We start from the raw sequence: 137,067 nt of genomic DNA, 5'->3' as shown, positions 1-137,067 counted from the left end.
TCACTTACCAACCCAAATTTTCCCTGCAGCACCCCGATAATCCCCCAAATCCCCTCCGGACCCAAATATCTCCCTGAAAATCCACCCACGGACCCAATATCCTCTCAGGGACCCTCCTCAGACCCCAAGAACCCCTGCAAGACCCCACAATCTCCCCTATGGCCCTCCAACCCCACCCCCAGGACTCCAATATCTGAAGAACCCTCCTGGGACTCTCAAAACCCTTCAAGATGCCTCAAAATCCTTGTAAGGAGCCCGATATCCTCTCAAACCCCACCAGGACCCCTCCCAAAATTCCCACAAGGATCCCCGTTTCTTCCAAACCCCTCAAAGAACAGCCCAAATTTCCCCTGGAGCACCCCAATAAGCCCCCAAATCCCCTCCAGACCCAAGTATCTCCCTGAAAATCACCCCGTGGGCCCCAATATCCCATCAAGGACACTCCTAGGTCCCCTGAAACCCCTCAGCATCCCCTGAAAAGTTCCCCAAGGATGCCTGTATCCCCCAAGCCTCCAAAAGACCAACCCAAATCTCCCCCTCAGCACCCCAATAAGCCCCCAAATCCCCTCCAGACCCAAATATCTCCCTGAAAATCCCCCCACGGACCCCAATATCCTCTCAGAAACCCTCCTGGGACCCCAAGAACTCCTGCAAGACCCTTCCCCATGACCCCAAATGCCCCTTGGCAGGCCCCCTCAAACCCCTCAGCATCCCCTCAAAAGTCCCCCAAGAACCTCTGTATCCCTCAATCCCCCAAAGACCAACCCAAATCTCCACCTCAGCAGTCCAATAACCCCCAAATCCCCTCCAGACCCAAATATCTCCCTGAAAATCCCCCCCGGACCCCAATATCCCCTCAAGGACACACCTAGGTGCTCTCAAGCCCCTCAGCATCCCCTCAAAAGTCTCCCAAAGACCCCCGTATACCCCAACCCGCCAAAGACCAACCCAAATCTCCCCCTCAGCACCCCAATAAGCCCCCAAATCCCCTCCAGACCCAAGTATCTCCCTGAAAATCCCCCCGCGGACACCAATATCCTCTCAGAAACCCTCCTGGGACCCCAAGAACTCCTGCAAGACCCTTCCCCATGACCCCAAACGCCCTTCGGCAGGCCCCCGGTGACGCCGCTGTCGCTGTGCCCAGGCGCCCCGAGCATGGCCCGCTCGCCCCCGCCGCGCTGCGCGCCCCCGGCCCCAGGCTGGGCCCCCGCGCCGCCCCCGCACCGCCTGCGCTCCCTGGCGCGCGCCTGGCTGGACGAGGACGCGCCCTGGCCTGACGCCGCGGTGGCGGCCGCGGGGGACAGCGCGACCCGCGCGCAGCTGCTCAGCAAGGGCGGGGGGGGCTCGGGGGGCGTCCTGGCGGGAGCCCCCTTCGCCGAGGCCGTTTTCGGGGTGTCGGGGTGCCGGGTGACCTGGAGGGTGCCCGAGGGGGCGGCGCTGCCCGCCGGGCGGGCGCTGGTGGCCGAGGTGGAGGGTCCGGCCGCGGGGGTGCTGGGGGGCGAGAGGGTCGCCCTCAATATTTTGGGGCGCTGCAGCGGCGTGGCCTCGATGGCCGCGAGGGCCGTGGCGGTGGCCCGGGCACAGGGCTGGGCGGGGGTCGTGGGGGGCACCCGAAAAACCACGCCCGGCTTCCGCTTGGCGGAGAAATACGCGCTGGGTGTGGGGGGCGCCGACCCCCACCGGGGAGGTCTGGGGGGACTCCTTCTGCTCAAGGACAATCACCGAGCGCTGGCGGCGGCGGCCGGGGGGCTCGAGCAGGTGCGGACACCGAAATTGGGGGGCGAGGGGGGAAAACCCTTGAACTGGGGGCTTCTGGGTGGGGGGGGACTCCGGAATTTGGGTGGTAATGGCGGCAGGAGCCCTGGATTGTGGGGTGCTGGGCGGGGCAACCCCGAGACCGAGGGGAGCAGGACCCAAGCTGGAGGGGAGAGATGGATGGGGGGACCCTTGAATCGGTGCCTTCTGGGTGGTAGGGGTGCCAACCCCAGTTTTGGGGGTGTTGGGTGGGGGCAACATGGGTGTTGGAGGAAATGGGGGTTTTTGGTGGAGGAGGCTCGATTTTGGGTGGAGTGATGTCTCAGGGTACCCTGAGCTTCGAGCTAGGGTGGTGGGGAACCACCAATATATCAAGGGGGTGTCAATTTTGGGAAGAACTCTTGGATTGGGCTATTCTGGGGGTGGACTGATGTGGGAGAGCCCCTGGATTGGGGGGGATGGGTGGGAGGGTCCCAGTTTGGGAGGGAAATTGGGGGTGTCCTGTGTTGGGTAACCATAAATGTGGGTGATTGTAGGTGGGGGAGCCCCAGTTTTGTAGTAAGGGGTCACCCTTGAATTGGGGGGGTCTGAGGAGAGGACCCCAGTTTGGTGGGATGAATGCAGGGGGCAATGGGGGATCCCAATTTCGAGTCAACAATGGGAGGGCTCCCCAATTTGCCCCGCCCCATTTGGGGTTTGAGTTATTGGGTGTCGCCCTGGGGTTTCCCTTGACTCTTCTCTCCCCCAGATGATTTTGGGGGTGCGCATAAATGTGGGTGATTGTAGGTGGGGGAGCCCCAGTTTTGTAGTAAGGGGTCACCCTTGAATTGGGGGGGTCTGAGGAGAGGACCCCAGTTTGGTGGGATGAATGCAGAGGGCAATGGGGGATCCCAATTTCGAGTCAACAATGGGAGGGCTCCCCAATTTGCCCCGCCCCATTTGGGGTTTGAGTTATTGGGTGTCGCCCTGGGGTTTCCCTTGACTCTTCTCTCCCCCAGATGATTTTGGGGGTGCGCCGAGCCGGGGGCTTCACACGCCGGTTGGGGGTCGAGTGCTCAAGCGCGGCTGAGGCACTGGCAGCTGCTGGGGCTGGGGCTGACATCGTCCTGCTGGACAACCTGGCCCCCCAGGTGAGCCCCTAAATCGGGAGAAGGGTCAGCAGTGGTGGGACCCTAGGTGTGGGGCTGGATCCCAAAAATTGGGTTTGGACTCTAAAAATGGGGAAAACTCAAAAGTGGGCCACAGATTTCCCAAAAGAAGGTGGGTAATGCCATAGATTTGACCTCTGCCCCGATCAGGTGAGCTCCCAAAATCAGGAGGGGCCCCCAACGGGAAGACCCTCCAAGTGTGAGGCGGGACTCCAAAAATGGGGAGCTGGACCCTTTGAAATCAGAAACAAACCAGTGAAATGGGTTGAACACCCCAAGGAATGGGGTAACCACATAGATCCAGGCTCTACCTGGGCCCTCAGGTGAGCCCCCAAAATCGAGGGAGGCAGCAAAAGTGGGGGACACCCAGGGGTGAGCCTGCACCAGTAAAATGGGAATCTGCTGTAAATGTGTAGCAGCCCCTAAGATAAGGGGGTTACTCCCAATTTTTGGGGGTCAAAGGCTTGGGTAATCACAGTTTGGGGGGTTTCTGGGTGGGGGGGACCCTTGATTTGGAAAGCTTAGGTGTGGGCACTGCAATTTTGGGGATTCTGTCTTGAGGGGACCCCAATTTTGCTGGTCACTGGGTTGGAGAACCCAAATTTGGGGTTGTTTTGGGGGTCAGTGGTGGGTGGAGCCCTCAACTGGGCAGATGCTGTGTAAGAAACCTCCAGTTTTGTGGGATTTCTTGTTTAGGAGGGATGACTCTTGATTTGGAGGGTTTGGGGGTGGACACACGATTTTTGGAGCTCAGTGGGTGGAGTAATCACTGAATTTGTGGTTTTTGGTGGGGCGGTCCCAAATCAGGTAGATTTGGGCAGTGAAATCTCCAGGTGGGGGGAAGGGGTTCTGCCCTATGTACTCCCCCATTTAATGGGAATTCTGCCCTGCACACCCCCAGTTTTGGGGAGGGGGTGCTCCCTGCTAACTGTGTGCCCCCTCCCCCAGGAGCTGCATGCAGTGGCAGCGCAGGTCAAGGCTGCACATCCCAGGGTGACCGTGGAGGCCAGTGGGGGCATCGTTTTGGGGACCCTCCCCCAGTTCTTGGGGCCCCACATCGACGTGGTGTCCATGGGGTGTCTGACACACAGTGCCCCTGCCCTGGACTTCGCACTGCGAGTGCTGGAACCCTAAAATCCATCCTGGAACCCCAAAAACCCACCCTAGGATACCCAAAATCCATCCCGGGACCCCAAAAGCCTGATCCAGAACCCCAAAACCCATGCTGGGGACGCTGAAACTCACTGTGTAACCCCTAAATCCACCCTGGGAATCCTCAAACCTCAAAGCCCCCCACTGAGGTGGACTGTGAAATCCGTCTTTGAGTCCTCCCAGCCGCCAAGGGGCGCCAATGCCTGAGACCTCCCCAGATCCCAGAACCCTCCGAAACTCACCCTGGGCTCAGAAAATCCATCTCGGGACCCACAAATTCCACCCTTGGACCCCAAAATCTATCTTGGGAACCACTAAATCAACTCTGAGACCCCAAAAATCCATCCTGGGGTCCTCCAACACTCACCCTGGGACCCCCAAATGCCCCCTGATACCCCACAAAGCACACCCTGAAGATCCCAAATCTTCATCCTGGGGTCCCCCCACTCACTTCCCCTCCCTAAAGGGGACCCCAAAACTATACTCTGAGGTCTCCCCACCCCTCTTTTGTCTCTGTACCCCCAAATAAATCCTCTACCCCATCTCCTCGACATGTACCCCCAATTTTTTCGGGGTGTCACCACCAAAATCCACCATCGAGTGCAAAACCAGCCACTTTACTAGCAAGAAAGTGGGGGGTCATGTTCATCAACCCATTGGCCCCACACTCCAAACCAGTGTCAGTTCTGCTGGTCGGGACCAGGATTGGCCTTTTGCATGCATGCCTAGCTCCTTCCCGAGAAACTGGAATGAAAAATGGAAATCCCTTGGCTTGGGAGGGAATTGGCACCTGGGGAGTGAGCCCATAGTTGGGACAAGAGTTTAAAGGGCCCAGACCCAGTTCAGGGGTTCCAGATCTCAGTTCGAGGGTCCCACACCCAGCTGGAGGATCCCAAACCCCACTTTGAGGGGCCCAGACTCCAGGAGGGGGGGGAGAATTTGAGGTGCTGGCTTCAGATTCCTTCTGCTCATCCATCAGCTCCGGGAGGAAAAAAAAACAGGGAAAAAAGTGGAAAAGGTCCTAAAGGCCGAACTCCTCCTTCCCTGTAGAGAAACCTCCCCAGGCTCTGAACAATGACTCAAAATTACACAATTATTCAAAATTATTCAATAACTCCTAAAAACTGAGCAGTTCCAAAATTATTCAAATCTCACTGCAAATGGAGCAGTTGCTTCCAAAATTATTGAAAGGGCCAGTATTGAACTGGTATGGGACCAGTAAAAGCCAGTATAGAACCAGGAAGGGACCAGTACTAGACCAGTATGCAAACAGTAGGGCTGGTATGGGACCAGAGTGACAACAGTAAGGACCAGTATGGGACCAGTACTTGACCAGTATTGGACCACTATAAGACCAATATAGGGCAGTATGGGCCAATATGGGACCAGTAGAGACCAAAACAAGCAAATACAGGACCATTATGGGACTGGTGCTGGAATATTATGGGCCAGTGCGGACAAGTACAGGCTGGTACAAACCAGTATGAGCCACTAAAGAACAGTATAAACCAGTAAGGGACCAGTACAGGCCAGTACAAACCAGTGTGAGGGCCAGTATGCAATCACTATACAGCCACTGTGGACCAGCATTGCACCAGCATGGGACCAGGAGAGGCCTGCATGAGCCAGTACTGGGCAAGTATTGGACCAGTATGGGACCAGTAAGGATCTGAATAGGCCAGTACAGGCAAGTACTGGGCCAGTGTGAGATCAGGATGGGTGAGTACAGTAGCAGTGTGGGATCAGTATTGGACAAGTATGGGTCTTTACAGGACCAGTATGGAATCAGTATGAGACTAGTGCAGACCCATATGGAACCAGTATGGGCAAGGAGGGACCAGTACAGAATTCATTCATGGAGATGTTGAGCACAGGGCCAAAGATGGAGCCTTGTGGAATCCCACTAGTGACTGGTGCCAGCCTGGTGCCACCCCACTCACTGTCACCCTTTCTGCCTGACCGTGAGCCTGTGGTCACCCATCACGTGTTTCATAGACTGAAATAGTTCCTGCCTCAAACATTGATATAAAGTTTAGCTCATTATAACAAAACCTGTATAAAGAAGCTAAAACCAAGGAAGCATCCCTTGAAGATACCTGACTGGGACTTTGGACTGAGACTCAAACTGCTGAGATTAGATAAAGGGAAATTTATTGTTCAGTCATCTCAGGCTGAGGGAAAGGAATGCATCCACAAAGGCCAAAGCCACCAGTTCTGCTGAGAATCATCTCTGGCTGAGTATTGGGGTGGGGGAAACCACAGCGTGCAACAGCCAGGTTTACACAGTCCCCCCCCAACTGAGAGCAGGAAGAGGAGGAGGTTTTGAGTGCATGAGGCAATAAACACCCATCTTCTCTTACACAAACTGGCTCAGCTGTGGGACCCTCAACCCCACAGGCCATATTCATGGGACTTTCACTTGAGATGCAGCTGAGGGGGGGGGGCATAATCCATCAAAGAACCCCCAAAAGTGCTCCCCAGAGGGGAGGATTGCTGGATTGCAATCACAGGATTGCACGTGATGTAACAGATGCAGAGTCTGCTGCAAGAGGCTGCCTCCTCCCCCAGGAGGATGTGCCTGGACATTGCCACCAGGCCTGAGTGTATATTAACCCATGGGATTCTGTGCTTTCTGGGGGAACCATTACCACCAAGACAACCAGCTGGAGAGGATCAACAGAACATCATTGGGATCTACGGATGGTGATATTTTCCTTTTTCTGTCCCTGTCACTCTGTCACCCCCCACCTCTTTTCCTACTTCTCCCTTTCTCTCTTTTCTTTCTCTCGTATTTAGTATCAAATAAAACCCATACTAGTGACTGGCATATGGTCTCATTGCACCTTAATTCAGGCAGAGGTATTTCTAAGAACCTTGATAACTGGATTGTAGCAGCATGGTGTGTTTATCCAGCTGGGGGCTGGACAGTTTGTCCTGAAGGACCTTGGGAGAGACAGTCTAGAATGCTTTGCTGGAATCCCAGCAAAAGATTCCATCAACTGGTTTCCCTTGATGAACCAGGTGGATCCCCTTGTCATAAAAGGAAATTGACAAGCTATTATTTAAACAAAAACCTAACTTTATTTACAGAGCTATAATTGGTTTACCAACTATAATCCTAAGACAAAGTGCTATCCAGGCTCAAAGCCTGTTATGACCCTTCAGACATAAACTGCTGACCGAGTCTGGGACTGGGGTTGAATCTGGCCACACCCAGAGCCCTCTCTGAGAAGGACTTCAGGAAGTCAGGGAGTCCTTTCTGTACCTTCACCTTTCAGTCACCTAGCCAGTCACCTTTCTGTGAATCAGCGGGAGGCTGTCCCTGCTCAGCCTTGCCTGAATGTCCCACTCTGGACATGACAGGCCCCCAGCTCAGCGGCACCAGCACCACAGCGTGCGCAGGGACCATCCCGGTGTTTGCTGCTCCCTTGGAGTCCTCAATATCAAGCCAGTCTGAGCTGCCAGGCAACGGATGAATTCACACTCATCTTTCTCCAAGACCTGAAGTTCTGTGACCCAAACAGAGCTGAGATGAGTTCCCGTGTTTGCAGAGGCTGCCCACTCCCCCAGCCTGCACTCCCCACTCACCGCTGAAAACCAGAGCAGGCAGCTCCTTGCTTTGGTCCTTGAGATGCCATGCGATTGTCCCTGGGCACAGAGCTCTGTCAGCCCCTGCTGCTCCCCAGCATGCTCCCAGCAAACAGGGACCACCAGTAGCCTGGGTGTGGCACTGGGCAAGGGCTGGGGGGCACAGGCGCTGCCCAAAGAGGGACCCCAGGCTGGGGCTCACCAATGAACCTGATGGTCCCGTCTTGCACACATTCCTGAGGGTCCCTCAGGTACTGCAAGCTCTGATGAAGGTACTGCTCAGCTCTGCTGCTGTCCTTCTCCATCTGGAGAGAGCATGAGGGTGTGGGCATTGTCACAGACCCTCCAGGTGGCCAGAGCAGCCCCTCCTGCCAGCACCTCCATTACTAAGAGCCCTCCTCCCTCCTGCTGGGTTCAAGGAGTGGGGATGGGACTGGAGAAGAACCCTTGGGACTCTGTTGATCAGGAACAAGAGTGCCACTCCAGGCTGTGAGGTCTCTTTCCCAGCCCCAGCTGCAGACCCCATGGCCCAACACAGTCCCTGGAGCTCATCCTCACCAAGCAGTCAGCCATCCTCCAGGTCTGCCATGTTTTCGCCACGTGCTTTAGCTCCTTCCACTTGAGGAGCTCTGCGACAGCAAGGAGGGCTTTCCTGGAGGCCTGTGGGACAGCAGAAGGTGGGAGATGGCTCTAGGGCCTGGGAGAGGCGACCCAGGGTGACCCTGCCCTTAGAGAGCTGGGACATGCCCCTGCCAAAGCATCTGGGAACAGCCCCGGGGTACAGGGATGGAGGCTTGAAGCCCTGGCCTCCAACACCTTTGGGGACACACCTGTCCAGGCCTTGGTGGTCCTGGGCTGGTGCTGAACCCCGCTGGAGTAGGCAGGGTAGGTGCTGGAAATGGCTGTGCCAGCTTGTCCAGCCCTGCTGCACTGGTTCTGCAGGGACCCTTCCCAGGGGCTGTGCTGGGGGAGCACTGCTCAATGCCCAGGAGCCCCAGGGGGTGTCACCCACCAACCCTTGACATCAGTACCTGGCATACTTTGGGGACCTTGTCATTCATGCGAAGGATGAGTGGGGCCAGAACACTGTGCACGTAGTTCTTCATCCACTTCTTCTTGCTCCCCACCACTATCCCCACCAGGCCTCTGAAGGAGCTTATGCAGCGCTCCCGCACCCAGCTTTCCTTCTGGAAGAAATGAGGAAAGGTGATCTTTGGAAGCAGCAGCTCCCTGCCCATAGTGAGGAGGGGTGTGACAGTAGCTGAAATGAGGGGCGATGCTCTGGGGTCAGATTCCAGAGTGGGGAGGAGCAGGCCCAGAATCCATCCCAGGAGAGCCCAGGGGAGTGGCTCCTGCTCTGAGTGCTGCTGTCATAGCTCAGTGCCCCTCTCAGGGCTCTGGCTCCACATTGGCCTCACCGCATCAAAGTAGGGCCGGAGTGCCTTCACCAGGTCCACGGCGATGGAACTGGCCTCAGTCCTCTTCAAGTGCCTCAGTACATTCCCTAGGACTATCAGGGCCTTCATCGCCAGAGACACATAGTTGTGCTGCAATAGGTTCACCAGGTCTGGCAGGAGGACCTTCATTTTTCTTGCCTGCATGAAAAGACAGTTCCTATTTTGTGAGAAGGTCCATGCCTGAAACACTCTCCAGGCAGCCACCAGGCCCTAGCAGGCAGGGAGAGTGTTCGGAGCAGTGACCCCACGTCCTGACTCCCAGCCCAGGCCAAGCCACCACCTTGCCCAGGGCCTCAAATCCCAGCTTGACACCACCCTGCTCACCCTGTCAGCTCTCTCTGATAGTGTGATGAGGGCCCTGAGCACCAGGGAGAGCATCTGTGTGTCTGTGTTGTTGTCCGAATACATCAGAAACCTGCAGATATTGTACGATGGAGCTAATTCCTCCTCTCGCACATCATCGGAGGCCAGTGCCTGAAAGAAACCCTGCGGTGAGTGCCTGGCAAAGCCAGCGGGGCTCCCCTGGCACAGCTCCTGCTCCCCGCCCACAGCTGAGGACAAGGGCTTTTCCTCCCGACTCACAGCCACAAGAGTGAGGCAGGTATTCTCATCATACGTATGGAAAATTCCATTCTTCTCATCCTGGAGTTGGATGCGCAGCTCCTTCAAGACCTTCTCCACAGTCTGGGGCACTGAGAACATCACGTCCCACAGTCTGAGGGCATTCCTGCAAGGCAGAGCACTGTCAGCAGGGCCTGGGCCAGCCCTGCAGGTTGGGGGGTGCCTGGGGATCCTGCCCAGGCAGGCAGGAAATGGTTGAGGAACAGTGTGCTGGCTCTGGGCTGGCTCAGCCAGCTTTCGCTGCTGCAGGCCTGGATGACCCCCACCAGGGCTGGAAAGCATGGTGGGATAGAGGCCCCCACACCTTGGGGTCTGGCAACCAGAAGGTCTCAGGGTCCCTCTCCCCACAGGGACTGTCAGGGCCAGTACCTGTCTCCTCGTGGAGCGATCTGCAGCAGCGTTGTGACCACCTGCCCAGGACTCCTGTCAGCCACCAGGAGAAGCAGGGAGTGAAGGCTGTGCTGGACTTGGATGTCTGTGACCAAGCCAGTGTGATAGATGTGGCTCACAATGTTTGGCACCTGGAGGGGACACAGGTGAGGGTGGTGCTGCTGCTGGAGCTGTGTCCTCAGCTGCCTTCCCATCCCTCTCTGCTGCCTCAAGGTGGCTTCAGGTGCCTGAGACATCTGGATTTGGGAGGGATGGAGGGAGGCAGGAAGCCAACACAGCAGGACAATCAAGACACAGGCCACTTACATCCACCAGCCACCAGTCAGGGTCTCTCCCGATCACCTCCAACATGCTGAGAGCCACCTGCTGATTGCAGATAGATGAGTAGTGGAACATCGTAATGGTTGAGAGGATGATGCCTGTCCTCTCAGAAGGTCCAAGGTATTTTCCAAAGGCCTGTGGCAGAAAGAAAAGGAACCCCACTGATTCTGGACCCCTTTGCTCACACAAATGCTGTGGACAAGAGTCCAAGCAAGGGGAGGACTCAATACCTCGATGAAGTCCTTAACAATGGGAGAATGAAGCAAGGAGGTGATCCCAACTTCCCAGTGTGCTTGGAGCTGTATATTACCCTCTGGCAATGTTACACCTAAAGAGCAGGGAAACGTGGATTTATCAGTGAGACACAGCTGCTGTGCCAGCAAGCCAACCACATCCTGACAGGTCTTGGGAACAAGGAATGGCTGGGGAGGAGGTGGTCATAGGAGGAGGTGGTGCGGTGATGTAAAGGGCAACTTCCTCCAGTGTATGTACCAAGTGCTGCTTGCCTGGGAAGCTCCGAGCCCCTGGAGCTCTGCATGCAGCCCCCAGTTACAGAGTGGCTGCAGTACTGGTGAGGGAGAAGCAGGGCTGGAGTGTGGCAGGGCAGGACACGAGCTCTCCAGGGGACATGGGGAAGGGGCAGAGTGGGGCTGAGTCCTGTGTGGAGGAGCAGCTCAGCTACACAGGACCATCAACAGCCTGGGACAGAGAGTGTGGGGAAGGAGCAGAGATAGCAGTGCTGGGGACATGGTGGCACCTGCTCTAGACACAAGGGTCCATCAAAATGCCCGGGAAGACCAGCAGATGTATCAGGGGATGTCACTTTGCAGGGGGATGCAGCCTACCACAGCTCCTCTTACCCTTCTGCTGACAGATGAATTTGAGGAGGGCGTAGAGAGCATCCAGAGCCACGTAGTTGGTCTTTCCTTCCTCAAATGACATGAGGATGAGATGTCCAAGCACCTTCCCGAGGACTGGGATCTGGATCTGTCCACAGGCAGCACCTCTGTCCTCATTTTGACCAGCCTGGGGGAGGCAGGCAGAAGAGCAGAATGGCTGAGGGTGGTGGCTGAGGCCAAAGCCCTGACCCACACAGTGTATCCAGGGCTGGATGCAGGCCCTGCAGGCCCCATATCCCAGAGAAGCCACTGGACAGTAGTCTTGCCAGGAGAGCTCTCTCCATGCTACTTGAGCAGTCCTGTCCGACACAGGGCTGGGGCAGAGCTGGCTCCTGGCAGGGAAGCCATGGGGAAATGGAGGAACCAAGACCCTTCAGCTCAGAGCCTGTGCCCAGGCTGGCCTTTCAGGCACCTCGGAGTTGCAGCTGTACCGGCCACAGGGATGGGGAGATAGCTGGAGAGTGCCCAGTCCTCACCTCCAGTATGGAACAGCTGGCCAGCCAAAGGCTCAGAATGCAAATCCTCTCCAAGCCCCTCTCCCGCACAACTGCTGTCTTAGAGCTGGTGAAGGTGAGCAACACCTGGGCAGAGAGAGGCCAGGGTGAGCCCTGGGAGAAGACTGTGGCAGCAGCGCAGCTCCGCTCCTGAGCTGGACTCCCACCATCCTTCAAGGCTTTCTCTCACCTCGAGCTCAGCCTCAGGAGGCTCCTGTGCCCAGGACAAAGGCCCTGGGCCAACCCTGTGGCCAGGCAGGTGCCACCCTCTGCAGCCCCTGTGCTCCAGCTGAGCCCCAGAGCTCCGGGGCTCCACCCTCCCCACAGTGCACTCTGCCTGCTCAGAACTGGGCTAGGGACCATCCACCCAGGAGTGGGCACCCCTCCCCAGGGTGAGGAACAGTCCTGGGACTCCCACTCTTTGCACAGGCCAGACCTCCAAGATGTCCTGCAGCACCTCGCCAACTCTGAAAGCAGGAGCGTTGAGCACCATGGCCTTCAGCATGGTGTCCATGGCATCCAGGGTCTGCAGGGCAGACAGACAGTGATCCTGCTGCCCCTCCCACCCTGGAGTCTGATCTGAATTCCCAGGGCAGGACGTCCATACTGCCCAGGAGATCCAGGGACAGCCAGTGTCCTGCAGGCACAGCAGCCTGTGGTGCTGGGAAGGGGACAGAGGGATGAGGGAGGGAAAGCAAAGCAAGACCCTGCCACGCCTTGGATCTCTGATCATGGGGCAGCTCAGGGTGGCCAGGAGCAGCCCAGAGGGCCTGGAGTTTCTGCAGCTCATCCAGCACTTACTTGAGTGTAGAGGGAAGCCTCCAGGCTTGTCATTTCCCCTTCTGGAGGAAGACAGAGGACACTCAGAAAGCAGGAGCTTATCAGCTGCATGTTGTCCTGCAGCACTGACACCACAGAGCTGCAAAGAGAGAGGGCCCTGTTGGATACTGGTGATGGGAGCAGCCCCTCAGGGCCTTGTGCAGGTGGACACAGAGCACTGAGCTGGGGTCTCTGAGAGGGATAAGCAGGTACCTCAGTCCGGTGATGGCCAGCATGGCGAGCAGCCGCACCTCTGTGCACATCTGGTTCTGGGGCTCCTCCTTCAGCAGTGCCTGTCAAGCACAGCTGGGCTGGGACCTGGCAGCTGCCACCAGCTCCTCACCCTGCCCAAGCACTGCCCTCACAGGGTGCTGGGGGTCCCTACCCCCTTCCCCAGAGCACCAGGTGTGCCCTCACCTGTATCTTCTCTGCCAGCTCATATCTGCGGCAGAAAAACTCTAGGCCTGGTAATGGGCCATGGTCCATGGTGCTTCTGCACAGGATGCAGATACTCTCAAGAAATTTCACCTTGTGATCCTTCATCTGGCAGCCAGGGGACAGAGAAACAATGGAGCATCAGAAGGGGGGACACACGGCCAGCAGGACAAGAGCCCTGGGGGAGCAGCAGGGCACAGCCACCATCCAACAGGCTGTGGTTACCGGGCAAGAGAGCCTGACAAAGGTCTGGATGAATGCCATGGCTTCCTGTTCCTCTCCATACACAGGTAACCCACTGGCATCTGACAGAGAGAAGGGAGAGCTGCAGAGGGTTTGGTGACAGGAGAGAGCAGGGGAAGATCTGCCCTCTGCCCAGCCCTGTGCCCATTCCTCTGACATGGCTTTCCCAGGTGGCTTCTGGCTGGAGGGTGCCCAGCAGAGCAGCTGCCATGCTGGAGCATGGCATGGACGGGAAAGCCCCAGTGCCCTGGGCTGAGAAATGTGCTGACAGATGGACAGGTAAGGTGCAGCATCCCATGGCATCCCTGCCTCCTGCCAGCCCAGCTGCACTTCACTGCCCTCGTCCTGGAGCAGGAGCTGGGGCCCCTCTGCTCACCCCCTCCTTGGCAAAGCTGTGCTGGGGCCGGCGTCCAGCCCTGAGCAGCCTCGGCACTGAGGCATCACAGCCATCCCCGGGCTCCCGGCTGCTGTGTGCCAGGGAAACCTGATCCCGGTGTCATGCAGGGAGCACTGGGGGCCCAGCCCTGCCCAGCCCAGCAGGGCCTCTCACTCACCAGTCTGCAGGGGCTGCCCTGTGGGCACCTCGGGAGCCTCCACTGGGGAGCTGCTCTCCTGGGGAGCTCCATCCTCCTTCCAGACCACCCTTGGCTGCCTCAGGGATCTCTTCTCCATTCTGCAGGAGAAATAAAAAGGCTGGAAGTGGGGAAGGGGGAAATGGGAATCTTCGGGGAAATACCTCAACACCAAGGAGGGGCTGCTGAGCAAGCAAGGAAGCCCTGGGCCAGCTCCACAGTCCTGTCCTGTCCTGTCGCTGTCCTGCTGGACACTGACCACAGGGGCTGCACTGAGGTGTCACAAAGGGCTCCCCTGTGACACAGCACCTGCCCCCAGCAATGGCTCCCTGGGATTGTTGACATGGAACTTGTCCCTAGCAACAGAGCCCAGTGACCACCGCCTGGGCAGGGAGGTTCTGGATGTCCCTGGGTGGCATGGGGACAGCTCAGTCCTGGGCACATGGGTGCTCCCAAAGGACCTCCAGGCCCCCTTTGCCCTCATGTCCCCTTGGGACATCCGTGCTGCCCTCCAGCATGTCCCAGAGCCCTGTGTTCAGACAGTCCTGTGTGCTCCCAGGATGTCCCTGTCAGTGCCCTGCAGAGCCTCTGCCCCCCAGCAACATGTCATGGGTGATGATAGGGAACATGTGTGCTAATGTCTTTTCCATGGGTGAGGGTATGGGTGTTAACGTCTTTAAAATGGGTCTTAATGTCGCTTTTAACTGCAAGCAGCAAGTTTGTTACAGAACCCAGTCAGCCTGACTCCTCAAACAGACAAATGGATCTGCACAAGCCTGACTTTCTGAACGTTTTCATTTGAAAATGACGGGTTCAAGGGGGCATATGTGCTAGGGGTTCAGGAAGGCTGTGCCTTCCTCGTACCTTAGCTGATGGGGAAAGGAAGAGGGCAACATGCAGGGGAAGAGGGCAACATGCTGGGGAATTTAGGATAAAAGGAGACTGCGCCCTCCAAAACCTCGAGACAGAAAACCTCATGTGCATGTGCCCCGGTGGATTCTCTGCCTTATTTCGAATAAAGTTGCAGGAGTCCTCTGTCTCCTTTGAGAACACTGGCTTTTCATAGTGTGGTTTTCTGTACAAGTGGGGACTCGTCCAGGATCCTTCCACCATCTGGGTCCGATATGCAGCAAGAGGAGCTGGAGGTGCTCCTCACCCAGTTTCGGTGACCAGCTCCCTTCAGCACTGGCTGGCACCGTGTGATTAATTGGGTATCCGAGACTGTCCAGGAGACAGACGAGAAGCCAACCAGGAGTGTTCGTGAAGAGTCTACAGGACATGGACGCCCGGAGGGAGTAGTAAGGAAAAGTCAAGAAGGGTCTCGGCAAATCTCACTGGTGACTACAAACTTCGGGGAGTAAAACATGGCAGGATGCCCAGGGTGGGCAATAAAGGAAAGTCGAAGAAGGGTCTCAACTACAGGTGCTGGAAACAATATAACTTTAAAATTTTTATTTTGTCTCTCTAGTTCGGCTTGACTTGACTTTGCCTCGGGGAAAGGAATTTTCTTTAGCCTTTTGGGAGATGTAGCATCATTCTAAGGAGATGGGCTTAACATACCAACAGACTGGGAGCAGCCCAGAGATACCCAGAAAGGTAAAAGGCCATCAACAGAACATCAGTAGCCATATATTAACATCTACCTTCAGATGCCGCCTTTGGCAGAGCTGGAGACATCTGGTCCGGAAAGGACTGATAAAGAAAATTGAAGAATGAAGATCTAATTAACATAGGAGGTGAGGAGATTAGGATCCAATGGGAAACTGAATACTGAGGGTTGCTCAGTTCCGGACCAATGAACTTTGAAACAGTGCATCTCTGTGGATTTTGACTGTATACAGTTTTGGGGAAAATCCAGTAAAAAACATATGTTTTTCCTTGGAATATTTTCCTTGGCACATCCTGGCCAGAAAATAAAGTAATGCCTGATTCTCTATCACTTCTAATATAGTGCTAGAAGGGTTTAATTTTCTTCCTGGTTTTCGGTGACGTAGGGATGATGATGCCAAAATTCCTCCGAAGGGTCCTTTGGGATAATGTTGAGATGGTTTACACATTCTCCCTGAGGTAGTTAAAGACATGGACGCTCAGAGGGGGCAATAAGAGGAGGTGAGAAAGGGTCTCGGCAATCCACGTCCAGAGGGGGCAATATGGTGTTGGTTTGGGAAACAGTGAGGACTGGGATGTTCTCTGCCTTATCTTCAAAATCTGCAGTTTAACACAGGGCCGGCTGCAAGCCTTTTGTATTCCAGGCTTCCAGGATAGGGAAAACAGGGAGGTATTGTTCCAGCACCCCCACCCCTCCCCGGGTCGTTATGGAGCCAGGGTGGAGGATTTGGGTTTGTCCGCTTATTACCCGGGATTTAAGGAGGTTTCTCTATGGTGAGGAGTGCCGAGGCCAGGTAGGAAATACCGGACCGATGGCACAGGCTGGGCACCTGTGGGGGACATGTGGGACCGAGCCGAGGCTGTGGGGCTTTGGATCACCGGGGAGGTGAGTGATTTTGCAGAGAGCTCGGTGGCTGTGGGAGAGTGAGAGTCCACAGGCAGCGGGACCAGGGGCTGGAGAGGTGGCAGAGGTTGGTTGGAAAGGCACATCAGGTATATGAAAGATATGAAAGGAGGGATGAGGAAAAGGTAAAGGTAGAGGCAAGGATAATGGCACAGTTTTTACAATTCCTGACAGAAAAAAGTGAAGCCAGTCCCGGGACCAAAGGGAAGGGGGTGGCCACCAGGACAGTAAATGGGAAGGAATCAATGTGCCATTTGTAAAAAAGAACATTAGAAATGGATTGTTAAGGGTGTCGGGATCTGCTCTTGTACGGGGGACTCGCCACACTGGAGCCCTTGCTGAACTGAGAAGTGTATTTCCTAGTAGACACGGGATCCTCTTTGCTGATGCCCCAAAAGATAGGTTGGAAACAAAACCCCATAGACTGGTGTCTACAGAGCAGGTATTTGTTTATTGCAGTGCTGGAGGTGAGGGGCATCTCTCCACCTAGCTCATCCACCTTTGTCAAACGTTGTGGTTTATTCATACAGTAAATTTCACTCAGTATTACTACCTCACTCTAACATTGTGGTTTATTCATACAGTAAATTTCACTCAGTGTTATTACCTCACTCTAACACCATCATATACGCCCCAGAACTAATTTACATAACATGATCTCATGGTTATAAATAGCTCTTTTGCACTGTGCTTGTGCCTCCCCAGTTCAGTGGTCGTGGGGGTCTCCTCTTGATGAAGGCCCAAGGCCTTCTTTGCATCTGAATTTTTCACCTTTTTCTTTGGAGTTATGGTGTTCCTTGGTCTCTCTGGTTCTAAATGCTGTATTCTGTGGCTAACTGGCTTTACATTTGCCAATTTCTTGTTAGTGCTATACTTGTCCACTTTTGAAGCTATCCACCTGGTGAGGTTTTTGTCTATTCAGCATTAAGCAACTAGTTAACCATATAATAGCCATTATATTGTGTAGAAAGTTATAATCCGAGTTATATTACTATAAAAAGTTATAATTCAGGTCATATAGGTATAGGAAGCTATAATTCAGATTATATCGATATAAAAAGTTATGATTCAGGTTATGTAGGTATAAAAGCTATGATTCAGGTTATGTTGATATAACTAAAGCTATATAAGCACCTTGTAACTCTGACCCAAGTTATATAGGTATCAGCATCCATAAAAAGCATGTGGGTCAAACCCTGCTGTCTTCAGAATGTTGATCCTTAAAACTTATACTGTCTGGTCCCAAACTTTGAGCTCATGTTACTAGCCAGGCCTCTGCCCAGCTGCCCAGCAGGCTGTGGGGACATGGGGGTGGCAGAGCAAGTGCCAGGGCCAGCAGGGAGCTGGGATGAGGGCAGAGCCAGGGGAGGGAGCTCTCCCACAACCCCTGGAATGTTGGGGTTTGGACTGTGCAGCTGCCAACAGCTCTTGGAAACTTGGGGTTTGGACCTTGCAAAGGCCAATGGCACTTTGGTATTGTGCTGTTGACTCTGCAAAGGTGAACAGCCTTTAGACATGTACATTTAACCTTGCTACTGCCAGCATCCCCTGGACATTGGCATTTGCACCCTGCTCATGCCAAGGGGAAGATGGAGACCCAGCAGGTGAGACAGCTGCTGCTCTCCCTATGCCAAGCCCAGTGTGGGGCTGGGTGGGCCTGGGCTGTCCCACGGGGAAAGGTTCCCTTTGAGAATAACAAGGGATTAACAGTTGGCTGTTCCAGAGCTGGCAGCAGCTTTGGTGCTGGCCTGGGAGGGAGCAGGAGGCTCCTGGCTTGGAAGCATTTCAGGGTGACTCCCTGAGGGCCAGCCATGCAGTCTGAGTGTGCTCTTACCTGTGCTCCTCCAGGAAGCTCGAGGGCTTGGAATGAGCCAGCAGCTCACTTCTCAAATACTTGCTCACCAGCAACTCTCCCCAGGAGCCCCTGAGGTGAGTATATCTGTGCTGAGCTGGCTCAGGACCATTTTGCAATGGGATTTAAGGAAGGCAAATGCAGGAAGCCTGGAAGGGAGAAGCTGCTCTGCCATGGCCCTCCTGGCTGCTCTGAAGGGGGAATCATGTCTCTGTGCCTTTTTTCCTCAGCCCATTTTCCACCAAAGGAGAGTTCTCTCTTCTGTCAGCTCCACAAGGTCTGTGACAGGGACTCTGTAGAACTGTAGCAGGAACCTGACCTCAGAGGACCCTTTTAATTTCACTGCAATCCCAGGAAGAAATGCACTAAGCACAAACTATGCTCAGCGTAGAAGTGGATTTTGCATATTTAGCTGCATTTTGGAACTGGTTCTCCATGAATGGACAGCTGTTCTTGCTGGGATCAGAAGAGGCATCTCAGGGGTATTTTGGAATAGGAAGAGAATTCCTGACTGACATGGATGTGGGCTTTCAAGTGCCATTAGACAACAGGGACAGCATGGCCAGTTCCCTTATCTGCACTGACAGTTCCCAGCATGCAGATTCTGGGAACATCCTCTCAACCCCAAGATCCACTGATGCACAGCATTCCTTTGGATTGCTTTGGGAAGCATTGGCAAGGAGATGAGGGACAACTTGAGTGAGGACTTCTGCTTGTCTTCCCCATTGGCCACAGGCTCAGCTCCTGAGGCCTCACTCAGCTCACTCACCTTTCCATTCACTCAGCCACTTGAGGCCCTTTCTTTCTTGCCTTGGCACTTGTGGTCCTGCACTGCTTTGCTGGTCTCCCCAGCTCTGTGTTCTACAGCTTTTTTCCCCTTGATGCCCACCCCCTCAGTACAGCTTTTACCTTCAGGGGAGCTATCTCTCTGCTTGCTGCTTCTCCCCACTCTCTGGAGCAACCTTCCCAGCTCCTTATTGGTCATTTCTGCTCTTTCCCTCCCTGTTCCTGCAGGCACTGAGAGAAGAGCTTTCTACCAGGCAGGACTCAATTTCCCACTAGTAGGCATCAAAGAGGAAATTGATCTCCTCCTTGAGCAGAGGGAGGCTCTGCAAAAGCAGATGAGTGAAACAGCAGTGGCACTGCAATCATCCAGGAGGTGCTCTCTGCCCTTCTTGCCTTTTCATGGCAGAGCAGCGACCGAGGGAGTGATCCCTGGGGCTACCTCATGCTGTGGGCTCCATGGCAGCTGCTCTGAAGGTCACTCTGTGCTCTGCTGAATCTCAGCTGCTGCCCTGGACAGCTGGGTTAGTGCTCTGGGCTCTTGACTAGCAACCATCAGCATGGATTTCTGCTGGCCTCTTCCTGCTAGCCTTGGTTGTGAGGTGCTTTTCCAGATGCCCTTGGTGACCCAATGAGAGTTGGAAACAAGTTGTCCATATCCATTGTGAATCTGGTCCTCTCTGGACAGGGAGAAATGGAAAGTTGTCCTTTGCCTTTCCTCACAGTCTCTGCTGTGGCTGACAGGGACAGGCTGTAGCCTCTGACTGCTTTGTTCTGTTTGACTTGAGGTTGGAGAGTTGACATCTTGGCTGGCAGCCTGCAGAGAGTCCCAGGAATTGATTATCCACAAAGCTCAGCAAGACGGGAGTGAGACCCTAGAGAGGGAAAAAGCCAGGTAAATGAAAGCCTGTGGGACTCTGCATTGTGCTGAATGGATTCCCTCTTTCTGATCTGTGCATCTGCCAGCATTTCCTAAGTGGCAGAATTCTGAACTGTCCATGCAGATGTGTTTCATTCTCTGGATGTTGTTCTTCATTTCTTTTGAGCCTTCAGTTACAGTTTTCCTGAAGACAAAGGATTTTGGAGTAGCTCTTTCCCTCTAAGGATGTGTTCTGTTGTTAGGTCAGTGTCTTAACCCTGCCCAAGTTGCAGTGTAAGGAGCTGGACACATCCATCAGCTCCACCTCGGGTCTGGTAACTTGAACCCTTTGGGAGCTGGATCAGCCTGGCATCCCGATTCCTTTGCTTGGCAGAGCAATCTTAAACCCATGATTTCTGATCTAAGCCAGGTTCCCCTCTGAGGAGCCCGAGGGACACGAATGTCTCTCATGGCCATCTGTTGCTTTGCTCCACAGGCCAGCTGTAACTCTGGAAGAGAAGGAACTGAGCCTCACGAGCGCGAAAGAAAACTGGATCAAAGAAATATCTCAGCTTCATTCTGCTGTTCGACGGGGTGAGGAGCTCCTCTCAGACCACATAGGAGAACTGAAGGAGCTCAACACCCAGGTAACCTGTGCACTGGCATCCTCTTCTCCAGGGACACACAACACCACCTTCAGCTTGGAGGCTCCAACTGCCTCCCTCTCCCGGCAGCATCCACTGCTGCCATGTGCTGCCATGTGCTGCTGCACCCTGAAGCCAAGGCTGGCTCTGATGTCTCCTGCCAAGGTTTTCCCCTGTTCTCTCCTGGGTTCCAGCATGAACTCGCCAAGGAGAAGCAGGAGCAGACTGCTTTGGAGCTCTTCCATCCCTCCTGTTACCAGTGTTGTCCCAGGTGGAGTTTGTGCCTGTGCCAGGCACTGAGCAATGTGGGGACACAGGTGGGGTTATGGCAGGCTAGGGAGGGCACTTCCAGCACAGCCAGTTCATCCGGTGTTTAGGGCTGCCCCATCAAGGATGCCCATTGCCTCCCTTTCTTTCTTGTGACTTTATTTGTCTCCATTTGAATGCTTGGCTTTGCCCCTTCTGTGACCGGTGTGTTTTTTGCTTGAAGTCATTTCTCCTTCATTCCTCACCCTCCTGCCTGCTCTGCTGCCTCAGGAGCAGCCCTGTCCCTGAGGCTCAGTGCATCCATGTTCCAGATCCGCTCCCTGCAGGAAGCAGTGCTGGAGAAGGATGCTGCCCAGGCAACTCCCCAGTCTTCCCTTCCCCTTCCCCTTCCCCTTCCCCTTCCCCTTCCCCTTCCCCTTCCCCTTCCCCTTCCCCTTCCCCTTCCCCTGTGCAGTGATGTGGAAGGCAGAATGCAAGAACTCTCTGGAAACTGCCCTGAAGGAAGAGGACACTGCAAGAAAGGAAGAGGCTGTGACTCTTCATCAGGAGGTGGCATCTCTGCAGAGGAAATTGGAGAACGCAGAGAAGGAAAGAAAGGATGTGCTGGTGAGAATGGCAGATGCCATGAAGGGCCATTTTGTTGCTTTTGGGGGCCTTCTCTTGCTATATCTAAGGAGCACCTTTTTCCAGTTTAACTTTCCGAATTGCATTCTTCTGAGTAAGGAGGAAAAGGTGTCATAGGCACGTCAAACCCAGTTAAGCCTGAGGCTGCTGATTTTCCTCCACGCTGGAGCTTTCTGCCCTCGAAGCTGTAGTTCTCAATGTCTGCACTTGGAGCTTTATTCCTCCTCAAAGGAACTCTTGAGTAGAGCACCAGGAGGTCAGGGAAGGGCAGAAAGGAACCTGGGATATGCTGAGGGAGCTGGGAAAGATGTGGCAACAAGGAGAGGCCCAGGAAAGGTCTGCAGCATCCCGAGAGGCAGGGAGAGAGGGGCAGCCCGTGCCTGCCACTGCAGCAGGAGTTCAGATCTGGTATGAAAAGCAAACGGAGAGAGATGAATCACCGACTCTTCTTCTCCCTATTTTGCAGCATGAACGGGACAGTCTGCAGGCAGATAAAGAAAAACTGGAGTGTCAGATCAAGCTTCTGGAAGAATCAGTCACAGCCTCTGAAACCCGAGCAAATACAGTGACAGAAAGGAATTGCTCCCTTCAAGAAGAACTCCAGACTGTAATGCCCATCTTTCAAATTAAAACAGAAAAACTGGAAACACAGGAAAAGAAAATGGAGATGCTCCAGAAAGAGGCAGCAGAGGCCAAAGCTTTGCAGGGGCATCTCACTCGCATGACTGCCGACCTGTCAGAGAAGGAGAGAGAAATCAAGTTGTACCAGGAGCGGATGAGACTGCTGGAAAAGAAGAATTTAATGCACACAACTTCCTTGCAAAGGAAGGAACTAAACCAAATGAGAAGGGAAGCTGAGCGGGAAGCCATGAGGGAAGAGCTGGAGCGTGTGACTGCTGCTTTGAAGCAGAGAGAAAACAGAGAACTCGAATGGAGGCAGAAGGCTCAAGCCCTGAGTGCTGCCCTTGCCAAGAGTGAAATGTCCTAAGGGACTCTAAGGAAAAAATTAAACATCCTGCAGAGAATGGCTCCTGGCAGGGACACAGACTGGTCTTGTCTACAGGTAGGCACTGGGATAGATCTACATTCCACTCAGACGTCCCTGAAGGATTCCAATGATGTTTCCCATAAAGAGGTGGGAATATATATCCCTGTCAGTCCATGGCCTGCTTGGGCAAAGCAGTCAGAGCTGCAGCCAGCAGCCTTGTCTGCCTGGCTGGCTCCAGCCAGAGACCGCTGACCTGCAGGAATGTTTCCTGGCACACCTGGAATGACTGACACAACTGTGGAGCTGGCTGTTAAAATCAGCTCCAGTCCAGAAGCTGGGCATGGGGAGCTGCTTCTCCCGTGCATAGGCAATGGTAGGCAACACGTGGTGGTTTGGATTTGGTGTGGAAAGGAATGGAGCAGCTGACCTGACTGATGGACTAAAGTGAGCAGAGTTTTGTACCGAGGGCTGAACAGCAGCTGCACTGTTGGAGCTGACTGGAGGAAGTTTCCAGAGATGGAGAGTTCTGATGGACAGCTTTTCCGGGGCTTTAAAATAATGGAAGCATCTCCTCTCTGAATTCCCAGCGGGCTGTTGGAGCAGAAGGAAAGCAGCTGTCACGGCACTCAAGGAAAGGCCTGGAATGTGTGCTGAGTCTGGTTGCATCATCAGAAGAGAAGGCAGAGAGGAGGGAACTCAATGCTGAGCCCAGGAGGAATCCTGAGCAGGTAAAATGGGCTTTTGCTGCCTCTGCAAAGCCTCAGGCTCCTCTGGAGCACGACATGTTTCCCCAGGCAGCACCTTGGAGTCCTCTGCTTGTTTCCTTCCCTCTCCCTCCTGTGGGCACACACTTGTATTTTGCCTCTTGTGGCACCCCATGGCCTTCACAAATGCACCTTCCTTCACTCTGGTGCCCCCTCCTTGCCCCAGCATCCCCAGACACACACTTGACTCTCTTCCACAGCCCACAGCGAGTGCTTTATGCCCCCAGTGTTCTCTGGTGTAATTAAGGGTCTCTGAAGAGAGATCTTCTTGTCTTGACATCCAGAGGTCCTTTTGCTGCATGTGACCCTTTCTCCCATCCAATGTGCAGGTGGAACATCAACAGAGGAGCCAGATGGGACGTTGTAGGCGTCAGGAGAGGGACAGTTTGCTCCCTGTGCCTGGGGCTTCCAAGGAGCTCGAGTAGAGGAGTTCTTCAGTGCCTCAGGTAAGCAGCAGCCCTCCTGCTGAGGCACAGCCTGTGGAACAGGGATCAGTGCCCTGAGTTCTGTCCAGAGGCGGTCTGGGAGCCTCTTCCTTCCCCTTCTACAAGGACAAAGTGTTTGCCAGGGCTGCAGTTGGAGGCTGTGTCTGCCCTGACAGCCAGTACTGTGGGGCTGCAGATGCTCCTGAAGTGTGGGCTTGTCTGAGTTGGGCCTTGTGCCTCTTTCAGGTGTCCCTGCTGCAGTCACAGCTGGCCCAAGACCTGCAGCATCGGCAGCATGACGTGGAAAGATGTGTAGAGACCAGCCAGTAAGTGTTCTGTTCCTCAGCAACTGCCAGCCATTATTTTGTAATAAAGAGTTTTTTCAGGAAAATATTAAATTCAATTTTTTCACTGGCACAATGAGGCTCAAGAGGTGGTGTGTGATTTCCCCACTTGAGGCCAGAGCTGTTCCCCGAGACAAGAAAGGAATTTGAGTTGTTACCAAACTGCTGGGTAACAGGGGAGAACAGGAGAAAACCTTGACAGGAGACACCAGAGCCAGCCTTGGCCCTTGGTGCAGCAGCAGCCCGGGCAGAACACAGCAGCAGTGGATGCTGCTGGGAGGGGAAAGCAGTTGTGGCCTCCAAGCTGAAGGTGGTGTTGTGTGTCCCTGGAGAAGAGGATGCCAGTGCACAGGTGACCTGGGTGTTGAGCTCTTTCAGTTCTGTGCTCTGAAAGGAGCTGCTCTGCCTGCTAAGAGGCCTGGTTGATCTGGCACAGTGTCCCTTCAACTGCTGAGGGTACAGGAGCACTGACCCACCCATTCAGGGAACCAAGGGGCCACTGTGACACTGTGGGGTCTTGTGGAAGTAAAGGGCCATAAAGTCACAGCAGGGCCTCATTGGAAAAATGGTCCTTTGTGACACTGTGGAACCCAGGAAACCATTGTGACACAGTGGGGCCTCATGGAAACCATGGTACATTGTGACACTACAGAAGCTCATGAAACCAAGATTCCGTTGTGAAGCTTGATCCTGTGGAACATTATGGAACCAGGGGTGCATTGTGACACTGTGGGGCCTCCTGGAACCAAGGAGGCCATTGTGGGACCCCATGGGATCATTAGTCCTACCAGGAACCTGCTGCAGGTGAGTTCTCCCCAGGGTTCCACAGGTCCTGCCAGGACCCTGTTCCAGCACAGGCTTCCTCCAGGGTCATGGCATGTTTCAGGAATTGATCTGCTCCAGTGTAGGATCCAGCATGGGATGCAGGTGAATCCCTGCTCCATCCTGGGCCCCAATGGGCTGCAGGTGGATTTCTGCTCCATCATGAGATGCAGGTAGGCAACAAAGCCTGAGACAACCCCCCCACACCATGTCCAGATTTGTCAGCAGGGCAGAGGAAATTTGGGGGCACCACCCCACAGCTGAAGCCCTGCTCCTTGTCCTGGCTGGGCACGCAGCTTCTGGGACATGGGTGTCTCCTGATGCCACCCTCCCTGGTGCCCACCCATGGAGAAGAATGGAGAACTTTAAAGTAATTTTGGAAGCTAGGCTGGTTTGGGGAGGACAAAGGAACAATTTGGGGGGCTTTTTGGGGTGTCCATGTATCCCCCCTGCCCCAAATCCCTCCCATTCTCTGGCATTCCCTCCCCTGCTCACAATCATCTTTCCTGTGCCCTCAAATCTCCCTGGAGAGGGACTCCCAGTTTCCGCTGTCCCATGTTCCCACCGATCCCCACAGCCCTGTGGTGGCCAAAGGTGGCAGGACCAAGGTGAGCAGAATGCCAACTCTGCAGCAGGGCAAACTGTCTGGGACTCGCTCAGCTTTTGGCTTCAAAGCTGCGGTTTGCAGGGAGCTGTGGGGTGGCACAGCCCTGGCTCAGAAGGACTGGCTTTGCAGAAAGTGTTGGTCCCACCTGGCACAAGGAGCTGCGGTGTGTAGGGAATGAATCCCTCCTGGTCTCTTGCCCCAGGGGCTCCCCCAGGAATCAGCCCTGCCCCATGCTCGTGATGCCAGTGAGTTCCACCTGCACATGTAAGGACTCGGAGTGGATGTTTTACGCCATGGGTCAGGGTGTGGGGAGAAAAGGAGCCACTGGGACTGTCTGCATGATGTCCCTGCGGCCCCTCCTCAACTGCTGAGGAGGCAGGAGCTCCCAGCCACTGGCTTGTGGAGCTAAAGGGCCACTGTGGGACTGTGTGGAACCAAGGAGACCACTGTGACACTGCAGAACCTCATGGACCCAAGGTTTCATTGTGACACAGTGGGGTCTTGAGAAACCAAGGAAACCATTGTGACATGACAGAACCTCTTAGAACCAAGGGGCCATTGTGACTGTCAGGTGAAAAGGGGAGGCTCCCTTGAACCTTAATGTTTAATTTTTCTGTCAGTGTCCCAGGAAAGCCAAGACCCTTGTGCCCGACCAGTCTGTCAGCATTCCCTTACGGGGATCCTTCACTGAGCTGTCCTGCTGGATTGGGGGGTGTTTGACTGACTTAGTCAGGGAAACACCAACAGCATAAGGGAGACCCCTCAGCAGCTCTTCCCATTTATTAAAGTGTGTTCCCTGCTGCCAGCGACTGCCAGCTCCCGGGAAGGACTCACATTGACAGTTTATGGAATAACACCCTGTATTAATATAAAATCGTGACAGGTTAAGGTTTGAAAGTTGTCAGTGATAGTATCTGACTGCAAAAATATACTTGAAGGAATACACAGACAAGCTCTAATCCCCAATGAAATATCCAGCACATAAAGTATGATTCTTACCCAACAGGAGAGAAGACAGGTTCAGCCCCTCAACTGATCCCAGCAGTTACCATGGAGTCTTCCCTAACATTTCATTCTTTACTTTTATACTATTTCTTTGTGTCTAGGTGGAGTTTGAGTGACTCAAGTCAGACATACCTTTGTTACTGCTTTGCTTTTAAGGATACAGTCTAAAAGAACACAGAGCTCATGCCCATGCCCTTTGGGATGGAGGTGTGCATTAATATTACTGTTATAGCTTTAACGAACCAAGTTCATCTGAGGAAAGAGATTTCACCACAGTCACTGGCTCAGCATCAGGACATCTTCCCCTATGTCCCCTGGCTCACAGGTGCTGTGTGGTTTATTAGCTGAAAAGTACCATTGAGTTCCTTTCCCTGCAAGGATTCCCACAGAGCCTAGCTGTGGTGTCTCCATTCCGCTCCACCCTCCATTCCATCCCCCTCAGCAGGTGTGTGTGTTCAGGGAATCATTTTGGGATAGGTTTCAAGTCCTGCCAACCACATTCCACCCAGGGAGCAGCAACCATGATTTACCCTAGAATTTCCATACTGTTGTAACTCCTGTTAGGATGCCCACAGAACTCCTCAGTTTTCTCTAATTGTACCTGCAGTTACCTGTCCACAGGGTGCCCAGTCATCTTCCCACAAGGGGCTGCAGGCAGGGGAAGGAACGTGTTGTAGGGCTTGCTGGAAACTGCACAGGCACTGAGTCAGTAGGGATGGCACAGGAACCCAGGCCTGGGAAACATTCCTGTCCCCCACTTGCCAAATGCAGCCACAGGAAACAGGTCTGCTCTCCACTGGGACAGGAGGCCACATCTCCGCACTGGAGCAGGGGACCAGGTGTAGTCCCTGTCCCCAGCATGCCAAGTCTGGTCACGGAAGGCCAAGTCTACCCACTGGGGTCTCAGGCATGGTTTGCCTGCTGCTGGCATGGGAGGCCTTCCCTCCTCCACATGGGAGGCCAGGTCTGCTCACCAAAATGATCAGAGTAGTGGTATTTCACTGACAGCCAGGGTGACAGCACCAAGCACACACCTGGCCTCCCACTTATTCTACACCTCTCATGTCTCTTCACAGTGCCAGACCAGAGTCAAGCTCAACAGGGTCTTCCTTCCCCGCTGATTCTGCCAAGCCCATTCCCTTGACTGTGGTTTCGTTGCATAGTAGGCAGGGACAGTGGGAATTTCATTCATTGACTCAGGTGTGCCACTAGATGACAAAGCATTTGACTATTTATTGGACACATATAAGTAACGTATGTTCCTCTCCTGGGTTATATATAGGTGGCTCGTCCACCTTTGGTCAAAATCAATATTTTTGTCTAAGTTTGAGGGTTACTTGAGATGTCATGAGAAAGTATCACTGTCCTTACTTACCACCTGCAAATTCTGGCTTGTGGCTACCCTGTGTCCCCAGTCATCGCTGAATCTTTTTTGAAAACTAGAATTATGAGCTCTACTCCCAAACATATGTACGATATCCTGTCATCCACTGATGACAGAAGCACTCTGGAGGCCAGGGTCCAGGCAGTCTTCTCTTGCCTTGATTTAGAGAGACCAAGAGCCCTTAGAATTTCATTGTTCTTGTATACCACTTTCCCCGTGGTCCAAGGGGAAAGTCCACAAATACAACACTGATAGTGTTGGTCAGTCCTTGGACCAGATTATGAAAATGTTTGTATTTATTAACTTCCTCTGTGGCAGCTTCTTGTAAAGATATTGTAGTGGACTCATATCTCACTGTCACATTACCACAAATGTTCAGCTGTCTCTTAAAAATATGAGATCTCGTATGTAAAGCTCTTTACTGTTATCCCTTATGTGAGGCTCTTGAAACGCCTTCCAATCCTTTCTTTTCACTTCCTTTGTTAACTTTTCACAGATGTAATTTTGCCTCTTAATTCTCACTTTTTGTGTGGTTGGACAGTTTCTGATGATGTGGGAACATGTTTCATTTTCAGCTTGGCAGTGTCTGCAGGTTTTTATGTATTGATCTTGTCTGCCCCTGGTTCAGGTGTGAGATCTTCATACACCTCAGGAAAACTGGCCAAGCACTCCCACCACATGGAAGAATGAACCCTCTAGTCACTCTAGAGTTATACAACTCCAATTTTATCAAATCTATTTAATTTTCCACTGGTTTATGGCAGGTAGATAGCAAATTTTTAGCCAGAATGTCCCTCCAGTCTAAAGGACTTGTCTGAGTGGCTGTTGATACTTGCATCAATTGTATCAAGTGGACCATTTTGTCAGGTCCAGAGAATTAAGTCACTTAGAGTGAGTGATGAATAAATCAACAGCGGACCCTCACTAATTGTGGAGCTGCACCCAGCAAAAAAATCCATGGGCCAGGCTCTGGGTAACTAATTAAAGCTGTTACCATAAATTTCTTTCACTTTTTTTAGTACTATTGTTGGTTGGTAAATCCAAACTATAGGGAGAAAGTAACTATAACATATTTCACTGGGGCACAGGTCAACTTGGTTACTGTTATGGGTATCCAGCAGGACCACGAGGAGGTGCAACCTCTGCAGCAATGCCCAGTTTGTAACCAAGCCCTTGTCTTAAGAGACTCATAGTTACTCCTGCCATTTTTACCTGTGTTTTGTTGAATTGCTGCACTTGGACATTCAGAGCACTGGGCAGAAATCACATCACGTCAACACCTGGGGTCACATCCACCATGAATACTTGCTTTACCTTCACAAATATTAGCTCCCGTTTCTATAACTCATTGCTGTCATCTCTTAGATGTGGTTCCTGAAACACTACCCACTCTTTCTTTTTAGCTTCCTTTGATAACATTTCACAGATGTAATTGTGCCTTTTAATTCTTGCATCCTGCATGATTTGGCAGCTCCCCATGACATGGGAGCATGTTTCATTCTCAGCCTGGCAGTGTTTGCAGGATTTGATGTGCCTTTATCTACCCCTTGCCAGGAACCTTCTTTCGGGATAAATGTTGGTTCTCACCTGCAATGCTGTTCCAACCTCCCTGTGGTGTGTGTGCCTCTGCAGTTCTTGATCCAGAGGTTGATGGCCCTTTCCCATTCACAGCTGGCAATACCCAGGCCTTGGGATACCAATTTTGACCATTTGCAAATTCTACTTTTCTCCAGTTGCAAGGTTTCGGAGAGCTGACACTGGAGTAGCTACCTCCCGTTCTGATGTTATTTCCTTATTACTATAACCAGGTAGTTCCATCACTGGTTTGGGTTCCCATATGGATGGCATCTTTTCTTTGTCTCCTGCAGCTTGCATCCATAGCTTTTCATAGGCTTGTGTGTCAGTTTTGCATGGCCTGGTTCTTGGTAGTGGGGAAGGCCACAGAGGTGGCTTCCATGAGAAGCTGCTAGAAGCTTCCACCACGTCCCATCAGGGATTCCAGCAGAGCCAATCCCTGATGGCTCTGAGGACCAAAGCTGGGCCAATTAGAGATGATGGTAAGGCCTCTGTGATAACATATTTAGAGAAGAAATCAACACAAAGTTTGTGGCACAGTTTTCATTCTGGCCAGAGAAAAGGAGGAGGTGAGAACATGCGAGAAACAACATGCAGACACCAAGGTCAGTGGAGAAGTAGGGGAAGGAGGTGCTCCAGTTGCCATGGGAGTTCCTGGGGCAGATCCCAGGTGGTTGCTGGGCAGGTCCCTGGGTGGGTCCCAGGGTGGTTCTTAGGCAGTTCCAAGGGAGGGTCCCAGGTGGTTCCCAGGAGTTTCCTGGGCAGGTTTAGAGAGATTCCTGGGGTGTGTTTCTGGGCAGGTTCCTGGGCAGTTCCCTTAACAGGTTCCCAGGTGGCTCTTGAGCAGCATTGTTGGGAATTTTGTGGGTTGGACTGGGAAAAATGTACAGAGGATGAGGGGTTCACTTTCTTCAATACTTTAGGCCATGGTCTCTGAAAAAGGACAAAAACTGGAAAACTTCCTTTCTCTCCTACCCCATGGCACTTATACTTTCTGTATTGTCTCATTAATACAGCTCTGCCTGCACATCAGCAGTAGTCTCCATGCTCCTAAAGAACAGTGAGATCACAGGCATGAGAACATGCCAGGGGTCTCTAAGCTGATAAGGAGTTCTAATGTCTCTGGCAGTGATAGTTGTAGCCTAATACAACACCAAAACAACACCTGGTGCCCCCTCTCAATCCATCCTGAGATTTCCAAAGGACATTGTCTGAGTTGCTGGACCACATTCCAAGGACAAAGCAGCCAGCTGAAATCATCCTGCTACAACCTCCCAGGGGGCTCCTGACTGCTAAAGAACACTCAGGTCAAAGGCACTCCCAGGGCTTCCAGCCTCACACCCCACAGGCCTACAGCCTTCTCCAGAGCCCTGAGCTCACCTGCACTCACACGCCTACCACGGGCACCTGCCAGAGCCCTCTGGCCACAACAGAGACACGTGTGCCCAGAGGCACTCCCAGCCTTTCCAAGGTGACGCCCCTGGACACTTTCATCTCATCAGGCACCTCTGCTATGTCACAGGCACTCCCTGGGCTTCCACAGGGGCATCCCAGGGCTCTCCAGGCTCTGAAAGAACACTGAGGGATGCACAACCCGAGCAGTTCCATGGGGACATCCCAGGAGTCTCCCATTTGCCAAACCACACTTAGGTCACAGGCTGTAACAGGGCCTCAGTGGTGACATCCCAGGTGTCTCGAGGCTGCTGAGGAGCCATGAGGTCACAGGCACTCGCAGGGGCTTTATGGTGACATAACTGGAATCTCCACACTGCTGAAGAGCCATGAGTTCACATAGTCACACTTGCTCCCTGGTGACATTCCAGGCATCTCCAGGCTGCCAAAGAGCCATGATGCCAGAGGCACTCACAGGGCCGCCGTGGTGACATTCCAGGTGTTTCCAGGCTGCTAAAGAGATGTGATGCCACAGGAACATGCCTTGCCATCTTCTCAGCAGCCAAAGGCTAAAGGCCTCCCAGAGTGGAGGCATCAGTGGCCCAGGAGCCATGGTCCTTCAGGGATCCCCCGAGTGCAGCAAACAGGACAGTTGCTGGCTCGCAGAGGCCCCACGCACAGGGACTTTGCTGCTCAGTGCTGCTGTGGCCCAGCATGGCTCCGAGGGCTTCCTTTTGCACCCCTGTTTGGAGAGCCCGAGGGATGTCCTTTAGTCACAGCAAGCTTTCAGCCTGGCCCCACTTCCAGTCAGCAGCTTGTCCTGAACGTGGGACAACGAGAATATGATGCCATCCAGGCAAAAACAAATGTCAAAGTCTGTTAGACAAAAAAAAAACCAAAAAAAACCCCAGGACCACATTAGAATACAGCAGTTCCTGGGAGCACACAATGCTTCTGAAAAGCTCCAGAGCACCTCAGCTCAGCTGGCATTCATCAAGGCCAAGGCCTCACCAGCATTTCTCAGATCATGGTGCAGCCTGAGAAAGGGCAAGAGGAGATGCACCAGCACAAGAAGGGAGATCATACCTGCCCACAGGCCCCCCATGCTGACATGCCAGGTCATCTCGGGGCTCTTTCTTCTTGCAAAGACATCTGAGGTGACAGGCAGTCACAGTCCGTCCATGGAGACATCCCATCTCTTAAGTGCTCAGGAGCCCATTTGGCACTGCCACTCACTGGGGTTCCATGGGAACATCCCAGTGGTGTCTGTGCTCCTAAAGAACACTGAGGTCATGAGCAATCCCAGAGGCTCCATGGGGACATCCCAGGAGTCTCCCATTTGCCAAACTGCACTGAGCTCACAGGCTGCAACAGGATGTCAGCTGTGACATCACAGAGGTCTCTAGGCTGCTGAGGAACCGTGATGTCACAGGCTCTCACAGGGGTTCCATGATGACATTCCAAGGGTCTCCAGGGTGCCAAAGAGCAATGAGGTCACATGCTGTCAAAGAGGTTCCATGGTGACATGCCAGGGATCTCCAAGCTGCTAAAGAGCCAGAATGTCACAGTCAGTCACGAGAGTTCCATGGTGACCTCACAGGGCTCCCTGGGCATGAGACAGATGTGCTCAGAGGCAGTCACAGCCATTCCATGGTGACATCCCAGGGGACTTTAGTCAGCTAAGGTACTAGGCACTTACAGGGTAGCCATGGTGACTTGCCAGTCATCTCTACACTTCTAAAGAACGGTGAGGTCCCAGGCAATCCCACGAGCACCATGTGGATATCCCAGGGGTCCTGAGGCTGCTCAAGAGCTCTGATCTCACCAGCAGTGACACGAGCTCATCAGGGACATCTGTGGCTGCTGCGCTGGCAGCTTCACACAAAGGCTACTGGAGCAGCCTGGCCACTGAGTCTTGAGGGGCAGAGAGCACCCCTTGGCTTTCTCAACTCCTTCTCAGGAGCCTGGGGGTGGCTGCATCCAATCCCAGCCTCATACTGTCAGTGCTATAAGCAATTCTGTCCCGCAGGACGTACAAATGGCCCATCAGATCTGTTTATACAAAACCAATTCTTTACTAAGAGAAATGATTCCACACAAAGCACTCAATCCCAATTACTTACTACTCATTAGAATAATCAAACTTACTCTGGTAGTGTACATAGAGTACAATGGAGTGCACTCTATGAAAGCAATAGGAAAACAGTCATATATTACAGCAGGCAAATAGAAACATGTAACTCACGACACCAACACTCATGGGCAGCTCTTTCCCTTCATGATTGCCACATGGACCCCCCAAAATCCCTCCAAGGGGCATCTGTGGCTCAGCTTTGGACTCCTGCAAGATCCAAATATTCTCTCACCCTCCCCTCAAAAAACCCCTCCCAGGGACATTGCAGAGATATTTGGAGCTTGACTGTGGAATCTGTAAGCTTCAAACACCCCTAAAGAAACCCTCTTGGGGATCCCCTGACATGGCGAGCTCCCCCTCCCTGGTCACCTGTGGGATGTGGGCAGGGGCAGTGCTGCCAGGGCCGAGGGTGCTGCAGACTCAGCAGGGGGGTGGTGGTACCTCATGGTTCTTCTGCTCCTCTTACTGCTCCTCCTCCTCCTGTCTCCCTCCTCTTCCTCCCGCTCCTTCTCCGTGCCCACCCTGGACCCCCTTTCCCAGCCCTCTCAGCCCCATGGACACTGTCCCCAAGATAGAGCTCTGGGAGAAACATTTTTCACACTTGGGACACCTGTACGGCCTCTGCCCTGTGTGGCTCCTCTGCTGGACGACCAGGTCAGAGCTGTCTCTGCAGCTCTTCCCACATTTCCCACACTTGTAGTGCCATTCCAGGTGTAGATCTCCTGGTGGATCTGGTGGAAACTCCAGCTGAAACCCTTCCCACATTCCAAGCACTTGTAGGGTGTCTCCCCATCATGAAGCTGCTCACAGACAGCAAGTTCAGAGTTCTGACCAGATCTCTGGCTGCCTCCCTGGCATAAGGTGGGTCCTTCCTCCTCAGAGCACTGTGGGCTGAGTTTGCAGCCACTCCTCATGAGAGATCTCCACGGTTTTTCCTCCCCATTGGATTCCTGCACCCTGGAGCCACACAAAATAGCCTCTTCCATGAGGTTCTGCCAGGGAAATTTGTCCTCCCAGGTCTCTGTAATAAGCTCATTATCTAGGAGGGGAAAGTCAAGGAGATGATGGGATTTGCCTCCATGCCAGAGAAAAGGGGAAGGAGATCTCCCCAAATCTGTCCCCGGCAGGACAGCGTCAGCAGCAGGGTTGTCCTGCAGCCAGGGGCAATGCTGGGATGGGAGATGGAAGAGAAGAGAAAAGGGGCAGTGACTTTCTCCTCACCTGTCTGGGTGTCCCAGGGCATCTTCCTCTTCCTCACAGCCTTCTCCTCCTCCTGGATAAGGTTTGGGAATGTAAAATCCTGGTTTGGGGGAAAAGAATGTTCACACATGTTGGGTTTGAAGGTACCTCTGTCCAAGTCCATCACTAGAAGTCACTGGGTGGCTAGTGTCCATAAAAACCTCCAAAAATCAAGAGGGAGTCCAAAAAATGCCCCCTTCCCGGTCTCCTCTTTCAAGTTCTGGGGGTCCCTATTCTCAGGGCTGCTGGGGGTGGCCTGTGGTTCCTGGGGATCCCCCCTCTCTGGGGTCCGGCTTAGGGATGCTGGGGGGGTTTAAGGTGTCCCAGGGGTCATCCTCCTGATTCTGCCTTGGCTCCCCGGGGTCCCACAGTCCCCCACTTCAGCCTCCCCCACTCCAGGCACTCAGGAGTTCCCCCTCTCCCTGACAACACTTTCAGGGTCGGAGGGGCCCAGATCCCACTCATCTCCAGGCTCCCCCACCCTTCCAGGCTGCCAGGAGTCTCCCAGCTCTGTTATCAGCCCTCTCCACTCTCCCCATACTGGGGCTCCTGGGGAGCATCTCCCAGCATCTCCCCGGGGATCCCCAAAACCAATGTCTTGCCCCATCAGTACTAGGCAATCACCACGTGGGCCCCCCAAAATCTCTGCAAGAGGCATCTACGGCTCAGCTTTGGACTGTTGCAAGATCCAAACACACCCATATTCCCCCTACAAAAAACCTCTCAGGGACATGCAAAGATATTTGGAGTGAGATTCTGGAATCTGCGAGCGCCAAATGCCCCTCCAAAAAAACAACCCCTCTTGGGGACCCCCTGACATATTTGGGGTGAGCTCCCCCTCCCCAGTCATCTGCGATGCTGACAGGGCCGGGGCTGCTGTGGACTCTGTGGAAAGGTGGTAGAACTCCATGTTGCCCCTCCTGCTCCTGCTCCTCCTCCACTCCCACCACAACCCCCCTTTCCCACCCCTGTCTCTCCCATGGCCACTGCAGCACTGGCTGCTGGGTGGGGGGAGCCCCCCATGCAACCCCAGGGATGGGCAGGGAATTTGGGGAACCCCCAGTGTAGATCTGTCCGCCCTCGAGCTGCAGGGAATCACTCCAGTGCGAGGCATAAGGGCTCAAGTGCTGAGGCACAAGGAAGGACCCCCCTGTAAGCACCCTTATCCTGCCTCTCCCTCCCCTCTCCTCCTCATCCACGTCCATGTCCATGTCCATGTCCATGTCCATGTCCATGTACATGTCCATGTCCCCACAGGTTCCATGGCTATGTTCCCCACCAGAGCAGCTCGGGGCGGCTTGGGTACCAGGGCACCCCAGACCACCCAGACTGTGAGAAGGGACTCCCAGACCCCCCTGTGAAGGCACCCAGGGCACCCCAAGAGGACCCCCCAGATCTCCCTTAGCCAAGGGTACCCAGAACCCCAGTGCAGCCCCACCAGCCTTGGTGTCCCCACAGCTGATTGCAGCTGAGGGCAGCTGCTCCTTTGGCTGTGCATCCCTGTCCGAGCACAACCACTGGATCAAGGAGCTGTGCCAGACATCCCAGCCTACAAGGTGGGACACCTCATAGGTACCTTGGCGACACCCTGGGGACCTCCTGCCATCTCCAGCACCTGCACTGGGGGAACTGCTGCCCCCCTGTTCCCTGAGTGGGTGAGGAAACAGAGGCATGAACCCTCCAACCCATCCTGGAGTCTCCCAAGTGTCCTGTCCTGTTGCCCACGTCCTCTCCTGGCCCCATGTCCCTCCATGTCTCCACCACTCCCACGTATCCCCCTCAAATTCCCTCCACGTCCCCTCCAGTTCCTCCATGCCCCCTTGTGTGCCCTCGTCTCCCTCCACATCTTCGTCTCTCCATGTCCCCTCCATGTGTCCCCACATCCTCTCCTGTCCCCATCCCTACATCCCAACTAAGAATTCCCTGTCCCCCATCTCAGATTCCCCCTTGTCTCCCACCCCACCAGGACAACTTCAAGTGGCTGGAGCTGGCACTGGCCCTGTGGATGTACGAGGACCAGGACTTCACCCAATGCCAGCACTTGCACTGCCACCTCCAGCTGGACACCACCACCTTCACCCACACCACAGCCAAGGTGCCCAGCACTGGCAGTGAACTCTTCTGGGTGAGCTCTTCCAGCTGGCTGTGCTCCCCTGGGCCCACACCGTCACCATTGCCCCATGCCACAATGACCAACCAGGGATGCCCGGGGCCACTGTCACCATCCTGCTGGCCGAGCTGGCAGTGGCCTGGCAGCCCCTGGAGTGCTGGTACCCCCTGAGTGGCCCCGGGGGTGGCGAGTGGGTGCCGCTACCATGAGCTGCGGGTGCTGCCCGTCCCCCTGTCCCCGTGTCTCGCTCGGTCCGGTGTAATCCCCTGTCCCGGTGTCACACCCCTGTTCCCCCCGTCCGATCGCCGGGACTCCCCCCGTCCCCATGGCCCCTCTGTCCCATCCCGTCCTGATTCCCGGTGTCCCCCCGTCCCAGCCCCTCCTCACCCCGGTGACATCCCCCACCCAGTCCCTGTGCCTGGTCCCATTCCCACTGCAGCTCCCGATCCCAGTCCCAGTCCCTTTCCTATTCCCGTTCCCGTTGCCCTTCCCGTCCCCTATCCCATTCCCAATCCCGCTCCCAGTCCCATTCCCCCGTTGGGGAGTACGGGTGTGGGTGGCCGGGAGTTGGCGTTCGCCTGCTCCTCATCCATCTCTGTCGTGCTCTGGCGCCGACGGATCCCGGGAGCTGCTGCTTCCTGCGGGAGCGGCTCTCCTGGAGCGGGCGCCCCAGGGCACAGCGCGGCTGCTTTTGGAGCGGTGGCACCTGCCCAGCGCTGGCCATGGGGCGTGTGGGGGAAGCTGGGGACATACTGGTGGTACTGGAGGTTCTGGGAGCCACCCCGGCCGCGGGGTGAGCGAGGAGCCTGGCGAGAAGGGGGTGCGGGGGTTGGGACCCTCAAACTGAGCGGAAGGGAGGGGCCTGGAGCCCCCAAAACCAAGCACGGGGTGGGGGGTTGGGGACTAGGGTGACGATGGGGAAGGGACAGAAGACCGGGGGAAAAGAGGTGGCTGGGAGCCCCAAACAGAACGAGAGGGGGGTGGGACAACCAAATTGAGTTGGGTGGGGTCTGTGGATTGGGGAAAAGATGGGAAAGGGGAGGGAAAGGTGGGGTTGGGAGAGAAGAAGGGTGGTTCAAGGGGGGGGTCCTTCCTTGTGCCTCAGCACCTGAGCCCTGGAGCGATTCTCTACAGCTCGGGGGGGACTGTTCCGCACTGAGGGTTCCCCAAACTCCCTGCTCATCCCTGGAGGCTCATGGGGGGTACCCCCCACCCAGCAGCCAGTGCTGCGACGGCCGTGGGGTAGAGAGGGGTGGGAAAGGGGGGTCCGGGGTGGGAGCGGAGTAGAAGCAGGAGGAAGGCTAGGCAGAAAGGAGGAGGACGAACCGGAAGAGGAGCAGCAGGAAAGGGAGGAGCAGTAAGAGGAAAAGCGGAAGGAGAACAGCGAGGCTTCCTTCCGCAGCTGCCCCGGTTCCGACAGCATCGCCGCCGCCCCACATCCCGCAGGTGACCAGGGAGGGGACACTCGCCCCAGATCTTTAGGGGGATCTCCCACAGGGTTTTTCTTGGGGAGTGTTTTGAGCTCGCAGAATCCGGACTCGAGTCCCAGATATATTTCGGTGTCCATGGGAGGGTTTGTTTGTTTTTTTTTTTTAATTTGATGTGGGGGAATGTCTGGATCTTGCAGCGGTCCAAAGCTGAGCCGTAGATGCCCCTTGCAGAGATTTTGGGGAGCCCACGTGGCGGTCGTCCGCGGGGCGGGACATTGGTTTTGGGGATTCCCAGGAGAGCCTGGGGATGGAACACGGGAGCCCCGGCATGGGGAGAGTGGAGAGGGGAGATAGCAGAGCTGAGGGACTCCTGGCAGCCTGGAAGGGTGGGGGAGCCTGGAGATGAGTGGGATCCGGGCCCCCCCGACCCTGAAAGTGTTGTCGGGGAGAGGGGGAAGTCCCGAGTGCCTGGAGTGGGGGGAGGCTGAGGTGGGGGACTGTGGGACCCCGGGGAGCTGAGGCAGAATCAGGGGAGGATGACCTCTGGGACTCCCGAAACCCCCCCAGCATCCTGTTATAAAGGATTCAGGTATCAAAGTAAGAAATGGCGATGATTTATTAGGGACAAAGTCGATAAAGCAAACGCGACAGAGGGCACTTGACCGTAGTCAGAGGTGCACTGGCTAACATTAGCAACACTTCTTATATACTCTTAGTAATTGCACTAGGCTTATACGTATTCATAAAAGGCTATACATAGTCAAACATTTCCCCGAAGTAGTTTGCATGTTCCAGGAGCTGTGTGACATGGCCTATCCTCCAATCTGCCTTTTTAGAGCATGTGCAGTCATCTTTGTTGTTGGAGAAGTCATCCTTGTTTCAATCGTTTGTTACTTCTTGGTTCCTAGTTCTTGGGCAGCCTCCAGCAGGGTGTGGTCTTTCAGGTCCTTCGTCAGTTAAATGTTACTTCACACCAACATCTGCATTACAACTATTCTGAACAAACATCAGTATCATAACAACTCTTAACAAACTTCGGTATTACATCAGCTCTTAGCAAATACTAGTATTATAACAATTCTTAGCAAGCATTACTATTACAACAACTCTTAGCCTTAGCGATAGCCAAGATCTTGTTCCTATTTCTCACCATCCCTAAGCAGAGAGGGGGGATCCCCAGGATGTACAGGCCCTCCAGCAGCCCAGAGAAGAGGGACCCCCAGAACTCCAAAGTAAGGACACTGGAAAGGGGGAACTCCTGGGAAAGTTTTTTTGGACTCTCTTGATTTTTGGAAGTTTTTATGGACTCCAGGCACCCAGTTACTTCTAGAGATGGAGTTGGACTTGTAGAGATGGACTTGGACAGAGGACTTCATACCCAACGCGCTTACATCTTTTTTTCCCCCAAACCAGGATTTCCCATTTCCAAATCTTGTCTGGATTTAAGAGAAGGCTGTGAGGAAGAGTTAGATGCCCTGGGACACCCAGACAGGTGAGGAAGAAGTCACTGCCCCTTTCCCCCTCTCTTCTCCTCCATCTCCCAGCCCAGCATCACCCCTGGCTGCAGGACAACCCCACTGCTGACGCTGTCGTGCCGGGGACGGATTTGGGGAGATCTCCTTCCCCTTTTCTCTGGCATGGAGGCAAATCCCATCATCTCCTTGTCTTTTCTCTCCCAGATAATAAACTGACTACGGAGACCCAGGAGGACGAAATCCCCCATCAGAACCTCATGGAGGAGGCTATTTTGTGTGGCTCTAGAGCACAGGAATGCAACAGGGAGGAAAAGCCATGGAGATCTCCCATGAGGAGTGGCTGCAAACTCAGCCCACAGTGCTCTGAGGAGGAAGGACCCACCTTATGCCAGGGAGGCAGCCAGAGATCTGGTCAGAACTCTGAACTTGCTGTCTGTGAGCAGCTTCATGATGGGGAGACACCCTACAAGTGCTTGGAATGTGGGAAGGGTTTCAGGAAGAACTCCCTCCTGGTCCGCCACCAGATGAGCCACACTGGAGAACGGCCCTACAAGTGTGGGGAATGTGGGAAGGGCTTTAGAGACAGCTCTGACCTGATCCGCCACCTGACAGTCCACACTGGGGAACGGCCCTACGAGTGTTGGGTATGTGGGAAGAGCTACAGTGTCAGCTCCCACCTGATTGTGCACCAGAGAACCCACACTGGGGAACGGCCCTATGAGTGTGGGGAATGTGGAAAAAGCTTCTCCCTGAGGTCCAGTTTGATCCGCCACCAAAGGATCCACACTGGGGAGCAGCCCTATGAGTGTGGAGAATGTGGCAAGGGCTTCAGGAAGAGATGCCACCTGATCCGCCACCAGAAGATCCACACTAGGGTATGACCCAGTTGGGAATGTGGGTCCGCGACAGCTCCAACCTAATCATCCACCAGACAATGCACACTGTGGAATGCCCCTACAGATGCTCAGAATGTGGAAAGTGTTTCACCCAGAGCTGCAACCTGATTGCCCACCAGAGTGTCCACCCTGGGGAGAAGCCCTACAAATGTGAATGGGGGAAGAGCTTCAGCCAGAGCTCTACCTTTACCCAACACCAATGGAGACACCGGTAAGGGAAGCCCTGGTGAGTGCCCTGAGTGCAGGAAGACCTTTGTGGGCTGCTCCAACTCCATCCCACATCAGAGGACCCCTGTTGGGTGATCCATGGTGATCCTTGTTGGGCAGAGACCTGATGATCCATGGTCCTCGTCATCTGTGTTGTGAAGACACTTGGCCACATCTTCCTGGCTCACCATTGGCACCTGGATGCAGCAGGACACATAGCCATAGGATGCAGATTGAGGTCTGGAATTTGTTGGAGACAGTGGATTTTTTTACTTTCAACCCCAAAAAATCTCACCTTTTGCATCCAGTTATTTCTTCTGGTCTTCTCCATGACCACCAAGGAATACTGGATGGTCTTGGAGCTCTTTTCCAACTAAATCATTCCATGATTCTAATTCTCTCTGGCCCACAGGCATTTTCCACAGCCAAATGGTGATGGGCTGGGGCACAGACCAAGATTTTGGAGACAATGGAGTGGAAACCCCTCCAAAAAAGGTTCCACCCAAGCACATGGATACTCAGCCAGCATGGACACGTAAATCCTTTTATTTTTGCCTGGATATTATTTTCATTTTTCTTCATCCCTTTGAAACATGGAACACCGGGGTAAACATGAAGACCTTGAACTAAGCCATGGATGGGGACATGGGGGGACATAAATGTTGGTTGGACATGGATATAGGTGGGGACATGGCCATGGATGGGGATATTTGGCATGGGGGCATCACAGACATAGATGGTGACATGGGGGTATATGGCCATGGATGGTGACAGGTGGCCTAGGGAACGAGTCCATGGGTTGACATGTCCATGCCAAGAGGCGTTCCATGACCAATGACAACACATCCTCACCACCACCACGACATCGTTCCTTCATGCTACCATTTATTCTCTGCTCCTCCGCTGGGTGTGACACCCATCCGCAGGGTGTCCCCATGTCCTGGTGACCGATGTCCCTCAGGCCACTCACGGCAGTGGCTCCAGCAGCAGCCAGAGCCCATCCTCGGCACGCAGGATCAGCTCGGGCTTTCTGCGCGGGGGTGGCCTCGCTGTGTCCCTCCGCAGCACAAACCGGGACAGAGTCAGTGCCACCACCACCTTCATCTCAGCCATGGCGAAGCTCTGCCCAATGCAGTTCCTGCCACCACATCCCCACTGTCACTGTCACCCCACTGTGAACCCAGCCAGGGATGGGGGTGGCACCTAGGGACACTACTGTCCCTGCCCCACCGCATACCTGGGGCCAGCAGAGAAGGGGATGAAGGATGACGGGGACCGTCCCTTGCTGTTCTCTGGGCTGAACCTCAGCGGGTTGAACACCTGGGATGACACCAACACTGTCACGCTGAGGAGACAGCTGTCACCACTGTAGTGACAGGGACATCTCATGGGGTGGCCCTACCTCAGGCTCAGGCCAGAGATCTGGGTTGTGATGGGTCCCGTAGATACTCATCAGGCAGATGACCCCTGGTGGGATGGGAATGGCCACTTTAAGGACAGCAGATGAGGGTGGGTGGTGACACTGGGGACACCCTGGCCATGCCATACCCTTGGGGATGACGCGACCATCACGAAGGGGGACGTCCTCGGTGCAGCGCCGGGACACAGCAGTGACAGGAGGGTGCAGCCGCAGGCTCTCCTTGATGCACATGGTGGTGAAGGGCAGCTGGGACAGGTCCTCCCTGGGGACAAGCAGGGGTGACACTGTGTCCCAGAGCTGTGTGGCCAGGGGTGGCCCTGGGGACATCTCACCATTCAATGTCCGTAGTGTCCCGGCCCGTCAGGAGCTCCTGGACCTCCTGGCGGCACCGTTCCTGGTGCTCGGGGTGGCTGGCCAGGTTGTAGAAGAGCCATGCCAGGCCACTGGCTGTGGTGTCATGGCCTGTGGGGACATGGGGTGACCGAGGGGACACCAGAGTAACTTCCCCCCAGTGGTGCCTGGGAGCTCATGCTCACCCTCAAACATGAAGGTGTCAGCCTCGTCTGCGATGTCCTCGTCTGAAAGGGTGTGGCCGTCCTCATCCTGTGGAGATGAGATGAGCCATGGGCCACCTGGAGCCACCAGTCTATGGCTAAATCCCATCTGTGGCCACCAGTGTTCCCCCATTGCCGCCACCGTGTGGCCACTATTATCCCACTGGCCACCAGCTCTATGGTAAGTGCTGCCCATGGCCATCACTGTTCCCCCATGTCCAGCAGTCTGTGCCCAAATCCCTCCATGGCCATCACCCCATGGCCACCATCGTTGCATGGCCACCACCACCCTCTTGACCAGCTCCATGCCCCCATGGCCATGCCCCCACCACCTCCCAGCCCCACCTTGGCAAGCAGCAGGAGGTCGATGAAATCCATGTTGCGTCCTTGGTGGCCATCCAGCCAGACCTGGTGGCCCAGGCGGGCGAGGGCATGGCGCCGGCACTGCACCACGTCAGCGGTGAAGGCGTGGACAGTGGCACAGGCACGGGCAAAGCGCCGGCCATCAGAGGAGAGGCTATAGAGCCACCACGGGTGGAGAAGTGGCTGGAGCTGGCGCCGGACCACCAAAGAGCTCAGCTCCAGGATGGCCTGGATGTACTCACTGGGCCGCCTGTGGGAACCAGGATCAGTAGGGGGACACTGTGGCCACCAGGATGGCCAGCAGGGACAGTGAGGGGACCAGGATGCCAAGAGGTACAATGGTGCGACCACCGTGGCCAGCAGGATGGCCAGCAGGGACCATGGTGGGGCCACTGCAGTCACTAGGATGGTCAACAGGGACCATGATGGGGCCAGCACAGCCACCAGGATTGCCAGGGACAATGGTCACTACAGCGACCAGGATGGTCAATGGGGACAGGTGACACTCACTCCTGGCAGTGGCTCTCGTGGCTGAAGATGCACTTCTGTAGCGTGTCCAGTGTGAGCAGGCTCAGGGGCTGCAGCACCTCCAGCCCCACCGGACCCCCGCCAGCTGCCGCTGCTGCTGCCCCCCATTTGGCCTGTGGGGATGGACTGGGTCAGGGAGGGGGTCAGGGACAAGGGGTGCATTATGGAGTGGGACACGGGTGGGAGAGGGGGCAGAGTTGGGGTGGGGGTGTGGGAGAGGGGTGGGGTGATGAATGAGGGGTGGGGTTGGGGTTTGGGGGCAGGTTTGGGGTATGGGACAGGAGCGGATTTGGGGTGCAGGATGGGACTCAGGGTGCAGGACTCGGTTTGGGATGCAGGTCAGAGTTAGGGGTTCAGTTCACGATTTGGGGTTCAGGTCAGGATTTGGGGTGCCATGGGGACTCGTGCGCATTTTGGATCTCACAAGCAGCACGCGGGTGCTCTGGTTGAAGATTTCCATGTAGTTCCGGAGCACATCCCCGTGGAAGGCGGGCGTCAGGAGTCGGCGGTGCCGCGCCCAGCGCTGCCCGCGGCTCAGCAGCAGCCCCTCCCCTGGAGCGGGGACATCGGGGTCCACCGGGGGCACCCAGGGGGGTTGTCCCTGTCCCCCACTGTCCCTGTCCCCTGTGACACATCTGGATCCACCGGGGTTACCCAGGGGTTCTGCCCCCAAAACCTGCTGTCTCCTCCCCTGTGAGACCTGTCCCCCACTGCTCCTGTCCGCTGTGATACACCCGGATCCATCCTGGGGGCAGCCAGGGGTGATGTCCCTGTCCCCTCCTGCCCCTGTGACACACCCAGATTCATTGGGGGGGCACCCAGGGGTGCTGTCCCCACCCCTGTGATACCCAGTTCCATTTGAGGGGCACCCAGGGGTGCTGTCCCCACCCCAGCCGCCCCCACTCACCCAGCCAGGGCTTGAGGAAGCCGTAGGAAAATTCGTCCTTGGGGGCCACGAAGGCTGTGGAAGACAGTGATGGGGTGGGCAGGAGTTCACTGGGGTGACATCAAGTTCCCCGGGTGGGGACACTGGGGGTGTGACCCCCCCCATCTGCACCCATGACCCTCAGGTGGACACCATGGGGTGGGGATCCTCTCCTAGCACCCATGGCCACCATGGGATGGGAGCTGGGGGACAACCAGAGGCTGGCCATGGTGACACGTCTGGGGACCTGTGGGGTTGGGTTGCTGGGCACTGCCTGGGCACTGCCCGGTGTCTGTGCCAGGTGCAGAGATGCCCATGGGTGGCCCTGGGGACTCATCTGATGTCCCATGTCCTACCTGAGGCACTGAGGAGTGGCCGGAGGGTGCTGGGGTGAAAGAGGCGCAGGACAGGCAGCCAGGGAAGTCCCCACCAGAGGCAGCCGTGACGGTACTGGGCCACCAAGGCGTCCACCTGCTGTAGGCCTTGCTCCGTGCTCTGCCCCTGGGGACAGAAGGGGACATGAGTGTCATTGGGAGCACAGATAGGCTTGGGGACACGTCTGTCCCCAGGACACTGCCAGCCTTGGGGACATGTGTGTCTGTCCCCACTGTCCCCTCACAGATGCCATCACCCTGTCCTTACTGTCCCGCCCCAAGTGCCATCACCCCATCCCCTCTGTCCCCTCACAGGTGTCACCACCCCGTTCTCACTGTCCCCCCAAGTGCAACCACCCCATTTCTTCTGTCCCCTTGCAGGTGCTACCCCCTGTCCCCTCACCATGCCAGTGTGTCCCAGCAACCAATTGCGCCAAGGTGGGGTGGGGAACTTGTTCAGCTGACGACAAGTGGCTCGGAAGCAGATGACAGCCACCAGTGCGTCCCAGAGCCACCGCAGCAGCAGGGCCACCACGAAGGTGCCCAGGGCCACCGCGCCCAGGGGACCCAGCGCCGCAGCCACCGCCATGGAACCGCTCCTGGGGACAGGCTGGGGAAAGGGCAAGGGTAGGGTGTGGGCGGTGTCACCCGCGGGGTCACGTGGCCCCACACTGGGTGTCACCTGATGCGGATGCGTCCGGTGGCTTTTGTCGTAATGCACGTCCTGGTGGCAGTGACCCTCCATGTGTATCCTGGTGGCGTTGTGTCCCCTCCCCTCTGTGTGTCCCCGTCCTCTGTGTGTGTCCCTGTCCCCCCATGTGTCCTCGTCCCTCCTTCTGTGTCCCCTTCTGTATGTCCCTCTCCCTCCGCACGTGTCCCTGTCCACTGCCGTGTGTGCCTGTCCCCCCCGAGTGTCCCCGTCCCCATCTCCCCCATGTGACCATGGCCCCTTCTGTGTGTCCCTGTCGCTCCCCGTATGTCTCCTGCCCCCAATGGGGCCAAAGTCCCCAGGATCCTGGGGCCGTGTCTCACAGGGTGTCCCCGTGTCCCATAGGATGTTCCCATGGCTATTCCTGGCACGGAGCATCTGCGCCCATCCCGGCACAGGTAGGGACGCACCACAACACCCCATGACGCTCTATGACACCCTGTCAGAGACTGAGATAGTTCAAGCCTCAAACATTGATACAGAGATTTACTCATTCTGTACTCATAAAAACTGTACAAAGAACTTACAACCAAAGAAGCCTCCCTGAAGATACCAGACTGGGACTTTGGACTGTAAATTAAGCTGTCGAGATAAGATACTATTGTTCAATCATCTCAGCCTAGGGAGAAACTAACAAAACCGAGGGAAAGGAATGCGTCCACAAGAGAGCAGAAATTTTTTCCTGGCTAGATTGGGGTGGGGGAGACCACTGAGACTCTGAGCTTTCGCCCCCCTTCCACGATGCCTGTCCGAGCTGAGGGCTGAACTCTTGATTCAAATTCAAATTGTAGGTGACAGCTCTGGCCTGATGGCTTATCAGCTAAGCATGTATTTGAATTGAAACCAGCACAGAAACCTTCACCCTGGAGGGGTCTTTGGGGGTCTCCAAAGACCTCCACGACATATTAATGACTTCCAAGAAATGATTTGTATAACCACTCCTATCCTGAAGAGTGTAAAGAACATTCATGAATTTTACCTATAACACTGTGTCTTTAGGGGTACTGAGGTGTGTGTGTTTGGTGGAAACAATTCCCCACACATCCGGTGCACCAAATAAAGCAAATACCCACTTCTCTGACTTGGTCTCTGAAGTGTCTCTGGGCTCGATTGGGGTGAATCACCACAGCCCACAGAAGCCAGGTTTACACAGGCTCCACTCCCCCCGAAACGGGGAGCCGGGGGAGGAGGTTTCGGGTGTGACCTCTGGTCAGAGGCAATAAACACCAACCTTCCCTTACCAACTGGCCCAGCTGTGGAACCCCCAACCCCACAAGCCACATCTGCAGGATATTCACGTGAGAGGCAGCTGAGGGAGGGGGTCATAATCCATCAAAGACCCCCCAGAAGTGCTCCCCAGAGGCCTTGGACCACAGGACTGCACTTGATGCAACAGATGCAGAGTCTGCTGCAAGAGACTGACCCCTCCCCCAGGATGACATGTCTGGACATTGCCACCTGGCCTGAGTGTATATTAGCCCATGGGATTCTATGCATTCTGGGGGAACCATCACCACCGAGAAGACCAGCTGGAGAGGATCAACAGAACATTACTGGGATCCACGGATGGTGATATTTTCCTTATTCTGTTTCCGTCACTCTTTTTCTGTCCCCCCTACCTATTTCCTATTTCTCTTATTTTGTCTCTCTTCTCTTTCTCTCACTCTCATATTTACTATCAAATAAAACCCATACTATTGACTGGCATATGGTCTTGTTTGCACCTTAATTCGGGCAGAGGTATTTCTAAGAACCTTAATAACCAGACCATAACACACCCCACAACACCTTTTACCTGTGGTTTTGGGTCCTTTCCCCCAAATTTGGGTGCCCTCCCCCTGGTTTTAATGCATTTTTGGATGTCTTCCCCTGCTAAATCCCCTTCCCCCCACATGCCCCCACCACCTGCCCACCCCTGTCCCCCCACATGTCCCCACAGATGTCCCCCATGCCACATGGACTCTGTGGTTGACATGATGGACGCCCTTGAGTCCCTGGCCCAGGGTGGCTCCCCTGGCACCACCATGATACTGGTGGTCTGCAGCACCCTGGAGGGCTGGGAGCTGCTGGGTGAGCACCCGATGGAGCTCCCCTGCCATGACCCTGTGACACTGGAGTGCAGAGTGGTGCTGGTCCCCAACAGCTCCATGGTGGCCCTTGGTCCCCTCCTAGCCATCATCGAGATGGAGCTGAGGTCTGGAGGATTTCAACAAGCCCTCCCCAACCTCAACCCCCCACTGATGCTGAGGCTTTGGGCACATATTTCCTGGTGACAACAACGGGACCATGCTGAGACCCAGCGGCTGCTGGGACTACGTGGAGAACTCCCAAAAGTACACCCTGCAGGGCCTCTTGTCCCCTGTCCCAGTTCTGTGGCCATTGGGGCTATGGATGGGGTGGTCCTGGGGGCATGACTGGCTGTGGGAGACCCTCCTGCTGGCCAAGCTGCTCTGAGGCTACTACAGGACTAGCAATGGCTTGGAAATGCAGAGATCCCCCAGCAGTTACTGGCACCGGGATTTTGAGGTGCTGGTGCAGCCAGGATACTTGGAGAAGGAGGTGACAAAAGGTTTTGGGGGTGCTGTGGGTGCTGTCGCCCACATTGGCAGCTCCTGAGCTCCTGAGGGATGTGAGGACACAGCAGGTGGCAGCTGTGGCTCATTGGGCATCACAGGAATTCAGCGAGCACTATATGGGTATGGGCAGGGGATGTCACCCCCTAAATGGGGTTGTCACCCCCAAACGGGGGTTGTCACCCTTTAAACACGAGTTATCACCACATAAATGGGGTTGTCACTACACAAATGGGGTGGGAGGGTGTGGGAGGGGCACCGGGGGCAGGTGGGGTGGGTTTGGTCACTCTGGTGGGTGGGTACTGAGAGATGATGGGGGCTTGGTGTGGTGGGACATCTTTGGGTGGACACCACGGTGTCCCCTGGATGGCCACCACCATGTCCCCATGGCCAGCGCTGTTGGGTCTCCTTAATACTAGCTACCTCATGTCCCAGCCAAAGGACACCCTGAGCAGCCCCTCTCTGTCCCCTCAACAATGCCCAGAAGGACCCTCCCATATCCAGGCTGAGGGTCCCTCAGGTGTCCCCACATGTCCCCAAGGGCCCATCAAGCCCCTTGTCCCCACATGGACTCTGCTATGTCCCCAAGGACCACCGAGCCCCTTGTCCTCAAGTGGACTCTACCATGTCCCCAAGGAGGCCCCTTGTCCCCACGTGGACTCTGCTGTGTCCCCAAGGGCTCAGGGGACACATGGAGGCCCTCACCCCTGCAGAGTGCCCAGCCATTGTGCCCCACTGCATGTAGGGGGCCCATCCCTACCGGGGCAGCCTGTAATTGCTGTGGGTCCTGCTGGGCTTGCTTTTCCTGCACCATACCCTGGAGCTGGCACAGCCATGCCGGAGCTTCTGTGCCTGCATGTGTGCTATGAGGAACATGCAGAGCTTCCACCAGTACACCTGCACCTGGGACGACATTGGCTGCAGGTCATTGGCTCCCCTTGAGGGAGCTGTCATTGTACCCTTGTGGGTCCTGTCACTCCCCAAGTAACCTGTTCCCCACAAGGTCTCCATCAACCCCTGCAGTCCCTGTCACCCGCCATGGTCCCCATCACTGTCCCCTTGTAGTTCCCACCATTGTCCCCCCACAGTCCCCATCACCATCCCACCATGGTCCCTGTAACCCTCTGTGGTCCCTTTTGCCCCCCATCACTGTCCCCTCACAGTCCCCATCACTGTCCCCCCACTGTCTCCATAATTTCCCACTGTTCCCATCCCTGTCCCTTTGCAGTCCCCATCACTGTCCCCCCATGTTCCCCACCACTGTCCCCATCAGGTCATGCAGGTCCCAGTCCATGGCATGCCTTGTGTCCTGTGCCATGTTCCACACCACACTTCACACCATGCCCCAGGTCCCAGCCGTGCACAGCTGCCTCATTCTGTCACTGTCACCATCCCCGTCCCCATCACTGCTTCCTTCCTGCTGCTGCATCTGCCAGTCCCTGCAATAAAACCCTCAGCTTCCTCCAGGCCTGGTGGGGCATCACCTGGCTCCAGACCTCGCTGGTTGCTGCTCTGTGTCCCCCAGGGTGGGGCGTGACACCGGCACGCACCTGGCCCATACCTGGTATTGGGGCTGGCACTGGGGCTGGCACCCACCTGGGACTGGGGTGGGGACTGTCCTGGATCAGTGCTTGGCATCGCAGCACCAGGACTGGGAGCTGAAGCTGGGAACTGGGACTGGGCACTAGGACTGGGAACTGGGGCTGGACACTGAGGCTGGGCAGTGGACAGTGGGACTGGCCACCAGTACTGGGCACTGGCACTGGACATCAGCACCAGGCACCAGGGCTGGACACTGGGAATGGACACTGGGACTGGGTACCAGTACTGGGCACTGAGGCTGGACACTACGGCTGGACACCACGGCTGGACACCGGGGCTGGGCATCTGAACTGGGCACTGGCACTGGGTGCTGGGGCAGGACACTGGCACTGGGCACCAGCCCTGGGCACTGAACCAGGAGCAGGATAAACCCCTCTGCCCCTTCTCTGTTGTCCCCCTGAGCCTCACTTTGCCTACCTGAAACTTGGCTGCACTAGATCCCGGCAGGACTTGGCACCTTTGGGGCATGTTTCCCAGGGGATGAGGGGTGCTCTGGAGGTACTGAGTGTGCTGACTCAGGTTCCCCACAGGCCCAGAGGAGAGGAGCCCCTGGGGGGCTGCGAGAAGTCCCAAAAATGAGACCCCCTGATCGCCCAGTTCAGTCACTACAAGGTGGGCACCCCCACCCTCAATCCCACCTCCCCCTGAGGGTGGTGGCCCCAGGGATGACATGGAGCTGTCCCTGTCCCCTTTTCCAGTGGCTGTTGTGAAAGAGGCTCCTCTGGGAGAGGAAAAGTCACAGTGGCACCAAAGTTCACAGAATCACAGAATTAATCAGGTGGTAAAAGACCTTTGAGATCATCAAGTCCAACCTATGACATAACACCACTTTATCAACTAAACCATGGCACTGAGTTGCCACATCCAGTCTTTTTATATACCTCCAGGAACGGTGGCTCTACCACCTCCCTGGGCAGCCCATTCCAAAGCACAATCACTCCTTCAGTGAAGAATTTTTTCTTAATGTCCTGCCTAAACTTCCCCTGGCACAGCTTAAGACTGTGCCCTTGTTCTGTCAGTGGTTGCCTGGGAGAAGATACTGAAGCACGGAATTGACTCCACAACTCAGATAGTTATGAAGTAGGTATGTGTTTATTCCAGCTGGGGTGCATGGAGGGTAGCCCCTCCAAAGACATGCACACCCTCAGCAGCACTTCACTTGGTTTATATTAGGTTACTGATTACATATGCATAAAGTTAAACAAAGCTCCTATACATATTCATTACCTCTCCCCGCTTTGTATTATAATGAGTTCAAAGTTCATTTAAATATGCCCATCCAAGTGCAGTATCTCAGAGTAATTGTGGGCAGGAGTCCCAAATGATTGATGACAGAGTATTCCTCATGATGAACTGTTAACCCTGTTCCCTTGCGCATGCTCCCTTGGTTCTTGGTCCACGTCCAAGCCTGAGAACCAACTTTTACCAGTTCTGGGGTCCAAGGGCGGGATGCTCGGTTACACTTGGTGGTTTCTCTCAATTATTTGGCTCTCTTCTCTCCATCCTCCCCGATACCAGGTAGGCACAAACTCATTAAGTGAATAATAAATGGATTGCAGCAGGCATATCTTAGTAAATCATTATCTAATCTCTGGCTCTCTAAATCAGTTAAAAAAATATTACTATTACTATTATCCAGCTTCTAGTTCTTTTACATTTATAATTTCTATTTTCCCCTAAATCAATACCAGCCCCCACCTGACTGCAACCTCCTTTCAGGAGCTGTAGAGAGTGATACAGTTGAGACAACAGTGACGGTCCCCAATGGCAAGAGGTGTGGGACGGCGGGGTGGGAAGGGTCCCAGTGACACTGCTGTCTCTGTAAAGTTTGGGGGTCCTGGTGACACTGCTGTCCCTGCAGGGTCCCCACAGGAGTGGGACGGGGCATTCTGTTGACACTCCTGTCCCTGCAGGGTCCCCAGAAGAGCAGTTTAGGGGGGTTCCAGTGACACTGTTGTTCCTGCAGGGTCCCTCTAAGTGTAGCAAACAGGACAGTTGCCGGCTCGCAGAGGCCCCACATGCAGAGATTTTGCTCCTCAGCACTGCTGCGGTCCAAACAAAAAACAAACAAACAAACAAAAAAAACAAAACCAAAAAATGAAAAAAAGCAGGAGCACATAGCACTACAGCACACAGTGTTTCTGACAAGCTCAAGAGCTGCTCAGCCAAGCTGCAGTTCATCCAGGCTAAGGCCTAAGAAGCATTTTTCAGATCATGGTGGGGCTGAAAAAGGGGACAGGAGACAAATGCAGCACCACAAGTTGTGAGATCCCACTTAATCACAGGCCCTCCCTGCTGACATCCCATTTCATCCCAGCTCTCTTTATCCTCCATAGACCTCTGAGGTCACAGGCACTCGCAGGGCCTCCACGGGGCCATCCCCGCACTCTGCATCCTCCTAAAGAGCTGGGAAGTCCCTGACAGTCACACTTGCCCCCTGGGCACATTCCAGCCATCTCCAGGCTGCCAAACTGACAGAAGGTCACATCTCATCACAGGAACTCCATGGGGACATGCCAGAGCTATCCATGTTTCAAAAGAACACTGAGCTCACAGGTGCTCCCAGGAGAGCCACAAGCACATTCAGGAGTCTGCATGCTGCTGAGAGGCCCTTGTGTCACAGGCACTCACTCACAGCACCTTGGTGCTGACATCCCAGGCTGCTCCACCCTGCTAAATAGATGTGATGACACAGGCACTTTCACATCACTCAAAGAATCACAGGAAAGGTATCCAGAAAGAAAGATTTCATAGCAAAGCTAGAGCAGGACAAGCTTCCTTGCCAAGCTTCACTCTACTACTTATGCCATGCTTAAGGCACAGCGAGGAAAAGCAGCAAACAGAAATCTAGAGTCAATCAATCCAAAATGAAATGAAACCAAAATTATTTATTTCTGTGTATGCGTGTGTGAGTGAGTGTGTGTGTGTGTGTGTGTGTGTGTGTGTGTGTGTGTCTGCAAAGGATAGAAAGGGTCAGGAGAAGAAAAACGTAGCCCAAAGGCTCAAGAGCACTTCACTTAAGAGCACATCAGCTTGAGCAACATTTCACTTTATAAACTAAATTCAAATGAACAACTTTGTGGGGCAACTGCAGTGAACAGCATTTCAACTAAACTGGACTTCAACTACACAACACTTCATGTAGAACTGAACTGAAACCCAACACCTCAGCAAAGGACCCACACAGCCCTCAACCACAGCACTACAGCAACGCAGTGCCTAACTTAGGCAGAAATCTAAAGCACTTCCAAATCCACGAGAGCAGCCCCTCTGCCACATTCTATGCACACCTGCATACACATAAGCATACAAAGACACACCTCAAGGGACCTGCGAAAAATTCCCCTCCAAGCTACTGAAATATTCCCTTCACATGCCTTGCCATCTTCTCAGCAGCCAAAGGCTAAAGGCCTCCAGGAGTGGGGGCATCAGTGGCCCAGGAGCCATGGTCCTTCGGGGATCCCCCGAGTGCAGCAAACAGGACAGTTGCTGGCTCGCAGAGGCCCCACGCACAGGGACTTTGCTGCTCAGTGCTGCTGTGGCCCAGCATGGCTCCGAGGGCTTCCTTTTGCACCCCTGTTTGGAGAGCCCGAGGGATGTCCTTTAGTCACAGCAAGCTTTCAGCCTGGCCCCACTTCCAGTCGGCAGCTTGCCCTGAACGTGGGACAACGAGAATGTGATGCCATCCAGGCAAAAACAAATGTCAAAGTCTGTTCAACAAGCAAAAAAAGCAGGAGCACATTAGAACACAGCAGTTCCTGGGAGCACACAGTGTTTCTGAGAAGCACCTCAGCCCAGCTGGCATTTTCAAGGCCGAGGCATAACCAGCATTTCTCAGATCATGGTGCAGCATGAAAAAGGGGAGCAGGTTGGCATGCAGCTCCACAGATTTAATGTTACTTTGGGAAATATTGGCTCCTCATATTCATTGTCATCCAAAGTGTGTGTGCTTCCAATTGGCAGGGGATTTTTTTCTCAGTGTTGATACCACACCCCTAGGCTTTCCCAGATGAGCTGGCAGTGGGAGACAGTAAAATTTAAAGGTCTTACCTGAGTCTGTGTGGCTTTTCAAGTGGCCCTTGGCCTCTTCCTCTTCTCCTCTCGACTTGACTTACATAACTGAGGTGGAAATAAGTTACTATGAGAACATGGGAAGCAGTTAAACTGGTTTACTGCCCGATGGGCTGTTGGAACAGAGATATCTGATAACTACTGATGACTGAATCTGAGATGCATTGTGTGACCTTGGCTTTGCAATAGTTGGGAGGAAAGTGGGGTCAAAAGTGTCCACCCCACGGCCCTCAGGAAACCAGCAGAAGCCGCCTCAGGCTGGATACTCAAAGGCACCTCTGTCCCGGAGAGATACCAGTCTCCTAAATTGTACTCCTTTATTTTTCACCATCAGGCCCCACCGGAATAATTTTTTTTAGGAGTTTTTTGTTCTGTTGCACCCACACCACCCCCGCCGCGCTCCCGGCGCGCCGCCTCCCTTCACTCCGCCTGCGCCGCCACTCCCCCAGAGCCCCCACAGCCCCCAGAGCCGCCAGAGCCCCCAGAAACCCCAGAGCCGCCACTCCCCCAGAGCCGCCAGAGCCCCCAGAGCCGCCCAGAGCCGCCACTCCGCCAGAGCCCCCAGAGCCCCCAGAACCCACAGAGCCCCACAGAGCCCCCACAGCCCCCAGAGCCCCACACACAGCCCGGCTGGCGGGGAGCGTGTCCAGGCGCCAGAGCCCGGCCCGAGTTCCCCCGCCGGCCGCGAGAGCGCGGGGCCGGGCGCCCTTGGCCGGCTTTTGGCTTTGGTTGTGCGGCGTGAGGAGAGGTAACTTTATTTTTCTGTTGCGGGATATTTTATTTTTCCGCGCGGGAGGAGGAGGAGGTGCGGGTATGGGGAGGGGTCTTAGAGGCGAGTGTGAGAGCTGTTTCCTTTTTCCACCACCCTCCACGCCGCTTTTTCTGTTTGATTGATTCTTTTACTTCTGTTTTGCCCTCCCCGCGCCGCCCTCCCCTCCCCGCTCCGGCTCGGCGGTGCCGCGGAGCACCACGGGAAAGACTTTTCCCGCCGCCGGCAGGTCCCGCACTCCCCCGAGGAGAAGGTCCTTTCCGCAGGGCAGAGGCGGAGGCTGCGCGGGGCCAGCGAGCGCGTTCGGCGAGCAGAGCAGGGGGAGCCGGGGCACGGGTGAGGCTGGGCACGGGCTGCAGATGGTGGCGGGGAGCGTCGTGGAGTCTCTTCGCGGGGAAGATTCTGTGTGCGTCGGTTGGAGTCTTTTTGTTTTATGGCGTTTTTTCCATGCCCCACCCCCCGCCCCCGGCTTTTTTTTCAACCCGCGGCGGGGGCGAGGGGGTGATGCAGGAATGAAGGCGGGAGGCAGGGCAGGGGCACGGCGGGTTTAGAGACCCGGGCCCCGGGCTTAGAGAGCTCGCGTTGCTGTCTGTCCGGGGACGGGACGGGGCGGGGGCGCGCAGGAACTCTGGCGGCTCCTAAAGACTCCCTCCTTCCCTCCCCGGGAGCAGCAGGGGTGGTGAGGCGCAGGGGCGGGGGTGTGGCGGCGTTGGTGGTGGTGAAAGACCGGGGAGGAAGATTGAAGAGCCCTGTGATGTCTCCATGGCATACCCATGACTGCTGTTGACTTCTCTTTAGCAGCCCAGAGTCTTCTAGGATGTGACCATGAAGTGTCTGTCACTGCCAGTGACCTCATGGCTCCTTAGAAGCCCCAGAGAGCCCTGTGATGTGACCATGGAAACCCTGTGAGTGCAGGTGAGCTCAGGGCTCTTTGGAAACTTGGATGACTCTGGGATGTGAGGATGGAATCCGTGGGAGGGCCTTTGACCTGACTGCTCTTTAGCAGTTTACAGAAACCTGGGATATCACCGTGGAGCTGTTGCCACTGCCGGTGACATCAGAGTTCTTTAGCAGCCTAGAGACTCTTGGGATGTCAGCACAAGAACTGCTGTGATTGCCGGTGACCTCACTGTTCTTTAGGAGCATAGCGGCCACTGGGATGTCACAATAGAACCCCTAGGAGTGCCTGGGACAAAGCACTTCTTTAGCAGCCTGGAGAGCCCTGGGATGTCCCTGTGGAGTCTCTGTAACAGCATGTGACCTCGTGGTTCTTTTCCAGCCTTCAAGACCCTTGGTATGTCGTCATAGAGCCATGAGTGCCTGTGACATAACAGCCCTTTATCAGCATGGAGACACCTAGAATGTCACTGTGGAACCACTGTGAGAGCCTGTGACAACACAGCTACTTAGCAGCCTAGAGACACGTGGGATGTCACCATGGAGACTCTGTTAGAGCCCTTGAGGTCAGTGCAGTTAAGCAAATGGGAGACTCTTGGGATGTCCCCATGGAACCCCTAGGATTGCCCCTGACCTCACTGTTCTTTAGGAGCATAGAGACCACTGGAATGTCACCACAGAACTTCAGTGAGTTCCAGTGCCAAATGGGCTCCTAGGCATGTAGAGACACCTGTGTTGTCCTCATGGAGTCACTGTGACTGCCTGTGACCTCCCAAGTATTTGGAAGATGAAAGAGCCCCTGGATGTCACCAGGGAGGCCCTGTGATCTCATGTGACCTCATTGCTCTTTAGCAGCCCAGAGAGACTTGGGATGTCACCATGGAGCCCCTGTGCCTGTCTGTGATCTCTCTACTTTTGAGCATGCTGGAGATAACTTTGATGTCACCATGGACTGGAGGGGGGTTGTTTCAGGGAGGTAAGAGTGGGAGGAGGAACGTGTTGTAGGGCTTGCTGGAAACTGCACAGGCACTGAGTCAGTAGGGATGGCACAGGAACCCAGGCCTGGGAAACATTCCTGTCCCCCACTTGCCAAATGCAGCCACAGGAAACAGGTCTGCTCTCCACTGGGACAGGAGGCCACATCTCCGCACTGGAGCAGGGGACCAGGTGTAGTCCCTGTCCCCAGCATGCCAAGTCTGGTCACGGAAGGCCAGGTCTACCCACTGGGGTCTCAGGCATGGTTTGCCTGCTGCTGGCATGGGAGGCCTTCCCTCCTCCACATGGGAGGCCAGGTCTGCTCACCAAAATGATCGGAGTAGTGGTATTTCACTGATGACTGGGACACCAGTCCCACACTGCCGAGTGTGTACCCAGCCTCCTACTTACTCTACACCACTCATGTCTCTTCACAGTGCCAGACCAGAGTCAAGCTCAACAGGGTCTTCCTTCCCCGCTGATTCTGCCAAGCCCATTCCCTTGACTGTGGTTTTGTTGCATAGTAGGCAGGGACAGTGGGAATCTTGTTCATCCATTCATGTGCATCACTAATTAGATGACAAGGCATTTGGCTGTTTATTGAGCATATATTTTCATATATGTTCCTTTTCTGGGTTAAATATAGGTGGCCCATCCACCTTAGTCAAAATTGGTAAAATTTTGCCCCAGAATTGGAAGGAATGTGACAAGGTATGGTAAGATGAATCCTTTTTCCCCAAATGTTGTCCCTACCTACTATCCATGTCTGCTCTAATGTCATTTAAACTCTATTTAACATAAATGTTTACAACATTTAACAACCGACAGAGCTTTGCTGGCAGACATATGAACAATATCAACTGAGGTGAATAGTGCTCTGGAGGCTAGGGCCTGGGCAGTCTTCTCCTGCCTCATTTTGGAGAGACCCAGGACCTGTAGGAGCACATAGTTTCCACAGAACCACTTTCCCTGCACTCCCAGAGGAAAGCCCACAAACTTGATGTTTGTTGCATTAGTGAACTCTTGAATTTGTTTGTGAAGATGTTAGTATTTCTTCACTTTCAATTACTGCCTCTTTTGAAGATGAGCCAGTGTATTCATATCTGATTGTCGCATCCACCATGAATACCTGTTTCTCTTTCACAAAGATCAAATCTGGTTTATACAATTGGTTGTTGTCATACCTCAAGTGTGGCTCTTGAAACACTGTCCAATCCTTTTTAGCTTCTCTGGCTACCATTTCACAGATGTAATTATGTGTTTTAATCCTGGCATTTTGTGTTACTGCACAGCTTCCTACTATATGAGAGCATGTTTCATTTTCAGCCTTACAATACGTGCAGGTTTTGATGCATTGATCTTGTCTTCCTCTTGACAGGAACTCTCTTGTGGCGTAGCCACTGGCCCCCAGCTGCAATGCTGTTGTTAGTTTCCTGTGAGGTATGCCTGTGTATCTCAAGATCCAGAAATTGCTGATGTTATCCTCCTCAAAGTTTGTAACACCATGGCCTTGGGATACCAGCTGTTTCCATTTATTCAGTTCCTGTTTCTCCAGTTACATGGTCACGGATACTCAGTTTCTGGAGTAGCTAATCCCCATTTTGATGTTGTGTCATCACCTGCACCATCCAGCAGTTTTATAGGTTTAGGCTCCTATATTGATAGGATCTTCTCTTTATCTCCTCCAGCTCTTATCCATAATTTCCTATAAACTTGATCTAAGCATTCTTCTTTCAGGAATGACCTTAAGGCATCATCCAAAGATTGGGCAAGTCTACGTAATCTTCGGGCTTGTATACTTGGAATGAGTCCCATCAACTTTGTGATACCCAAACCTCCATCCTTCCTGCTGGAGTATGGGATGGCATCACATGTGCAGGGTGGTAGGTGTAGCCATTCCTTGACAGTTGATTGAATTTGGAGGTCAAGGGATTCACAGAGCCCTGCCTTCATTTAGGTGTGGTCTGCCAAGTATATTAGTCTAGGGATGGTGTATGTTTTTAATAAGTCGATTTCCTGTAAAGGTTTTAATGGTGCTTTATCAATCCATTGTAACCATTCCTCCAGTTTTGTGGGTAGTCCGGATTCAGCTCTGCCAGTCCAGGGATAATCAGCAAGCCCAAATATTTCTCTGAAATTCGTGGGTCAATCCTGTTGAGGGGAGTGCCATGGACAGTCCATGCTGGGCAGTCATTGATGGTGTAGGAGTCTTTTGTTGGCTTGATGTAAAACCCATGGCATTTTCACATCACAGAAGGTCTCTAGAATCTTGATGTTTTTAGTCATGCCCTCCCAGGAGTCAATAATACTAAGTCTTCAGCAAAGGCCACCGCTGTAATGCTGTTCTTTCTGTATGGATATCCTTTTCCCTGAGTTTCCAGTTTACAGAGCAGAGGGTCTAGTGCCAGATTAAATAGCAGAAGTGACATTGGATCCCCTTGCTTTACACCTTGGAGAATCGTCATGGGATCTGATTTTTATTTTTGGTAATATTATGCTATTATGTAATATTATTAATTTAATTAATTACTATAATATTAATTATATGTAATAATGCACATATAGATGTTCTCGCATGTGTTCTTTATGAGGTGTATAATGTGTGGGTCCACCCTTTCTGTTCCAGACCCATCAAGATATGTTGATGACTTAATGGTGTTGAAAGCCTTGGCGATGTCCACAGATACTGCTAACACTCTATGCTCCTTTTTTGCATTCTGCATCAATAGTTGTAGTAGCTTTAAATTTTCAGAATGAAGATTAATGGGGCATGCCTTGGTTAGCCCAGCTAATATAATTCTAGAAAATAATCTGAGAATTATGAAGTGGGTGGTGATAGGTCTCCAGTTACTAATATCTTTTAAGTGGTCTAGTTTATTAGATTTTGATACTAAGACCATTTGACATTCCCTCACCATGTTCCTGAAATGAGACAGAGACTGAAGATTCCCATCATCTAGGAATACTTGGAGTACATTTTAGTGAGATCCCCCAATGTAATCCCATCTGGCCCTGGAGCAGAGTTCCTATTAATTTCCTTTATGTTTTTAGCAATCTCTGTAATAAGGCCCAGAAGGCATTTAATTACTTTCCATTTGAAAGAAACTTTCCAAGGCCCATAATATTCCTGGTGGTTCCCATCTTGATATAAAAACAGAATGGACTTCACTAGATGGTATTTCACATTTCAAGACTTCAGTATAATCTAAAATAATATGCACTAGTTTCCCCATGTCAATGTGAAATAATCATTGAAATTGTAGATGTTGATTTCTTTTTTTTAATGGCCCTCTTCTTCCTCCACGTGAATATTGTCTCCTGGGTCTCTTGCTGTTTTTGTTCCCCAATAGTTTTTATTGTTTGGCACATCATATTCAGGCATTCAAAACAGTCTTCAGGTGACTTATTACATACTGATGACGGGTCTTGTCCCTCAATAATCTTCCTAAATGCCCATTGATAATTGTTAAATTTGTATGTTGATAACCATTTTCTTCTGATGTTTTGATAATGAAGCTTGGATTGTCCCTCTCTTGGTAGATCACTGTTCATGGGGTGGTATTCCTCTCTCTCTAGGTGGTTCCCATCTGAGTTAAGTTTTCTCATTCTACACAGGATTTTTGTTTGGTAATAGGTGTCCTTGTCACTAATTTGCTTTGCAGGTTTAGGTGGGATATGCTCCGCAATTTATTGATGTTCTTGTTATCCTCATATTGTTTCATGAATTGTTTCAGGAGTTCTTCTTCTTCCTTAGACCTACACCATTTGTGGGCTCCTCTAGCAGATGTTTCTTTGGGCCAGGAAGCAGCAATCTCTTCCATATTTCTCACAAGAGGAGTACCAATCTCTAGTGTTGTCTCAGGCCGATTTTGGTTTCAAAGTCTCTTCTGCACTCCTCACAAGTCCAGTCACCAGCTGGGGCTACCTCTGCAGTTCCTTTGCATCATGGGAATGCATCAAAGTGACGCTACGGTAGTTTCCATTCCATTTACCACACGTGGCACATCTAAACAAGAATTTCTTCCCATGGATTCTCTTTAGATGTTCAATCAACCCCGGCACTCGATCTATGCAGGTTCTGCAACATGGACAGGGTGGATTTTTGTCCAGCACCATAACCACTGGTGTATATCCTGGTTCTGGGTCTGTGCTGGTCCCCAAGGTAGATGTGGATGTTCCAAGCTATTGTCCTCATCCTGACTGCTTTCCTCACTGTTCTGTCTGTAAATTGTATTTCCTCCCAAGGCAGGTGTAGTTGTTAGATCCTCATACACCTCGGGGTGCCTGGCCAAACCCTCCTACTGGGTGTAAAGATGGAATCCCCCATCAGTCTCTACCCAAGAGTTACTCCAACCTCGCTAAATCAGCCTTCTCTCCCACCAGTTTAGAGGGTATTGGTATAAAATTTGTGGCCAAGACTTCCTTCAAATCTGAAGGATCAGTTTCTGTGGCTGTTGATACATGGAGTAATCGTATTGACAGCACCATTGTGTCAAATTTGTAGGTTTAGTCAGTCCAGTTAGGGTGGTATAAGTCAGCAGCAGACTCTCAGCTACTGTCGAGTTGTGTTGATCTAATGCCCAGGGACCAGGCTCTGGGTAGTGAGCTCCTTAAAGCTGCTACCAAAAAGTTGGTTTCACTTTTTTGTGAAGCTGTCATTGGGTGGTGAGTCCAAATGATAGGAAGGGGTAACTATTACCACTTCTTTCACACACTGGGGCAGAAGTGGACTCAGTTACCCCAAGGGTGTCTGGCTGGACTATGAGGAAGTGCGATTTCTGTGGCAAGGCCCAGTTAGGAGCTATGCTCTCATAGTTTCCTGGATAATAGATTGAAGACAGTGGGAATCTCATTCATCCATTCATGCACATCATTAATTAGATGACGAGGCATTTAGCTATTTTTGAACACATTTAAGCACTGTCTGTTTCTTTTCCAGTTAAGTATAGGTGGGATGGGGATTCAACACTGGGCTGTTCCCTCTTTGCCCACTGTTCCTGAGGGAATCCTCCTTAGATCCTTTCCCTCCACTAATTGATATGCTCAAGTCCAGAGGCTCACGAGGTCTGAGCTAGGTCACAAGCCCAAAGCTGTGCCACCCCTTGTGGGTGTTTCAGTTCCTTTGGCTTTTTCAATTCCGTGGCTTCCTGTTCCTTTCCATACACAGGTAACCAGCTGGCATCTACCAAAGGGGAAGGAAGAGAGGCAGGGAGTGCTGCAGAGGGTCTGGTGACAGGGGAGAGCAGGGGAAGATCTGCCTTCTGCCCAGCCCTGTGCCCATTCCTCTGGCACGGCTTTCCCATGTGGATCCTGGCTGGAGGGTGCCCAGCAGAGCAGCTGCCATGCTGGAGCATGGCATGGACGGGAAAGCCCCAGTGCCCTGGGCGGAGGAATGTGCTGGCAGATGGACAGGAAAGGTGCAGCATCCCACTGTCACCAAAACCAGGAAATAAACTCTCCAAATGGTTTGTTAGGTTAGAAAGCTGACATTCCTTTATTAGCAATGCTGGATGCATGGGGACTTCTCCTCAAAGTATGCATGCTCAGACCAAGGTTTGTATTCCTGAAACTAATACTTCCTCATCAGTTCTTTGAATACATGCATACATGCTAATTCTTCCAAAGGACTTGTTTGCATATGGTTTCAGATCTTCTGATGAGTCTTCTCGAGAGTATCTCAGATATCACCAAGTGATAATGTACTTCTCTTTCCATTCTTTGTTCTGACACCCAATCCAAGTACTCAAATCTAAGCAGCTTGTCCATATTCATCACTAATACAAGTAACCAAGGAAGCATTAGGTGGGACACAACTTAGTAGTCACAGAAGTAGGGAGTTAACACATGGCCACACTGATCTCTGGCATTTGTACTAAGCCCTGTAGGTACAACCCAGCAGGGCCCCTCACTCACTTGTCTGCAGGGGCTGCCCTGTGGGCACCTCGGGGGCTCCACTGGGGAGCTGCTCTCCTGGGGAGCTTTATCCTCCTCCCAGGCCACCCTTGGCTTCCTCAGGGATCTCTTCTCCATTCTGCAGGAGAAATAAAAAGGCTGGAACTGGAGAAGGGGTTGTGAGAAATGTACTCTTACTACTTAAATTTTGAAAGGATTTATTCACTCATTTTCATAGTGCAAACAAGGATAAGAGGCTTAGAATGGCTGTCTGCCGTTACACAAAGCCAAGTGCAGCGCTGGGTGCTTAGCCACCCGCAGTGGGGTAGCCAGAGGCACACCTTCGGGTTAGGGGATACAGTTTTTATAACCCTCTAACCCCTCTGCCTTCAGGTGCTCCGATTGGCTCTTTGTCTTCAGTCCTCCTTGGCTCGTCCTTTCTAGGATTTTCTGATAGGTTAGCTGCATGCCCAGCTCTCCTGTTTCTTAACCATAACATTTTAGTTAGCCACAACAAATTAACAATTAGACATAACAAACCTATAGAGGTAGCCATAACATTATCAGTTAACCCCAACTAAATCTAGGGAGGGAGTCATAACATGTACAAAACCATTAACAAATAACCGTAACAAAAACCTCATAACCCTTTATGAAAGCCAACTCCATGACTTCATTTATAACAGGGGAAATGGGAATCTGGGGAAATACCTTAGCACCAATGGGCTGCTGAGAAAGCAGGGAAGCCCTGGGCCAGCTCCACAGTCCCGTCCTGTCCTGTTGCTGTCCTGCTGGACACTGACCACAGGGGCTGCACTGAGGTGTCACAAAGGGCTCCCCTGTGACACAGCACCTGCCCCCAGCAATGGCTCCCTGGGATTGTTGACATGGAACTTGTCCGCAGCAACAGATCCCAGTGACCAATGCCCAGGCAGGAAGGTTCTGGGTGTCCCTGGGTGGCACGGGGACAGCTCAGTCCTGGGCACATGGGTGCTCCCAAAGGACCTCCAGGCCCCCTTTGCCCTCATGCCCCTGCTGCCCTCCAGCATGTCCCAGAGCCCTGTGTTCAGACAGTCCTGTGTGCTCTCAGGATGTCCCTGTCAGTGCCCTGCAGAGCCTCTGCCTCCTGACAACATGTCGTGGGTGAGATTTGCTCAAGCCTAACAAATCACTGGGTTTGACACCTCAGCTTTTCTCTGCCTCACACCATCAGAAGAGCTTGTGCAGAAAAGGGGACAAAGAAAATGAAACTTCTTCTGCTGAGATTGCCCTTTCTGGATTTGGCAGCTCCCAGCAATTGTGATTCACCTCTCCCTGGTGTTTGCTTGATCTGCTCTGGCACCATGATGGTGACCACCCTCTTACAACCACAGCCCCTTTCCCACTTGGAACATCACCTCCAGCACTGCTCTGCTTGGGACGATGGTGCTGAACAGAAAGTCTGTGCTGAACCTGGAAAATCTCATCAAGAACAACTGAACTGGAGTGGACTTCTTGCTGGAGTTTTTCCCCAATCCTACAAAATCTTCATGGTGTTGTAAAACAAATAGGTAGACTTAGAGATGCCCATCTTAGATGAGCACCCACTGCTTGATCTACTCTGAGTAGATCCCATGCCTTAAGCACTTCATGGTCACTGTGACTCCAGCCTGACAAAGATGTGCTGCGATGCCTCTTTCTGTTACAGGGACTCCATTTGCACAGTAAACAGTAAATTTGCTAACCGTGGCATTTCTTCATGTTTCTGGGGTTTCTGAGGGGCTCCCATGCTGTTTGTGGAGTGGATTCCCAGGCGGTTCGTAGTGTGGGTTCACAGGAGTTTCCTGGTGGACTTCCCAGAAGGGTTCCCAGGAGGTTCCTGAGCAGTGCCCAGCTCGTTTCCAGGGGGCTTCCTGGGCAGTTCCTGGGTTGGGTTTCAGAGGGGCTCCTGTTGACGTTCTTGGGTGTTTCCCAGGGGGGTTCCCAGGTGGGTTCCTGGGTGGTTCCTGGGCAGTTTTAGGGAAGTTCCTGGTGGGGGTTTCCTGGGCAGTTTTCAGGAGGTTCCTGGGGTTGTTCCCTGGGTGGGTTCCCATGTGGTTCCTGGCCTGATCCTGGGATGGGTTCCCAGGTGAATTTAGGGTGGCTGCTGGATGGGTCCCTGGGCAGTTCTAGGGATATTCCTGCGGTGGTTTCCCTGGGTGGGTTCCCAGGTGGTTCCTGGGCAGGTTCCCAGGCCATTCCCATGGTGGTTCCAGTCTCAGTGGGGCCGCTGCCCTGTTCCTGCTGCCCCACTCCCTCTTGCCCTCCCAGCGTGTCCCTTACCGGCCCCGTGCTGGGAGTGGCTCCATGTTGGCAGCACTGCCCTGGCACTGGCACTCGGGGCTCCTGGTGCCCAGGGAGCTGTGGGACAGAAGGAGCACAGAGATGGAAGTACTGTGTTCCAAAGGGGATCTGGCCTGGAATTTCACTGCTTTTTAACCAAAGAGATTTGCTCAAGCCTAACAGAAATGACTGGGTTTGGCTTTGGGATGTGTAAACATCCCATTACTGAAACGTGCTGTGGGGAAAGGACTGGGGACCCTGTGGACAGGTAACTGGGCCTACAGTTAGAGAAAACTGAGTTCTATTGGCATCCTAACAGGAGTTACAACAGTATGGAAATTCTAGGGTAAATCATGGTTGCTGCTCCCTGGATGGAATGAGGTTGTCAGGACTTGAAACCTATCCCAAAATGATTCCCTGAACACACACACCTGCCGAGGGGGATGGAATGGAGGGTGGAGCGGAATGGAGACACCACAGCTAGGCTCTGTGGGAATCCTTGCAGGGAAAGGAACTCAATGGTACTTTTCAGCTAATAAACCACACAGCACCTGTGAGCCAGGGGAGATAGGGGAAGATGTCCTGATGCTGAGCCAGGGACTGTGGTGAAATCTCTTTCCTCAGATGAACTTGGTTCGTTAAAGCCTATGACAGTAATATTAATGCACACCTCCATCCCAAAGTTACCCACCCCCAAGGTACGACCACCCCTCACTCTGCGTTCTGTGTTCTTTTTGACTGTATCTTTAAAAGTAAAGCGAGAGATTTTACCCCATCAGTAACAAATTGTATAAAGTCAAGAATAGGGAAGAAGTTAGGGAAGCCTCCATCATAACTGCCGGGATCAGTTGAGGGGCTGAACCTCTCTTCTTCCCTATAGGGTTGCCTGTTGGGTAAGAATCATGCTTCATGCACACTATTTGTTTTATTGGAGATTAGAGCTTGGTTTTGTATTCCGTTGAGTATGTTTTTACAGCCAGATACTATCACTGACAACCTTCAAACCTTCACCTGTCATGATTTTAATAAAGGGTGTTATTCCATAAACCGTCAGTGTGAGTCCTTCCCGGGAGCTGCCAGCAGGGAATCCACTTTAATAAATGGGAAGAGCTGCTGAGGGGTTTCCATTATGTTGTTGGTGTTTTCCTTGACTAAGTCAATCAAACACCCCCTAATCCAGCAGGACAGCTCAGTGAAGGATCCCCCTAAGGGAATGCTGACAGACTGGTCAGGCACAAGGGTCTTGGCTTTCCTGGGACACTGACAGACAAATCAAATACTAAGGGTTGAATAAATCTCTTCACAGTAAGGGCCAAGGGAGCGTCCCCTTTTCATGTCATAGTCACAATGGCCCCTTAGTTCCATGAGGTTCTGTCATGTCACAATGGAATCTCAGGTTTAGCAATGTCACAATGTATGCTTGGCTCCAAGCTGCGTTACCCCTTGGTTCAATCTTCCATCCTAGCACAATGGTCTCCTTGGTTTCAAAAAGCACCACTGTGTCACAATAGCCCCTTGGTTCCATGAGGTTCTACAGGGTCACAATGCACCATGGGTACCATGTGGCCCCGCTGTGTAAAAATTGACCCTTGGTTCCATGAGGCCCCACTGTGTCACAATGGTCTCCTGGGTTCCACAGTGTCACAATGGACCATTTTTTCCACGAGGCCCTGCTGTGTCATTATGGCCCTTTTCTTTCACAAGACCCCACAGTGTCACAGTGGCCCCTTGGTTCCCTGAATGGGTGGGTCAGTGCTCCTGTACACTCAGCAGCTGGAGGGACACTGTGCTAGACCAACCAGGCCTTGTAGCTTCCTCCTGCTCCTCAGCAGGCAGAGCAGCTCCTTTCAGAGCACAGAACTGAAAGAGCTCAACACCCAGGTCACCTGTGCACTGGCATCCTCTTCTCCAGGGACACACAACACCACCTTCAGCTTGGAGGCCACAACTGCTTTCCCCTCCCAGCAGCATCCACTGCTGCTGTGTTCTGCCCGGGCTGCTGCTGCACCCTGAGGCCAAGGCTGGCTCTGGTGTCTCCTGTCAAGGTTTTCCCCTGTTCTCCCCTGTTACCCAGCAGTTTGGTAACAACTCAAATTCCTTTCTTGTCTCGGGGAACAGCTCTGGCCTCAAGTGGGGAAATCACACACCACCTCTTGAGCCTCATTGTGCCAGTGAAAAAATTGAATTTAATATTTTCCTGAAAAAACTCTTTATTACAAAATAATGGCTGGCAGTTGCTGAGGAACAGAACACCTACTGGCTGGTCTCTACACATCTCTCCGTGTCATCCTGCCGATGCTGTAGGTCTTGGGCCAGCTGTGACTGCAGCAGGGACACCTGAAAGAGGCACAAAGCCCAGCTCAGACAAGCCCACACTTCAGGAGCATCTGCAGCCCCACAGTACTGGCTGTCAGGGCAGACACAGCCTCCAACTGCAGCCCTGGCAAACACTTTGTCCTTGTAGAAGGGGAAGGAAGAGGCTCCCAGACCGCCTCTGGACAGAACTCAGGGCACTGATCCCTGTTCCACAGGCTGTGCCTCAGCAGGAGGGCTGCTGCTTACCTGAGGCACTGAAGAACTCCTCTACTCGAGCTCCTTGGAAGCCCCACACACAGGGAGCAAACTGTCCCTCTCCTGACGCCTACAACGTCCCATCTGGCTCCTCTGTTGATGTTCCACCTGCACATTGGATGGGAGAAAGGGTCACATGCAGCAAAAGGACCTCTGGATGTCAAGACAAGGAGATCTCTCTTCAGAGACCCTTAATTACACCAGAGAACACTGGGGGCATAAAGCACTCGCTGTGGGCTGTGGAAGAGAGTCAAGTGTGTGTCTGGGGACATTGGGGCAAGGAGGGGGCACCAGAGTGAAGGAAGGTGCATTTGTGAAGGCCATGGGGTGCCACAAGAGGGAAAATACAAGTGTGTGCCCACAGGAGGGAGAGGGAGAGGGAGAGGGAGAGGGAGAGGGAGAGGGAGAGGGAGAGGGAGAGGGAGAGGGAGAGGGAGAGGGAAGGAAACAAGCAGAGGACTCCAAGGTGCTGCCTGGGGAAATGTGTCGTGTTCCAGAGGAGCCTGAGGCTTTGCAGAGGCAGCAAAAGCCCATTTTACCTGCTCAGGACTCCTGGGCTCAGCATTGAGTTCCCTCCTCTCTGCCTTCTCTTCTGATGATGCAACCAGACTCAGCACACATTCCAGGCCTTTCCTTGAGTGCCGTGACAGCCGCTTTCCTTCTGCTCCAACAGCCCGCTGGGAATGCAGAGAGGAGATGCTTCCATTATTTTAAAGCACCGGAAAAGCTGTCCATCAGAACTCTCCATCTCTGGAAACATCCTCCAAGCACCAGCAGTGCAGCTGCTGTTCAGCCCTCGGTACAAAACTCTGCTCACTTTAGTCCATCAGTCAGGTCAGCTGCTCCATTCCTTTCCACACCAAATCCAAACCACCACGTGTTGCCTACCATTGCCTATGGACAGGAGAAGCAGCTCCCCATGCCCAGCTTCTGGACTGGAGCTGATTTGAACAGCCAGCTCCACAGTTGTGTCAGTCATTCCAGGTGTGCCAGGAAACATTCCTGCAGGCCAGCGGTCTCTGGCTGGAGCCAGCCAGCCAGACAAGGCTGCTGGCTGCAGCTCTGACTGCTTTGCCCAAGCAGGCCATGGACTGACAGGGATATATATTCCCACCTCTTTATGGGAAACATCATTAGAATCCTTCAGGGATGTCTGAGTGGAATGTAGATCTATCCCAGTGCCTACCTGTAGACAAGACCAGTCTGTGTCCCTGCCAGGAGCCATTCTCTGCAGGATGTTTAATTTTTTCCTTAGAGTCCCTTTGGACATTTCACTCTTGGCAAGGGCAGCACTCAGGGCTTGAGCTTTCTGCCTCCATTCGAGTTCTCTGTTTTCTCTCTGCTTCAAAGCAGCAGTCACACGCTCCAGCTCTTCCCTCATGGCTTCCCGCTCAGCTTCCCTTCTCATTTGGTTTAGTTCCTTCCTTTGCAAGGAAGTTGTGTGCATTAAATTCTTCTTTTCCAGCAGTCTCATCCGCTCCTGGTACAACTTGATTTCTCTCTCCTTCTCTGACAGGTCGGCAGTCATGCGAGTGAGATGCCCCTGCAAAGCTTTGGCCTCTGCTGCCTCTTTCTGGAGCATCTCCATTTTCTTTTCCTGTGTTTCCAGTTTTTCTGTTTTAATTTGAAAGATGGGCATTACAGTCTGGAGTTCTTCTTGAAGGGAGCAATTCCTTTCTGTCACTGTATTTGCTCGGGTTTCAGAGGCTGTGACTGATTCTTCCAGAAGCTTGATCTGACACTCCAGTTTTTCTTTATCTGCCTGCAGACTGTCCCGTTCATGCTGCAAAATAGGGAGAAAAAGAGTCGGTGATTCAACTCTCTCCGTTTGCTTTTCATAACCAGATCTGAACTCCTGCTGCAGTGGCAGGCACGGGCTGCCCCTCTCTCCCTGCCTCTCGGGATGCTGCAGACCTTTCCTGGGCCTCTCCTTGTTGCCACATCTTTCCCAGCTCCCTCAGCATATCCCAGGTTCCTTTCTGCCCTTCCCTGACCTCCTGGTGCTCTACTCAAGAGTTCCTTTGAGGAGGAATAAAGCTCCAAGTGCAGACATTGAGAACTACAGCTTCGAGGGCAGAAAGCTCCAGCGTGGAGGAAAATCAGCAGCCTCAGGCTTAACTGGGTTTGACGTGCCTATGACACCTTTTCCTCCTTACTCAGAAGAATGCAATTCGGAAAGTTAAACTGGAAAAAGGTGCTCCTTAGATATAGCAAGAGAAGGCTCCCAAAAGCAACAAAATGGCCCTTCATGGCATCTGCCATTCTCACCAGCGCATCCTTTCTTTCCTTCTCTGCGTTCTCCAATTTCCTCTGCAGAGATGCCACCTCCTGATGAAGAGTCACAGCCTCTTCCTTTCTTGCAGTGGCCTCTTCCTTCAGGGCAGTTTCCAGAGAGTTCTTGCGTTCTGCTTTCCACATCACTGCACAGGGGAAGGGGAAGGGGAAGGGGAAGGAGAAGGAGAAGGAGAAGGAGAAGGAGAAGGAGAAGGAGAAGGAGAAGGAGAAGGAGAAGGAGAAGGAGAAGGAGAAGGAGAAGGAGAAGGAAAAGGGCACAGCAAAGGCAAACTGATGTGAATCCTCCATCACTGCCTGGCTGTGTTTGCCAGGCCCTAAGTCCACAAAGGCTTCCAAAGCTGACAGAAATGATGGAAAGTTGTGGGCAGACAAAAAAAAGAAGAATGAAAGGTGCACAATTCAGAGGAATATGGGGGCTTAGGCTCATGCAGAGTGGGCAAAGAGAGAAAAAGGAGTGGGAGGCCTGTCCAGCCCTGCTACAGAGAGGCCAAGAGCCTGGAGGCTCTGGGATGGCCTGGAGTTGGGAGGAATCAAGCTAAGGCATCCACCTACAGCTCCTTAGCAGAGACACGGCACCTGAAAGGCACCACCTCTGCATGTGGTCACTTGTAGCACAGCCAGATGCACTGCCAGCCATGGGATCTATCTCTATAAAATGCTTTCACTGGCACTGCTATGGATAAGTCTCCTGCTGGTTGTTTTTCTCCTCTCCCATCTCCAGGCACTGCAGTTTTCCTCTGCATAGCATCAGAGATCCCTCCTGGTGTGACAGAATGGGGAAATGGGTGGGAGAGTAGAAGCTGTACCTTCCTGGCCTTCAGCCAGCTGTTTTTGCAGCTCCTGATTGCAGGCACTTAAATAGTCCCTCTGAGCCTCCGTCGTGCTCAGCTGCAGCTTCAAGGCCTGAATCTTCTTCCTCGCATCATTCTGGAAGAGGTAAGAGGAGCAGAATCACCTCACAGGGCCACTGCTGGCAGGAGACAAAGGCAGTCTCTTCCTTTCTTGCAGTGGCCTTCGTACAAACACGAAGGCAGAAATAGCCCATGTGGGAGAGGGCAGCTGGACAGAACTGGTAGATGTGACTGTGATCCCCCTTCCTCCCCACGGCAGTGAGCCAACCCCCCTACAAGGACTGCCACTTGTTCTGGCATCGGCACTCTGCTCGTGCAGCAGCAGGACAGGATTTCTGGGTGCACTGGGCACACATTACCAGATCTTTCTGTGAATGCTCCAGGTGCTGCCACAGGTTTTGCAGGGCTGCTGCCACTCTGTCCACTGTGAGTTCTGTGGGGACATTGCTGGCCTGAGAAGCAGTTAGGCTCACAACATGACCCTCGTCTGAAAAGAGAAGACATTGTGGTTCAAGATTGAATCCCAGGGCCTCCAACAAACAAGGCCTCTTTCTACCCAGGAGAAGCTGGCAGTGCCTTTGTCATTGTCCTAGATCTCGCCTTGCAGCAGGACTTGTGTCACAGGCTGACGTTATTTTGATGACCACTGATGTCAGCACTGCCCCAAGGATGACTGCATGGGCCCTGTGGCTTGACAGGACTTGGGCCCTTTTCCCTTCTGGCACTGCTCTTTTCTCCCCATACTAACATGGACTTGTGACTCCGCAGGGATGTCAAGCTGCCAAGACTTCCCAAAGCTGGAGTCAGCCTAAACTGAAAGGCTGAGTCTGTCACACCAGGATTACCACGAGCCACTCCTCACTCCACCTGCTCTCCCACATGTGCTCTGCATGCATGCTAACACAGCCTGCCACACTTGCCTGAGCTCCCAGTGACCAAGTGGCTGCTGTCCCTGATGATGCGGTGGAGAACCAAGAGCAGTTTGTCCAGCTGGGATTGAGCTTCCGAGGGGACACCACTGGGTTGCTCACACTGTGTGGCCAAGGCCTCTGCTCTAGCCTCTGAGCTACGGAGCCTCAAATGCAGCTCAGAGACCTCAGCCTCCAGCACCTGCACCGAGTCCCTCAAGCGCCGTTCGCCTGCTCGGGACTCCTCCAGCTCCTGCAGCAGCTGCTTCTCTTGCGTTGCCTGGGCAGCATCCTTCTCCAGCACTGCTTCCTGCAGGGAGCGTATCTGGAACATGGATGCACAGAGCCTCAGGGAGGGGCTGCTCCTGAGGCAGCAGAGCAGGCAGGAGGGCAAGGAACAAAGGAGAAATGACTTCAAGCAAAAAACACACCGGTCACAGAAGGGGCAAAGCCAAGCATTCAAATGGAGACAAATAAAGTCAAAAGAAAGAAAGGGAGGCAATGGGCATCCTTGATGGGGCAGCCCTGAACACTGGATGAACTGGCTGTGCTGGAAGTGCCCTCCCTAGCCTGCCATAACCCCACCTGTGTCCCCACATTGCTCAGTGCCTGGCACAGGCACAAACTCCACCTGGGACAACACTGGTAACAGGAGGGATGGAAGAGCTCCAAAGGAGTCTGCTCCTGCTTCTCCTTGGTGAGTTCATGCTGGAACCCAGGAGAGAACAGGGGAAAACCTTGGCAGGAGACACCAGAGCCAGCCTTGGCTTCAGGGTGCAGCAGCACATGGCAGCACACGGCAGCAGTGGATGCTGCCGGGAGAGGGAGGCAGTTGGAGCCTCCAAGCTGAAGGTGGTGTTGTGTGTCCCTGGAGAAGAGGATGCCAGTGCACAGGTTACCTGGGTGTTGAGCTCTTTCAGTTCTCCTATGCGGTCTGAGAGGAGCTCCTCACCCCGTCGAACAGCAGAATGAAGCTGAGATATTTCTTTGATCCAGTTTTCTTTCGCGCTCGTGAGGCTCAGTTCCTTCTCTTCCAGAGTTACAGCCGGCCTGTGGAGCAAAGCAACAGATGGCCATGAGAGACATTCGTGTCCCTCGGGCTCCTCAGAGGGGAACCTGGCTTAGATCAGAAATCATGGGTTTAAGATTGCTCTGCCACGCAAAGGAATCAGGATGCCAGGCTGATCCAGCTCCCAAAGGGTTCAAGTTACCAGACCCGAGGTGGAGCTGATGGATGTGTCCTGCTCCTTACACTGCAACTTGGGCAGGGTTAAGACACTGACCTAACAACAGAACACATCCTTAGAGGGAAAGAGCTACTCCAAAAACCTTTGTCTTCAGGAAAACTGTAACTGAAGGCTCAAAAGAAATGAAGAACAACATCAAGAGAATGAAACACATCTGCATGGACAGTTCAGAATTCTGCCACTTAGGAAATGCTGGCAGATGCACAGATCAGAAAGAGGGAATCCATTCAGCACAATGCAGAGTCCCACAGGCTTTCATTTACCTGGCTTTTTCCCTCTCTAGGGTCTCACTCCCGTCTTGCTGAGCTTTGTGGATAATCAGTTCCTGGGACTCTCTGCAGGCTGCCAGCCGAGATGTCAACTCTCCGACCTCAAGTCAAACAGAACAAAGCAGTCAGAGGCTACAGCCTGTCCCTGTCAGCCACAGCAGAGACTGTGAGGAAAGGCAAAGGACAACTTTCCATTTCTCCCTGTCCAGAGAGGACCAGATTCACAATGGATATGGACAACTTGTTTCCAACTCTCATTGGGTCACCAAGGGCATCTGGAAAAGCACCTCACAACCAAGGCTAGCAGGAAGAGGCCAGCAGAAATCCATGCTGATGGTTGCTGGTCAAGAGCCCAGAGCACTAACCCAGCTGTCCAGGGCAGCAGCTGAGATTCAGCAGAGCACAGAGTGACCTTCAGAGCAGCTGCCATGGAGCCCACAGCATGAGGTAGCCCCAGGGAGCACTCTCTCAGTTGCTGCTCTGCCATGAAAAGGCAAGAAGGGCAGAGAGCACCTCCTGGATGATTGCAGTGCCACTGCTGTTTCACTCATCTGCTTTTGTAGAGCCTCCCTTTGCTCAAGGAGGAGATTAATTTCCTCTTTGATGCCTACTAGTGGGAAATTGAGTCCTGCCTGGTAGAAAGCTCTTCTCTCAGTGCCTGCAGGAACAGGGAGGGAAAGAGCAGAAATGACCAATGAGCAAGGAAGATTGCTCCAGAGAGTGGGGAGAAGCAGCAAGCAGAGAGACAGCTCCCCTGAAGGTAAAAGCTGTACTGAGGGGGTGGGCATCAAGGGGAAAAAAGCTGTAGAACACAGAGCTGGGGAGACCAGCAAAGCAGTGCAGGACCACAAGTGCCAAGGCAAGAAAGAAAGGGCCTCAAGTGGCTGAGTGAATGGAAAGGTGTCGAGCTGAGTGTGGCCTCAGGAGCTGAGCCTGTGGCCAATGGGGAAGACAAGCAGAAGTCCTCACTCGAGTTGCCCCTCATCTCCTTGCCAATGCTTCCCAAACCAATCCAAAGAATGCTGTGCATCAGTGGATCTTGGGGTTGAGAGGATGTTCCCAGAATCTGCATACTGGGAACTGTCAGTGCAGATAAGGGAACTGGCCATGCTGTCCCTGTTGTCTAATGGCACTTGAAAGCCCACATCCAGCTCTCAGTCAGGAATTCTCTTCCTATTCCAAAATACCCCTGAGATGCCTCTTCTGATCCCAGCAAGAACAGCTGTCCATTCATGGAGAACCAGTTCCAAAATGCAGCTAAATATGCAAAACCCACTTCTACGCTGAGCACAGTTTGTGCTTAGTGCATTTCTTCCTAGGATTGCAGTGAAATTAAAAGGGTCCTCTGAGGTCAGGTTCCTGCTACAGTTCTACAGAGTCTCTGTCACAGACCTTGTGGAGCTGACAGAAGAGAGAACTCTCCTTTGGTGGAAAATGGGCTGAGGAAAAAAGGCACAGAGACACGATTCCCCCTTCAGAGCAGCCAGGAGGGCCATGGCAGAGCAGCTTCTCCCTTCCAGGCTTCCTGCATTTGCCTTCCTTAAATCCCATTGCAAAATGGTCCTGAGCCAGCTCAGCACAGATATACTCACCTCAGGGGCTCCTGGGGAGAGTTGCTGGTGAGCAAGTATTTGAGAAGTGAGCTGCTGGCTCATTCCAAGCCCTCGAGCTTCCTGGAGGAGCACAGGTAAGAGCACACTCAGACTGCATGGCTGGCCCTCAGGGAGTCACCCTGAAATGCTTCCAAGCCAGGAGCCTCCTGCTCCCTCCCAGGCCAGCACCAAAGCTGCCGCCAGCTCTGGAACAGCCAACTGTTAATCCCTTGTTATTCTCAAAGGGAACCTTTCCCTGTGGGACAGCCCAGGCCCACCCAGCCCCACACTGGGCTTGGCATAGGGAGAGCAGCAGCTTTCTCACCTGCTGAGTCTCCATCTGCCCCTTGGCATGAGCAGGGTGCAAATGCCAATGTCCAGGGGGTGCTGGCAGTAGCAAGGTTAAATGTACATGTCTAAAGGCTGTTCACCTTTGCAGAGTCAACAGCACAATACCAAAGTGCCATTGGCCTTTGCAAGGTCCAAACCCCAAGTTTCCAAGAGCTGTTGGCAGCTGCAGAGTCCAAAACGCAACATTCCATGGGCTGTTGACAGTTGCCAGGGTCCAAACCCCAACATTCCAGGGGTTGTGGGAGAGCTCCCTCCCCTGGCTCTGCCCCCATCCCAGCTCCCTGCTGGCCCTGGCACTTGCTCTGCCACCCCCATGTCCCCACAGCCTGCTGGGGAGTTGGGCAGAGGCCTGGCTAGTAACATGAGCTCAAAGCTGCAGGTCCAGACAGCATGAGTTTTAAGGACCAGCATTGCCAAGACAGCAGGGTTTGACCCACATACTTTTTATGGATGCACTCAGTTCCTGAGTCACAGGAATTCTTCTGTCTTCGCTGACAAAGGGGAGATGTAAGAAAATGCCTAAAAAGGTTCTTACTGGATAAAAATATTCATGGAAAGGAAAACTTTGAGTTTAGAAAAATCACATGAGGAGGAAAAATGGTGTTTCAGGATCTTTAGAAATTTCTACTGTGCAATGGCTCATAAAACAGATTAAGAATCCTGAGACATCCACGAGTGAATGTTTTTTCTCTGCTCTCTGTTTGGCAATACATCAATAGATCTTCTAGGCAGAAGAAAAGTCTTGCTGACTACATCAAAGATTCCTCACTAGGAACAGGCCTTCAGGAACAAAACAGCTTGAAAAAGCTTTGTCAGGTATTTTTCACTCCTATCTTTGAGAACACTTGTCTGTGCCCCTTAGGATTTTTTCCCCCATTTGATGGGAATTGGTTTCTGAGCAGTGCACACACACTGTGCTCCTCACAGGGAAGAGCAGAGCTGCACCTGCCTTCTCCAGGGCCCCTCTCTGGGTCAGAGCTCAGCCCTCCCATGGCATCGCCTGTCCCAGGGGCACATCTGGCACCACTTGGGCCTGCACGGGTACACAGGTTCCCAGAACCCCCAGAGATGTCAGCAGGGAGAAAAGGACAGCCCTGCTTTTCCCCAGAGACCACCTGAGCAGGTGATGCTCAGCTGGCAGCCCCAGCTCATGGGCATGGTCCCTGCTGAGGCTGTGCTGACTTTTGGCCACTGTGCTCACTTGTCAAGAAAAGAAAAATCAGCACTCAGCTCATGGTCTTTTCTGATTCAAGGGGGATTTTCAAACAAAAAGATAGAAAGGAAGAATCCAGATCCAGCTCTAAGACTGAATGAAAAATCCAAGACATCAAAGATGTTGAGCCACTTAATTCCCAGGATCTGTTTAACACAGCCAGGATGCTCAGTGCTAGACTTGTAGGTGCCAGAGACCATTGGCCTGGCCTGAGTGGCTCTCCCTGCCTGGGACACCCTCCTCATCCTGTCCATGGCCTGTTGCTGTGGAAGGGCTGGAGATGGGCACTGACACCCTTTGGAGAGCAGCTGAGCTGTCCCTCAGGCCTGCTGTTGGGTGAAAACCACCAGCGCTTTGGAGCCAAAAAGGGAAGAAAAGGGAGAAAGGAAGGGAAGGCCCACCTCTTATTTACCTTCACTCCATGCTGTGCACTCTCCACTCCTTTGTTTGATAACACCTCTAATTCCCATTTCTCCTAGCACGGAACAGCTCTGACCTCAAGAGGGGAAATTGCACAAGACCTCACAAGAGTCTCATTGTGCCAGTGAAAAATGGCTATAATTTTCTTCTGAGAAGAAGTGCCATGGAAAAAGGTTTAAAAACGTTTGTAACTAGGAGATGCTTGCAAATGCAAAGACCACACTCTTATGTTAATTTAATTGTTTGTAGTGCGATCTTTGTGTCCTTTTATTTTATTTGGGTAGCTGCCCTTGGACAGATGTCACCCAGAAGTCTTACTCTTCAGGGATTATTCATTTCTTGTTTGGGCTTCCTTCTCCATACATCATTCTCTCTCCTCACCTATGTTTTTTTTTCTCACATATTCACTGTCCCCAGACATATACTGTCCCCAGAAATCATCTCCTCCATGAAGAAATGTTTCATAGATCCTAATCCTCAACATAAGGTGAGGTTTGACAGCAGCAGATTAATGTGACAGGAACAGATATAAAAGGCCTTGTCCTGCAGTGTTGATGCCATTTCTCCCACCCATGAGCTCTTTGTCTTAGCAGAAATCTTTCCATTCAAATGAAGACAAGAGGTGCATTACCTGAGGTCATTATCGTTTCTAGCAGGTCTGGCTGTTGAATGCTTGGGCTTTCTCTCTGGATACTGACAATCCAGGGATGTCAGTGCTAAATTAAGGTTCAGAGACCAATCCAGCTGTCCGGGGTTAATGATAAGACTCTCTCCTCCGAGAGCGAAGGGCCCCGACACCCCCTCCCCCACCCACAACAGAACCTCTCAGATGAAAGTGAAGAAAAAACTATTTATTTAACAAAACCACGCAGAGTGCCCTACAAGGCACAGGGGAAGGGGAAAACAAGGTGAAAGGCAGTTATTCAACCTGAATAAAAAGTCCTTTTCTCAGACGCAGTCCCTCTCCTCCTCGCCCCCCACCCGGGGCCGGGTGGAGCTCCCTGGAGAGCTCTGCTGTCCTCTGGCCCTCCTGGGTCTCCGGGTGGCAAAGCAGATCGAAGAGAAGGGGTCCAAACGAGGAAAAAAGAAGAAGAATGGAAAAAACGGGAACAGAGCTCACTCCGACCCCCGTCCAGCACGCAGTCTCTGCCGAGCCACGAATCCTCCCCCGGAGCGAGGCTTGGGGAAAAATGTTTTCAAAAAAACCCGCGTTTCTCTCTGCGGCTGGGTGCAGTTAAAGAGACAGGACCACACATTTTTTTTCTTTCTTGGGCATATAAGCCAACGATAGGGGATAAAGGATTATCATATCATCAATCCAAGACACCAGCTTCCAAGTCTCTGCTTCCAGAACAGCAGCTTTGGGCTCCCTGAGCACAGCTATGAAGGAGCAGGACAGCTGCTTGCGAAGGTCAGACAGCTCCTGGCTGCTCCCTGCACATCTCTCCAAGTCATCCTGACGGTGCTGTTGGTCTTGGGCCAGCTGCAACTGCAGCAGGGTCACCTGAAAGAGGCACAAGGCCCAACTCAGACAAGCCCACACTTCAGGAGCATCTGCAGCCCCACAGTACTGGCTGTTGGGGCAGACACAGCCTCCAACTCCAGCCTTGGAAAACACTTCATCCTTGTAGAAGGGGAAGGAAAGAGGCTCCCAGACTGCCCCTGGACGGAGCTCAGATTATCACCAATTCAAGCTTCTTGCTGGCAAAGCCTTCCCACGTACAACTGTCAGTCATCACAGGTCTATTGGAGAGCATTCTGACAGGATTTAGTAACCCAATGCTGACTTTCAAAGCACAGATTAGGGCCACTGACCTCTTTCTCCACAGACTGTGCCTCAGCAGTAGGGCTGCTGCTTAGCCAAGGTATTGGAGAACTCTTTGACTTCAGCAAGCCAGCCCATGGACAGGGAGCAAACTCCCCCTCCCAAACTTTAGAGCATTCCACACAGGAGCAGACCAGAATGTGAAGATCAAAGCCTGGGGGAATAATGAGCCTTAAAAGCACTGCTGAAGCCTTGAAACTCCTCCAACTCTGTTCTTTCCTGACACCACAGGGCTGCATCTGCTGGACTGGCTGAAGGCAGAGAGCCAGCTTCTCCCACCTGCTGCTCAGTTTGCAGTGCAGCCAAAGCATGCAAAAGGGTTCAGTAGCTAGCAAGTGCATTCTTCCACTGATACACCAAACATCCATTGAGTGCTGAGGTCTGTGACTCGGTGTGACAGCATGGCCGTAGAACACCGAGTGCCTCAAGGCCACAGGATTAGGAGCAGGTAAACAGGGACAGAGACAGGAGGGGAGAGTGAGATCCAGGGCCCAAAAAGAAAAGCAAGAGGAAGCAAAAGTGAAGACTGACTAGGACCAGTCAATTGACCACGAATACCTGAGAGACATTCTGAGACAAGGACACAAAGATGAAAACCTTGTTGTGAGTGGGCGATCAAAGAGAGAGAAAGGAGTGGGGCTGCCTTTCCAGCCCTGCTACAGAGAGGCCAAGAGCCTGGAGGCTCTGGGATGGCCTGGAGTTGGGAGGAATCAAGCTGAGGCATCCACCTACAGCTCCTTAGCAGAGACACGGCACCTGAAAGGCACCACTTCTGCATGTGGTCACTTGTAGCACAGCCAGATGCACTGCCAGCCATGGGATCTATCTCTATAAAAAGCTTTCACTGGCACTGCTACGGATAAGTCTCCTGCTGGTTGTTTTCCTCCTCTCCCATCTCCAGGCACTGCAGTTTTCCTCTGCATGGCATCAGAGATCCCCGCTGGTGTGACAGATTGGGGAAATGGGTGGGAGCTTCCTTTCATTACCAAATGCCTCTTTTTAATGCTTTAATTTAATTAAATTCCACCCTAATTAAACAACTAACCCTTACACTTGTATCACTTAAATATTTTTAAAGTATTTTTTAATTACTTAAAAATTTATTAATTCCTTAGCAGTAATTTACTTAATGGCCACTTTTTGGGGCTCTCTGGGTGTTTTTTGAGGCATTTCAGTGCCAAAATCACCTCTTAACCTTCATTTTTTTTACATTTAAAATTTCTCCTTAAAACATTAATATTCAAATTTAGACAATCTTTTTCAGTTTTCAAATTTCCAGGTATGGGAGTGAGGAGAATTTCGTGCTTGGGTTTTCAGGAGCTTTCTTGAGGCATTTTAGTGCCAAAAGCACTCTTTCAACACCACCCCCACCTTATATTAAAACCCCCCATTTTTTAATGTAAGTTAAACGTGGCTTTATTTCATTTATATTTATTTATATTTATTTATATTTATTTATATTTATTTATATTTATTATGCTTCCACTCAATTTTACTTAAATTTGGATGATTTTTAAGGGGGATTTGAGGCTTTTTCAGGGAGGTTTTGATAGGTTTTGGTACCAAAGCTGCCTGTTCAACCGTCCGTTTTTAAAATGTAACTTAAATATCACCTTGGAGGGGACTGGGGGGACAAGCCCGGGGGGGATTTGGGTATCCTGGGAGGCATGAGGGAGTCTGAGGGGAGTTTTTGGGAGCCATGGGGGATTTGGTGGGTGTCCCTAGAGAGGCGCTTGAGGGGCTTAAGGGGGCGCTGCGTGTTTCCCAAGGGGGGTTTACTGGGTGCTCTAGGTTAAGGTTTGGGGTGTCCTTGGGAGGAGCTGGGGGTCTCTAAGGCAGTTTAAGGAGGGTTTGGGGGCATATGGGAGGTCTAAGGGAGTTCTGAGGGTCCCAACACAGTCTCTGGAAGTATTCTGGGCATCCTGGAGTTCGCTAAGGAGGGTTTGCAGGGGATCTCAAGGGTTTTGGGGGTCTCTGGTGGGGTTAAGGAGGATTTGAGGTCCCTAAGGGAGGGTTCTGGGGAGTGTTGAGGGGGGATAAGGGGTTTTTGTGGAAGAGGCACTATGGGGAAAGAGGCCAGACTTTAGGAAAGGGTGTGGGGTTTGGGAGGGTCCTGAAGGAGTTTGGGGTGTGTGGGAGTGGAGCATCCAGGGGGATTAAGGATGAGTTGGATCTCCCTGGGTGGAGCTTGAGGGGGCCCCTAAAGAGAGTTTGAGGCATTGGATGAGTTACCTGGGGTCGGGGCTGGGGGAGCTTAAGGGGCATTCAGTACATCCTGGGGGGATTTAAGAGAGGATTTGGCCGGGCCTTGAAGGCATTCCGGGAGGTCTTGAGATGGGGGTTGGGGACAAAGGGGTGAGGTTTGTAGACGGATTAAGGAGGATTTGAAGGGCCCTGGAAGAGTCGTTTGGGTGGTTCCTGGTGGGTTTAGGGAGGTCCCTAGGGGAGATGTGGAGGGATTTAAGGGGGGTTTGGGGACCCTCAGAGGATCCTTGCAGGGGAACTTGGTGGGGGGTGGTGCGGTGCCTCCTGAGGGTATCTGGGGGTTCCAGGGGTGTTTGGGGAGTCGCTGGAGGTAGGGGGGCACTTAAAGGGTCCTGGGGGATGGGGTTTAAGGGGTCCCAGGGGTCCCAGTTCAGCTGCATTTTTCCCCTGTCCACAGCAGGTGTTGCAGATCCTGGAGGGGCTGCACTGCCTGTGGCACTCCCTTATGGAGATTGACTTGAGCTCCCCCACAGGTGGGAGACTCTAAAAACATCTGCAAACACCCCCCCAAAACACTGCAAAAACACCCTCATAGCAATCCCAGGACCCAAAAGACCTCATTTGGGACCCCTGAGGTCCCCCATAACATACCCCAGGACTCCCCAAATACCCTCAGAGAAACCCAAATGCCCCAAACACCACCCATGATCCTCCATAGGATCCCCAAACCCATGTATGACTCATCTGTGCCCCTTCTGGTCTCACTTGGGACCCCCCCAGTCCCCCCCAGGACCCCCCAAACCCCACCTGTGACTCATCTCTGTCCTTCAGGGTCTCACCTGTAACCCCCCAAACCCCCCACTCAACCTCCCCAGGAACCCTCTCCCGACCCTTCAAAACCTTCCTGGGACCTCCCCCCCAAGACACCTTAATCTACCCCAAATTCTTCCCAAATGCCTCCAACCTCCCCAAACCCCTTCCCAGCTCCCCCAACCCCATTTTGCCCCGAACCCAAGTCACCGGGCAGGGCTGTGGTGCAGCTGTGCTAGGATGCCTCTGCCAAGGGCAGGTGCTGGCCAGGGGTGCAGAGAGAAGGAGCAGGGCAGGGAGAAGGCTGCCCTCGAGGGGCAATGGCAGTCCCAGAGAGGCACCAACCAGGCCTTTCTGCGCAGCTGGCAGAGGCCAGGCAAAGGCAGGGAGCAGACCCTGGACAGGACTGAAGGGCTGTCATGGGAAAAGTGCTAAGCACTACACAGGGCTTTATTGCTTCCACTGCATCAGCATGGATTTCTGCTGGCCTCTTCCTGATAGCCTTGGTTATGAGGTGCTTTTCCAGATGCCCTTGGTGACCCAATGAGAGTTGGAAACAAGTTGTCCATATCCATTGTGAATCTGGTCCTCTCAGGACAGGGAGAAATGGAAAGTTGTCCTTTGCCTTTCCTCACAGTCTCTGCTGTGGCTGACAGGGACAGGCTGTAGCCTCTGACTGCTTTGTTCTGTTTGACTTGAGGTCGGAGAGTTGACATCTCGGCTGGCAGCCTGCAGAGAGTCCCAGGAACTGATTATCCACAAAGCTCAGCAAGACGGGAGTGAGACCCTAGAGAGGGAAAAAGCCAGGTAAATGAAAGCCTGTGGGACTCTGCATTGTGCTGAATGGATTCCCTCTTTCTGATCTGTGCATCTGCCAGTGGCTCTGGCAAGGCAAGGCCAGGAAAAAGCATCAGGGAAGTCAAGGTGGGGGTGGGTGAGGCAGGCAATGCAAGGCAATGGAGGGGAAGGAAGTGCAGGGGAAGGACATGGAGGGGTTGATCAGGCAATGCAAGGTATGGGTAGGCAAGGGAAAGGAAATTGAAAAAGGGCAGTCAAGGTCATACCAATCCAGGGAAGAAACTGGGCATGTGATAGTGAGGAATGGGCACTCAGGGTCTAAGGCAGTGCTAAGCAGTGCAAGGCAAGGCAAGGTGTGGGACAAGCAAAGGGAAGTGCTAGACAGGCAAGGCAATGAGTTTCATAGGAGGAGCAGGCAAGGAAAGGTAAGGCCAGGAAAAAAGGGGTAGTAAAGTCAAGGTGGAGGATCCATGAACAGAGCAAGACAAAGGAGTGTAAGGAAGAGCAAGAGAAGGACAGAGGAGTCAGTAAGGCAATGCAAGTTTTGGGAAGGAAAAGCAGGGAAAGGGAGAGGGTGGGCATGGAAGGCAAAGTAAGGCAAGGAAGGGCTAAAAAATGCAAGGCAAGGCAAATAGCTTGCTTTGCCCTGCATGCCCATCCCCCACCTTGACCTACCCCTTTCTTCCCTGGCCTGGCCTTGCCTTGCCTACCCCTCCTTAGGTTTGGCCAGCCTTGCCTACCCGAACCTTGCATTCCCGTACAGAACCCCCAGTGTCCTCCCTTCCCTCTTCCTACCACTCCATATCCTTGCTCAGCCATCCCTCACCTTGACTTCCCTACCCCTTTTTTCCTGGCTTTCCCTTGCCTTGCACAGCCTGCTTCTCCTATGATTCTCATTACTTTAGCTACCTGGAACTTGCCTTGATTTGCTAACCCAGCCCTTGCCTTGCTCTGCCCTACCTACCTCTTCCTTGTCTTGCATTGCCTTTTATATCCATCCTCTACCTTGACCTACCTACTGCTTTCTTTCCTGGCCTTGCCTGCCCCTCCTTTTGCTTGCCTTGCTTTTCCTACCCCAATGTCCCATTGCCTTATGATCCTCCTTGTCCTTCCCTTGCCCTTCCTACCACTCTGTTGCCTTGTATTGACTTGCTAACCCATCACCAGCCTTGACTTCCCTACCCCTTTTTTCTGGCCTGCCCTAGCCTGCTCTTTCTTTGACTCACCTTGGCTTGCCTGCCCTAACCCTGCATTGCCTTATGAACACATCCATTTCCTTCCCTTACTCCTCCTACCATTCTTTTGTCTTGCATTGCCTTGCTCACCCATCACCCACCTTAACTTTCCTACTGTTTTTGTCCTATTCCACCACTCTTGCCTACCACTCCCTTGCCTTGCTTTGCTTTCCCCTCAATGCTCTTGCCTTGCCTTCCCTACCTCTCCCTCAATTTGCCTAGAATTGCCTACACTTTGATTACATTGCCTTCACCTGCACAGAAGGCAAGGCAGAGCAAAACAAGGGAGTGGTGGGCAGGGCAGGGCAAGGGAGACATAGGAAGGCAAAGTAATTGTAGGCTGGGCAAAAATGGGCAGTGGGGCTGAAGGCAAGATAAGGCCAAGTGACCCAAAGTGCTTTTCCTTGGGAAGCAAAGGATGTAGTTCCAGTGTTCGTGGAGCAGGTGTTCAGGTACCATGGTGTGGTACAGTCCAGCAAGACACTTCCGTCCTGGCACCTTCTGTATAGAGGCAATTACTGGACATGTTCAATACTGAAGGTGGTATCCAAATTCCACTTGGTAAGTTCCTGAATGAGAATGGCAATGGTTTTTCATGGGAAGGAAGGCCTGTAACCCCAGACATGCAGATAAGAAGCTGCCTAGTGGAGGTGATGGGTGGCAGCAACTTTCTGACCTGGCATATTTAGTGTGGAAGCATTCCCTCAATTTGTACAGTTATGGAGTTGATATCCATATTTTCAAGGTGGTCTCCTGAAAGAGTCAATTTGGTGTGTGGTTTCCACTTCTCAGAGGTGACCTCCTGAAATTTTTGGCAGTCCATTTATTTTGGACAAGGTAAGCAGCTATGCTCAGATTTGGTGTGCAGCTGATAAAGAGTGCCCAGGGGCAGATAATGTCCAGTAGCAGTGTTCTGGCACCTTTGTATAGGATCAATTCCCAGATGTTTTTGAAGAGGGGATCCCATTTCTTTGGATGTGTGCTCATAATTCCTCTCTTTGGCAAAGAAACCACTTTTGGATCCACATATTGGGTGGTCTTGGTTAATTTAATTGCTTTTCCCAGTAGGCAGTTCTCTGGCTTAGAGCTGTTGAACTGTCAGTGAGAAAGCAAACACCAATCTGTTGAGCATTTTGTCCTGGGACCTTCAGTGTGTGAGCAGTCCCTGGTGCCATTCCATTTGGATGCTGACTCTGAGACTGAAGGCTTAGGATGGTACCCAGAGCTGATAAGGAGAATGCAGATGCCAGGCTGTATGGTGCAGTTCGCTGGGTGCAAACTGGTGAAGTTGTGGGCAGCAAGAACTTCTCAGCTAGCACTTTTGTGAGCTTGGTTTTTGCCAGATCTTGTTAAGTTTGTAACCAGACTCTGCAAGAATGAAAACATTTGTTAGGGCAAAGGAGTTTGTGTTGCCGTTTGAGAGTGGTGCAAATAAGAGTTTGCACTTGGAAGGGGAAGATCAGCGCAATGTTTTTGTGCTGACACGGTTGATTTGAGAGCAGGGACGTTTCCAATTTGGCTCTGCCCTTGGGATGGTTTCGAGCCGCGCTCGGCGCATTTCCTTCATTTGCAAGTCCACAGCGCTATCCTGTGGTGGTTTCCATGAGCACTGCCAGTGCCGGGAAAACGCCAAGCGCTTTTCTGGCCTGGCCCCGTTCGTGTGGGAGCAGTTGGTGTAACAGCTCCCTTGTGGATCCTGGCTCTTGGTGACTTAAAGAATGTGATCCTACATAGAACTGGGAAGGAAGATGAATTGTCTCATTGTTGGCTATAAGGCTGCAAAAGAAAAGTGAATTCCAGCATGGCCCCTTTCTTCTAAAACCTTTTCTGTGGGACCAGCAGCTGAATGTTCACAGGTGTCTAACTGGACTCTGTGAGACTGAAAGTGCACAAGGGGTCCATAGGGCTGAGTGCACAGAGCTGTGTGTGCTGCACTTTATAAGCTGCAAGGGGAAAGTGGAGGCTAGTCCTTCCTTTTTGTTCTAGGACGTTTGGTATGCGAGCAATTGCTGGACATAGTGAGTTTCACAGCTGGGTTCTGCAAGCTGAGCAGGGTACCTGAAGCTGAGCAGGGAAGTGCATAACTCCAGGGGGTGTGTTGCTTTTCACAGGATGTGACTTATATGTAAAGACAGCAACAGCTTGCTGAACAGGCACATTTTGTGACCAATATTTATGCTTGATACATTTAGTTTATGCTCAGGAGCTGTGCATGATTGAAAGAAAGAATGTGGTAGTACACTGAGTTTGAAAGGAAAGCTCAGAGCCCTGATTCACATGGTATTGTTGATATCCTTCAAAGAGAATAGGAAACCCAGCAACTGTTTTCTCATCTCATGTTTCCAGATTAAAATTATGGAGCTGGGCTCAGCAAGAGAGCAAAAATGTAAAGATGGTTTCTGCATGCAGCTGAAAGAAAAAAATGTAACACCAATGTGAGTTGTGCAGCTTAAGGTTGCGTAGGAAACGTGATGCCCAGCACTGTCTCTTTTGTTCTAGGATTTTTTTTTTTAAGGCAGTGGATCCTGAAGGTCTCTATGCAAGACTGAAAGGAGAGGATTCAACATGCAGCTTAAAAGAAACTTCACTTCCATCTGAAACGCTTAATTCTCACCACAATCAGGGGGCAAGATGAATTCCCATGTCAGGAAGGAAACAGTTGCTGTATTAACCCTTCTCTTTGCAGTTTTTCAACTACGCACCACAGTATCAGTCTACACGTGTTCCTTCTCAGCCATTTGTACAGTCACATTTGAAGCCTAGGGACAAATTGCCAAAGTCCAGCAAAAAGCTCGTTCACAATCAGTGTTAGCTGAAAACACTCCTGCTGGCTCAAGGTCAACTTGCACCTCTTGAACTGCATCACACTCCCTGGAGAGATGCACTTTCCCTCAAGGTCTATGTACCATCTGAGTCTTTTCACTATCACAGATCCCAAACACCTTCAAAATGTCCAGCAGCTGCTCCCATAAAAAAGGCTCTAGAAGAAAAAGCCAGTGCTGGTCTTCATCTTCCCCTTGCTGCGTGTAAACCACACCAAACTCACTGTACTTTCCTTCTCAGCTACATCTTCCATAACATTTTCTGAATCTCAGAGTCTAAAGCTAAACAGAATTGTTTTCTCATAGAGCTTGGACAGCAATATATACCAGCTCAGGTAGCTTTAACTGACCTCTCCCCTAACAATTGATAACTGGAATTTGGAAGGCAGTTGAGTGCCAACGACGCTCCTCTTGCAGCCTTTAAAATGAGTACACAGCCCTGGTGCTCTCCAGGTTCATTCTCAGCCTTATGTAGCATCACCCGCTTTCATTCTCCTAGAGCTGGAAATATCCACCTACTTCCTGTACAGAACACTGTGCCAGCACAGAAGCAGTCCAGTGCCAGTGCCATGCACTTTCTTTCTCAGCTCTATGTACCATCACATTCTGCCACTCTTGTAGTCTAAATCTAAACCAAAAAGTTTTCGGCTCCATCTCGCATGGATAAATGTGCCAGAACAAGAAGCCTGCTTAGACCATGCTCCTTAGTGTGGAAACTTGTATTGGGACTGCAATCAAGGGTCAGTCCTCTTTCCTTTACAACCTGTAAACTGCTGTCACATAATGGTGCTCTGCACGTTCCTTCTCAGCTATAAGGATCCTCATGCACTTTACAGCCTCACAATGACCAAAGGTCCTGACCTACCTCTTGCACAGAAAATGTGCCAGGACAAAATCAGTTTCTTCTTTACCCCTTGTTGCATCCTTTCAAACACACACCACACAGCAAGGCTATACACATTCCTCTAAAGCTCAATGCAACATCATTATTTTTTACTCTCTCGGATCCCAAATTCAAACCCTTGGAGGTGATCCCATTAAAAAGGTCCTAGAACAAAGATCCATCACTGGCCTTCACATTCTCCTTGGAGCATATAAAACACACTCAACACATTGGTGCAATTTGCTTTGCTGCTCAGCTCTATGTACCGTAACATTCTCTTAAGCTCATAGAGTGCAGAGCAGAACTGAACATTTTAAAGCAACAACTTGCTCAGAAAAATGTGCAGGACACAGAGCTTTTGCTGACCTTTCTCTTCCTGACATTTGAAAACTTCCATTTGCACCACATGCATGTGCCTCTCTCCTTCCCCTACCTCTGTCTCCCTGGGGGGCTTTGGAGGCACGGGAGGGACCATTGGGGGTGAGGGGGAAAGTGCCAGATAAAGCGGGAGATTTGGAGGGGAGGGCACAGAGACACCCCAAAAAGCCTCTAAAACTGTACCTCAGACCTCCCCAAACTGAGTCAACTTCAGTCCCAGAATGGCTTCAAAGTGCCCCAAAATGTCCACAGGTCACAATGGCCCCTTGGTTCCATGTGACCCCACAGTGTCACAATGCACCCTCGGTTCCATGAGGTTCTGGGGTGTCACCGTGGAGCCTGGGTTCCAAGAAGATCCACAGCATCACAAGGGTCTCCTGGGTCCCTCAGGGTCACAATGCACCATGAGTTCTGTGTGGCCCCACTGTGACACTATGGTCCCTGGCTTCCACGAGCCCCCGCAGTGTCCCAGTGGCCCCTTGGCTGCAGGAGTGGGTGGCTGGGATCTAATGCCCCCCCAGTGGCTGGAGGAGAGGCTGCAAGGACAGCGTGCAGAGAGTGCCATGACCCCTTCTTTCCTCATGCCCAGCCCAGCCCCATCCCACGCCTGTCCCGGTCCTTGCCACACCCTTGGCATGTAAACCCCCCACCCTCCCCAAGTCCTTACCTGTGCAGGTGACACATGGGGTGCAGGGTGTCCTCACAAATTTCTCCCACCCTGATGACACAGCCAGACATGTGAGGCGCTGGCTCAGGTGTTTATTGTCCACCTGCATCTCATGATGGAGCAGGAAATCCACCTGCAGACCATGGGGGTCCGTGATGGAGCTAGGATTCACCTGCAACCCATGCAGGATCCTACATTGGAGCGGATCGATTCCCAAAGGAAGCCCCAAGCCCATGGGAAGCCTGTGCTAGAGCATGATCCTGGCAGGATGTGTGGAAGCCTGGAGAGAGGAGCCCACCCAGAGCAGGTTCCTGGTAGGATTTAGGACGACATGGGGTACACCAGGGTCTCCTTGGTTTGACGAGGCCCTACAGTGTCACGATGGCCTGTTACCAAAATTTGATAAAATAAAAAACGTAATACCAATGTAGCATGAAGAAGCAGGCATTCTTTATTCGGCTGGATGCACGGCGGGTATAGCTCCTCCTAAAGTGCACATTGAGTACAGGAAGGCTTTTGTGTCTATACTGCATTTTACATATTCATTGATTGTCCCAGAATAAACATATATATGATAATCGTTTCCTTGAAATCATTTACATATTTTCCCTCTCTTTTACACGTGTGCTTTTCTGTCCTGGGGGTCTCTTTGGTGGTCCCTGGTGGTCACAGACCCCAGTGTTCCAATTGAAATGGTCAAGTTGGGAGGGCACTGTGGCTGGTGAACTTCCAGTTCTCCTTACACTATGGGCATTGAGCAATTCCATAGGCCAGTGGGTTTTTGGAGAACAGGTATTGTGTCAGTTCGCCAGGTGTAGACAATTTATCATCTGGTAACATCTGATTTGAGGCTTGTGAAGCTTCTCTTCAACCCTTCATAAGCCTCACTTTGCTTTTTTACTTAAATATTAAGTTCCTCACGTTGCATTAGCTCATGATGCTGGTGTTACCTGCACACATAAGGACTTGGGATGGGGTGTTTCACGCCACGGGTGTGGAAGGGACAGGGTCAGGCGTAGGGACAGAAGGGGTCATGGGACTGTCTGCATGGTGTCCCTGTGGCCTCTCCTCAACTGCTGAGGGTGCAGGAGCTCTGAGCCACCTGCTCCTGCAGCCAAGGGGCCACTGGGACACTGTGGGGGCTCATGGAAGCAAGGGGCCATTGTGACACAGCAGAATCAAGGAGACGACTGTGGCACTATGGAACCTCATGGAACCAAGGGGCTGTTTTGACATGAATTGGGAAGGCTTCTCTGTCTCATAGTGTGATGAGATGTACTCAACCCTTAGTATTTGATTTGTCTGTCAGTGTCTCAGGAAAGCCAAGACCCTTGTGCCTGACCAGTCAGTCAGCATTCCCTTAGGGGGATCCTTCACTGAGCTGTCCTGCTGGACTGGGGGGTGTTTGACTTAGTCAGGGAAACACCAACAGCATAAGGGAGACCCCTCAGCAGCTCTTCCCCTTTATTAGAGTGGATTCCCTGCTGGCAGCTCCCAGGAAGGACTCACACTGATGGTTTATGGAGTAACACCTTTTATTAATATAAAATCGTGACATGGTAAGGTTTGAGGATTGACAGTGATAGTACCTGGCTGTAAAAACATACTCAAAGGAATACAGAGACAAGCTTTAATCCCCAATAAAATGATTAGTGTGCATGTTGCTCTGGCGTCAGCGTGGGGCGTGGCTTCCTCCTCCGGCCAGCAGAGGTGTGACTAATAAGAGCTCTAGGGAGCAGGCGAACAGGTGTATGGCATGTCTGAGGGTGTGGCACGGCAGTTTGTGCAGCAGTTCATGCAAGCAGGGCAAGCAGGCAGGGTTGCAGGTACCATCCTGCTAGTGGGCTTTTTAGTTTGTTTTAGTGTTGAGATTTGGTCGCTTGGTTGGGATTTTTCAGTAATGGTTTTTACACAATCCAGAGCTACAGCTAGTAAAAGTGTACCTAGCCAAACAGAACCTTCCAGGAAGGATGCATCTGTCCAGACCACTTCCTGTGAGGAGTGTTTGGGCTTGTCAGTAGTTTCAGGGGATGTTGTAAAAGATGCCTGTCTGAGGTGTGAACAGGTGAATGACCTCCTTTCTCTGGTGGCCAAGCTTAAGGAGGAAGTAGAAAGACTAAGGAGCATTAGAAAAAGTGAAAGGGAAATAGACTGGTGGAGATTCAACCTTCCATCCTTGAGAGATGCCCCCCAGGAGTCAGGGGACTCCCATGCCTCCTACCATCAGGCAATAGGAGGACAGCTGGTGGATGAAGGAGAGTGGAAATCAATTCCTGTTCGGGGAGGTAACAAAAATTTCTCCCAACCTCCATCACCTCCCCAGGTGCCACTTCAGAATAGGTATGAGGCCCGGATGAGGAGGGTCAGCCTGATGACATGGACAAAAATAATCTGTCCAGTGTGTCTCCTAATTCTACTTTGCCTGTCAGACAGAGCATTACCTCTAGCAGTTGTGGTAGGTGACTCTCCCCTGAGGGGACCAGAGTGTTGACCAGACCCATCCCACAGGGAGGTTTGTTGCCTCCCTGGGCCCAGGTACGGGATACTACCAAGAGAGTCCCTGGGCTGATTCAGCCCTCTGATTATTACCCATTGTTGATACTCCACAATGGCAATGATGAGATTGAAAAGAAGAGTATTAGGGCAATTAAAAAGGACTTCAGGGCATTGGGTTGAGTGGGATAAGGCAGGAGCACAAATAGTGTTTTATTCAGTACCTTTGGTGGCAGAGACAAACGATGAAAGGAACAGGAGAGCCCACATTATCAACAAGTGGCTCAAGGGTTGGTGTCACTGGAAGAATTTTGGATTTTTTGATTATGGGGCAATTTTTATGACACCTGGCTTGGTGGAGCCAGACGGGTTCCATCTATCTGTTAAGGGCAAAAGGATTTTAGCCCATGAACTGGTGGAACTCATTGAGAGGGCTTTAAACTAGCTTTGAAGGGGGAAGGGGATGCAACTAGGCTTTCCAGAGGGAAGCCCAAGGGTGGTAAGCCAGAGTCAGGGGTGAAATTAGCAGCTGAACTGAAGTGCATGTATACTAATGCACACACAGTGTAGGCAATAAACAAGGGGAGTTGGAGGTCATGGTGCAGCAGCAGAGCTATGATGTAGTCACCATCACGGAAACGTGGTGGGATGACTTGCATAGCTGGAGCACTGCAATGGATGGCTACAAGCTCTAAAGAAGAGATAGGAGAGGAAGAAGAGGTGGAGGGGTGGCCCTTTATATTAGGGAGGCTTTTAATACCATGGAAGTTGAAACTAATGATGATGAAGTTGAATGTCTATGGGTAAGAATTAAGGGGAAGGCCAATAAGGCTGACATCCTGCTGAGAGTCTGTTATCGACCAGCCAAGCAGGAAGACAAGGTAGATAATTTATTCTACAAGCAGCTGGAGGAAGTTTCAGGATCACCAGCCCTTGTTCTTGGTGGTGGCTAACCTACCAGACATCTGCTGGGAACTTAACACAGCAGAGAAGAGGCAGTCTAGGAGGTTCTTAGAGTGTGTGGAGGACAACTTCTTGTCATAGCCAGTGAGTAAGCCCACCAGGGGTGGGGCTATGCTAGAGCTGCTGTTTGCTAATAGAGATGGGCTGGTGGGAGATATGGTGGTTGGAGGTTGTCTAGGGCATAGTGATAATGAAATTATAAGGTTTTCAATATTTGGTGAAATCAGGAAGGGCACCAACAAAAACATCATACTAGACTTCTGGAGGGTGAACTTTGAGCTATTTAGGAGACTTACTCAGAGAGTTCCTTGAGAAGCAGCCCTTAAAAACAAAGGAGTTCAAGAAGGGTGGGTATACTTCTAGACAGAGATCTTGAGGGTACAGGAACAGGCTGCCCCTGTGTACCGAAAGGTGAGTCGACGAGGTAAATGTCCAGCCTGGATGAGCAAGGAGCTTATGAAGGAACTAAGGAATAAAAAGAAGATGTATCGTCTTTGGAAGGAAGGTCAGGTATCTCAGGAATTATTTAAGGAGATTGACAGGGCATGTAGGAGAAAAATTAGAGAGGCCAAAGCTCAGTGAGAACTGAATTTAGCAACTTTTGTGAAGGATAATAAAAAATGTTTTTACAAATGTATTGATGGCAAAAGGAAAGGCAAGAACCATCTCGGTTCTCTACTGGATGTGGGAGGGAATTTAGTGACCACAGATGGAGAAAAGACAGAGGTGTTTAACACCTTTTTTGCCTCGGTCTTTATTGGAAAGACGGTTTGTCCTCAGGACAACTCTCCTCCTGCGCTGGTAGAAGGTGTCAGGGAACAGGATGGTCTCCCTGTTATCCAGGAGGAAGCAGAGAACTGCTGAGCCGCTTGGATGTTCTAAGATCTATGGGACCAGATGGGATCCATCCCAGGGTGATGAGAGCTGGCAGATGAGCTTGCAAAGCTGCTCTCCATCGTTTACCAACAGTCTTGGCTCACCGGTGAGGTTACAGATGACTGGAAGCTGGCCAATGTGATGCCCATTTACAAGAAGGGTAGAAGGAGGATCCTAGGAATTATAGGCCAGTCTAACCTCGGTACCTGGTAAGGTCATGGAGCAGTTCATTTTGAGTGCCATAACACAGCACCTACAGGATGGCCAGGGTATCAGACCCAGCCAGCAAGGGTTGACGAGGGGTAGGTCGTGTTTGACCAATTTGATCTTCTATGACCAGGTGACCTACCCAGTGGATGGAGGAAAGGCCATGGATTTTGTCTGTTTGGACTTCAGCAAGGCCTTTGACACCATTTCCCACAGTAAACTCCTGGAAAAGCTGGCAGCTCATGGGTCAAGACAGGTACACTCTTTGCTGGATTAAGAACTGGCTGGATGGCTGAGCCCAGAGAGTGGTGCTGAATGGTGCTGCATCCAGTTGGCAGCCAGTCACTAGTGGTGTCCCTCTGTGCTGGGGCCAATTTTGTTTAATATTTTTATTGATGACATGGGTGAGGGTATTGAGTCTATAATTAGTAAATCTGCAGACAACACCAAGCTGGGAGCATGTGTCGATCTGCTGGAGGGTAGGAGGTCTCTGCCCTGCCAAGACACCTAGAACGATTGGATAGATGGGCAGAGTCCAATAAGATGAAATTCAGTAAGTCTAAGTGACAAGTCCACCACTTGGGCCACAAAAATGCCCTGCAATGCTATAGGCAGGGGACACTGTGGATGGACAGTGCCCAGGCAGAAAGGGACCTGGGGGTACTGCTTGACAGCCGACTGAAAATGAGCTACCAGTGTGCCCTGGCGGCTAAGAAAGCCAACAGCATCCTGGCCTGTATCAGGAGTAGTGTTGCCAGCAGGACCAGGAAAGTCATTCTTCCCCACGTGGTAAACTACACCTTGAGTACAGCGTTCAGTTCTGGGCTCCTCAGTTCAGGAAGCATGTTGAGACACTCAAATGTCTCCAAAGGAGGGCAACGAGGCTGGTGAAGGTCTTGGAACACAAGCCCCACGAGGAACGACTGAGGGAGCTGGGGTTGTTTAGCCTGGAGAAGACTCAGAGGAGACCATATCACTCTCTACAACTGCCTGAGGGGTGGTTGTAGTCAGGTGAGGGTTGGTCTCTTTTTCCAGGCAACAGCTGACAGAACAAGAGGACACAGTCTCAAGCTGCGTCAAGGGAAATTTAGGTTAGATATTAGGGAAAGGTTTTTTACTGAAGGAGTAATAAAGTTTTGGAATTGTCTGCCTAGGGAGGTGGTGGAGTCAACATCCCTGGATGTGTTTAAAAAAAGATTGGACATGGCACTCAGTGCTATAGTTTAGTTGAGATGGTGTCAGGGCATGGGTTGGACTCGGTGATCTGGGAGGTCTCTTCCGACCCTGTGATTCTGTGTGAAGTATAGTTCTTACCCAATAGGCCTCCCTATAGGGAAGAAGACAGGTTCAGCCCCTCAACTGATCCCAGCAGTTACCATGGAGTCCTCCCTAACTTTTCCCCCATTCTTGACTTTATTATATTTCTTTGTATTTGGGTGGAGCTAGAGTCAAACATCTTTGTTACTGATGGGTGTAAAATTCTCTTGCTTTGCTTTTAAAGATACAGTCAAAAAAACCACAGAGGTCACACCCAGTGAGGGGTGGTCGTACCTTGGGGGTGGGTAACTTTGGGATGGAGGTGTGCATTAATATCACTGTCATAGGCTTTAACGAACCAAGTTCATCTGAGGAAAGAGATTTCACCACAGTCCCTGGCTCAGCATCAGGACATCTTCCCCTATCTCCCCTGGCTCACAGGTGCTATGTGGTTTATTAGCTGAAAAGTACCATTGAGTTCCTTTCCCTGCAAGGATTCCCACAGAGCCTAGCTGTGGTGTCTCCATTCCGCTCCACCCTCCATTCCATCCCCCTCGGCAGGTGTGTGTGTTCAGGGAATCATTTTGGGATAGGTTTCAAGTCCTGACAACCTCATTCCATCCAGGGAGCAGCAACCATGATTTACCCTAGAATTTCCATACTGTTGTAACTCCTGTTAGGATGCCAATAGAACTCAGTTTTCTCTAACTGTAGGCCCAGTTACCTGTCCACAGGGTCCCCAGTCCTTTCCCCACAGCACGTTTCAGCAATGGGATGTTTACACATCCCAAAGCCAAACCCAGTCATTTCTGTTAGGCTTGAGAAAATCTCTTTGGTTAAAGAGCAGTGAAATTCCAGGCCAGAGCCCCTTTGGAACACAGTAATTCCATCTCTGTGCTCCTTCTGTCCCACAGCTCCCTGGGCACCAGGAGCCCCGAGTGCCAGTGCCAGGGCAGTGCTGCCAACATGGAGCCACTCCCAGCACGGGGCCGGTAAGGGACACGCTGGGAGGGCAAGAGGGAGTGGGGCAGCAGGAACAGGGCAGCGGCCCCACTGAGACTGGAACCACCATGGGAATGGCCAGGGAACTTGCCCAGGAACCACCCCGGAACCCTCCCAGGGAAACCACCGCAGGAATATCCCTAGAACTGCCCAGGAACTCACCAAGGAGCCACCCTGAAATCACCTGGGAACCCATCCCAGGATCAGGCCAGGAACCACATGGAAACCCATTCAGGGAACCACCCAAGGAACCTGCCGAAAAATTCCCAGGAACCACCCAGGAGTCTGCCCAGGAACAACCCAGAAATCCCCACCAGGAACTTCCCTAAAACTGCCCAGGAACCACCCAGGAACCCACCTGGGAATCCCCGTGGGAAACACCCAAGAATGACCACAGGAGCCCCTCTGGGACCCAACCCAGGAACTGCCCAGGAAGCCCCCTGGAAATGAGCTGGGCACTGCTCAAGAACTTCCTGGGAACCCTTCTGGGAAGCCCACCAGCAACTTCCTGTGAACCCACACCATGAACCACCTGGAAATCCACTCCAGGAACAGCGTTGGGAGCCCCTCAGAAACCCCAGAAACATGAAGAACAGTTAGCAAATTTACTATATTAGTGTTTTAAATTTAAATTTGCAAATTAAAAAAAAAAATTACAATTTTTAAAAGATTTACAATTTTACTATTCCAGTTTTCCACAGTTAACAAATTTACTATTTGCTGTGCAAATGGAGTCCCTGTAACAGAAAGAGGCATCACAGCACATCTTTGTCAGGCTGGAGTCACAGTGACCACGAAGTGCTTAAGAAAGGCATGGGATCTACTCAAAGCAGATCGTGCAGTGGATGCTCATCTAAGATGGGCATCTCTAAGTCTACCTATTTGTTTTACAACACCATGAAGATTTTGTAGGATTGGGGAAAAACTCCAGCAAGAAGTCCACTCCAGTTCAGTTGTTCTTGATGAGATTTTCCAGGTTCAGCACAGACTTTCTGTTCAGCACCATCGTCCCAAGCAGAGCAGTGCTGGAGGTGATGTTCCAAGTGGGAAAGGGGCTGTGGTTGTAAGAGGGTGGTCACCATCATGGTGCCAGAGCAGATCAAGCAAACACCAGCGAGAGGTGAATCACAATTGCTGGGAGCTGCCAAATCCAGAAAGAGCAATCTCAGCAGAAGTTGTTTCATTTTCTTTGACCTCTTTTCTGTATGAACTCTTGATGGTGCATGGCAGAGAAAAGCTGAGGTGCCAAATCCAGTGATTTTTGTTAGGCTTGAGCAAATCTCACCCACGACATGTTGTCAGGAGGCAGAGGCTCTGCAGGGCACTGACAGGGACATCCTGAGAGCACACAGGACTGTCTGAACACAGGGCTCTGGGACATGCTGGAGGGCAGCAGGGGCATGAGGGCAAAGGGGGCCTGGAGGTCCTTTGGGAGCACCCATGTGCCCAGGACTGAGCTGTCCCCGTGCCACCCAGGGACACCCAGAACCTCCCTGCCTGGGCATTGGTCACTGGGATCTGTTGCTGCGGACAAGTTCCATGTCAACAATCCCAGGGAGCCATTGCTGGGGGCAGGTGCTGTGTCACAGGGGAGCCCTTTGTGACACCTCAGTGCAGCCCCTGTGGTCAGTGTCCAGCAGGACAGCAACAGGACAGGACGGGACTGTGGAGCTGGCCCAGGGCTTCCCTGCTTTCTCAGCAGCCCATTGGTGCTAAGGTATTTCCCCAGATTCCCATTTCCCCTGTTATAAATGAAGTCATGGAGTTGGCTTTCGTAAAGGGTTATGAGGTTTTTGTTATGGTTATTTGTTAATGGTTTTGTATATGTTATGACTCCCTCCCTAGATTTGTTGGGGTTAACTGATAATGTTATCGCTACCTCTATAGGTTTGTTATGTCTAATTGTTAATTAGTTGTGGCTAACTAAAATGTTATGGTCAAGAAACAGGAGAGCTGGGCGAGCAGCTAACCCATCAGAAAATCCTAGAAAGGACGAGCCAAGGAGGACTGAAGACAAAGAGCCAATCGGAGCACCTGAAGGCAGAGGGGTTAGAGGGTTATAAAAACTGTATCCCCTAGCCACAAGGTGTGCCTCTGGCTACCCCACTGTGGGTGGCTAAGCACCCAGCGCTGCACTTTGCTTTGTGTAACGGCAGACAGCCATTATCCTCTTATCCTTGCCTCTTATCCTAGCCTCTTATCCTTGTTTGCACTATGAAAATAAGTGAACAAATCCTTTCAAAATTTAAATAGTAAGAGTACATTTCTCACAACCCCTTCTCCAGTTCCAGCCTTTTTATTTCTCCTGCAGAATGGAGAAGAGATCCCTGAGGAAGCCAAGGGTGGCCTGGGAGGAGGATGGAGCTCCCCAGGAGAGCAGCTCCCCAGTGGAGCCCCCGAGGTGCCCACAGGGCAGCCCCTGCAGACAAGTGAGTGAGGGGCCCTGCTGGGTTGTACCTACAGGGCTTAGTACAAATGCCAGAGATCAGTGTGGCCATGTGTTAACTCCCTACTTCTGTGACTACTAAGTTGTGTCCCACCTAATGCTTCCTTGGTTACTTGTATTAGTGATGAATATGGACGAGCTGCTTAGATTTGAGTACTTGGATTGGGTGTCAGAACAAAGAATGGAAAGAGAAGTACATTATCACTTGGTGATATCTGAGATACTCTCGAGAAGACTCATCAGAAGATCTGAAACCATATGCAAACAAGTCCTTTGGAAGAATTAGCATGTATGCATGTATTCAAAGAACTGATGAGGAAGTATTAGTTTCAGGAATATAAACCTTGGTCTGAGCATGCATACTTTGAGAAGTCCCCATGCATCCAGCATTGCTAATAAAGGAATGTCAGCTTTCTAACCTAACAAACCATTTGGAGAGTTTATTTCCTGGTTTTGGTGACAGTGGGATGCTGCACCTTTCCTGTCCATCTGCCAGCACATTCCTCAGCCCAGGGCACTGGGGCTTTCCCGTCCATGCCATGCTCCAGCATGGCAGCTGCTCTGCTGGGCACCCTCCAGCCAGGATCCACATGGGAAAGCCGTGCCAGAGGAATGGGCACAGGGCTGGGCAGAAGGCAGATCTTCCCCTGCTCTCCCCTGTCACCAGACCCTCTGCAGCACTCCCTGCCCTCCCTTCCTTCCCCTTTGGTAGATGCCAGCTGGTTACCTGTGTATGGAAAGGAACAGGAAGCCACAGAATTGAAAAAGCCAAAGGAACTGAAACACCCACAAGGGGTGGCACAGCTTTGGGCTTGTGACCTAGCTCAGACCTCGTGAGCCTCTGGACTTGAGCATATCAATTAGTGGAGGGAAAGGATCTAAGGAGGATTCCCTCAGGAACAGTGGGCAAAGAGGGAACAGCCCAGTGTTGAATCCCCATCCCACCTATACTTAACTGGAAAAGAAACAGACAGTGCTTAAATGTGTTCAAAAAATAGCCAAATGCCTCGTCATCTAATTAATGATGTGCATGAATGGATGAATGAGATTCCCACTGTCTTCTATCTACTATCCAGGAAACTATGAGAGCATAGTTCCTAACTGGGCCTTGCCACAGAAATCGCACTTCCTCATAGTCCAGCCAGACACCCTTGGGGTAACTGAGTCCACTTCTGCCCCAGTGTGTGAAAGAAGTGGTAATAGTTACCCCTTCCTATCATTTGGACTCACCACCCAATGACAGCTTCACAAAAAAGTGAAACCAACTTTTTGGTAGCAGCTTTAAGGAGCTCACTACCCAGAGCCTGGTCCCTGGGCATTAGATCAACACAACTCGACAGTAGCTGAGAGTCTGCTGCTGACTTATACCACCCTAACTGGACTGACTAAACATACAAATTTGATGCAATGGTGCAGTCAATACGATTACTCCATGTATCAACAGCCACAGAAACTGATCCTTCAGATTTGAAGGAAGTCTTGGCCACAAATTTTATACCTATACCCTCTAAACTGGTGAGAGAGAAGGCTGATTTAGTGAGGTTGGAGTAACTCTAGGGTAGAGACTGATGGGGGATTCCATCTTTACACCCAGTAGGAGGGTTTGGCCAGGCACCCCGAGGTGTATGAGGACCTAACAACTACACCTGCCTTGAGAGAAAATACAATTTACAGACAGAACAGTGAGGAAAGCAGTCAGGATGAGGACAATGGCTTGGAACATCCACATCTACCTTGGGGACCAGCACAGACCCAGAACCAGGATATACACCAGTGGTTATGGTGCTGGACAAAAATCCACCCTGTCCATGTTGCAGAACCTGCATAGATCGAGTGCTGGGGTTGATTGAACATCTAAAGAGAATCCATGGGAAGAAATTCTTGTTTAGATGTGCCACGTGAGGTAAATGGAATGGAAACTACCGTAGCGTCACTTTGATGCATTCCCATGATGCAAAGGAACTGCAGAGGTGGCCACCAGCTGGTGACTGGACTTGTGAGGAGTGCAGAAGAGACTTTGAAACCAAAATCGGCCTGAGACAACACTAGAGATTGGTACTCCTCTTGTGAGAAATATGGAAGAGATTGCTGCTTCCTGGCCCAAAGAAACATCTGCTAGAGGAGCCCACAAATGGTGTAGGTCTAAGGAAGAAGAAGAACTCCTGAAACAATTCATGAAACAATATGAGGATAACAAGAACATCAATAAATTGCGGAGCATATCCCATCTAAACCTGCAAAGCAAATTAGTGACAAGGACACCTATTACCAAACAAAAATCCTGTGTAGAATGAGAAAACTTAACTCAGATGGGAACCACCTAGAGAGAGAGGAATACCACCCCATGAACAGTGATCTACCAAGAGAGGGACAATCCAAGCTTCATTATCAAAACATCAGAAGAAAATGGTTATCAACATACAAATTTAACAATTATCAATGGGCATTTAGGAAGATTATTGAGGGACAAGACCCGTCATCAGTATGTAATAAGTCACCTGAAGACTGTTTTGAATGCCTGAATATGATGTGCCAAACAATAAAAACTATTGGGGAACAAAAACAGCAAGAGACCCAGGAGACAATATTCACGTGGAAGAAGAAGAGGGCCATTAAAAAAAAGAAATCAACATCTACAATTTCAATGATTATTTCACATTGACATGGGGAAACTAGTGCATATTATTTTAGATTATACTGAAGTCTTGAAATGTGAAATACCATCTAGTGAAGTCCATTCTGTTTTTATATCAAGATGGGAACCACCAGGAATATTATGGGCCTTGGAAAGTTTCTTTCAAATGGAAAGTAATTAAATGCCTTCTGGGCCTTATTACAGAGATTGCTAAAAACATAAAGGAAATTAATAGGAACTCTGCTCCAGGGCCAGATGGGATTACATTGGGGGATCTCACTAAAATGTACTCCAAGTATTCCTAGATGATGGGAATCTTCAGTCTGTCTCATTTCAGGAACATGGTGAGGGAATGTCAAATGGTCTTAGTATCAAAATCTAATAAACTAGACCACTTAAAAGATATTAGTAACTGGAGACCTATCACCACCCACTTCATAATTCTCAGATTATTTTCTAGAATTATATTAGCTGGGCTAACCAAGGCATGCCCCATTAATCTTCATTCTGAAAATTTAAAGCTACTACAACTATTGATGCAGAATGCAAAAAAGGAGCATAGAGTGTTAGCAGTATCTGTGGACATCGCCAAGGCTTTCAACACCATTAAGTCATCAACATATCTTGATGGGTCTGGAACAGAAAGGGTGGACCCACACATTATACACCTCATAAAGAACACATGCGAGAACATCTATATGTGCATTATTACATATAATTAATATTATAGTAATTAATTAAATTAATAATATTACATAATAGCATAATATTACCAAAAATAAAAATCAGATCCCATGACGATTCTCCAAGGTGTAAAGCAAGGGGATCCAATGTCACTTCTGCTATTTAATCTGGCACTAGACCCTCTGCTCTGTAAACTGGAAACTCAGGGAAAAGGGTATCCATACAGAAAGAACAGCATTACAGCGGTGGCCTTTGCTGAAGACTTAGTATTATTGACTCCTGGGAGGGCATGACTAAAAATTCACATCACAGATTCTAGAGACCTTCTGTGATGTGAAAATGCCATGGGTTTTACATCAAGCCAACAAAAGACTCCTACACCATCAATGACTGCCCAGCATGGACTGTCCATGGCACTCCCCTCAACAGGATTGACCCACGAATTTCAGAGAAATATTTGGGCTTGCTGATTGATCCCTGGACTGGCAGAGCTGAATCCGGACTACCCACAAAACTGGAGGAATGGTTACAATGGATTGATAAAGCACCATTAAAACCTTTACAGGAAATCGACTTATTAAAAACATACACCATCCCTAGACTAATATACTTGGCAGACCACACAGGTGCAAAAGCAGGGCTCTGTGAATCCCCTGACCATTAGATTTGATCAACTGTCAAGGAATGGCTACACCTACCACCCTGCACATGTGATGCCATTCCATACTCCAGCAGGAAGGATGGAGGTTTGGGTATCACAAAGTTGATGGGACTCATTCCAAGTATACAAGCCCGAAGATTACGTAGACTTGCCCAATCTTTGGATGATGCCTTAAGGTCATTCCTGAAAGAAGAATGCTTAGATCAAGTTTATAGGAAATTATGGATAAGAGCTGGAGGAGATAAAGAGAAGATCCTATCAATATAGGAGCCTAAACCTATAAAACTGCTGGATGGTGCAGGTGATGACACAACATCAGAATGGGCATTAGATACTCCAGAAACTGAGTATCCGTGACCATGTAACTGGAGAAACAGGAACTGAATAAATGGAAACAGCTGGTATCCCAAGGCCATGGTGTTACAAACTTTGAGGAGGATAACATCAGCAATTTCTGGATCTTGAGATACACAGGCATACCTCACAGGAAACTAACAACAGCATTGCAGCTGGGGGCCAGTGGCTACGCCACAAGAGAGTTCCTGTCAAGAGGAAGACAAGATCAATGCATCAAAACCTGCACGTATTGTAAGGCTGAAAATGAAACATGCTCTCATATAGTAGGAAGCTGTGCAGTAACACAAAATGCCAGGATTAAAACACATCTGTGAAATGGTAGCCAGAGAAGCTAAAAAGGATTGGACAGTGTTTCAAGAGCCACACTTGAGGTATGACAACAACCAACTGTATAATCCAGATTTGTTCTTTGTGAAAGAGAAACAGGTATTCATGGTTGATGTGACAATCAGATATGAATACACTGGCTCATCTTCAAAAGAGGCAGTAATTGAAAAAGTGAAGAAATACTAACATCTTCAAAACCAAATTCAAGAGTTCACTAATGCAACAAACATCAAGTTTGTGGGCTTTCCTCTGGGAGTGCGGGGAAAGTGGTTCTGTGGAAACTATGTGCTCTTACAGGTCCTGGGTCTCTCCAAAATGAGGCAGGAGAAGACTGCCCAGGCCCTAGCCTCCAGAGCACTATTCACCTCAGTTGATATTGTTCATATGTCTGCCAGCAAAGCTCCATTAATGTTAAATGTTGTAAACATTTATGTTAAATAAAGTTTAAATGACATTAGAGCAGACATGGATAGTAAGTAGGGACAACATTTGGGGAAAAAGGATTCATCTTACCATACCTTGTCACATTCCTTCCAATTCTGGGGCAAAATTTTACCAATTTTGACTAAGGTGGATGGGCCACCTATATTTAACCCAGAAAAGGAACATATATGAAAATATATGCTCAATAAACAGCCAAATGCCTTGTCATTTAATTAGTGATGCACATGAATGGATGAACAAGATTCCCACTGTCCCTGCCTACTATGCAACGAAACCACAGTCAACAGAATGGGCTTGGCAGAATCAGCGGGGAAGGAAGACCCTGTTGAGCTTGACTCTGGTCTGGCACTGTGAAGAGACATGAGTGGTGTAGAGTAAGCAGGAGGCTGGGTACACACTCGGCAGTGTGGGACTGGTGTCCCAGTCATCAGTGAAATACCACTACTCCGATCATTTTGGTGAGCAGACCTGGCCTCCCATGTGGAGGAGGGAAGGCCTCCCATGCCAGCAGCAGGCAAACCATGCCTGAGACCCCAGTGGGTAGACTTGGCCTTCCGTGACCAGACTTGGCATGCTGGGGACAGGGACTACACCTGGTCCCCTGTTCCAGTGCGGAGACGTGGCCTCCTGACCCAGTGGAGAGCAGACCTGCTTCCTGTGGCTGCATTTGGCAAGTGGGGGACAGGAATGTTTCCCAGGCCTGGGTTCCTGTGCCATCCCTACTGACTCAGTGCCTGCGCCCTCCTGTGAGCCCTACAACACATTCCTCCTCCCACTCTTACCTGCCTGAAACAACCCCCCTCCAGTCCATGGTGACATCAGTTATCTCCAGCATGCTCAAAAGTAGAGAGATCACAGACAGGCACAGGGGCTCCATGGTGACATCCCAAGTCTCTCTGGGCTGCTAAAGAGCAATGAGGTCACATGAGATCACAGGGCCTCCCTGGTGACATCCAGGGGCTCTTTCATCTTCCAAATGCTTGGGAGGTAACAGGCAGTCACAGTGACTCCATGAGGAAAACACAGGTGTCTCTACATGCCTAGGAGCCCATTTGGCACTGGAACTCACCAAAGTTCTGTGGTGACATTCCAGTGGTCTCTATACTCCTAAAGAACAGTGAGGTCAGGGGCAATCCTAGGGGTTCCATGGGGACATCCCAAGAGTCTCCCATTTGCTAAACTGCACTGACCTCAAGGACTCTAACAGAGTCTCCATGGTGACATCCCACGTGTCTCTAGGCTGCTAAGTAGCTGTGCTGTCACAGGCTCTCACAGTGGTTCCACAGTGACATTCTAGGTGTCTCCATGCTGATAAAGGGCTGTTATGTCACAGGCACTCATGGCTCTATGACGACATACCAAGGGTCTTGAAGGCTGGAAAAGAACCATGAGGTCACACGCAGTTACAGAGACTCCACAGGGACATCCCAGGGCTCTCCAGGCTGCTAAAGAAGTGCTTTGTCCCAGGCACTCCTAGGGGTTCTATTGTGACATCCCAGTGGCCACTATGCTCCTAAAGAACAGTGAGGTCACCGGCAATCACAGCAGTTCTTGTGCTGACATCCCAAGAGTCTCTAGGCTGCTAAAGAACTCTGATGTCACCGGCAGTGACAACAGCTCCACGGTGATATCCCAGGTTTCTGTAAACTGCTAAAGAGCAGTCAGGTCAAAGGCCCTCCCACGGATTCCATCCTCACATCCCAGAGTCATCCAAGTTTCCAAAGAGCCCTGAGCTCACCTGCACTCACAGGGCTTCCATGGTCACATCACAGGGCTCTCTGGGGCTTCTAAGGAGCCATGAGGTCACTGGCAGTGACAGACACTTCATGGTCACATCCTAGAAGACTCTGGGCTGCTAAAGAGAAGTCAACAGCAGTCACGGGTATGCCATGGAGACATCACAGTGCTCTTCAATCTTCCTCCCCGGTCTTTCACCACAACCAACGCCGCAACATCCCCTCCCCTGCGCCTCACCACCCCCGCTGCTCCCGGGGAGGGAAGGAGGGAGTCTTTAGGAGCCGCCAGAGTTCCTGCGCGCCCCCGCCCCGTCCCGTCCCCGGACAGACAGCAACGCGAGCTCTCTAAGCCCGGGGCCCGGGTCTCTAAACCCGCCGTGCCCCTGCCCTGCCTCACGCCTTCATTCCTACATCACCCCCTCGCCCCCGCCGCGGGTTGAAAAAAAAGCCGGGGGCGGGGGGTGGGGCATGGAAAAAACGCCATAAAACAAAAAGACTCCAACCGACGCACACAGAATCTTCCCCGCGAAGAGACTCCACGCCGCTCCCCGCCACCACCCGCAGCCCGTGCCCAGCCTCACCCGTGCCCCGGCTCCCCCTGCTCTGCTCGCCGAACGCGCTCGCTGGCCCCGCGCAGCCTCCGCCTCTGCCCTGCGGAAAGGACCTTCTCCTCGGGGGAGTGCGGGACCTGCCGGCGGCGGGAAAAGTCTTTCCGTGGTGCTCCGCGGCACCGCCGAGCCGGAGCGGGGAGGGGAGGGCGGCGCGGGGAGGGCAAAACAGAAGTAAAAGAATCAATCAAACAGAAAAAGCGGCGTGGAGGGTGGTGGAAAAAGGAAACAACTACCACACTCGCCTCTAAGACCCCTCCCCATACCCGCACCTCCTCCTCCTCCCGCGCGGAAAAATAAAATATCCCGCAACAGAAAAATAAAGTTACCTCTCCTCACGCCGCAGAACCAAAGCCAAAAGCCGGCCAAGGGCGCCCGGCCCCGCGCTCTCGCGGCCGGCGGGAGAACTCGGGCCGGGCTCTGGCGCCTGGACACGCTCCCCGCCAGCCGGGCTGTGTGTGGGGCTCTGGAGGCTGTGTGTGGGGCTCTGGGGGCTCTGGGCGGCTCTGGGGGCTGTGTGGGGCTCTGGGCGCTCTGGCGGCTCTGGGCGGCCCTGGGGGTTCTGGGGGCTCTAGGGGCTCTGGGGGAGTGGCGGCGCAGGCGGAGTGAAGGGAGGCGGCGCGCCGGGAGCGCGGCGGGGGTGGTGTGGGTGCAACAGAACAAAAAACTCCTAAAAAAAATTATTCCGGTGGGGCCTGATGGTGAAAAATAAAGGAGTACAATTTAGGAGACTGGTATCTCTCCGGGACAGAGGTGCCTTTGAGCATCCAGCCTGAGGCGGCTTCTGCTGGTTTCCTGAGGGCCGTGGGGTGGACACTTTTGACCCCACTTCCCTCCCAACTATTGCAAAGCCAAGGTCACACAATGCATCTCAGATTCAGTCATCAGTAGTTATCAGATATCTCTGTTTCAACAGCCCATCGGACAGCAAACCAGTTTAACTGCTTCCCATGTTCTCATAGTAACTTATTTCCACCTCAGTTATGTAAGTCAAGTCGAGAGGAGAAGAGGAAGAGGCCAAGGGCCACTTGAAAAGCCACACAGACTCAGGTAAGACCTTTAAATTTTACTGTCTCCCACTGCCAGCTCATCTGGGAAAGCCTAGGGGTGTGGTATCAACACTGAGAAAAAAAATCCCCTGCCAATTGAAAGCACACACACTTTGGATGACAATGAATATGAGGAGCCAATATTTCCCAAAGTAACATTAAATCTGTGAAGCTGCATGCCAACCTGCTCCCCTTTTTCATGCTGCACCATGATCTGAGAAATGCTGGTTATGCCTCGGCCTTGAAAATGCCAGCTGGGCTGAGGTGCTCTGGAGCTTCTCAGAAACACTGTGTGCTCCCAGGAACTGCTGTGTTCTAATGTGCTCCTGCTTTTTTTGCTTGTTGAACAGACTTTGACATTTGTTTTTGCCTGGATGGCATCACATTCTCGTTGTCCCACGTTCAGGGCAAGCTGCTGACCGGAAGTGGAGCCAGGCTGAAAGCTTGCTGTGACTAAAGGACATCCCTCAGGCTCTCCAAACAGGGGTGCAAAAGGAAGCCCTCGGAGCCATGCTGGGCCACAGCAGCACTGAGCAGCAAAGTCCCTGTGCGTGGGGCCTCTGCGAGCCAGCAACTGTCCTGTTTGCTGCACTCGGGGGATCCCCGAAGGACCATGGCTCCTGGGCCACTGATGCCCCCAGTCCGGGAGGCCTTTAGCCTTTGGCTGCTGAGAAGATGGCAAGGCATGTGAAGGGAATATTTCAGTAGCTTGGAGGGGAATTTTTCCCAGGTCCCTTGAGGTGTGTCTTTGTATGCTTGTGTGTGTGCAGGTGTGCATGTGCTCTCTGGCATGTGGCAGAGGGGCTGCTCTGGTGGATTCGGAAGTGCTTTAGTTTTGTGCCTAAGTTAGGTCTCTAAGTTCCTGTAGTGCTGTGGTAAGGGCTGTGTGGGTCCTTTGCTGAGGTGTTGTCACGGTCCACTCATGAGCAGACGCGTGATGGTTCATACCAGCTACGATCTCAGAGTGCAAAAAGGAAAAGAAAACACAAAATGCAACAAGTCAAGGGAGTTAAATTTCAATCCAAGGGGGAACTTTATTAATTTGGCCTGTAAAGCGGCCTGCGATAGAGAGAGAAAGAGAGAAAATTGGGAAAAGATGGGGAGAAAAGGGCAGGAAAGGGGCTATAGCTACCACCACGGGTCCACAGACGTCCGGCGTCCCTGGCGTCCCGTTCAGTCGGCGTTCCTTGGCCTCTGCAAAGATCGATGTGATCTTTCGGTGGGGAAGATCTTCGGAGTTCAGCCACTCCAAAGCTGTCTTTTATGCTAGTCCATACACCTGGTCCCTCCTTGCCAGCCGCCTTTGGCCCCCTTAATTCTCGTGGAGATTTGCCAATCTCCACTTGGCAGGGTCAAGGGAGGAGTGTCCGAGGCATGGTCGGCAGGTTTTTCACAATGGGTGTCAGGGCAACGGGTGCAAAGCCTTCGTCACATACCCGCATTGGCAGGCACAAGGCCTTTGTTCTGTATCAACTCAGGCAGGTGCAAAGTCTTCGTTCTGTACCACCTTAGGCAGGCATTCGCTCCGTACCAGCTTTGGGTAGGCACAAAGCATTCGTTCCGTACTACCTTAGGCGGGCACGAAGCATTCGCTCCGCACCAGCCTTAGGCAAGTACACAGCATTCTCTGCATAAGTCCTGCACCTGTAATTTCTGATGAGAAATGTTGAGACAGAACTCGATTCTTGGATCGACCCTTACAGGTGTTGGGTTTCAGTTCAGTTCTACATGAAGTGTTGTGTAGTTGAAGTCCAGTTTAGTTAAAATGCTGTTGACTGCTGTTGCCCCACAAAGTTGTTCATTTGAATTTAGTTTATAAAGTGAAATGTTGCTCAAGCTGATGTGCTCTTAAGTGAAGTGCTCTTGAGCCTTTGGGCCATGTTCTTCTTCTCCTGACCCTTTCTGTCCTTTGCAGACACACACACACACACACACACACTCACACACACATACACAGAAATAGATAATTTTGGTTTCATTTCATTTTGGATTGATTGACTCTAGATTTCTGTTTGCTGCTTTTCCTCGCTGTGCCTTAAGCATGGTGTAAGCCATAGAGTGAAGCTTGGCAAAGAAGCTTGTCCTGCTCTAGCTTTGCTGTGAAATCTTTTTTTCTGGATAGCTTTCCCATGATTCTTTGAGTGATGTGAAAGTGCTTGTGTCATCACATCTATTTAGCAGTGTGGAGCAGCCTGGGATGTGAGCACTGAGGTGCTGTGAGTGAGTGCCTGTGGCACAAGGGCTTCTCGGCAGCATGCAGACTCCTGGGTGTGCTTGTGGCTCTCCTGGGAGCACCTGTGAGCTCAGTGTTCTTTGGAAACATGGATAGCTCTAGCATGTCCCCATGGAGTTCCTGTGACGAGATGTGACCTTCTGTCAGTTTGGCAGCCTGGAGATGGCTGGAATGTGCCCAGGGGGCAAGTGTGACTGTCAGGGACTTCCCAGCTCTTTAGGAGGATGCAGAGTACAGGGATGTCCCCATGGAGGCCCTGCGAGTGCCTGTGACCTCCAAGCTCCTTAGCAGCATGGAGACACATGGGCTGTCAGCCCTGAGACCCTGTTGTAGGCTGTGATCTCTGTCCAGAGAGATTTGGCAAAGGGGAGACTCTTGGGATGTCCCTATGGAGTTGCTGGTGTTGTGCATCCCTCAGTGTTCTTTCAGAGTCTGGAGAGCCCTGGGATGCCCCTGTGGAAGCAGAGTGCCTGTGACATAGCAGCAGTGCCTGATGAGATGAAAGTGTCCAGGGGTGTCACCTTGGAATGGCTGGGAGTGCCTCTGGGCACACGTGTCTCTGTTGTGGCCAGAGGGCTCTGGCAGGTGCCCGTGGTAGGCGTGTGAGTGCAGGTGAGCTCAGGGCTCTGGAGAAGGCTGTAGGCCTGTGGGGTGTGAGGCTGGAAGCCCTGGGAGTGCCTTTGACCTGAGTGTTCTTTAGCAGTCAGAAGCCCCCTGGGAGGTTGTAGCAGGATGCTTTGGGCTGGCTGCTTTGTCCTTGGAATGTGGTCAAGGCGCTTGGACAATGTGCTACTTGCAAATGTCTCCAGGTGGCTTTTGAAGGGCCACCCTGTGTTGTTTTGGCATTGAATTGTGCTGCAACTCCTCCTAGCAAATAAGCCTGCATGAGGGTGCTGATAGCGAGGCAAAGATTTTGCTGATGAGCTGCTCATGTAAGCTGCAGGCATCTGCCTGACAGTCAGTCCCTTCAGACTGTCAGTGTCCAGTCCCCTTTCCTAGGGTAGGTTTTTCTAATGTGTTCCTGCTTGGAGTGTGTGAGGGTTTCTCCCTGGGACGTGGACACTCATGAAGGGCACTCTTAGAGGTGAAGAGAAAGAGAGCTGCCCACGAGTGTTGGTGTGGTGAGTTACATCGAGCTCTCCTTTGTAATTGTTTCTTTTGGCTTGCTGTAATATATGACTGCTTTCCTATTGCATTCATAGAGTGCGCTCTATGCATTGTAATCTATGCACACTACCAGCAGTAGGTTTAGCTTTCCTACCGAGTAGTTGGTAATTGGGATTGAGTTCTTTGTATGAAATAATTTCTCTTAATGAAGAATTGGTTTTGTGTAAACAGATCTGATGGGCCATTTGTAAGTCCTGCGGGACAGAATTGCTTATAGCACTGACAGTATGAGGCTGGGATTGGATGCAGCCACCCCCAGGCTCCTGAGAAGGAGTTGAGAAAGCCAAGGGGTGCTCTCTGCCCCTCAAGACTCAGTGGCCAGGCTGCTCCAGTAGCCTTTGTGTGAAGCTGCCAGTGCAGCAGCCACAGATGTCCCTGATGAGTTCGTGTCACTGCTGGTGAGATCAGAGCTCTTGAGTAACCTCAGGACCCCTGGGATATCCACATGGAGCCCCAAGGATTTCCAGTGACCTCAGGTGTTCCTGTGAGCAGAGAGACCACTTTCATGTGCCCATGACCCCTGTGTAAGTGCCTGTGGCAAAAGGCCCCTTTTGCAGCCTGGAGAGCCTTGGGATGTCCCCATGTCCCCACGGTGAGTGCCTGTGACATCAGAGCAGTTTGGCAGCATGGAAAGCCCTGGAATGCCTCCAAGGGCCAAGGTTGAGTGCCTGTGACATCATGGCTCTCCAGCAGCAGGGAGATGGATGGAATGTCACAGTAGATGGCCTGTGAGTTCCTGTGAAAGCATGGCTCCTTGGCAGCATGGAGGTTGCTGGGATGTTAGCTTGGAGCCCTTGGCATTGCCCTTGCCCTTGCTGTTGTTCCAGAAGATAGAGAGAGCCCTGGAATGTGCCCCTGAAAGCCCAGTAAGTGCCAGTTCCAAAAGAGCTCCCTAGCACTTAGAGACACCTGGGATGTCCCCATGGAGCTGTCACCGAATCTGCAGGAAAAAAAATACAAAAACCCTCCAACAACATTTTAATGTTAGAGAGTCAAGGCATTGCTTTATTATCTGACCAGGATGTTGTTCTGGCCAGGATGTACCACAGAAATCATCTCATCTACACCTAGCCCGGGTGTGCAGAGAGAATCATTCTATGATACACAGCTTTTACTTGATTTTTCAGATATTTTATACCGTAAAAATACATAGGAAAGCATTGGCTCAGTGTTCATTGGTCTAAAGTTGAGCAAACCACCCGATATTCAGTTTCTCATTGGATCTGAATCTCCTCGCCTCTGATGCTAATTAGATTCTTCATTCTTCAGTTTTTCTTATCAGTCTTTTTTCCGGGCCAGGATATCTTCAGCCCTGCTGGAGGTGGTCTGGGGTAGCTGTTTGTGATAGTTATCATGTCCTGTTGATAACCTCAAGGTCCTGGCAGATATTCTGTTAATAGTCTTTATCTTTCTGGTTATCTTCGGGGTCACTCCCGACCTGTTAATGTGCTGAGTTCACCAGACCTCATCTGGTAGAACAATGACCTAAAATTCCTTTTCCCAGGGTAAAAAGACAAACAAAACTTTTGACTAAAGTTATACAAAATTTGTAACCTGATATATTTTCCAACAGAGCCACTGTGAGAGCCCGTGACCTCAGAGGTCTTTGGAAGCTGAGAGAGCCCTGGGATGTCAGCATGGGGGGCCTGTGGGCTGGTGTGATCTCCCTGCTTGTGTTGGTGCATCTCCTCTTGCCCTTTCTAAGGCCGCATCATGATCTGAGAAATGCTGGCAAGGCCTTGGCCTTGACAAATGCCAGCTGGGCTGAGGTGCTCTGGAGCTTCTCAGAAACACTGTGTGCTCCCAGGAACTGCTGTGTTCTAATGTTCTCCTGTTACACAATGGCTTAAAGATCACGGACATGACTTATTAGAAGGTTTGTGCGAGCAAGATCATTGTTAGGCTAAGTAGCACTGTCCTAGGTTGCAATATAGATGTAGTTAAGTATTCTATTACCACCAGCTGTGGGCCGTTAGCTGCTATCACCTGCTAATGACCCACTCCGGATGACAGGCAATGGGCCATCCGTTAGCTGTTACCAGCTGCTAATGACCCACCCCACATGACAGGCAATGGGCCATCAGGGACCCACCGTGTGACTCATGGATTTATCTCATCCCATTGTGAGATGCTCTGCCCAGGAGGGAGGAGCCAGGTGTTCCCACCTGGATATAACCTGGCCTTGGAACTGCCTGAGCTAGCCCTGTCTACTGGGTTCCCAGAGGACGAGAGCTACACTGGATCTTCAGCTGGAGACTAGACCTTCACAGGATCACCGCTTCAACTGGACTACTTCAGTCGGACTGCTACCACCACCCTAACAGGGTGTTAGGTTGTATCTGACTTTGTCAGTGCTTTTTTTCCTTGTATTATTTCACTTATTTTTAATCTCAATCTTGACTTGTGATCTCCCACTGGTTTGTTTTCAAACCAAGACAAGCACTCAGGCCATGTACAGGCCGCAGCAGCTCGCTTCCCCTGGGAACGCTTCGTGAGAAAATATCAAAAGATGCAGCTGTGTGAAGAATGTACGGGAGGAAACTTATGATTAACAGAGAATGAGGGAGAAAACCTTGTAGATGTGGGAATGGAATGTGAAAAAAATGTAAACTGTAACTGCTGCAATTAATGAGTAGATTAGTGATTAATAAATAAAAAACACGGTAATAGTACAAAAAGAGCACATGCGTTAAAATAAACGAAGCTTGCTTATAACTCATATTGAGAATGCTGTGAGTTTCTTCTCGTCGCTACGTTAAATGGTGACCCCGACCACGAACGCTGACAGCAGGACTTAGCACCCTGCTTCAGAGAGCGGCGAGAACGGAGAGGCACCGGAGCAGTGCAGCGCCAGTGTGTCAAGATCTTCGCCCCGCGAGGGGGGGATCCGACGGCACAGGCCAAATAAGACCTGCCTACCGTGGGGGCTACGCTTCGGTGAGCTGCACTGACCGTGGCGACCGTGGAATAACCAGAGACGCCCCAGCGGAGCGCTCGTATGGTGGCGACTACGTTGTATTAAACCCAGCTGGACCACAATGGAGACGGAGGTAGCCCAAGATTTATTATTACGCTTTTTAGAAAAGCGCGGATTAAGCAAAGATGCTTTAAAACAATTAGCCGCTTTAGTTGCTGCAGGGAAAGCTAGAGGGTTTTTCGCTGACCCTGATTTACTATTTGAGGAGGTCGAATGGCGAAAAGTTGGAGATATCTTGTTTGATGGATTACTAGAGGGTGATAAGACATGCAGTAAATTAGGGAGGCTGTGGAAAGAAGTGATTAATTGCTTACAACGGTTTAAAGCTGAAAAGAAAATAGCTGCCATAGCTACTGAGAAACTGGGAGCAGATGTTGGGGGGGAGCATGCTGAATCGGGAAAAGGAGTTAGAGAAATTGAGCGTCCCACTCCAGGCATGCTTGGCATGGGCGCAGATCCACCCAGCTTGCCCCCGCCGGGAAAGTGCAAAGTGCTAGGAGTTCAGGGGTCTTTAGCAAAACACGGTATTACATCTGATTTAAATCCTGTTAGTACATTGGGCTCTGAAGAGTGGCCCAGCGCACCTCCCCCGCCTGATGAGAATTGTGTTCCTGTCAGGCAGGCTCTTCAGAGCGATTGTCGATTGACTGGCAAGCGCAGATTTAATTGGAAAGGCATTGCAGAAAAAGCTGTACAAGAAGGTGATATACAAATTGCAGAAACAGTTACATCACTAAGTCGAGTTGAGCAAGCATTTCCTGTAATTTTTGAACCACTGGAAGGGGGTGGGTAGCAAGCGACCCATGTTGCTACCGATTGGAAGCTGCTCACGCAGCTGCGTAGCACATCTACTGAATCGGGTCTGCATGGTGAGCCAACAAGAATGATGTTGAATTATATTTGGGGAAATTACATACTGTGCCCAGAAGACATCAAAAATATTATTAAAATGATTATGACCCAATCACAACAGTTGCTGTGGCAAGCTCACTGGCAAGAGCTGTGCCGACAGTCAGCAAATCAGCCACGGGGGGAAAATGACCCCTTACTAGGGGTCATCCCAGAACAATTAATGGGCCAGGGGCGGTGGTCTACAATTATCGAACAATTGCAAACAGGTCCGGACATTTTAATAGAATCCATGCGGACAGCACGAGATGCTATTTTCAGAGTGCACACCACCCCCCCCACACCATCCTACATGTCTATTAAACAAGGAAAGGATGAGTCTTTTGCTAGCTTTGTTGATAAAGTCTCAGCTGCAATGATAAATGCTGGGGTAGAACCGTGGATGTCAGGAGCATTATTGCGCCAGTGTGTGGCAGAAAATTGTAACCAGCAAACGAAAAGTATTCTTGTCACACTGCCCATGAATGCTACCCTAGAAATGATGCTAGAACGTATGAGTCATGTGCCAGTAGGTACCCAGGCATTTGTAGCAGAATTAGTGACGGCTATGGGAGATAAGCTAGGAGATAAGCTGGGAGATAAAATAGAAGAGAAGCTAGCCCAAGCACAGTCTCAAGTCTTTGCTGCTTTGGGGCCACTGCGACCCCTTAGCTTGCCTGCAGGAGGGACAAAATCAGGGAAAGGTATAAGGTGCTACCGTTGTGGGCTTGAAGGACACACAAGGAAGCAGTGTAAGGGTCCAGTCTGGTGTAAAATCTGCAACAGCGACACCCATGCCACGTTAGCTTGTCGACACTCGAGAAACGCGAAGAAGAGCGCGTCCAGCCGCCGCGCCCTGACACAAATAGCAGCTCCAGCCCTCTCTCCCGTGACTATCCCACCACCTCATCCTTCATACACAACGACGTGTCCGCAGATGAGCTCGCTTGCCGTCAACCCCTTCGATCAGCAAACACCCTTCAACCTGCCACAAAAGGAAGCCTCGGCCTGGACCTGGCAACAGCAGTAGGCGTAACAATCATCGATTTGCGCCCTGTAAAAATTCCCACTAGAATTCAAGGCCCACTCTGCATTAACAACAAACCTGTGGGCGCGCTTCTAGTGGGCCGTTCGTCTGCTAGCATAAAAGGACTGTTCGTATTACCAGGAGTAATTGATGCTGATTTTACAGGTGAAATTCACATCATGGTGCAAACTATGTTTCCCCCCATCTACATTCCTAAAAACACAAGACTAGCTAAACTCGTTCCACTCCCACAAATGGTCGCGCAGATGCAACAACACGAGGCACTCGCGGATCGCGGAGCCGGTGGATTTGGCTCTACAGGAGGACTTGCAATGTTAACAGTTCCATTGACAGAACGACCAGTTGTGGAAACTACTTGGACTCGGGGAGGTATCTCCCAAACCTTGCCAGCGTTACTTGATACAGGTGCAGATATTACGATAATGTCCACAGCCTGTTGGCCAACTGAATGGCCGCATCAGCACACTTTGAGTGGAATCGAAGGCGTTGGGGGTTCAGTTTCCGTGCAGCGGAGCTCCGACCCAATTCAGGTAGCCATTGAAGGCAGAGTGGCTACAGTCCATGTAACCATCATGCCCTTACCAAGAAGAGTAAATGCCTTAATTGGCCGGGATGTGCTAGATCAACTGGGACTTGTGTTAACCAATCAGCATTTTCCCCAGCGGTCGCTGTCGGATGGACTTTCCCGATCCAGCTCACATGGACTACAGACAAACCAGTATGGATAGGGCAGTGGCCACTAAAAGGGGAAAGTCTAGAACAAGCACAGCTTTTAGTGCAAGAACAATTGCAACAAGGACACCTGTGACCTTCCATGAGCCCCTGGAACACACCCATCTTTGTCATCAAGAAAAAATCTGGCAAGTATAGACTGTTACATGACCTGCGAGCAGTAAATGCACAAATGCAGGCAATGCGGGCCCTCCAGCCTGGATTGCCGAACCCTGCCATGCTTCCTGAGGGATGGCACCTGTTGATCATTGACCTGAAAGACTGCTTTTTTACAATTCCGCTGCATCCAGTGGACACTGCACGATTTGCTTTTACCCTACCAACAATTAACAGAGAAGCCCCTTTCTTGAGATTTGAATGGACTGTTCTGCCACAGGGAATGAAAAATAGCCCCACCCTGTGCCAACTGTTTGTAGCCAATGCACTACAACCCATTCGTACAGCATGGCCTGAGACAGTGATCTATCACTATATGGATGACATTTTATTTGCCCAGGCCTCAGCCTTTACTAGTGAGCAAGAAAACATGCTTCAACAACAATTAAGCAGACACGGACTAACCATTGCCCCTGAAAAGATCCAACGTAATCCTGTTTGGAAATACTTAGGATGGCAAATAACAAAGGGGCATGTGAGACCACAGAAATTACAGCTTAACACACAAGTGAAAACGTTACATGACGCACAGCGCCTCCTAGGCGACATTCAATGGTTACGTCCAGTTATTGGCATATCAAACGATGACATTGATGCCTTGCGACCATTGCTACAAGGCACTGACCCAGCACGGACAGTGCATCCAACCCCGCTGCAACAGCAGATTATTCAGAAAATCGGCACACAAATCGCACAATGCTGGGTTGACCGTTGCGACCCGGACATTCCAGTGGACCTTACAATTTTAAGTGGTGAAAAACAACTCCTTGGTGCACTTACACAGTGCAAAAATAAAAAGGGGGAGAGTAAGGTGAAAATATTAGAATGGCTGTTCACCAGTATCCAGCCCAAAACTACAATTCAACAAAAGGTTGAAAACATAGCAGAATTGATCCAGAAGGGTCGCACCAGGATTTTACAGTTAACAAGCCAAGAGCCAGAAACTATTTACCAGCCGATGAAGCGACGAGACCTCGAGTGGTATCTTCAGCATTCACAAGCGCTGCAAATCAGCCTGCTGTCTCAAGCAGTGAAAATTAAGGTGGAGCCACTGCAATCTACCACCCTGCATTGGGTGAGTAACCAAGAGTGGATTACAATACCTAAAAGGAGTGAGCGCCCATTGCAAAATGCAGTAACAGTTTTTACAGATGCAGGAAGGAAATCTCGACGCGCAGCGGCAACTTGGATGCAAGACGGCAAATGGCATCATCGCATATTGGCCGCGAAAGAAGAAGACTCACTGCAAACCCTGGAACTGGCGGCAGTCGTTTGGGCCTTTGTGAACTGGCACTCTACGGAGTTAAATGTGGTTTCTGACTCCATGTATGTCACCGGCATAGTGCAACGTATCGAGGATGCCCGGCTCAAAGACTGCCAAAATAAACGACTGTTTGAACTTTTAAGACAGCTGCAGGCTGCAATTTATCAGCGAGAATGCGCCTATGCTGTCATTCACATATGAAGCCACAAATGGTCAAAAGGCCTTGGAGAAGGCAATGAGAGAGCGGATCGTTTAGTTTCAGTAGTGGTGCCACTGAGCGAATTTGTTAAGGCCAGAGAAGCTCACAACACTTTTCATCAAAATGCCAAGGGACTCTTCCACCAATTTAAGATTACTATGGAAGAAGCAAGAGGCATTGTCAGAGCTTGCCCTAGTTGTAGTCATCATGGGCCAGGCCTAGGAATTGGAGTGAATCTACGAGGTTTAGGCCCTTGTGAACTTTGGCAGATGGATATCACCCATGTCCCGCAGTTTGGCCGATTAAAGTATGTGCATGTTACAATCGATACATACAGCAGATTTCTGTGGACCACAGCTCAAGCAGGAGAAAAGGCCTCCCATGACATATGGCATTTGACAAGCTGTTTTGCAGTTATGGGAGTGCCTCAGCAGATCAAGACCGACAATGGGCCCGCCTATATCGGTGAAAAAATGCGACAATTCTGTCAACAGTGGGGGGTCAAGCATGTAACAGGCGTTCCCCATTCACCAACGGGGCAAGCCATTGTTGAGCGAGCAAATCAGACTTTGAAACGATACTTGGACAAATTCAATGATGTTCGTGATGTTAATGAAAAGCTAGCTAAAACATTGTTTGTGTTAAACTATTTGTGTATTTTTTCAGACCAGGATTCTCCTCCTGCACAAGTGCATGGCCGAACTCCGGCTTCAGAGCACAAGGAACCCATGATAGTTATGTATCGCGACCCGTGCTCAGGCCTGTGGCGAGGCCTGGCAGAAGTGAAATATATAGGGCGCGGTTACATGTGTGTGCTTACATCCACAGGTACACAGTGGGTCCCTGCGAAGTGGACCAAAGCTGTTCCTCGTGCTGCTAGCGATCAAGGTTCTGATACCAAGCTCAACCACGACCCTCATAACGAAGGTTGAAGAAAGACAGAACCTGTGGGTGACTTGGGCCAATGCAACGCATAACCCAGAATTTTGCCTCAGCTTGCAATCAGCTACTGCACCATTTAAAACATGTTTAGTCGGTGTACCTTTGTTCAGTTTTGAGGCGTTTAGAAATTATAGTACATATTTCAAATGTTCTATAGTGAAAAGTATCTCTTGGTGTGCGGCAAACCTAATCAACCAGTTAAATAATACCTTGCCTTGGGACCCAGAGGAGTTGCACCTCCTGGGGTCCATGAAAATTGGTAACACCTCCAGCAATTGGACCCAAACATGCATTTGGTTTGGAAATAGACAACAAAACCCAAACCTAAGTCATTCTAACGAAGGCTGGACAAATGTCAGCCCGATAAATATAGTAGAATACTCATACACTGTTAAGGGCGGCTATTGCGGAAGTAACAACACTGCTAATCAAAGCTTGGGTGCTTTGGGGGCTGAAATAAAGAAACCACCAATTACAATTTGGAACAACGGGACGCCACAAGCGTTACCCCCATCTGTATTCTTAATATGTGGAGATAGAGCATGGCAAGGAGTCCCTCATAACATCTTTGGAGGGCCATGCTATTTAGGAGAACTAACTCTTTTAGCACCCAACCAACGCATGTGGCTTAGCGTAGTCGCTGAGCCAAAGCGCCAGCAGCGCTCTCTGTCTCACCAGCTAAACTCACGGTGCAAAGATAATGTTGAATTATGGTCAGTAACAGCTAAAGTGTTCACCTCCCTGTTCACCCCCGGAATAGCTGCTGCAAGAGCCCTCAGGCAAATTGAGAAACTCGCATGTTGGACAGTTAAACAAGCAAATGTTACTACTAATATTCTTTCCCAATTGCTGCTTGACCAAAAGAGTTTGCGACATGCCGTGCTTCAGAATCGAGCCGCTATTGATTTTTTATTATTAGCTCAAGGCCATGGTTGTAAAGACTTTGAGGGGATGTGCTGCTTTAATTTGTCAGATCATAGCAATTCCATCCATAAGCAATTAGAGTGGTTGAAAAAGCACACCTCCACAATTACAGTTGATGTCAATCCTTTAGACAAATGGTTATCATCCCTGTTTGGAGGTCTATCGCCATGGTTGATACCCTTGCTTAAAGAAAGTCTACGCTGGTTAGTAATTCTTATATTAATAGTTATTGTAGTGAAAATTACTTATAAGTGTGTTGTTAAGCAAATTAATCAAACAACTGACGGAATCTTGCTCGCCCAAAAGAGAAAAGGGGGAATTGTTACACAATGGCTTAAAGATCACGGACATGACTTATTAGAAGGTTTGTGCAAGCAAGATCATTGTTAGGCTAAGCAGCACTCAGGCCATGTACAGGCCGCAGCAGCTCGCTTCCCCTGGGAACGCTTCGTGAGAAAATATCAAAAGATGCAGCTGTGTGAAGAATGTACGGGAGGAAACTTATGATTAACAGAGAATGAGGGAGAAAACCTTGTAGATGTGGGAATGGAATGTGAAAGAAATGTAAACTGTAACTGCTGCAATTAACGAGTAGATTAGTGATTAATAAATAAAAAACACGGTAATAGTACAAAAAGAGCACACGCGTTAAAATAAACGAAGCTTGCTTATAACTCATATTGAGAATGCTGTGAGTTTCTTCTCGTCGCTACGTTATTCTCCTGCTTTTTTTGCTTGTTGAACAGACTTTGACATTTGTTTTTTCCTGGATGGCATCATGTTGGGGTTTTACCCTGGCTAAATGCCAGGCACGCCTGCTCTCTCCTGCTGCAGAAGTGCAGGGGAGGGGAAAGAAAAAAAAACTTTTGAACACACACTGGATTAATGAGTTTAGTGAGATAGGACACTGGTGGCAGGACATGCAGAAAAAAGGCCAAACTGCCTCCAAACTTAAAGTTGCAAAGTGATTTTAAAAAGTTGCAAAGTGACTTGGAGGATAAACGTGGTAAAAATAAGCCTTTTAGACACCATTTGTTCACTCACCCCCTCCCTCTTAAGACACCATTTTTCTACTCACCCCCCTCCCTCCTTCCAACCAACAGCTTGGGTAGGGGGCAGAGTATGGGATATTTTCGTAGTCCATAAATCTATTAATCTGTACAAATCTATTACAAACACTGGTTCTCTGCTCACCCCCCTCCCTCTTTCCATGAGCAGGGGGCAGGGTAAGGGGTTTTTTCTCTTTTCAGTCCATCAGGGAGAGGGGTCCTTTACTTAGCCATGGGGTCCCTCCCACAAAAAACAGTCCTCTGTGAACTTCTTTGGAGTGGGTCCAATCTCACGAGCAAAATCTCGCCTGAATTCTGCTGCAACGTGAATCCTTTTGTCCATAGGGTGCAGACTCTCCCAAGCCAAGGCCAGGCTGCTTCCATCCCAGGAGCAAGGCCTTTCTCTCCCTTGCAAGGCTTTTGCAGCTTTAACTCTTTCAATGAGACACCCAGTGAATCACAGCTTCTTCCAGGCATCCATCTGCTCTTCTGGCATGGGCTGTGGGTGAATTTCTGCATTCCTGTGGATTCCATGGGCTTCAGGGGGATTACCTGTTCCCCCCATGGTCTTCACCACAGCTAGCAGAGGGGATCCCTCCCACGGGAGACAATTCTCCATGAACTCCTCCAGTGTGGGTCCATCTCACGAGCAGCAGCACACACGCACACTGCTGCATCGTGAGCCTCCTCCCATGGACACACAGTTCTCCCAACACTGCTGTGGTGTGGGATCCCTTGTCCATGGGGTGCAGACCTCCAAGGCCAGGCTGTTCCATCTCAGGAGCAAAGCCTCTCTCTCCACTGGGACTCCTGCTGGATCACAGCCTCCTCCAGGCATCCACTTGCTCCAGCATGGGCAACTCCCCATGGGCTGTGGTTGGACCTCTGCATTCCCCGTGGACCCCATGGGCTACAGGGGCACAGCTGCTTCTTCATGGTCATTACCATGGCCGGCAGAGGAAATTCAGCTCTGGCATCTGGAACACCTCCTCCCCCATCTTCTCCACTGACCTTGGTGTCTCCATGTTATTCTCCCTCACATGTTCTCACCTCCTCCTACTTCTCTGGCTAAAAAGAATTGCATGCACCATTGTTTTGATTTCTTCTGAAATATGTTATCACAGCTGCATTGCCACAATCTCTAATTGGCCCAGGCTTGGCCAGCGGAATGTCCATCACCTTCAGAGCCATCAGAGATTGGCTCTGCTGGACATGCTGAAAGCTTCAAAAGCTTCCTACAGGAGCCATCTTTGTGGCTCCCCCACTAGCAAAACAGGGCCAAGCAAAACCAACACACCCTGCCATGGGCAGGGACAGCTCCCAGCTGGATGTCTCCTGTTCTTCCCATAATTATTTCTCACTTCCCAGTTTCTCAGTGCCTTCCAGTTCCCAGAGTCCCTCAGCATCTGCATGTCCAGATGTGGTGGTTTTGCTTAGCCCAGAACATCAGCAAGGTATCTTTAACATCTAAGAGAAATTTAAACCCCTCAGAAGCTGTTGTAGTCGGCCTGAAGAAGTGTCTGAGGGTGGGGAGTGGCACAAAGACGGCTCCTGTGTGTCCTGAGTGAAAGTCCTGGAAGTTTTTCATCAAGTCCAGTAGAGCCAATCTCTGATGGCTCTGAAGTGGTGGACATGCTGTTGGCCATGTTTGGGACAATTAGAGGTACTCTGTGAAAACATATTTAGGAAAAAATCAAAACAAAGTAGTCACACACTTCTTTTTAGTTAGAGGAGGAGGAAAAAATATGTGAAGGGAGAATAACATGGAGACACCGAGGTCAGTGGAGAAGGTGGGGGAGGAGGTGCTCCAGATGCCAGAGCTGAATTTCCTCTGCCGGCCATGGTAATGACCATGAAGAAGCAGCTGTGCCCCTGTAGCCCATGGGGTCCACGGGGAATGCAGAGGTCCAACCACAGCCCATGGGGAGTTGCCCATGCTGGAGCAAGTGGATGCCTGGAGGAGGCTGTGATCCAGCAGGAGTCCCAGTGGAGAGAGAGGCTTTGCTCCTGAGATGGAACAGCCTGGCCTTGGAGGTCTGCACCCCATGGACAAGGGATCCCACACCACAGCAGTGTTGGGAGAACTGTCTGTCCATGGGAGGATGCTCACGATGCAGCAGTGTGCATGTGTGCTGCTGCTTGTGAGATGGACCCACACTGGAGGAGTTCATGGAGAATTGTCTCCCGTGGGAGGGATCCCACAGAAATGCAGAGGAAGAGCTCCTCTCCCTGAGCAGCGGAAGAAGATTTTGGTGATGGACTGACCAAACCCCAACACCCTGCCCCACCCTGCACTGTTGGTGGGAAGGAGGAAGCGGGATGAGTGGGGAAACAGTGTCTTTAAGGGGTTTATTTTACTTCTCATTTTTCTCCTCTGTCTTTGTTAGTAATAAAACACTTTGCAACTTCAAGATGGGCCTGTTTTGTCCTTGGAGCATTTTCTCCCAGTTCCTTAACTCACAAACCCTGTGTGTGTTAAATTGTTTTCTCTCTTCTGCCCATCTGTGGCAGGGGAGAATGAGCGAGCAGATGCAGCGGGTACCTTGGCATTTGGTCAGGGTCCAAACCATGACATCTGTCACACTGTAACTCTGCACCCCTGCTGGATAGGACACACCATGGCTCCTGCCACAGCTGCGAAGTTTCTGCCACATCTTGTTTGCTACCCGGGGTCAGCCAGACCCTGCCACCCCAGCCACAGGCCCGAGGTTTCCTGCTGCAGCCCATTCTACCATCCAGCCTGTTCCACCATCCAGCCTGTTCCACCATCGCCGCATGAGGGAGAGGCTCGACTGAACTCGCGCCACAGCGCCACCTGCAGCCGCGGGGGAGTCATCCCACATACCCTGCCAGGCCGGGAGCCCAACAGCGCCCCTGCCGGCTGTGACTGTAACTACACCACAGGGGAGAGCGTGTGACAGACCAGAGAATGCAGTTACTGGTTTTTCTAGTTTGTTGTTGCTACCGTTGTTGCTGCTTGTTTGCCGTGTTATAAATACTAGTAAAGAACTGTTACCCTGTTCCCAAATCTTTGCGTGACAGCCCTTTGATTTCAAAGTAATAATAATAATTTGGAGGGAAGGAGGTATCATATTCTCTATTCCAAGGGAGGTTCCCAGACAAGGCAGCCACCTGTCTTTCAAAGCTAGACAGGGATCCTTTAATGGGGGAGGGGAAGCAGTGGAGACAGGAGTGAGGGAGTGACCCAATGAAAAGGATCTGGAGAAGTTCCTGACGTTTTGTGAGGGACCTGGAACACATCCTGAACCCGTGGAATGGGACGTGGAGCAGCTCGTAAAGGATTGACCCCAGAGAAAGGGAATCTTCTCCCTCAGGAGGAACCGGCGGCGGAAACGAATCCCCATTCCCAAACAAGGACACAGAGCTCTGCTGAAGGGGTTTATTGATCATTCCAGGGAAATTCCCAGGGCTCCCAGGGGATCAGGGGTGTCCTCCAGGGATGACAATCTCCTCATGCCGCTGGAGGGGTACAGGACACAGCTGTCACCACCAGTTCCAATCCTAAAAGACAGAGCCCAAAACGTGACTCCAGCATGTTCACTAGGACAGGAGAAGGGCCTTGTCCCCAGCCCTGTGTGACAGAAGGGCATTGGGACCCTGGATAGAGCCAGGACAGGACTTGGCTCCTCAGATCCATGGGGCCCCCAGAGCTCCTCCCCTCAGGATACCCCAAAGCCTCTCAGAGCCCTCTAAGTGCAAGGAAAGCCTTTGGGGCAGTTCTGTCCGGCTGTCCAGGGACAAGGATCAGGGACAGCCCTATCCATGTCCCTCTGCTGGCCCCAAGACGTCTCCACCCCAGAGAGCTCCAGAATCCCCCTGGATCCCCATGGACCCTTTGTGGGGCTGGAGATCCCCTGAGGTTTCTCACAGGACCATCCCAAGGGACTGCCAGGTGATGCTGCCATGGGGGCTGCAGAGAAATGTGGGTTTCGGGGCATAGTGGGAGACACTGGGAGAGCCATGGGGGATACTGAGAGACACTGGGAGTCACTAGGGTATACAGTGGAACACTGGGATGGCCCCGAGGGTCGTGGCCATGCCAGGGCAGGGTCAGAGCCCAGCACACCTTGGGGTACTCACCTCAGGCCTCTTCACTGGATGAGCTGTGACTCCTCCATGCAGAGAGATGCAGGGATGTCACCAGGGTGTCCCCAGTGCCAATAAGGGATGGGAGGGTTGGGGTGAAGGGGGAGACCTCAATGATGATGAACTGGGGCCAAGTGGGGACACCAAGGGACTGGGGTGGGGGTGTTGAAGGGTCTCGGCTGTGGGGGATGAGAAGGAGGAAGAGGAGGAGGAAAAGATCCAAGTGGGGTGGGACAGAGTAATATTTGGGGGTAAGGGCAGGAGAAAATGGCACGGGAGGACAAAATGGAGGGGATTGGAAGGGGTTTTTGGAATGGGGTGTCAAGGACGGGGATCTGGGGACATCCCTGTCATGAGGAAAATGGAAAGGACTGAAGGGAAAGGGAAAGAAATGGCCTGGGGTGTACTGGGGTGCACTGGGATTAATGGGAATGCAGTGAGGTCTGGGGGGATGGGGAATCCCTGGGAAGAACTGAAGTGTGCTGGGATGGGTGGGAATACAGTGAGAGGCCTCCCAGGGAAGCCCTGGGATTCACTGGGGTGCACTGGGATGCCCTGGGGGTTTGTGACCGTGAGAGGGGAGAGTCTGGGCCAAGGAGAATTGCCAGTACTCACCTTGCGATTAATCATTCCCTGGCATAGGAAAACAGCCCTGTAGAGACACAGTCATGGATCACTGGGGTGTCCCCAGTCCCAGTAAGGGATGGAGAGACCAAACTGGCTCCCACTTCCCCCACTGCGCCCCCAACCCAGAACTTACCACGATGATGGAACCACTCCCTGTATCCATGATGGTCAGGGGAAGGGGAGCAAAGGGATGGTCAGCATTGGACCTTATGGGGCTGAGGGTGGACACAGGGGCATCTAACCCCCCTAACCCATGGCAGACCCCTGATTCAAGAAGGAAAATCCCAGGGAAACTCAGAGATTTCAAGCCAAGAGATCTGCTGCTCACCGTTATGAGATTCTGCGGTGGAGTTGGACTTCGAGGGACAAAAGAAATGGAAGATTGAATTTCCACTGCAAAGTGATGGTAGCTTGGCATCTGCCGGGGGGCAGAGCAGGATGGAGAAGAGCAGAGCCACGCAGAGCACAGCCACCTTCATCTTCCTCTCGCACTGGACAGCGCTGGGTGAGGCTGCAGCAGACCAGGAACACTTTTATCCCTGCTGGGACTCCTCCCTGCCCCCTCCCCAACAGCTCCCAGGCCAAAGCCCGGCTTGGCACAGCCCCCAGCCCTGGCCACAAGCCCAGCCCTGGCACAGAGTCCATCCCACCTGTGGCACAGATCCAGCCCCTTGCCTGGTATCTGTCCAGCTTCCTGCACAAGGCAGCTGCCCCTGGAAGGGCCCAGGAAACTCTTGGGGCCAAGGGGGTTGGGCAGGGAGCCAAAAGCAGCTGGGGACTCTGTGGGGACAATCCCCACTCCAACAAAATCCATCCTCCAACAGCCCCCAGAGCCAGATGCCCTCATAGTGGCACTGGGACACCAGGGCTGGGCTTGGGGCAGTGCTGCGGTGCTCACTGCGTCCAGCACCCAGCCCATTCCCAGCACTGCAGCCACAAACTGCTCCTGACCCACAGAGGAACATCCCATGCCTGTGCCCCCTGTCACACCCCGGGCCACTGTGTCCCCCCCAGGTCCCCCCAGATCTAGCTCTGCTGAGCTGTCCCTCCTGGGGGTCCCAGGGACTCTGTCCCCAGCAGGGCTCTGGCTCCATACTGGGCTGGCACTGGGACACAGCTCCTGCAGTTCCCCTGGCCCCAGCCATGGCTCTGCCCTGCCCTTGGCCCAGCACTGGCCCTCAACAGGGGTCACCTTCCTGCCCGAGGGTCCCTCACTCCCGTCCCAGCTCAGAGGCCCCTGTCAGGGTGACCCCCGAGGACACAGATCAGGGACAGTCCCTTCCAACCCCAGGGCTCCTGTCGGCTGCCTCAGCCTCCATTCTCCACCGCCCTGCTGTGACATTTCCAGGAGATGTTCCCTCCTCACGCCACACTGCCCACACAGAAGGGAGCTGTTGTGGGGCACCTGGCAAAACACTTCAGGCACCTGCCCTGACTGTTTGCCTTGCATTTTCCTCAGGAGCTGCCAGTGACCTGGAAGATTTTCCTGCTGCTGTTTGTGCTTTGTGCCTCCTTTGTTGGAGAACTGGGGGGCTTTGACCCTGGAGGGGCCAAGGGGAGGTGAAGCCGCTCTGGAGATGAGGGAATATTTCCAGCCCCTGGACACCAAAGGGGCTGTTCCTGACCATCCTGGTTGTGGGTTCATGGGCTCAGAACAGTCGTGCTCCTGTTTGGGTATCAGCAGCTCCATGGAACAGCAAAATGTCCCCAGTTTGGATTTTGATGGAGTGGGTGATGAGAGATGTCACCAAGGGGTGGGGGCTGAGAAGTCTGAAGTGCAGCTGATGCCACCTGGGTGTCCCCATTCCCTTCCTTTCCCTGAGTGGAGCTGGGAGAACCTGGGAAAATCCCTCTTGTTTCTGCAGTCCCTTCCATGGGATTTTCCCCACTCTCAGGTTTCAAATCCTTTTGATGCCTGGCCCTTCTATAGGAGGTGTCATGGGGGTCACAGGGGGAAAGGGGAGGAGGAAAGGGGAGGAGGAATGAAGGCTCTGTTTTCTCCACTTTAATGTCTCCCTTCCCTCACTGCTTTCTGATTCCCAAGAGCTGTGGTGTCAGGGAGACAGGACTCAGCCAGCGGTCCCTGTCCATTGTACTATTTTGACTGGGATATTTGATTGTTGAGCAGTCACTCACCATGACAGTGACTTGGCTGGTGTCACCAAAGAATCTGGGAATACTGGAATGGTTTCATTTGGAAAAGGGAACATTTGGAAATGTTCTTCTTTAAAGAACATCCCATGTGGGGACAGCTCCCAGATAGGTGTCTTCTTCCCACATCCATGTCTCACTTCCCAGTTTCCCAGTGCCCTCCAGTTCCCACAGTCCCTCAGCAGCTGCCTGTCCAGAGAAGGGAGTGGATCTGGGGAAGGGTCTGGAGCAAAACTCTGGGATTTTGTCTGATCTTCCTTGAAGGGATTCCTGTCCTTCCCAATGTGCAGGAGCTGCCTTCAGAGGCTGAGAACTGCAGCCCAATTCCCAACCCCACTATCTATGCTCTGATCCAGGAATGCCCAGCTGGGCTCCATATCCTGCAGTTCCTGAATCTTGGCCCCAGAATCTCCTGAGAGAGGGACTTGGGGGTGCTGGTGTGTGACAAATGGGACACAGCCCAGCCTGGAAATTCCTGGGCTCATCTTGAGCAGTGTCAGCAGGTGGGGATGGGGTGATTGTGCCACTCTGTCCCACTCAGGTGAGACCTCACCTGCCTCCAGCTCTGGGTTCTGTTAGAGGTTAGGCAATTTTCCACCATTTTGTTGTGAAGGAACAATAACAATTGGGTGCTGAAGAGAAACAAAAGACGTTGCCAAGCTCAGGGGAAGAGCCAAGCCCCTGGCTGCACTTCTCTTATCTGAGGGTTTCTGTGGGAAGAGCAGAGGTATCACAAAATATCGCTGGGAAAAGAGGACCTGGGACAGCTGCTGGCTCTCTTGCTCTCTTGGCTTTGGAGGAGGATGGTTGAGCTGCTCCATGAGGGGAGAATTCGCTGCTGCCACCAGAGCCTGGCCTTGTCCTGCTTTTTCTCTTGCTGTTGATGACCCTTTGCTCATTAGAGTGGCCGTTGCACTGGGACCTTATTCACACCCTACCCCACCAAACAAAGGAGCCTTCACCATCTTCTTGGGTGCCTCAGGGTGTCAGGAAAATAAATCCACAAACACCAGAAGTTTATGTCCAAAAAGGAGACTGAAGAGTCCTGTAACTTTATTCATGAATAAAGGGAGAGGTCACGGACACTTCCCATGGGGTCTCTCAAATTGTTGGAGGATGCAACCTCTTTTATCTGACTTTCCCAGATACAGGTTCCTTCTCTCTTTCCCCACTGGCTGAGGTACTTGAGAGGTACTTCCCGGAAAGCCTAATGCAGACCCCATGCATTATGCATCCCCCCTAATCCAGACTCCCTTTAATACACATCTCCCCTTTCTTCTTTTTCTTATGTCTCTGGTCTTTGGCAAGTCAATCAGTGGAATTCCTATGGAATTTCTTCCCATTGTTTCTTCTGTCTCTCAGTATCAGTCTTATCCTACCAGCAAACTCATGTCTTATCAGCCGTTTTTTTGTAAATACACTCCCTTATTTCCCTTTGAAAAGGGAAACCCCCAGATTGCCGAGCCCCCTCCCCCTCCAAGGGAGTCTCTCTCGGCTGTGTTCTGGAGCCAGACGGCCACTGCCCAGCTCCCCCCATTTCTCTGCCAGTGCTCTGAGGTTTTTCTTTGCCATACTGTAACCCACAGTCCCTGCCCTGCTGGGATGCCCTGTGGTTCCAGCTACAGCGGCTGAGTTTCTGATCCATCTCATCTCCCACTCTGGGACTTTGCTCATCTCTGCTTTCCCAGCTTGCGATCCAGAGGGGGCACCAGGGTCGGCTCCCCTCGTGTGTTCCTACAGGGAAGCCCCTTCTCCATCCCTCTCTGCCGGCTGCATCCACCATTGCTGCATGGAGAGAGACGGCTGAAACTCGCGCCACAGCGCCCTCTGCAGCCGCGGGGGAATCATTGCACCTGCCCTGCACGGCTGAGAGCCAGCCGCGCCCCTGCCGGCTGTGACTGTAACTACACCAAAGGGGAAGGTGCTCTGGCAGCCGAGAGAAGGCTGCTCCTGGGTGTCTGCTTTTGTTTGTTGTTTCTGCCACTGTTGTTGTTTTGTTTGCCTTGTTATACATACTAGTAAAGAACTGTTGCTTCTTGACTCATAAATTTGCATAAAATTCCCTTAATTTCAAAATTATAATAATTCACAGGGAAAGGGGTCATATTTTCCTTTCCAAGGGAGGCTCCTGCCTTCATTAGCAGACACCTGTCTTTCAAACCGAGACAGGTTGCAATGCAAGAATGATGTGGAACTGCTGGAAAATGTTCAGGGGAGAACATGGAGATGCTCTGAGGGCCGAAGCAGGTCTGGAGCCAGGCTGAAAGAGCTGGGAATGTCCAACCTGGAGACAGGCAGACTCCAGAGAGACCTTAAAGCCCCCACCAGTGCCTAAAGGGGCTCCAGGAGAGCTGGAGAGGGACTTTGGAGCAGGGGCTGGAGGAACAGGAGAAGAGGAAATAGATTCCCATTTCCAAAGGGCGGGGTTGGATGGGATACTGGGAAGGAATTCCTCCCAGTGAGGGTGGGGAGGCCCTGGTAGAGGTTTCCCAGAGCAGCTGTTGCAGCCCCATCCCTGGGAGTGTCCAAGGGCAGGTTGGACAGGACTTGGAGCAACCTGGGATAGTGGAAGGGGTCCCTGCCAATGGCAGGGGATGGAATGCAATGTTCTTTAAGCTCCCTTTTCCCACCCAAACCATTCTAGGATTCTCAGATTCTCTGGTGACACCAGGCAAGTCACTGTCATGTCAAGTGACTGTTCAACAATCAAATATCCCAGTCAAAACCAGTACAACCGGACAGAGACCTCTCCCCTGTGGAGTCCTTTCTCCCCACCCCACAGATCCTGGGTATTGGAATGGCACTGGGCGATCAGAGACCTGAAAGTGGTGAGGGTAGGGCCACTGTTCCTCCTCTCCTTTCCCCCTGTGACCCCCACAACACCTCCCTGAGAACAGCCAGGCCCTAAATGGATTTGGAGCCCATGAGTGGGGAAAATTCCATGTAAGGGACTGCAGAAACAAGAGGGATTTCCCCACGTTCTCCCAGCCCCACTCAGGGAAAGGAAGGAAATGGGGACACCCAGGTGGCATCAGCTCCACTTCAAAATTTTCACCCCTCTGCCCCAGTGACATCTCTCATCACCCACTCTGTCAAAATCCAAACTGGGGACATTTCGCTGTTCCAAGGAGCTGCCCATCCACCAACAGGAGCACATCTGTGCTGAGCCTATGAACCCACAGCCAGGATGGTCAGGAACAGACCCTTTGGTGTCCAGGGGCTGGAAATTTTGTCCCATCTCCAGAGCGGCTTCACCTCCCCTTGGCCCCTCCAGGGTCAAAGCCCCCCAGTTCTCCAACAAAGGAGGCACAAAGCACAAACAGCAGCAGGGAAACCTTCCAGGTCACTGGTGGCTCCTGAGGAAAATGCAAGGCAAACAGTCAGGGCAGGTGCCTGAAGTGTTTTGCCAGGTGCCCCACAACAGCTCCCTTCTGTGTGGGCAGTGTGGTGTGAGGAGGGAACATCTCCTGGAAATGTCACAGCAGGGCAGTGGAGAATGGAGGCCGAGGCAGCTGGCAGGAGCCCCGGGGTTGGAAGGGACTGTCCCTGATCTGTGTCTTCGGGGGTCACCCTGACAGGGGCCTCTGAGCTGGGACGGGAGTGAGGGACCCTCGGGCAGGAAGGTGACCCCTGCTGAGGGCCAGTGCTGGGCCGAGGGCAGGGCAGAGCCATGGCTGGGGCCAGGGGAACTGCAGGAGCTGTGTCCCAGTGCCAGCCCAGTGTGGAGTCAGAGCCCTGCTGGGGGCAGAGTCCCTGGGACCCCCATGAGGGACAGCTCAGCAGAGCCAGATGTGGGGGGACCTGGGGGACATGGTGGCCCTGGGTGTGACAGGGGGCACAGGCATGGGATGTTCCTCTGTGGGCCAGGAGCCGTTTGTGGCTGCAGTGCTGGGAATGGGCTGGAGCTGGACGCAGTGACCACCCCAGCACTGCTGCACTGCCGCAGATCCCCTGCTGCCCCAAGGTGCTGCCTGCATGGCTGCTGCTTTGGGCAGGGGCTGTCCGGGGAGCTCCGTGACTGCCCTGAGAATGCTTAGGGAGCATAGGGCTCTGGGGGCAGCTGCCTGGGCTGGGGCTGAGCTCAGGCACCTGTTAGGCCATGGGCTGGTTGCAGAGTGGGCTTTTGTCTCTTGAATGCTGCAGGGCAATGCAATGCAGGGGGGAAGCACAGCTTGGAGATTTTGGAGGCTCCAAGCCTTAAACATCAGCCCCTGCAACAGCCCAGATCCAGGTCCCACAATTCCCAAGGCTGCTATGGCCTTCAGAGCATGAATGGGGATTTTGCATCCCTGCAGCCTGATGCTGGCTCTGGGCCCAGGAGTCCCTTTGGCTCCAGCAGGAAGGGTGACAGGAAGTTTCCTGGCCACTTTTGGTGGCATCGCTGCAGGGTCAGCTCATGTCTGACTCATCTGTGCTGGTGACAGCTTTGCTCCTGGGGACACTGCTGTGCCCCAGCCCAGGAACACGAGCACGGCCCAGTGCTGGGAACAGTGTCAGTGGGAACCCTCTGTGCACAGGGACCCCCAGCCCCGGGGTGGCTGTGCCAGCACCCCCAGGGACCTCCAGCTGAGGGAACCCAGAGGAAGTGGAAGCTACTACAATTCTCAAAGGCTGTCCTCTGCAGTGTCTCTGGCAGGCTGCATCAGGGAGCACAACCTCAGAGTGGGGTCCCTGTGCCACACCATCCTCACAGGGGTGTGTCCCGCCCGGCCAGTCAGGGCTGCCCAGCTCCGTGGAATGGCACTGTACCTTCACTGGGACAGGAGTGCACATCCTGCTGGCATTGGTGCTTCCATACAAAGAGCAGGAAAAGTCCGGGCAGCAGGAACAGCTCAGCACCGACGGATGTAGTGAAAAGCAAGCGAGCAGTGACCGCTGGCAGCAGGTGAAGGGTGTGTTGTAGTCCTTTCCAGGTCCCACAGTGTACTACATTCCATGTGGTACACTGTGGGAGCTGTGATGTCACAGAAGTTTCAAGGCCACTCTGCAGAGGGAGATGGGGATCATGGAAGATACAATCCTTGAATTTTTTGGCTTGGAAGGGACCCTAATGATCATCTGGTTCCAACCTGAGCAACCTCCCACCTGAGCAGGCCGCTCTGGACCCTGTCCAATGTGGCCTTGGATGTTCCCAGGGATGGGACATCCTCAGCCTCTCTGCACAGCCTGTGCCAGGGACCACCACCCTCACACTACAGGGAGTCTTCCCATCATCAGATCTACTCTAACTCTCTATCAGTTTGATCCCATTACTCCTTGTCCTGTCACTGCAGTTCCTGAGGAAGTGTTTCTCTCCTGCTTCCCTGTAGCCCTTCACAGACTGGAGAGGTGCTCTGAGGTCTCCACACAACCTTCTCTTCTCCTAGCTCATCAGCCCACACTTGGTCAGCCTTTCCCAGTAGGGGAGTTGCCCCAGTGCCCTCGGCAACTCCATGGCCTCCTCTGGCACTCAACAGCTTCCCTGAGAACACCAGGGGACATCAGCCATGGGCATGTCCAACAAACTACCCGTGGAAGGCACTGGCCTTGGGAATTGCCAAAGGCTGGGAGCTCTGTGGTTCCCAAAGTGATGGAGAGAGGAGGAGAAAAGGAACAGGAGCAGTGCAGAGAGCCTGAATTGCAGAGAGGGAAAGCTGCTGATCCTGGGGGTGTGTGCAGTGTTTGTGGAGGGTTTAATGATGCCCCCAGAATGTCATCTAGGGCTCTGGGGATATTTTTGGTGCAGGAAATCTGAGGCAGGATGTGCCCCCCGTCTCTCTCTATCTTCATGACTTGTGTATAGATAACTCAGGTTGGGTCAAAAGCCCATCAAGGGGTTTTCTTTTGGTGCCTGAGAGTCTGGAGCCTCCAACCCAGAGCCCACAGCTGGTATGGAGAGCAGATGTGGAAAGAGATGAAAAGAATAAGTACATGACAAAAAGATACACTTTTACACTATAAGAGACACGCGAAATATCACAGAGGCAGAAGTCTTTTACACACACTCTGGAAATGTGCAAAGGCTTCTCCCCGCAGTCTGGATGCAGGCTCTGCTGGTTACTTTCCTAGGGATTGAGTGAAAGGATTCAGAGGTATACTTCAGTGCCAAATTGGCCTTGGTAAGATTGTTTGCTAAGTTATATTATTTCTTGGGAGCTGTAATAAAAGGTACCTTTATGAGCATTGAATTCCCTTTATTAGTAGATGTTTTTCTTTTATTTTTTCCTGTGTAGTATGTTGATTTGTACCATGATTTATGTCTGTTATTTTCTGTGTCTAATAAATGATAATTTATGTCATGTTAGGCCTAACTGGCCATTATTAAAGAACTTGCGAACAAGAAAGGGTCTTGGGCTGCTGGCCACGCCAATAAGAGCTACTGCCTGCCGCCAAAGGCCTAGGCAAAAGGCAGAGATTTATCCAATTTTCTGTCTCCATTCGTAACAAAGGCCAGAGGAACATTTCTGATCAGTGATGTGTAGAAATGGTCTTTGGCAGAGATGGAGGTTGAATTTTCCTAGGATGGGAAAGGAAGGAGATGGTTCTTTTTCTGGAATGAGAAGCTGAGCAAACTGCTGCCACATCTTGGTGTTTCCCTGTGGGCAGCCTGTGGGCAGTGTCCAGGCTCTGCAGCTGGCAGGCCATGGTGCTGAGAATGCAGGAGCAGGCCAGGCAAAGAGGGAGGTGTGCAGAAGTCCTTGGGTTTTTATTTTGTCACCTGCTCAAGGATAAAGTCACATTTCTCCATGGTTTCTGGGGCTGTGAGAGGGCCTGTCTTGTCCTGGAGCAGGGCAGCCTTTCTCTGGGCCTTGTCTCTGGTCTCTGTCACACAGCTTCCTGCAGTGTCCCTCTGGTGGCCTCCTGCCCTGGCCTGAGCACCCACCTTGGGCTGCTGCCCACCCTCCCAGAGCCTCTCCGCAGCCTTCCTTTCTCAGGCTGGACATTCCCAGCTCTCCCAGCCTGTTTCAGGAGAGGATTCAGCTCCTGGAGCATCTCCATGGCCTCCTCTAGACTTTTCCGGTAGTTCCATGTCCTTCCTGCGCTGGGATCCTGAATATGGGGGCACGAGAGGTCTCACCTGAGAGGGACAGAGGGGCACAATTCTCCTCGCCTCCGCCACCTGCACACGGTGAGGCCATGTGTCAGGGACTGCAGGATATGGAGCCCGGCTGGGCATTCCTGGATCAGAGCATGGACAGTGGGGTTGGGAATGGGGTTGCACTTCTCAGCCTCTGGAGGCAGCTCCTGCACTGTTGGGAATAACAGGAATCCCTTCAAGGAAGATCTGAAATAATCCCAGAGTTGTGCTCCAGACCCTTCCCTGGATCCATCCCCTTCTCTGGACAGGCAGCTGCTGAGGGACTGTGGGAACTGGAGGGCACTGGGAAACTGGGAAGTGAGACATGAATGTGGGAAGAAGAGGAGACACCCATCTGGGAGGTGTCCCTGCATGGGATATCCTTTAAAGGTCCCCTTTTCCAAATCAAACCATTCCAGTATTCCCAGATTCTGTGGTGACCACCAGACAAGTCACTGTCATGGTGAGCGACTGCTCAACAATCAAATGTCCCAGTATAAACAGTACAATGGACAGGGACCGCTGGCTGAGTCCTGTCTCCCTGACACCACAGCTCTTGGGAATCGGAAGGCAGTGAGGGAAGGGAGACATTAAAGTGGGGAAAACAGAGCCCTCATTCCTCCTCCCCTTTCCTCCTCCCCTTTCCCCCTGTGACCCCCCTGACACCTCCTATAGAACAGCCAGACATCGAAAGGATTTGGAACCCATGAGTGAGAAAAAAACCATGGAAGGGACTGCAGGAACAAGAGGGATTTCCCCATGTGCTCCCAGCCCGGCTCGGGGAGGGGAAGGGAATGGGGATACCCAGGTGGCATCAGCTGCACCTCAGACTTCTCACCACCCCACCCCTTGGTGACATCTCTCATTCCTCCCTGTGCAAAAAATCAAACTAGGGACATTTCACTGTACCACGGTGAAATGGTACCCAAACAGGAGCCCATGAAATCATTGTTGGCATTGTCCAGAACAGCCCCTTTGGTGTCCAGATGCTTGAAATTTTCCCTACTCTAAATGGCTTCACCTCCCCTTGGCTCCTCCGGGGTCAAAGCCCCCCAGTTCTCCAACAAAAGAGGCACAAAGCACAAACAGCAGCAGGAAAACCTTCCAGGTCACTGGTGGCTCCTGAGGAAAATGCAAGGCAAACAGTCAGGGCAGGTGCCTGAAGTGTTTTCCAGGTGCCCCACAACAGCTCCCTTCTGTGTGGGCAGTGTGGCGTGAGGAGGGAACATCTCCTGGAAATGTCACAGCAGGGCGGTGGAGAATGGAGGCTGAGGCAGCCGACAGGAGCCCTGGGGTTGGAAGGGACTGTCCCTGAGCTGTGTCCTCGGGGGTCACCCTGACAGGGGCCTCTGAGCTGGGACGGGAGTGAGGGACCCTCGGGCAGGAAGGTGACCCCTGTTGAGGGCCAGTGCTGGGCCAAGGGCAGGGCAGAGCCATGGCTGGGGCCAGGGGAACTGCAGGAGCTGTGTCCCAGTGCCAGCCCAGTATGGAGCCAGAGCCCTGCTGGGGACAGAGTCCCTGGGACCCCCAGGAGGGACAGCTCAGCAGAGCTAGATCTGGGGGGACCTGGGGGGACACAGTGGCCCGGGGTGTGACAGGGGGCACAGGCATGGGATGTTCCTCTGTGGGTCAGGAGCAGTTTGTGGCTGCAGTGCTGGGAATGGGCTGGAGCTGGACGCAGTGAGCACCCCAGCACTGCCCCAAGCCCAGCCCTGGTGTCCCAGTGCCACTATGAGGGCATCTGGCTCTGGGGGCTGTTGGAGGATGGATTTTGTTGGAGTGGGGATTGTCCCCACAGAGTCCCCAGCTGCTTTTGGCTCCCTGCCCAACCCCCTTGGCCCCAAGAGTTTCCTGGGCCCTTCCAGGGGCAGCTGCCTTGTGCAGGAAGCTGGACAGATACCAGGCAAGGGGGCTGGATCTGTGCCACAGGTGGGATGGACTCTGTGCCAGGGCTGGGCTTGAGGCCAGGGCTGGGGGCTGTGCCAAGCCGGGCTTTGGCCTGGGGGCTGTTGGGGAGGGGGCAGGGAGGAGTCCCAGCAGGGATAAAAGTGTTCCTGGTCTGCTGCAGCCTCACCCAGCGCTGTCCAGTGCGAGAGGAAGATGAAGGTGGCTGTGCTCTGCGTGGCTCTGCTCTTCTCCATCCTGCTCTGCCCCCCGGCAGATGCCAAGCTACCATCACTTTGCAGTGGAAATTCAATCTTCCATTTCTTTTGTCCCTCGAAGTCCAACTCCACCGCAGAATCTCATAACGGTGAGCAGCAGATCTCTTGGCTTGAAATCTCTGAGTTTCCCTGGGATTTTCCTTCTTGAATCAGGGGTCTGCCATGGGTTAGGGGGGTTAGATGCCCCTGTGTCCACCCTCAGCCCCATAAGGTCCAATGCTGACCATCCCTTTGCTCCCCTTCCCCTGACCATCATGGATACAGGGAGTGGTTCCATCATCGTGGTAAGTTCTGGGTTGGGGGCGCAGTGGGGGAAGTGGGAGCCAGTTTGGTCTCTCCATCCCTTACTGGGACTGGGGACACCCCAGTGATCCATGACTGTGTCTCTACAGGGCTGTTTTCCTATGCCAGGGAATGATTAATCGCAAGGTGAGTACTGGCAATTCTCCTTGGCCCAGACTCTCCCCTCTCATGGTCACAAACCCCCAGGGCATCCCAGTGCACCCCAGTGAATCCCAGGGCTTCCCTGGGAGGCCTCTCACTGTATTCCCACCCATCCCAGCACACTTCAGTTCTTCCCAGGGATTCCCCATCCCCCCAGACCTCACTGCATTCCCATTAATCCCAGTGCACCCCAGTACACCCCAGGCCATTTCTTTCCCTTTCCCTTCAGTCCTTTCCATTTTCCTCATGACAGGGATGTCCCCAGATCCCCGTCCTTGACACCCCATTCCAAAAACCCCTTCCAATCCCCTCCATTTTGTCCTCCCGTGCCATTTTCTCCTGCCCTTACCCCCAAATATTACTCTGTCCCACCCCACTTGGATCTTTTCCTCCTCCTCTTCCTCCTTCTCATCCCCCACAGCCGAGACCCTTCAACACCCCCACCCCAGTCCCTTGGTGTCCCCACTTGGCCCCAGTTCATCATCATTGAGGTCTCCCCCTTCACCCCAACCCTCCCATCCCTTATTGGCACTGGGGACACCCTGGTGACATCCCTGCATCTCTCTGCATGGAGGAGTCACAGCTCATCCAGTGAAGAGGCCTGAGGTGAGTACCCCAAGGTGTGCTGGGCCCTGACCCTGCCCTGGCATGGCCACGACCCTCGGGGCCATCCCAGTGTTCCACTGTATACCCTAGTGACTCCCAGTGTCTCTCAGTATCCCCCATGGCTCTCCCAGTGTCTCCCACTATGCCCCGAAACCCACATTTCTCTGCAGCCCCCATGGCAGCATCACCTGGCAGTCCCTTGGGATGGTCCTGTGAGAAACCTCAGGGGATCTCCAGCCCCACAAAGGGTCCATGGGGATCCAGGGGGATTCTGGAGCTCTCTGGGGTGGAGACGTCTTGGGGCCAGCAGAGGGACATGGATAGGGCTGTCCCTGATCCTTGTCCCTGGACAGCCGGACAGAACTGCCCCAAAGGCTTTCCTTGCACTTAGAGGGCTCTGAGAGGCTTTGGGGTATCCTGAGGGGAGGAGCTCTGGGGGCCCCATGGATCTGAGGAGCCAAGTCCTGTCCTGGCTCTATCCAGGGTCCCAATGCCCTTCTGTCACACAGGGCTGGGGACAAGGCCCTTCTCCTGTCCTAGTGAACATGCTGGAGTCACGTTTTGGGCTCTGTCTTTTAGGATTGGAACTGGTGGTGACAGCTGTGTCCTGTACCCCTCCAGCGGCATGAGGAGATTGTCATCCCTGGAGGACACCCCTGATCCCCTGGGAGCCCTGGGAATTTCCCTGGAATGATCAATAAACCCCTTCAGCAGAGCTCTGTGTCCTTGTTTGGGAATGGGGATTCGTTTCCGCCGCCGGTTCCTCCTGAGGGAGAAGATTCCCTTTCTCTGGGGTCAATCCTTTACGAGCTGCTCCACGTCCCATTCCACGGGTTCAGGATGTGTTCCAGGTCCCTCACAAAACGTCAGGAACTTCTCCAGATCCTTTTCATTGGGTCACTCCCTCACTCCTGTCTCCACTGCTTCCCCTCCCCCATTAAAGGATCCCTGTCTAGCTTTGAAAGACAGGTGGCTGCCTTGTCTGGGAACCTCCCTTGGAATAGAGAATATGATACCTCCTTCCCTCCAAATTATTATTATTACTTTGAAATCAAAGGGCTGTC

At 52.2% G+C, this 137,067-nt stretch overlaps 8 protein-coding genes, 5 long non-coding RNA genes and 1 pseudogene across 25 annotated transcripts; 7 read left to right on the top strand and 7 right to left on the bottom strand.

The window, feature by feature from the left end:
- The first annotated feature begins 751 nt into the window (after positions 1–751).
- On the top strand, positions 752–4,604 carry QPRT (quinolinate phosphoribosyltransferase). The gene is made up of 3 exons (XM_085047960.1): positions 752–1,758; positions 2,754–2,885; positions 3,852–4,604. The coding sequence occupies exons 1-3, from the start codon at positions 1,156–1,158 to the stop codon at positions 4,035–4,037; spliced, it is 921 nt and encodes a 306-aa protein (XP_084904086.1). The 5' UTR covers positions 752–1,155; the 3' UTR covers positions 4,038–4,604.
- Positions 4,605–7,113: 2,509 nt separating this feature from the next.
- LOC146420837 (uncharacterized) lies at positions 7,114–14,222 on the bottom strand. The gene is made up of 19 exons (XM_085047945.1): positions 13,877–14,222; positions 13,305–13,384; positions 13,062–13,187; positions 12,858–12,937; positions 12,627–12,744; positions 12,262–12,351; positions 11,808–11,912; positions 11,293–11,458; positions 10,663–10,760; positions 10,418–10,567; positions 10,091–10,242; positions 9,683–9,827; positions 9,425–9,574; positions 9,062–9,238; positions 8,675–8,830; positions 8,202–8,303; positions 7,846–7,948; positions 7,644–7,703; positions 7,114–7,564 (listed from the first exon to the last, which is right to left on the bottom strand). Exons 1-19 carry the CDS (start codon positions 13,992–13,994, stop codon positions 7,428–7,430), a joined length of 2,313 nt encoding a protein of 770 aa, XP_084904071.1. The 5' UTR covers positions 13,995–14,222; the 3' UTR covers positions 7,114–7,427.
- Positions 14,223–17,765: 3,543 nt separating this feature from the next.
- LOC146420836 (uncharacterized) lies at positions 17,766–23,992 on the top strand. The gene is made up of 9 exons (XM_085047976.1): positions 17,766–18,010; positions 18,255–18,335; positions 19,830–19,936; positions 20,397–20,547; positions 21,123–21,417; positions 21,902–22,498; positions 23,011–23,151; positions 23,517–23,633; positions 23,859–23,992. Exons 1-6 carry the CDS (start codon positions 17,996–17,998, stop codon positions 21,904–21,906), a joined length of 654 nt encoding a protein of 217 aa, XP_084904102.1. The 5' UTR covers positions 17,766–17,995; the 3' UTR covers positions 21,907–22,498; positions 23,011–23,151; positions 23,517–23,633; positions 23,859–23,992.
- Positions 23,993–32,796: 8,804 nt separating this feature from the next.
- Positions 32,797–35,902, bottom strand: LOC146420835 (uncharacterized). 2 transcript variants are annotated; one of them, XR_014848941.1, is made up of 3 exons: positions 35,691–35,902; positions 34,097–34,999; positions 32,797–33,914 (listed from the first exon to the last, which is right to left on the bottom strand). It is a non-coding gene; the product is annotated as an uncharacterized LOC146420835 (long non-coding RNA). The 2 variants fall into 2 exon arrangements; XR_014848940.1 differs by lacking the exon at positions 35,691–35,902 and having other exon boundaries at positions 34,097–35,341.
- Positions 35,903–36,772: 870 nt separating this feature from the next.
- Positions 36,773–41,095, top strand: LOC146420834 (uncharacterized). 5 transcript variants are annotated; one of them, XM_085047988.1, is made up of 4 exons: positions 36,773–37,033; positions 38,818–38,886; positions 38,967–39,146; positions 39,334–41,095. In XM_085047988.1, the coding sequence occupies exons 3-4, from the start codon at positions 39,125–39,127 to the stop codon at positions 40,008–40,010; spliced, it is 699 nt and encodes a 232-aa protein (XP_084904114.1). In that variant the 5' UTR covers positions 36,773–37,033; positions 38,818–38,886; positions 38,967–39,124; the 3' UTR covers positions 40,011–41,095. The 5 variants fall into 5 exon arrangements, with proteins under 5 accessions (XP_084904114.1, XP_084904117.1, XP_084904113.1 ...); XM_085047987.1 differs by lacking the exon at positions 36,773–37,033 and adding an exon at positions 37,287–37,670; XM_085047991.1 differs by lacking the exon at positions 38,818–38,886 and having other exon boundaries at positions 36,773–37,030; positions 39,065–39,146.
- LOC146420833 (ultra-long-chain fatty acid omega-hydroxylase-like) lies at positions 40,763–45,047 on the bottom strand. Its single transcript, XM_085047986.1, has 12 exons — positions 44,800–45,047; positions 44,379–44,523; positions 44,005–44,058; positions 43,522–43,649; positions 43,080–43,210; positions 42,552–42,819; positions 42,189–42,255; positions 41,985–42,114; positions 41,781–41,914; positions 41,635–41,699; positions 41,470–41,552; positions 40,763–41,370 (listed from the first exon to the last, which is right to left on the bottom strand). Exons 1-12 carry the CDS (start codon positions 44,983–44,985, stop codon positions 41,199–41,201), a joined length of 1,563 nt encoding a protein of 520 aa, XP_084904112.1. The 5' UTR covers positions 44,986–45,047; the 3' UTR covers positions 40,763–41,198.
- A 92-nt stretch (positions 45,048–45,139) lies between these two features.
- Positions 45,140–48,666, top strand: LOC146420832 (N-acetylmuramoyl-L-alanine amidase-like; annotated as a pseudogene).
- A 5,382-nt stretch (positions 48,667–54,048) lies between these two features.
- LOC146420831 (uncharacterized) lies at positions 54,049–55,901 on the top strand. 3 transcript variants are annotated; one of them, XR_014848916.1, is made up of 3 exons: positions 54,049–54,156; positions 54,919–55,035; positions 55,400–55,901. It is a non-coding gene; the product is annotated as an uncharacterized LOC146420831 (long non-coding RNA). The 3 variants fall into 3 exon arrangements; XR_014848917.1 differs by lacking the exon at positions 54,049–54,156 and adding an exon at positions 54,228–54,456 and having other exon boundaries at positions 54,922–55,035; XR_014848915.1 differs by lacking the exon at positions 54,049–54,156 and adding an exon at positions 54,238–54,456.
- Positions 55,902–67,006: 11,105 nt separating this feature from the next.
- On the bottom strand, positions 67,007–70,412 carry LOC146420830 (uncharacterized). The gene is made up of 6 exons (XM_085047951.1): positions 70,262–70,412; positions 69,858–69,978; positions 69,025–69,176; positions 67,943–68,539; positions 67,296–67,433; positions 67,007–67,018 (listed from the first exon to the last, which is right to left on the bottom strand). Exons 3-6 carry the CDS (start codon positions 69,172–69,174, stop codon positions 67,007–67,009), a joined length of 897 nt encoding a protein of 298 aa, XP_084904077.1. The 5' UTR covers positions 69,175–69,176; positions 69,858–69,978; positions 70,262–70,412.
- Positions 70,413–70,718: 306 nt separating this feature from the next.
- LOC146420829 (centrosome-associated protein CEP250-like) lies at positions 70,719–74,567 on the bottom strand. Its single transcript, XM_085047961.1, has 5 exons — positions 74,244–74,567; positions 73,919–73,999; positions 72,321–72,427; positions 71,710–71,860; positions 70,719–71,135 (listed from the first exon to the last, which is right to left on the bottom strand). Exons 1-5 carry the CDS (start codon positions 74,256–74,258, stop codon positions 70,800–70,802), a joined length of 690 nt encoding a protein of 229 aa, XP_084904087.1. The 5' UTR covers positions 74,259–74,567; the 3' UTR covers positions 70,719–70,799.
- Positions 74,568–102,684: 28,117 nt separating this feature from the next.
- LOC146420828 (uncharacterized) lies at positions 102,685–104,640 on the bottom strand. 5 transcript variants are annotated; one of them, XR_014848922.1, is made up of 3 exons: positions 104,551–104,640; positions 103,616–103,732; positions 102,685–103,251 (listed from the first exon to the last, which is right to left on the bottom strand). It is a non-coding gene; the product is annotated as an uncharacterized LOC146420828 (long non-coding RNA). The 5 variants fall into 5 exon arrangements; XR_014848919.1 differs by having other exon boundaries at positions 104,494–104,601; XR_014848920.1 differs by having other exon boundaries at positions 103,616–103,729; positions 104,494–104,601.
- An 11,710-nt stretch (positions 104,641–116,350) lies between these two features.
- LOC146420827 (uncharacterized) lies at positions 116,351–118,398 on the top strand. The gene is made up of 2 exons (XM_085047949.1): positions 116,351–116,443; positions 116,763–118,398. The coding sequence occupies exons 1-2, from the start codon at positions 116,351–116,353 to the stop codon at positions 118,188–118,190; spliced, it is 1,521 nt and encodes a 506-aa protein (XP_084904075.1). The 3' UTR covers positions 118,191–118,398.
- Positions 118,399–122,235: 3,837 nt separating this feature from the next.
- Positions 122,236–123,609, bottom strand: LOC146420826 (uncharacterized). Of its 2 annotated transcripts, XR_014848942.1 has the most exons (3): positions 123,568–123,609; positions 122,951–122,982; positions 122,236–122,371 (listed from the first exon to the last, which is right to left on the bottom strand). It is a non-coding gene; the product is annotated as an uncharacterized LOC146420826 (long non-coding RNA). The 2 variants fall into 2 exon arrangements; XR_014848943.1 differs by lacking the exon at positions 122,951–122,982 and having other exon boundaries at positions 123,572–123,609.
- An 11,735-nt stretch (positions 123,610–135,344) lies between these two features.
- Positions 135,345–136,718, top strand: LOC146420825 (uncharacterized). The gene is made up of 2 exons (XR_014848914.1): positions 135,345–135,382; positions 136,583–136,718. It is a non-coding gene; the product is annotated as an uncharacterized LOC146420825 (long non-coding RNA).
- The last annotated feature ends 349 nt before the right edge of the window (positions 136,719–137,067 follow it).

Source organism: Lichenostomus cassidix, unplaced genomic scaffold (assembly GCF_008360975.1).
Source record: "Lichenostomus cassidix isolate B80296 unplaced genomic scaffold, HeHo_3.0 HiC_scaffold_45, whole genome shotgun sequence".
Classification (NCBI taxonomy): domain Eukaryota; kingdom Metazoa; phylum Chordata; class Aves; order Passeriformes; family Meliphagidae; genus Lichenostomus; species Lichenostomus cassidix.
Note: the sequence above shows the minus strand (reverse complement) of the source record. Positions and strands in the feature narration are given on the sequence as shown.

Coding starts and splice junctions, on each gene's coding strand:
- LOC146420834 (XM_085047991.1), top strand. CDS start 39,125: ATGCCCTGGGACACCCAGACAG. Junction 39,147..39,333: donor GCCCTGGGACACCCAGACAG/GTGAGGAAGAAG, acceptor TTTCTCTCCCAG/ATAATAAACTGACTACGGAG.
- LOC146420827 (XM_085047949.1), top strand. CDS start 116,351: ATGGGAGTGCCTCAGCAGATCAAGACCGACAATGGGCCCGCCTATATC. Junction 116,444..116,762: donor AACAGTGGGGGGTCAAGCAT/GTAACAGGCGTT, acceptor TTACATCCACAG/GTACACAGTGGGTCCCTGCG.
- QPRT (XM_085047960.1), top strand. CDS start 1,156: ATGGCCCGCTCGCCCCCGCCGCGCTGCGCGCCCCCGGCCCCAGGCTGG. Junction 1,759..2,753: donor CGGCCGGGGGGCTCGAGCAG/GTGCGGACACCG, acceptor TCTCTCCCCCAG/ATGATTTTGGGGGTGCGCCG. Junction 2,886..3,851: donor TGGACAACCTGGCCCCCCAG/GTGAGCCCCTAA, acceptor CCCCTCCCCCAG/GAGCTGCATGCAGTGGCAGC.
- LOC146420833 (XM_085047986.1), bottom strand. CDS start 44,985: ATGGCGGTGGCTGCGGCGCTGGGTCCCCTGGGCGCGGTGGCCCTGGGC. Junction 42,115..42,188: donor TGACACCTTCATGTTTGAGG/GTGAGCATGAGC, acceptor ATGTCCCCACAG/GCCATGACACCACAGCCAGT. Junction 41,553..41,634: donor ATCTCTGGCCTGAGCCTGAG/GTAGGGCCACCC, acceptor GTGTCATCCCAG/GTGTTCAACCCGCTGAGGTT.
- LOC146420837 (XM_085047945.1), bottom strand. CDS start 13,994: ATGGAGAAGAGATCCCTGAGGCAGCCAAGGGTGGTCTGGAAGGAGGAT. Junction 12,938..13,061: donor AGCTGGCAGAGAAGATACAG/GTGAGGGCACAC, acceptor TGTGCTTGACAG/GCACTGCTGAAGGAGGAGCC. Junction 12,352..12,626: donor AGGCTTCCCTCTACACTCAA/GTAAGTGCTGGA, acceptor TCTGCCCTGCAG/ACCCTGGATGCCATGGACAC.
- LOC146420830 (XM_085047951.1), bottom strand. CDS start 69,174: ATGTGGAAAGCAGAACGCAAGAACTCTCTGGAAACTGCCCTGAAGGAA. Junction 68,540..69,024: donor AGGAAAGAAAGGATGCGCTG/GTGAGAATGGCA, acceptor CCTATTTTGCAG/CATGAACGGGACAGTCTGCA. Junction 67,434..67,942: donor CAGACTGGTCTTGTCTACAG/GTAGGCACTGGG, acceptor CTGCATTCCCAG/CGGGCTGTTGGAGCAGAAGG.
- LOC146420836 (XM_085047976.1), top strand. Junction 18,336..19,829: donor TCTCCCCAGGAGCCCCTGAG/GTGAGTATATCT, acceptor GTTTGACTTGAG/GTTGGAGAGTTGACATCTTG. Junction 19,937..20,396: donor CTAGAGAGGGAAAAAGCCAG/GTAAATGAAAGC, acceptor TTTGCTCCACAG/GCCAGCTGTAACTCTGGAAG.
- LOC146420829 (XM_085047961.1), bottom strand. Junction 72,428..73,918: donor TCTCCCCAGGAGCCCCTGAG/GTGAGTATATCT, acceptor GTTTGACTTGAG/GTCGGAGAGTTGACATCTCG. Junction 71,861..72,320: donor CTAGAGAGGGAAAAAGCCAG/GTAAATGAAAGC, acceptor TTTGCTCCACAG/GCCGGCTGTAACTCTGGAAG.